General features: G+C 41.5%; 8 protein-coding genes across 8 annotated transcripts; 3 read left to right on the top strand and 5 right to left on the bottom strand.

Annotated features, from left to right (window-relative positions):
• Positions 1-11,012: 11,012 nt before the first annotated feature.
• lmna (lamin A) lies at positions 11,013-37,455 on the bottom strand. The gene is made up of 13 exons (XM_076280859.1): positions 37,220-37,455; positions 35,830-36,211; positions 19,902-20,058; positions 19,108-19,233; positions 17,656-17,826; positions 17,221-17,346; positions 16,359-16,579; positions 15,381-15,666; positions 14,817-14,924; positions 14,597-14,716; positions 14,258-14,317; positions 13,694-13,894; positions 11,013-13,231 (listed from the first exon to the last, which is right to left on the bottom strand). Exons 2-13 carry the CDS (start codon positions 36,177-36,179, stop codon positions 13,196-13,198), a joined length of 1,962 nt encoding a protein of 653 aa, XP_076136974.1. The 5' UTR covers positions 36,180-36,211; positions 37,220-37,455; the 3' UTR covers positions 11,013-13,195.
• Positions 37,456-50,585: 13,130 nt separating this feature from the next.
• Positions 50,586-63,718, top strand: mex3a (mex-3 RNA binding family member A). Its single transcript, XM_076280856.1, has 2 exons — positions 50,586-51,012; positions 54,683-63,718. Exons 1-2 carry the CDS (start codon positions 50,586-50,588, stop codon positions 55,807-55,809), a joined length of 1,554 nt encoding a protein of 517 aa, XP_076136971.1. The 3' UTR covers positions 55,810-63,718.
• A 935-nt stretch (positions 63,719-64,653) lies between these two features.
• On the bottom strand, positions 64,654-72,937 carry rab11al (RAB11a, member RAS oncogene family, like). The gene is made up of 5 exons (XM_076280857.1): positions 72,534-72,937; positions 69,459-69,654; positions 68,807-69,000; positions 67,781-67,861; positions 64,654-66,173 (listed from the first exon to the last, which is right to left on the bottom strand). The coding sequence occupies exons 1-5, from the start codon at positions 72,571-72,573 to the stop codon at positions 66,034-66,036; spliced, it is 651 nt and encodes a 216-aa protein (XP_076136972.1). The 5' UTR covers positions 72,574-72,937; the 3' UTR covers positions 64,654-66,033.
• Positions 72,938-73,851: 914 nt separating this feature from the next.
• On the bottom strand, positions 73,852-78,029 carry rab25b (RAB25, member RAS oncogene family b). The gene is made up of 5 exons (XM_076280855.1): positions 77,743-78,029; positions 75,491-75,686; positions 74,744-74,937; positions 74,504-74,584; positions 73,852-74,388 (listed from the first exon to the last, which is right to left on the bottom strand). Exons 1-5 carry the CDS (start codon positions 77,777-77,779, stop codon positions 74,264-74,266), a joined length of 633 nt encoding a protein of 210 aa, XP_076136970.1. The 5' UTR covers positions 77,780-78,029; the 3' UTR covers positions 73,852-74,263.
• Positions 78,030-78,359: 330 nt separating this feature from the next.
• lamtor2 (late endosomal/lysosomal adaptor, MAPK and MTOR activator 2) lies at positions 78,360-82,120 on the bottom strand. The gene is made up of 4 exons (XM_076280854.1): positions 81,944-82,120; positions 81,451-81,613; positions 81,125-81,214; positions 78,360-78,939 (listed from the first exon to the last, which is right to left on the bottom strand). Exons 1-4 carry the CDS (start codon positions 82,009-82,011, stop codon positions 78,883-78,885), a joined length of 378 nt encoding a protein of 125 aa, XP_076136969.1. The 5' UTR covers positions 82,012-82,120; the 3' UTR covers positions 78,360-78,882.
• A 622-nt stretch (positions 82,121-82,742) lies between these two features.
• Positions 82,743-89,531, bottom strand: ubqln4 (ubiquilin 4). The gene is made up of 11 exons (XM_076280853.1): positions 89,361-89,531; positions 88,266-88,417; positions 87,917-88,083; positions 87,561-87,823; positions 87,048-87,206; positions 86,196-86,436; positions 85,435-85,574; positions 85,245-85,328; positions 84,962-85,077; positions 84,517-84,844; positions 82,743-84,208 (listed from the first exon to the last, which is right to left on the bottom strand). The coding sequence occupies exons 1-11, from the start codon at positions 89,505-89,507 to the stop codon at positions 84,056-84,058; spliced, it is 1,950 nt and encodes a 649-aa protein (XP_076136968.1). The 5' UTR covers positions 89,508-89,531; the 3' UTR covers positions 82,743-84,055.
• A 1,892-nt stretch (positions 89,532-91,423) lies between these two features.
• On the top strand, positions 91,424-92,272 carry LOC143119670 (1-phosphatidylinositol phosphodiesterase-like). Its single transcript, XM_076281287.1, has one exon. The coding sequence runs from the start codon at positions 91,424-91,426 to the stop codon at positions 92,270-92,272; it is 849 nt and encodes a 282-aa protein (XP_076137402.1).
• A 10,647-nt stretch (positions 92,273-102,919) lies between these two features.
• Positions 102,920-107,232, top strand: LOC143119384 (uncharacterized). The gene is made up of 7 exons (XM_076280852.1): positions 102,920-103,028; positions 103,704-103,914; positions 104,577-104,693; positions 104,804-104,860; positions 105,182-105,379; positions 105,540-105,659; positions 105,790-107,232. The coding sequence occupies exons 2-7, from the start codon at positions 103,738-103,740 to the stop codon at positions 105,844-105,846; spliced, it is 726 nt and encodes a 241-aa protein (XP_076136967.1). The 5' UTR covers positions 102,920-103,028; positions 103,704-103,737; the 3' UTR covers positions 105,847-107,232.
• Positions 107,233-115,233: the final 8,001 nt, after the last annotated feature.

The following is a 115,233-nucleotide window of genomic DNA, read 5'->3' as shown; positions in this document are numbered from 1 at the left end:
TAATGTCAAATGAAAGCAGATTTCTACAAAGTAGTGTTAATTAATTAAAAATATATAAGGCAAAACAAGCGATTACGCCTTCATTTCTCTCCCCATTAAGCTCTCTTCCTGCTTCCATTGGCTCTACCATAACACGGCCTACTCTTTCATCACAGTCTATTTCTCATCTTTCATTAGATACTGACATTTTGTATGCTTCTATGATAACTTGTGAGAATTAGGCTACAGTGCTTTGAGAACCATAAAATTCATTATTATAACATTTGGATCTGGCTTTCCCTGTCTAGCTGGTTGTGTGTTCGACAATTGGTCCGAATCTGAGAAGCCCCAACTTACCTTACTGAGGTCGAGTGAGGGAGTGAGGAGAGGAGAGAGGTGGCAGGGCATCGGACTGGAACTCTCTCTTTTGTATCAGTCAGTCATTAGGCTACTTTTTAAAATTTTGTTGAAGAACAAATTATTATCTTGTTTGAGAAATTCCCCTAACATAACAGGCCTAAAATATCAGCTGATTTATTTATTAGCCTATATCTTACAGAGTCTAAATGATATACAGAGCTGATATTATCTCTGAAAATGATAGGCCTGGACCTCTAGATTACAGACCTAGCCTATTTATCAACTTTCACCAAAATACAGAGGCCAATTATAATAGTAGTGGTTAAGTAATGGTCAGGAGCTGGGCTAACATGCAGTAGCCAGAAAAATTGTGGGTTCAATTCCCAGCTTCCACCGTTGTGCCCTTGAGCAAGGCACTTAAAGGAGAATTCCGGTGTGATATTGACCTAAAGTGTGTTGAAACATGATACCGAGTGTGAACGTATGTCTCATAGCCCATCTCGGCTTGTCCCCTGCACTCCAAAATCTGGCGCTAGTTAGCCGATGCTAACAATGGTGGTGCTCCGGCATCGGCCTAGCCATGCAAATAAATCACTGTTTTACACCATTTACGAGGCTCAATGTATCTCCACACTTCATTGGTAGACTTCCGAGGGCCCTGACATTTAAAACGAGACATTGAGAACTTTGAAAAAGCACTGGTAGTTTACTTACAAGACGATTTATACAGACAGGTCCTTCACGAAGTATAGCGTTTGCAGACATCTTGAATTTAGTCACGATAAGTCGAGCGACGAGTAAGAATGAACAGGTATGATAAGGGATCAGATTCCAAAAATAATTCCGTGGAAATGCATGGATTCCAGTTGCTGCTACTGGAAGAAACTGGAATCCATGCATTTCCACAGAATTATTTTTGGAATCCAATTTTTGGAATTTGCATGGCTAGGCCGATGCCGGAGCACCACCATTGTTAGCATCGGCTAACTAGCGCCAGATTTTGGAGTGCAGGGGACAAGCCGAGATGGGCTATGAGACATACGTTCACACTCGGTATCATGTTTCAACACAAACACAAGGTGAAAGTTGATAAATAGGCTAGGTCTGTAATCTAGAGGTCCAGGCCTATCATTTTCAGAGATAATATCAGCTCTGTATATCATTTAGACTCTGTAAGATATAGGCTAATAAATAAATCACCTGATATTTTAGGCCTGCTATGTTAGGGGAATTTCTCAAACAAGATAATAATTTGTTCTTCAACAAAATTTTAAAAAGTAGCCTAATGACTGACTGATACAAAAGAGAGTTCCAGTCCGATGCCCTGCCACCTCTCTCCTCTCCTCACTCCCTCACTCGACCTCAGTAAGGTAAGTTGGGGCTTCTCAGATTCGGACCAATTGTCGAACACACAACCAGCTAGACAGGGAAAGCCAGATCCAAATGTTATCATAATGAATTTTATGGTTCTCAAAGCACTGTAGCCTAATTCTCACAAGTTATCATAGAAGCATACAAAATGTCAAATGTCAGCCGAATTTGGCTGCAGTTCACCAGAGTTCACCTAGATGGCGATCGCGGGCGAGTCCAAAATACATGGGGTCCTATGGAGCTACATGGCTACATCTGTTGTTTTCACCTATTTAACAACTGAAACCCTCAGATTTTATTTTATTTTTCGCAAAATGGATATGGATTTTCAATCAAAAGTGAAATAATCCGGGAGTCATGTCCTTTCGTTTTCTTACAGGTTGGGTCGTTGTTGCCCATAACACGCTAGCATTGATGCTATGCTATGCTATGATCATGCTAATGAATGACGTCATTGGCACGTTTGAAAGGCTTTTTAGAACAATTAAGTGACTTTAAAAAATATAATACTCAACCAAGTGTATTGTCTTTGCCTCCCCTTTCGAATACAATATTCAAATTACTTGAAAAAAAATTATATCCCGAGAAAAGTGGATTTTGAGGGGTACAGCTCCATAGACCTCCATTCATTCTGGACTCGCCCGTGAGCGCCCCTAGATGCAGTACCACACCGGAAGAGTTCCGAGAGTGAAGGTTCTCTCCTTATTAGACATTCTCTGGTATCATGTTTCAACACACGTTAGGTCAATATCACACCGGAATTCTCCTTTAACCCTGAGTTGCTCCGGGGACAATTGCCCTTGTAATATAATTGACATATGAAGCCGAAAAGTTCTTTTGGATTAAAGCAGTGGTTCTCAATTTTTTTTGGCCATTCCCCACTTTTTCCAGCAAAATGGCAATGTTAAAATGTTATTTTCGTATTATTGAAGACTCACCAATTCCATTCTACAAAGGCAAAGTAGTAGACCAGTCTTTATATGCTTGTCAATGTTCCAGATCACATTGATTGCAGCCTATGTTACTGTAAAGAGCCACCCAGGCTAGTAAAGAGCCCTCTCACCAATTTGAGTTTAAAGATGTTCAGTTGGAACTGGATAACCTCGGAGGTTGCAACCTCACGTAGCCTCATCTTTGTTGCATGATTTCCTTTTTAAAGTTTCTTATACTAAAAGAAGATACACAATGACAAGCCAGTTGGGATCTGCCACTCTCTTTGTCTCTCTCCTGTGTGCGCAAGATGCGTTCCCAATTAAGTTGAGTAAGTAAAGTTAGTAAAGTATCTACCAAACCTGATACAGGTGGCCTTTGCTTACATTTCGCAGCTGGTTGTTGCCCACCACAAAAAACTGGGAGACCGGCCTTCAGATGGCTATCCACATGAATTACACACCACCTTGTGGATGCACATGTTGCACTCACTGTTCACACAAGTGCTCTGAGCTGCCTGCAGGGGGAGACAAAGTGCAGATTTGGCCAGGTGATCTAGCTGAGCTGCTCAGATAGATATATGGATGGATGGATGGATGGATGTGAACTTGCCCAGCTGGGAAATGTAGTGAAGTGGCTGGTGTATTGACCAGTGCTGTTATCATTTATATAATGCTTATGGGAGCACTATTCTTAATATTTTGTACCACTGTAACTTACACCTGGCTAGATTTGCAAAATTTGCAAACTCACTCCATAAACTGTAAAATGTGTTTTTATAGGCTATGTTCCTCTTTGAAAAGTGGAACCGTGACTTAAGGAACCAATGCATTCACACACTGCATTAAACCCTTACCTACCATGAGAGGAAGTAATCAGGAAGTATCTAATAACTAAACTAAGCCAAAATTATAAACCTGATGCTACAGTAGGCCTACGCCCATTTTAGAAATGTATTTTCTTCAACCTTGTGCTCAATCTTCAGGTTGGCTAGTTCCGGCTAGTTAGCTACATTGGGATAACCCGGCAGAAGAGGATGGAGAGGCTAACTTGGGAGGAAACAAAAAATGCAGGAGGAGGTCAGATGACAAGATTGTAGGCCTACTTCGCCATCCAAGGCTGTTCACCTCTACGGAGTGGGTAGATGATATGCGGCGGTGGCCTCCCGTATCGTGAGATATATTATAGAGACAGACTGGCCATTCTCCGCACAGTTGTCAATTGTCGTAAGGGTCATTCCACGTCAATTCAACCAGGACCCACGCACTTAGGTCTCAAAACATTCTGAAAAAATTACCAGGTAATGGTAATTACCAGGTATGTTACCCAGACACACTGTAAAATTACTTTTATGTGAGATCAATACTTTACAAGGTAGGCCTACAGCCATACAGCCAGTTTTACGGTACAGTACATGTACAGTAGGAGGCTCAAATTTTGCATGCTGGTACATAAATAGGAATAGTATGTAGCAAAATCGTCACGTTTGGTCTGGATGAACCTCAAAGTTCAGAGAAGGGTGTGGATGAAGAGTTGAAGATGATAAAGAAACAAAAAAAGAATCCATCTCAATACCAAACAGAGGCCACATAGCGTGAGTCAAAGGAAGTAATTTTAAAAGAGTCAAAAAGTCAAAAGGACTAAATCACAATTCTAAGAATTCTTACTGGTCCTAATCAGGCAAATAGTCATTCACATCCTCAAAGCCACTTTGTTGTGGCAAAATGAAAGAGCTACATCCTACTCTCCCCATCTTCATGTGCAGGGTGACTCACCTCTCCAGTGGCACCAGGGATGTAGTGGTAAAATAAGAGGTGGATAAACTATGAATTCTGTGATCTTGGTGAGGTGGACTGCGCCATGCGGTATCTGATTTTTAAAAAAGGCATTCAGAACATGTTTGATGATGGCCGAGAATATTATCCAATGTGTATAACAATACCAGTGGTTCCTAGAGTGTTGATGAAATATTGTGAATGTGGATAATACAGTGTGATTGTTTTTGAATGTTAAAAGTTGCAATTGGTGAATAAACTCTTTTGAGGGGTGGATAAACTCTAATAACCTGGATAATATAAATCAAAAACATATTTTTACACATGTATAGGTCACAGAGTCTACTGCAGAACCTGTAAAAGTGAAAAAGTAATATGCCATAGTCACAGTAAAGTCAGTGAATGTGACATGCAATGACGCCCATCTTGGTTTAAGCATGGCAAAGGGACTCACCTGGTCAGCCTTGTTGCTCAGGCGGACAAACTTGCCGTCCAGGTCCACGCTGGCCTGCTGGGTGATGCGTGTGTGGGTAACGGTTCCGCACATCATGCTGGAAGCCTCGCTGTCTGTGTCTTTCAGACATTTTACAGAAATGTTAATGAATCGTTGTCCTTAATATAAATGAATGAATGAAATGTCCGATTTAAGTATCACTGACTCAGCACTTGTGTGAGTGTACACTGGTGTGTTAAGTAAACTGACTCAGCACTTGTGTGAGTGTACACTGGTGTGTTAAATACACTGACTCAGCTCTTGTGTGAGTGTACACTGGTGTGTTAAGTACACTGACTCAGCACTTGTGTGAGTGTACATTGGTGTGATAAGTACACTGACTCAGAACTTGTGTGAGTGTACATTGGTGTCTGTTAAGTACACTGACTCAGCACTTGTGTGACTGTACACTGGTGTGTTAAATACACTGACTCAGCTCTTGTGTGAGTGTACACTGGTGTGTTAAGTACACTGACTGAGCACTTGTGTGAGTGTACATTGGTGTCTGTTAAGTACACTGACTCAGCACTTGTGTGACTGTACACTGGTGTGTTAAGTAAACTGACTCAGCACTTGTGTGAGTGTACACTGGTGTGTTAAGTAATCTGACTCAGCACTTGAGTGAGTGTACACTGGTGTGTTAAGTACACTGACTAAGCACTTGTGTGAGTCTACATGGACTGGAGTGAAGAGTGAGAGGGAGGGTCAGCTAGAAGAGAGCTATAGAGAAAAAGGAAGTTGCAGAGGCCATGTTTACCTGCTTCTGCAGCTGGCTGAGCTGAGCGGACATTCCTTCCAGTCGCATACACGTCTGCTGCAGTTCTGCAGTCTATCAGGTGGCTGTTCCGCAGACTGGCAAGCGTTCCCAGGCTGCCACACACACACACACACACACACACATACACACACACACACACACACACACACACACACAGTCTCACTACAGGCAAAGACATTTCTTACTACAGGCACGGATCAAATGCAGCCACAGTATATGTTACTAAGTAACTCCACAGAAAAAAGCACTGGCATGAACCTCAGATGAACCATAGGTATTAATCAGTGGAAACAAATATCCTACCAAAAGTTATTGTCGTGGAAATACTGTCCACTTATCAAATCCAAATTAGCAAATAATCACTTAACTATTTGCTAATTAGCACTCTGGAACAAGGCGTCCGAAGGAGACAATGCAGACAGGAGATCTCTGAAGACCTCTGATGATCTTTATTCACCGTATTGCAGTGATAGTCCAGCCAAATGATGTCCAGACCAGTCGTCAAGCAATAGGGTGAGGTGAGATGTCATCAGCTGGCGCCCCCCGATGAGATCTGACTTAAAGATGGCTGCGGCCTATCTTTTATACCCCTTAACCTTAGAGAAGTGACCTCTCCTCGCGCCATTCTCGAAAGACATCTTTTGGCCAATCAGCATTTGACAGGGTTACTAATATTGGTGGAAACCATCCTCCCATCATGCATAAAAATATATGCAAAACTGTCTAGTTCTGGGTCTTTCTGGTTCTATCCAGTTGGGTGTAAGCAGGGCTTTCTTATCTTGTTTACTTCATAGCAGCCAGAGCCCACCTATTACTTGTCCTTGCTCTTATCTTCACCAGCTGACATCATCCTCTCTCTCTTGACCATCATATGACAGGCCTAGTGTCCACTGTATCCTCCTGCACCCCACTCCTTGACTGCTGGTCTGGTCTGTTCAAGATGTGTACAGGCCTTGGAAATCTCATAATAACTGCAGTAATATTAAAGTGTATAAAACCATTCATGCATCCTTTAAGTCATAGAAAAACACAACATTATGTTATAGGCTACTATACCATGTGGTTAAGTTACCCTGTGAGTAGACCACTGATCACCTTGAGGTTGAAGGTCTTTTTGATCTCCTCTTTGACCTGCTCCTGGAGCTGTGCATGCAACTCAGCCAGGGCCTTAGGCAGGTTGCTCTCAGTCTCAACCATAGTAGGCTAAAGCAATTAAATGTCTCTTGGCATTTGGAAAACAGTTACAAAAACATTTCTGCATCTATCCAATGGTATTTTTAAACATAGGCCTACTTCATCTTGGTGTGGCAGCCACTGGCGCCTTAATGCAGGGGCTTACCTGGGCTTCAGCCCAGGGGCCTCGACCAATGAGGGGCCTCCTAATAATAATAATGATAATCAATAATATCGCGGCGTCATTAGCCTACTCTGGAGCTAGCCTAAATAATTGAGCACATCGTACTGCTCTACAATTACATCCATGCAGAGGCCCCCTTGTCTTCTCCAATTCTAAAATGTAACAAAACGTAATAAATCCCAACGGGTGTAGAGGAGCTAGAGGAGAGGCTGAAACTGACTGACAATCTTATCATACAAACTCTGGAGATAACGTGGGTAGGATTGAAGCAAGATAAACGAATGACGTGGATTCCTGTAACTGTCCATGAAAACAGAAGGCATAGCAGGTAAATATCGTAACAAATAGCATGGAAATGAAACGGCTTTAAAAACATGTATTTCACTTGTCTCATTGGAGTGAACGCAGAACATGCGCTGTGGCGCGAATAAATGAATTAGTGATCCGCATCTCCGTTCACCAACAGCTAAGTTTGTGCTAACCCATTCGCACATATAATAGTCTATGTCAGTGTTTTTCAACCTTTTTTGTGCCACGGCACAATTTTGACACTTAAAATGTCCCACGGCACACTAACATCCTGTGTGAAGAAAAAATAAACATACCATAGCCTAAAATTTCAAATAATACACAGATATGGCCTTATTATGGCTTCTATGCAAGACCTGCTTAATAAAACAAGTGCCCTCTGTTTCATTTGTAGGTGACTATATCTAATTTAATTGTTGTTATGAACTGGATATGTGATGATTCATACTGGATATGGGGCCTCCCTGCATACCACAAATAGTGCAATCATACAATCAATGAGAGCATGTGGTTATAAATTATTTGATGCAACAGTTGCATTTCTGGACCAGTGAGTGACATTTGGGTAATTTTCTGCGGCACACCTGATGATCTCTCACGGCACACTAGTGTGCCCCGGCACAGTGGTTGAAAAACACTGGTCTATGTTATGTTTTCTCCATTGTTAACGTGAGATATGTCTCCATGTAGTGTAGTGATACAATGTTCACGTCACATGAGCCAGCTTGTTCTGTAGGCTAAAAGTATTTCTGTCCCTCCCAAACTGCGTTAAACTGGTGTGTTAAGTAGACAGAATTTCAAAAAAACTCCTGGGGAACCCCCCGACACGACAAACACATGCACTTTTGAAAAGCTTTTAAACGTCCATACCCATCTTTTAACTTAGCCTACAGCCAGTGTTGTAAAAGTTCAACGCTTGTTTTCGTGCAGTAGGCTAGCCTTTTTGATAATCTATGTCATGGGTAGGCTGACGTGATTCGAGGGCCTTCTGTTCCTGTTTATGTAAAGGTTTTACATGCTGAATAATGATAGGCTACACTGCATCTTATTAACCAAAAGTGCACGCTATGTGTCGGGTCAGATCGCGGGCCGGGTATCATTTAACCATAATTAATATTTGCGGTTGGGGGGGTCCTTAAAAAACATATAGCCCAGGGGCCTCGGGTGGTATTAAGGCGCCCCTGGTGGCAGCTACTCATTGATATTTCAATGATTTAAATATCCAAGAGACATTAAAAATCTTGAACTTGGAGGTTTTACTTTATCCGTTTTAAAGATGAAAAATGGCTAACACACCCGGGAGCTAAAGCTGGCCTAACAAGGTTAGCAAAATAGAAAATTGTTCCAATGTTCACAACAATTAAAATGCTTAGATTTGTTTCCCCCAAATACCTTAATTAGACAGCAAAAATGTGATATTAACTCAATATGAGAAATAATTGTACTTGATAACTTCTTTCATCAGGCAGGGCATACAGTTAATAATTTTCACATGATTTCGAGATTAGCCTTGTGTGACAAAACCTTACCCGAAGCTTGTGAATCCCGCTTTAGCTACTTGGCTGACTGTGTGAGGTAGACACTGGTGTTTTGCCTAAATTTGGACACAATATTACATTTTCATTATCTTTTTTATTTCTTCATTTTTAAGTGTTTGGCAATGTGGTTTATGATGGGCAAAATGTGTGCAGTTAGCTACGTCAACTGTACAGAACCCATAGATAGGCCTAGGCCTAATCTAAATGTAAATTGTAAATGTAGACCTATACTTTAACTAGAGTTTTGTCAGTTGGTCAAGTATGGACAGTGACACCATTTTTGCCATTTTACTTCTGTAGTTTACAAAACCAGGATGAATATGAAATGAAGCAATCAAGATGTGCTTAAAGCCTGGCTTTCAGCTTTAATTTTAAGTGTTTTTTTGGGAAAACATAACTATATGTGGTGACATTTAATGCTTTTATGAAAACCCATCAAAGTCAATGACTGCATGAAGTCCACAACAAGTAGACATCACCAAACAATATGTTTCCTCCCACAAGATGCTTTGCCAGGCCTTGACTGCAGCTTTTGGTCTTTCAACTTCAATTTGTCTTCAGTAGCCTAAGTGAAAAGCATGGAAAACATGCTCATTTGGATTCAGTTCAACTTGGCCATTGAAGAATATTACATTTATTTACCTTGAGAGACTCTTTGGTTGCTTTATAAACCACACCAGTGCATACAAATGACTAATTTCTTACTACATTTCACGTCACATTTATCTTGATAAAATCTTGATATTAGCCTAACCTTCAAATCTTGACACAAACATCTATGTCCCATGATCCAAAAAGCATCACTGTTTGATTGCAGGGGGGGTAATAACGGCACATAATTTCCCTAAAAGGCTATGACAGAACTGTTGTTTAACAAAATAATCATTTGATGGCACAGGACAATCCTAACAAACTTTATTTTACATTTTATACTACACAGTAAATGTTGCCTTGACTACGTGGACAGGATTTATTGTCTAACACTGTCAAACAAAAGTGCATTCAGCATTTTGTCCACAACTCAATTCAGTGCACAAGACAAATCAAGTTTTGTTTTCTTTTTACTGAGTTCCCTTCCATATTTTGTGGACACAATATGAAAGCCTTCATGTTCTTTTGTGAAAAAAAGGGAGACATAGGTTAACAAATAGGCCTGTGTTAGGCCTCCTTGGTGCCCCTGTAAAAGAAAGCCTGAAAGCATCTAAAAGTAACAACTGCAGCAAATGTAATAATGCTACTACATGGCTATATCTATTTTCACACATCTTGTTTCCTGGCCTTAACTGTCATATTTCACTGCATGATTCACCTATCTCACAGAATGCTGTTCTCTTGGCAACGTCCCTGAGCAGGAGCCTCAGAACCATTATGACATGCCCACCAACAGCCACATCCCAGGCCATTACGACCTGCCCCCAGTCCGCCGACCCCCTTCCCCGTCACCACGGAGAGTACATTACTGACCCTCCACCCCCACACAGCGCTCCAGCCCACAGGAACCCAGCGAGAGTGGAGCAATGCACAAGGACAATGACAACAAACGCACACGAGGACAATCAAGTTTTTAGATAGTGGCAGACTGATGCCACCTACTGGATATTCCAGCCATTCATTTGTTCAAGTGAACCATCCCAGGCAATGCTGGGGACATGAGACCATTGCGATGATAAAAATAAAAAAACATACAAGAAAATTATTGTAGGACTGCTAGGCTATATTTGCGTCCTAAGGGTTTATTTTCAAATTGTCAACTATTATATTTTACTACAGCTAAAACTATTTTGATCTGTCAATACTCACTATCCATTTTGATTCACAGCTATGCCAACCCTTGCCATTTTCTCCTATTTGAAATGTCCTCTTAAGTGATGAATGTAATCATTACTTTCTTTGTAAATAATAAGCAACGTTGTGCTTTATGAAGTCTTGTCTCCATCATAGTTGTATCATTGTTCAGATAACGAGGAAATAAGATAGCAATAGTTGTAGGCTATATTAGTAAAACCATGATCCTTTCAGAAGCTGTATTTTTGTCAGTCATTCTCATGCTTTCATAATTTCATGTCTGATAAGTCATCAATGATAGTGGTCACAAAAAAAGAAAGAAATTAAAGAGTTGTGAAATTTAATTAATTATTTATTATGCATTATTTATTTTCCTATAGATGATTGAACAGAACAGTGATTTACAAAAAAAGAAAGTTTGGCATGGCTTGTTTCAAAAATATGAAATGAAAGCAACAGAAATGCTCTAATCTTACAATGTAGGGGAATGTAATCAGTTTTTTTCTAACATATATGTCTGACCGTTATTCTGACATGTTGATTGACATGAAAGATGTTGTGCTGGTCTATCATTGAAACAATTCCAAAAACTGTGATTTAATTTATAGGAATTCAATTATAAGATGTCACTGGAAGCCTCAAGTCATTAATTTGAACATGAATATGAAATATACTCAAATTGTACACAATCACACAGTCATTGCACTGTGGATTCAAAAACACACAGAAAAAAAGTCCTACATATTCTAGATGAAAAACTAAGCGTCTACAGTACAAACACCAAACGTAGCTGTCATTATGAAAACAAAAATATGACAGAAAGAATACATGCCCAGTCAAAAAAGATATGTGACCCCCTCCCTCCCCTACCCAAACTAAAGTTTCCACTAAGCTTAACTAAATGCAAAACATACAAAACAATAAAAAAAAATATGTTCCTTAAACTAAAGAGCAGGAGAGAGGAGTGAACGGAGCACCATCAGCCACAGGTGACATTAGATGGGAAAGGCACGAGATACTGTGGGTCTGTGCTTAAACACAGTGGATTAACTGCATCGGTTGCAAAAAAACAAAACAATGAAACATAAAAATCCTTGAGACTTCTTTGGCTTTACTCAGGTCATCAAGATGTGCAAAAAGATTATTACCCAGAGGAGTCTGTGGTATACCGATGTCTTTAGTCACTAGCCCTACTAGTCAGATCAGCCTGTGCTATGTTCAATATATTTCATTAAATCTCAATGTTTTAAAAAAAATAACTCTCAATAGGAAACAAAAATATATATTCTTTAAATTGTTCAAATAACGTTATACTCCAAATAGATCATATCTGGGTGTGGATATGTTTTTTTTTCCACCTATCTAAGCAATCCAAAAATAATCTCAAAACAACTACCTGTAGTTGTATAACAGCTTTCCATAAAGTCTGTTTGATCAAAAATAAAAAAACATACCATTTCCAGTCTATGCTGCCATATAATGTCCCACAGTTTCCCTTTATACATACACTTTAGTAAACATTACTTAATCTTTTGATCAAACAAAATATTCAATGTTTTCACTTTCCAAATGTATGGAAATGACAGAAATTGATACCTTGACACTGACAAACAACTTGAATTCAAAACTTCTCTTCTGTGTCTTTCTTAGATTCCTTTTTTCAGCAAACAATATTACATGACTTTGACAGAGTACCACATGTCTTTGGCAGTGCAGAAAAACATGACACCAAGGCCAAGGGGCTTAGGGCCCTCAAACGTCAAAGGCATACATTTGGTTCAGCTTGGTTTCTTGAACATGTAAACATCTCCCGAGTTAAAGTAGTTTGGTATTCACCAACAAATCCTTGTGATATTCCAAACTATAAAAGGAAAATTTGATAGGAATCAGGACCATGCATCACATGGATCGGACACATCTTTGGCTCCAGAGTCGACTTATTGTAAATAAATGTAACAAAATCAGCCCAACTTCATCATGGAGGCCAAACTACTAAATCTTACGTTTCTGTACGCGTTGCATGCCAGGTCAGTAAAGACCGGTCAGAAAACAGACAGGTCTACTGAGGCAGAGACCGGTTTCCAAAGCTGTGCGTGTAAAACTCTGACAGCCATATCATTCAACACCAGGAGGGAAACCCCTGCCGTGACTGTTTGTGGTGCCCAAACAACATCCTCTTCCACATGAAGCCTTTACAGAAGCAAGCCCAGCTACCATGCAACACTTGAATAATACACACAGAATATATGAACTCAATGAACTTTTTAGTGTTATTCCCATTACAAAGCCCTTTGCCACATGCAAATCTAACCCACTACCCCACCCTATCGGTTACATTGTACAAAATAAGACTGATTCTTAAAAAGTATATAAAAATGAACAAAGAAAAAAAATAGGAAAATAACCCTCATAAGGGGATGGCTGTCTCCTAACAGCTGTGGATGGATGACTCATTGAGGGTCTGAGGGTCTGTGGATGGATGACTCATTGAGGGTCTGAGGGTCTTCGTCTGTGTCTAGTCTACATGATGGAGCAGTTCTCCGGCCGAGGGCCTCCCTGAAAGAAGACAGGGACAGAAAAGGCCAAGTCAAACCAAATGAATGAGAAAGAGAACTGAAGATGCTTATGAAAAAAATAATAAATATTGTCTAGGTTATTTTTCTGGACTGTCCAGGGTCACAAGTACAAATATGAAACATGGCTGAAATTTGACATACATACGTACATTCATACAAGTGCAAGAGAAAAACTGGGGTTTCTCTTCATGTGTGTGTATGCAGCTGTGCATGTGTTTGTGTGCATGAGCTGAAGAAGCTATGATTCATGTAATATGTCTGTATGTAGTTGCACCATTTACAGAATAAGAAAACTACATGTGGAGAGAATCATTTTAATATTCAAATGTACCTTGTGTTAATTTTTTGTGTTTGAATTTAAACCAGGTCATCTACCAAACTTAATTAAACTGACATTAATTATATATGTATGTTTTTAAAGCACTCGTTGGCCTATACTTACATGCCGTGGCTGGTTGTTGCCTAGCACAAAAGACTGGGAGATCAGTCCCTCAGGCAGACCACCACCACTGCTGTAGGAGTGAGAGGAACCGGCCGACATGCAGCTGCCACTAGTTCTGTCTGACGGCTGACCGCAGGAGCCACACACGACTGTGCGGCTGCGCAGGTTGTACTCACTGTCCACGCAGGTGCTGTGCGCTGCCTGCAGGGGGAGACAAAGTACAGACTTCACCAGGAGGTCTTGCTGACCTGCTCCTCGTTCACGCTGGAGGTTCATATCATATAAACTGATGTATAACCTTTCTCTCAGCTAAGTCATTTATATGAATATAAAGACTGTATATTCCCAAGTGCTGTTATCATTTACAATAATTTTTGGGACAATATTCTTAATATTTTGCAAATCTACCCAAGTCAGCTCTTTCATAATAATACATTGTAAATGCTCAAAGTGGAATGTGGAACAGTGAATAGAGCTTGGTCGTGGTCAGTACTTTTCATATTAAACTATTTAAAAAAGATCTGATATTGTATGTTCTTAAAAAAAAAAAAGTATGAAAATTACCGTCTCGTCCTCCTCCTCATCCTGGAATAGAGTTCGTGTGACCTTCCTCATGGCCATTTCCTGTTTAATGGGATGAGAGAGAGAGAGAGAGAAAGAGAGAGAGAGAGAGAGAGAGAGAGAGATGAAGAAAGTAAAAAAGTATCTGGGTAAACACACCATTAAAAATGTTTGAAGTGAAATAAATTAACTTTCCTGGGTGATCTTAATCAGATAGAAAAAAAAAATAGTAATTTACAGCCTTAGAAAAACATCTCATGGGAAAGGCAGTTGAAAGCAAAAGAGCAAAGAGCAGCTGCCGCCCGCCAACTGTCACTTTCTCTCCGTCTCCCTGTGACTCACCTCTCCATTAGCATTAATGAGGGTGGTCTGGAACAGGTCTCCGCTGCCCCAGGAGTTCTGGGTCTTCCACACCAGGTCAGTGGGGGGGTTGTGGGAGCCGCCTCCGCTGGCTGCCCAGATCTGTTCATCCACAGAGTGAGCAATGACATTGTTTCAGAACCACCAAGGCATTGAGTTTTATTTTGGCGATGTAGAAATACTAGTAAATAGGGAAACTTACAGTCACGGTTTGTCCGGCTTTGAGAGTGAATTTAGGGGGGAACTTGTAGACGATGGGAGCGCTGGAGCCAACCTGTCTCTTCACCTGCCAGTGGCCAAGCAGCTGGTCCTGTAGGTCAACACACACACACACACACACGATCACATTAGTTTTGACAAATCAACAGAGCAATGGGGCTGAGCTGAATGTAACTGAAACTGCACAAGTATAGCTACAGGCAAATTGACACTGTTTTGAAAACAAAAAGGGAGATCGCACCAAATATTGTTTTTGTTATTACTGTTTACTGCACTTTCTATGTTGTTATTTACAGTAGTAAGTCAAAATCAATGTATAAGCCACAGCTAATATTTGGGAAATTAAAGTACACTTCTCGGACAAGGCACTGTAAATACAAAATGACAGAAAAGCTCTTTTTAATGTCTTGATACATTTTCAGTTAATTCCAAAGACCGACAATAAAGTAAAAAAAGTGACACCAATATGAAGGTGTATATAGTATTGTGCCGATAGCAAAGTCAGTAATGACGACCATCTTGGCCACAGTGTGGGAGAGGAGCTCACCTGGTCAGCCTTGTTGCTCAGGCGGACGAACTTGCCGTCCAGGTCCACCTCGTCCACGGTGACGCGGCCGCTGGCGGAGGCCTGCTGGGCGATGCGCGTGCGGGTGACGGTTCCGCCCATCACGCTGGACGCCTCGCTGTCCGTGTCGTTCAGACGGCGCTTCTTGGCGCTGCCAGAGGAGTTGCGGCTGCTGCTGCTCTGGACGATGGTGCGGGTGTGTGCGCCCGAGCCAGAGGAGCGGGTGACGGTCACACGGGTGGGTGGCGGGCTGGGAGACAAGCGAAGCCTAGGGGGCCAAAATCAAACCATTTTAAACAGAGCTGATATGTTCTAACCTAATAAATGAATGTCATTGTTCTGCTACACAGAAAAAGGAGAAAAAGAGTACAAGGAACTCATGTCTATTTAAACAGGGCATAATAGACTTTAGGAAGTGTGTTTGGTCCAAGTATTACAAAAACAGCCATTAGCACTTCACCATCAGTACTTCCCATGGGTGTCATGTTACATGTGTCTGTCCAAAACCTGTCTAAGATAGCATGTGGTGGCAGAAAGGCATCAAGGAATGTCCGAATCAAACATCTGTACAAAATTCTGCTTTCTAAGATACCTTCATTTTGCAGGCAACATGCATATATCTTTTTCTGCTGCCTCCAGTATCCAATATTTTATTAAATTATGAAGTCAGCTGTCAGTATCTTGACAATGGTGTCCCAACAATTAATAAACGGACGGCAGAAATCACTAGCTTGCTAGGCCGTCCAAAGAAAAAGTTCACAGCTGGTACCTTGATGCCTGCTACGGCAAGTGACTTGTTAGACAGTTGAAGGCAGCGAGACAGCTGCCTCCCTGTTTTGGTCAGACCCCATGTGTGTAACCCGCCTCTGTAGAACATGCTGGACATCACTGTGTGCTGTACACTTGAGTACACTGTCTGTGAAGCATGTTGCCTGTGAAGAGCTTCAGTCTGTCCCTCACCTCTCCTCCTCTCCCTCCAGCAGCTTCCTGTAGGCTGCGATCTCCATGTCCAGGGCCAGTTTGATGTCCAGTAGCTCCTGGTATTCGTCCAGCTGCTCCTGCATGCGCTGCCTCATCTCCGCCATCTCCCGGTCCTTATCGCCCAAGCGCCTGCGCATCATGTCCCGCTCACGGGACAGAGCCTCCTCCAGCTCCCGAATCTTGGCCTCGCGAGCTGCCAACTGCCAACATGGGAACATGCACTTGGACATCAATGGCACATCAGGCATTTAAACATGCATGAAAACAGACAGAAATCGTGGTTGCTCCAAATGTAGATTGTAGACAAACGCTACTGTAGAGTGTAAAATTGTATGTGACATTGTTATAGAAGTAATTGAAGCAGATTTGATACGGATATAATAACTACATTGAATCTATCTGTGATCAACAAGCAAGGACTAAACTCCAAAGGTGGAAGTATAAGTATAAGTATATATACTCTTTTGATCCCGTGAGGGAAATTTGGTCTCTGCATTTATCCCAATCCGTGAATTAGTGAAACACACTCCGCACACAGTGAACACACAGTGAACACACAGTGAGGTGAAGCACACACTAATCCCGGTGCAGTGAGCTGCCTGCAACAACAGCGGCGCTCGGGGAGCAGTGAGGGGTTAGGTGCCTTGCTCAAGGGCACTTCAGCCACTTCCTACTGGTCGGGGTTCGAACCGGCAACCCTGCGGTTACAAGTCCAAAGCGCTAACCAGTAAGCCACGGCTGCCCCAAGACAGACTTCCTGTAGAGTCAGATAAAAAGGCTGTCAAAGAGTCAGAAAGACGAGAGCTAGAGAGAAAGAAGAAGTTGCAGAGGTGATGTTTACCGTCTTCTGCAGCTGGCTGAGCTGAGCGGACATTCCCTCCACCCGCACGCGCGTCTGCTGCAGTTCTTCATGGGCGGCGCCCACCAGGTGGCTGTTCCTGTCCGCAGACTGACGAGCGTTCTCCAGCTGGGAAGAACACGCACAAGATACAAGAGAATGCCTTTCAAAATGCTATACACCGATAACGGAGGGTGCCAACTTCAGTGAAGTGAGGCATGTCTTACAACTCTGTAAAAGTCCGACTTCAGAAAGTAAAAGTCCTGCCACATATTTGCTCCGACCATTCACTAAATCAGATGAGTGTAAGTAGGCCTACAACTACTCAGTCAGATAGATAGTACCTGTGTTAGGTGCACAGGTAAAACCAATACAGGACTTTCACTTTCTGAAACCAGACTTTTACACCTCTGCCTGTAACCAATGCGGTCTGCTCACCTTGGAGTTGAAGGTCTTCTCGATCTCCTCCTTGTAGATGCGGACCTGCTCCTCGTGCTGTCCGCGCAGCTCGGTCAGGGCATCAGCCAGCTTGCTCTCGTACTCCTGCTGTTTGCCGCTGTCGATCTCCACCATGCGCGACTCGTAGCGACGTTTGGACTCGCGCAGCTCCTGTGGATTAGGGTAATGGACAAAAACGTTCAGTTCTATTCAGATATGTAAAGACGGTGGAACATTACCAGCTCATTCTCAAGGTTAAAGCCACTCTGGTAGAAAGACTTCAGTGACATTTCTTCACCCCTTATTCCCCTCCATTCTGTCGGTCTTTCTGTCGATCAACCTTTCAATTCGTTACATTGCTTATGCTTATGCAGCCATTATTTTATTCAAGTGGTTGTAGGCTCAGGGGACATGACACTCTTACACCACATTTAACTTCTAAAACATGTATTTCAGGCATGATTTACAAGACACAATTAATTTACTAGAGTTACTTTTGTGCATAAATTCCTCATAGACAGTAAAGGTATCTCTGTATCGGACACAGTGTATCCTATCTAATAGCGTTCAGGGGGTCCTAAACAAGCTGGGAATGTAGCTAGGCTATCTTACTTGTGTCTGTAACAGATGTGAGGAGTTCTTTGAAGCTCGGGGCACAACAAGGAAAATCCAAATAAATCCAGAAAAAAAGGATAACATCATTTTTTTTCCAGAGGGCAAACAATGTAAGTTGACATATATGGTATACATTCCCAGCCAATGTGCAAATCAGATCATTGTAAATCATTGTAATTGTCTGTTAACTTCTTTGGTAGCCTATTTACCATGTGTTCTGGTAACTTGTAATGCCGTTCCCTCACATTTTCTAACATTGCATCAATAAATGGTAACTAGTGGAGAGTGCATGTTGATTTGGTAATTTGATTGACAACTTTATACCAGACAATTTAAGTAGGCCTACCTATCTGATCATGTGTGTTTGGATCACAGGCATATGACGACCTGTATAAACTCTTGTTCATTCATGGCTTCATAAAATATCAACATCCCATGTAGCTTTTAGAGTCTTCAACCATTGGCTCAAGCAGTGTGAAATAACTCAAAAGTAGAATTGCATAAGTGTAAAAGCTGAGACCTCCCACATAGCAAGCTGGTCTGAGGGCAGATCTAGCATTCTTCCCAACCTCCAGTTTTGACAATTTTGATTGATTTTGAAAACGATCATTGTTATTATCTTAATATTTTGGCAAGTTTAAAATATTAGGATGGTCGACAGTGGGTCAGAAGTGGTGGTCCGATATCTAGAAGCTGGATTTCACTATCTGGGTTTTTGCTCACATTTTGGTCCCCCTCACTTTAAAAATATCTCCTGTGCCCCTGGTAACAACAACAGCAACAACAATGATAATCAGATGCATGGGTGAGCCTTTAACCAGTGGCTCTTGAACTGACCTCAGAGTAGATGTTCTTCTGGAAGTCCAGCTCCTCCTTTAGGGTCTGAATGCGGTTCTCAGCATCCACCCGGCGAAGCATCTCGTCCTGCAGCTGCTTCTTGGCGTCGTTAAGGCTGCCGTCCAGCTATTGGAAAAGGAACCACAGCACACCTGAGCCTTGGGTCTCTCACATTATGGTCTACACAACATATATTTTCTGTATATTTTGGGAGGATTTTTGCCTTTATCTAGATAATGTAGATCGACAGGAAGCAAGTGGGAAAGAGAGAGATGGGATCAGGAAATGACCAAGGTTGGATTCAAACCTACACCCCTGTGGGCACCTGGACTGTCCACACAATATTTAAGGAAATATACTAAGGAACTTTCAGACTGAGGGTACAGTGTCGGAATTCATACAGGTCTTACTCTGAGTGCAAAATATTAAAGACTGGCATGGCATAAAACTATTTCATCAAACTTTATGACCATTTTCACAACAGTATTAAATACATTTTGCTTGACTACACTGAAACTCTTCCTAGAAGTTCAACAAGCGGCCAGCAGAGTTGACAACAGATCATTTCACCCATCCTGTGTGTATGCAGTCTGTGAAATGGCTGTAACACCAAAGAGAGTAATACGCCTCTTACAATACCATCAATATTAAACTTCCTCTGAGGACAGTTATGGAAAGGCCACTCATAAGGCTTAAGCCATCAAGTCATCAGTCATTTAATGAGTATTTGTAATAAAGTTTTTTTTCCTCATTCTGAATTTTATTTTCTCAATGAGCCAAAACAAATGTCCCACCTTAGCCAGCTGGGCCTTCAGTTCGCGGACCTCCACTTCCAGAGTGCGCTTCTCACTCAGGGCGGTGGACAATGAGGCATCCTTGGAATTGAGAAGAGCCTCCAGGTCCTTGAGGCGAGCCAGAGCGGCCTCCAGGTCGGACTCCTTCTTCCCATTCCTGAGAGCAGACCAAAGAGAACCACGCTGGTCATTTGGATGGTTTTTACCAAAAAGGCCATGAATAGACCAACATTTATTTGCAATTTGGTGGTCTTTATTGCGGAAAGTAAATGGATAGTGTGTTCATCTGCTTGAGAATGAACCCCTACTTTTTCATGCTACCAGTCCTTACTAAGCAAATATAGCATTAAAATGAATATGGATATGCTGCAGACCTGAAGATTACCAAGATATTACAAAATTACACTAATAGTTCAGAGGACCTATATGCAAGATAGCATACCAGATGTTCAGGAACAAGCGCTATACTTATTTACGCACATCCTTTATTGTTCTGTGTTCTAGAGGGAGACTGATTTACACACAGCCTTTACTGTTCTGTGTTCTAGAGAGAGACTGATTTTAAAAAACCTGTGAGAAATGAGGTACACTGCAGTGGGTTTACCACAGTGACCCATCTTGTAATAGGACCAGACAGTAGTAGTCTGTTGTCTCTCTCTCTCCCAGTTACTACACTGCTGTTAGTGTTAGTGTCAGACCTACGTACTGCCCTACAAAGCCAAAAGGCAGTAACTGACCAGAGTGTCAAACTAAGAAAAATGACTTTAAAGTTGTTTGATTTGTCTACACAAATGTATTATAGGTAGAGCAATGAAAATCTGGTGACTTGTTGCCCTGATGAAGAAATGTGTGTATATAAAAAATATTGTGCTCAAAGTTCACCTTTGACCCTTATTTGTCAGATACTGTACTCTGCCTTTGTATTATGTATTAAAAAATAAGGAGTCGTGCAAAGGCAAAAGGCAGTAACTGACATATAAACAATATTTGCTTACCACCATATAGATCATTAACTGAACACCTTCATTAAAGTCTAAATCAAGGCATTTGTTTTAGATGACACACAATTACTTAGACATTTAGTTGTTGCTATCCAGTGCTGGGAGTGCATTCAGTTGGAGTCAACACTTCCACTAAAGAACTTCAATTTTGTGTGCAGCAAAACCAACAGGGTGACTGCAGATAGATGACACAAGAGTGTACAGTATGAATAAATACAACAACTATCTCTGATAATTAAAAACAATAATTTATTTGAAAGAGAACGCAAAGATAGCAAATTAATGGATGGTTTAAAATTCATGTATGGAGATAAAAACAAGTGACCCATTCTTAAAATTGAGGTTTCTTATGACGGTGGGCATAACATAAGCAATGTCATTTCCATTGTTTTGGATGCAATAAACTTGATTTGAATTATGCTGTCACTCCTCCACAAGACGTGAGAGCCAAAAAGCCTTTCTATTGGGGGGCATAAGAGGACAATGTTTTTTACAATGTCTTCTTTCTTTGTCTCCTCAATGCCCCAGTTACTGCCTTTTGCCTTTGCACGACTCCTTATTTTTAGTACATAATACAAAGGCAGAGTACAGTATCTGACAAATAAGGGTTAAAGGTCAACTTTAAGCACAATATTTTTTATATACACACATTTCTTCATCAGGCAACAAGTCACCAGATTTTCATTGCTCTACCTATAATACATTTGTGTAGACAAAACAAAAAACTTTGAAGTCACTTTTCTCAGTTTGACACTCTGGTCAGTTACTGCCTTTTGCCTTTGTAGGGCAGTATGGTTTTGGGAGTTACTGTGAACACAACCCTCTATTTTTTCGAAAAAACAGTCACATTGAGTATAGATATTCATCCACATGATAAAGGAAGTCTTTAATATCCCAAAAATGTCAATAACTCATTTTTGACCAAAAATGCAGTTACTGCCTTTTGGCTTTGTAGGGCAGCGTACATGTCGAACAGGAATCCGTCAACATAACTAAACAACATGTGCATTTGATTTCTTGGGGGGGGGGGGGGGGGTATGGTGCAGGCGTTTACAAAAATTCAAACTTCGGCCTCAGCCGTGGCGCAACCGGCTGGGGCACGTGCACCGGCGACCCGGGTTCGATTCCCGCCCCGTGGTCCTTTCCAGATCCCACCCCGACTCTCTCTCCCACTCGATTCCTGTCATTCTCCACTGTCCTATCAAATTAAAGGCATAAAAAGCCCAACAAAAATATTTCAAAAAAAAAAAAAAAAAAAACTTTCAAACTTCCACATTAACAACCAAGTGGAAAACAAGACACTACATTTTAAATCATGAGCATTCCATTTTTAATGCCCCAGAATTAAGTTTAAGTAGGAGATGGGAAAACCAGCTCCAAGGTATTACATGTAGTCTCCACAGTCCAGGGTTCTCCAACACTAATGATACTCATCTGGCAAAGGAGATGGCTTCCAGACCACTGCTGCTGCTGGCACAGCTCCTCAGACAATGGTAGGACCCGAATGTGTGCATTGATTCAATTACATAACACAAACACTCAGAACCAGACAGTACATTTACGTATCGGTGATGCACACAGACAGACGGCATACACACATACGTATATATACACAAATGGTAAGAGGCCTCTTTTGTAGATCTCTTCCATCAATAAACCACCCAGTTGGATAGTGTTGAGAGAGCCTCACTAGCCTGGGGGCACTTCCTTTCCAATCCTCTCAGATTTCAAAAGACAGAAAAGGGCAGCTTCCCAACCATTGAACCATTTGCGAGGGAGGCAAATGATTTACAACCTACGGCTGCTTTTCAACCCTGCGAACATAGACTACCCTCTCTTCTACTCACCACTGCTTCTAACAGTACACTTTAGATATAGCTATACTGTGCTTGCTACATGTATAGATTAGCATAGCTTCACACCCCTGCATTTCCACAAAGTGAGGCCCAAGCCACCTTTGCAATAGTGGTGTGAGCAATGGCCCGTGCAGATAAGAACCAACATGAGTGACAGTTGTAAGGAGTGTCAGTGTCGCTGACTACAAGCAATGTGAGGAATGTTCATAAAGCTCAAGAGAGGGAGGGAGAGAGAAAGAGGAAAGCAAGGCCTTTTGGGGGGGGGCTCTTTGAGCTCTGGCATCTAGTCATCACTTCCCTGTGCAATACTCCCACCCAGCAGTGACAAACGCTACTGTGTGTCTCAACACATTCCTCTGAGATTAGGGAAAGGCTACAGACTTGAGGCTTTTTCAAATAAATTGACAAAGTTAGCCGGAAATTCTGGTAAGCTTGTTAGCATGACCAGGCATACCTGAACAATGACAAAGTGTGTAGCACCTTGCCATACACACAAGGGGAATGTGCAAACATAGGCTAGTCCACCTATGTTAAGTATTCCATTTTTCATATAGTAAGGCAGAAATCTGGATATTCATATGTAGTGGGAGGAATAGCATTCTTGTTTGTCCCTCTGGGTATGAAGGTGCAGAAATACATGCGTCCACTGGGACTTAATGGCCAGTGTTAAAGCCGAGGGGAGCAGTGTGGGTGGCCATAGGTCAGCATCGCCCCAGTCCCACTAGCACTCCGGCAGGCCGGAAGAAGAACAATTCTTTATTAACCCAACGGGGCACTTAAAGTGTGTGTGTGTGTGTGTGTGTGTGTGTGTGATCTGTTTTTATCAGTGCTTACCATGGAAACAAATATTTACTGCATTAGTAATCCTTGCTTGAACACATTTAAGAAATAATTTGTTTTTGTCAGCAATTCCAAGACCACTCATCAGGAAGCCACATTGACTGAGGTGGACAATGGAAGGATGTGTCCCTGTGTGCTGTATAAGCTTAGCCTAATGCAACATCTGTCTCTGTGGAAAACACATGTATTTTTATCCACTCCGTCGGATAGGTGGGTTTCCAGTGCATTACACATAGCCGTGATATTTTCATCATAGTTTACATTATGACCCAACGCATTTTGAATCACTTGGCAGGATAAACGTGCAAATGGAACCATGTTTATCATAGAGGAAGCAGTAGGAGTGGGAGATGTTTACACTGCCGAATTACCAGTCCAGTGGATGAACAGTGGAAAGTGCACTTCACTGGTCCAGACCCAACTGAACCTGGTGGACAGCGGGAGTGGACAGCGATACTTTTGAGGTTGGAGGAGGGTGATGCTAATTTTAGGAGGGGGTGACATATGAGAAACCAATGAGGTTTATTTTGAGGGAATGAAATCAAAGACGACACAAAATGTGTGATTTGTAAACAGCAGCACAGCAATCAGATGCAGAGAGGGCAAAACAAAGTAATTGCTATAGCCTTGCACACCATACCACAAGTGGAGACAGTGAGATAGACTTGATATTTGTCTCATAAACACACAGGACCTCTGAAGCGAATCAATGCTGGGAAGTGAGGAGAAAAAGGGAGGAGAGTAGGTTGTGTGTGTTTGTGTGTGTGTGTGTGTGTGTGTGTGTGTGTGTGTGTGTGTGTGTGTGATGTGGAGATATTTCATGGCACAAAGAAAGCAGAGGGAGAAAGAGGAGGAAGACAGAAAAAAAGGTAGAATTCATCAGCCCCTTTGCCTCCAGCCTGCTATGACTCATAGCTATCTTTGTCCACTTCTGTGACGAAAATGGAAGCCACAGTTAAAAAAAAAGAAAGAGAAAGACAAGCAACGGCCTACAGTGTGTTTGCTGTAGCATTGCCATGGCGACAGGGTCCAGACTGTACTTCTAGTGGAAACACTGGCGTGTCGCACTTCACTCACGTTTCCAAGGATACCGACGCAGAATAAAATGCAGAGGGACTTTTCCCTTCTGCAACTTCTGTTTTTTCTTTTCTATTCTCTCTCATATCGGTGACGTTGAGGCTAAAAAAAGTATCCTTTCCATCGGATCGACTATGGATGGAAAATCTGAAATGTCAGAGGCAGAAACAACCGCAACAGACCAAAAACTTGTATTTATCCCAAGGAGTGCTTATTATCCCAGTAAGTTCAAATTCCAAATGCTGGAGTCAGAGTTTATGAAAACCAGATCATGGCAACATTTTCAATCAAACAATATAATCTGATGACTCACACATCAGGCCTCTATTGAACAACATTTCCTAAACGTTCAAGCTCAACATTTAAAATGCAAGCTGACTTTAATTTTAGCTTTAGATACTGTTATTAAGAACATTTAGATCACCCACAGTTCTGCTGGTAAGGACAGTCACTCTGGGAACAGTTCTTTAGTTCTCTATTCCAGAATATTCTATACCATTTACAGGGCTTAAAGCAAGGAAGAGTTCTATACCTGAAGTTATCAGAAACTAGCTGAAACTAACTTGGAAGTAATTATTAGTAATTACAGCACTTCGGTCAACTGTTGCTGGCTTTTTTTTTTTTCAAATCTTAAACAACTTGGCCCATGCCTGAATTCAGGTGCGGTACCAGAGAATTGTAAGTATTTCTACAACACATTTTACTTGCCAAAATAATGACAGTAACATGTCGAAAAAACCTGTGTTTAGTTATGGACATTCTCTGCATTCTGAAAAGGCAATCTACCTGCACACTAGGACAAGAAATGGCACTAAACCGGCAAATGCCAGAAGATTCATTTGTCATAACGCAAAAAAATGGTATTTTGAATGATCCTTACAGTGAACAAACATATAAACATTTCAAGTCTAGTTACACATTGATTTAAACTAAGGTGTCCATTTAACTTACACAGGCTACTGGGTGGAAAGAAGGCCTCTATGGCATATATTAGGTCATAAAAGTATTTACGGTCCTCTCTTGCAGTGAATGGCTTGAGGCTCTTAGAGCCAAACTCTAAAAAACAACATGTTCTGCATTCTTTGGCCATCTAATGTCAGGCATATTATCTCCAGTAATGCTAGACCATACAATAAACCTACTTTAAAAGGCGCTCTACCTGAGGCACCAGGTGCTAGACAGGTCCACTCTAGCAACGATTACTACTGTTGCCACCCACACCCACGCAGCCTTGGCTTGCGAAACCATCTACTCTAGTCACTGATGCAGGACAGGCATGTGCACACACACACACACACTCACACACACACGCACGCACGCAAACACACACACACGCACGCAAACACACGCACGCACGCAAACAAACGCACACACACAATCACACACAGGCATGCCTGCATGTGTGGGCACACAAGGGTGGGGACCCTTTGGTGAGTCACACTCCAAACAAGCCAAACTTTTCCAGAGAAATTAGCCAAGGGTCCCCCCATTCCCTGATGGATGATTGTTTAAAGGTTTCCCTCTGAATGCACAGACTGCAGTTTGAGTCACGCTTGCATACCGAAGGAGCTTTCCAATGAATTGAAGTGGAAATGTATGTGTGTGTTGAAAGACTACATTTGTGCTCGGGTGAGAAAGGTAGTAGATTGCAGATGTTCAGAGAGTGGATGTAGCACACAGAGCCCTATAGACACATAAACTACATATAACACTGATGACTCAGAAGTACCTAAAAACACACTTTTCCAAACTTGGGAGTTGGGCTAGTACACACGTTTCAACAGTCCACTATGAATAAAAAAGATCAGCTCTCCTAACTCTCTCAAAGGGAACCCCTCTGTACTGCTGATCCTAAATGATTAACATCACATTTTGGATAACATGCAATAGGAAAACTCTTCAATGAAATGTCTGAATACAGTAGTATGATGATGAAGCGTAAGGCAAGCATCATATTCCAGCCAGACTGAACACAGATGTGTGGTAGACAAACTTCCATTGTTGGAGTACCACAGAGGCATATGGTCTATTTCAATATGCTTTCAAAAAAAGGACAAGAAATAAGACCTGAAGTCCTTCCAGACACTTGCATAACATTTACAATGAAACAGAAAACACACAGACAGACAGACAGACAGACAGACAGACAGACAGACAGACAGACAGAGACAGACAGAGACAGACAGAGACAGACAGAGACAGAGAGAGAGAGAGAGAGAGAGAGAGAGAGAGAGAGAGACGAGCACGGACTGGCTTAGATGCATTCTTCTCCAGTTCTGTGGGGTTACGAGACAATGGAGATTGCTTGTTTAGTTGACATGTTTTTGATACGAAAGATAACCGATGCTCAAGCGACACACTGCCAGAGCTACAGGGAAAGATCAAACACAAATCTGTCCGTTTTATATCCTTGAGCATGATGGAGGATTTCCTCTGTGCATTTCAGGAGTACTAGTGACATAATACTCCTGACTAGATTGGTCAAACTGATTTGGTGATTTATTTACATTTCAAAAGCGTGAAGCCAGTGGTAGCATGCCTTATTTGGGATTTCAGAACCCCATATTTATAGAGCTAATTTTTGAATGCATCACTGGTCTCTCGAGGTCTGAGAAGCAGTGCTTTCCATACACTCTGACAAGGTCAGATAACTGATTCAAAAGAGTTGATAAGAGATAGCCAAATCTTGTATTAACACTATCCAAATACAAGGCTGGAGCTACGCTAACACAAGAGCTGATTGAATGTGTACACCGTATACTGTACCGGTTGTTGGGTGTGGCCCTTTCACACATCTTTCCTCTTTGTGTGAATTTCACAAACTTTGACAAATGCCTTGTGCTTTTCCTTTTATGTGCTTGCAAAAAAAAATTATATATTTTTTATGAGCTCTTTTATGAGACTGGCCCGTGGAAGTGAATTGTAATTCACTGTGAATCATGCAGAGTGAGGGGTTTCCTTCCTTTTTTCCTCCTGTGCTAATGGATGTGCAGATGAGTAGCAAATGAGCATTCACACTGCAAGGCCTGAATTTGCATTTGATGGGGAAATAAAACTCACGTTGCCAGCATTAAGCACCATAGTAACATTACATACCAGACGCATTTGAATCTAGTTTGTTTATCAAAACCATAGTCAAATCTTGATGAATCAGACAAGAAGTCAACTCATATACTGCAGGTCACTTTGGACAAAAGTGTCTGCCAGAGACCATAAATATAAAACATAATTCATAACGGCCAAGCATGTCCAACAACATATACACCAATATAGAAAAATCCAAGACCAAAAGCACATGGTCCATCTGGAAATGAGCCTGCTCACTCTAATAACCAATCTGGCACAATTAGCATCTTGTACTTTATAATCACACTTCCTGGTCATATAAGTTACTGCATGTCGGAAGTGTAGCAACAGCTTTTGGGCACTTTGAGCATAGTGCTCCATGGAGGCCCCTTTCCTGAACAGAGAGTTAACATATGAAGCCCCCTTCCCACAAACACACGGAGGCTCCAACCCCAATTCCGAAGCCCCTGGTGCACGCCATACCCTTCATGTACAGCAACAATAAACACCATCTGATTGGGTTTGTCAGGGAATGAAACACAGGCCAAGCCCAGGCACTCTCATCTACCCTCATGCATGCAGAGAGTTTGGAGCTGGGGGGGGTTGGGGTGCAGCATTAGGAGTGCTGGAGAGACACCAAAGCCTGCGGTGAGGAGCTGGAGGAGCTCCCTCACGCTAGGCTAGGCCACATGGGGCAGCCATGTGAGGAGCTGCAGAGAGAGCTGCCCTCTTTGAAGACAAAACACCAAACAGGGGTATATAATGAATGCCAGTGAAACTATGGGAATGCCAAAGATGTAGGGTCCTGTCATCAACATTGGATGTGGACTTAATGTGCTGCCCTCACATTGTATCCTAATACAGAAGTCAGAAAAGCAAATAATGTCCCACATTAGGGCAATCCACCCCTATGCATGTAGATGTGCAATGCACTAACAGCGGTGTTACAATACCACACACACAGACACAGTGCAAAGCCAGACAAAGACACACACACAGAAACACAGAGAGGCTCAGGTTTGGACATGATGGGCTTCAAAGTTGCATCGTGACAACGGAACATAGCAGTCAAAAGCCAGTAATAAAAGGACTACACAAGAAAACACCAGACTTCTAAATAATATCCCTGTTCAACTCTGGAAGAGTGTTGCCAGGGATGCAAAGCATGCATGAAGGACAGATGGGGGGGAAAAAAACTGATCCCACAAAAGATTAAGGCAGTGTCTCCAACACACTTTCAAGTAGATTAGTGGATTAGTGGATGCAATGAAAAAGTGCATCAAAACCATAACTTTTTGTAAAACACTGAGAATTCATTCTCATGCATCTGTGCAGAGCTGAAAGAGCACATAGAACACTACAAAGTCCCATTAAAGACATCTTGAGTTCATTCACTACATAAAAGATGCATCTACAAAACATAATAGAAATATATTTTTCATTCCCTGGGGAGGTACAACAATTACATAACGGAGGAAATGAGTCAAACGTGTCTCCATCAAACATCCAATCACAGCCGTCGTTTGTGTGTGTGTGTGTGTCCACACAACACTACCATATTTAAGTGATTTACTTTCAGTGAGTGACTCATTAGTTCTTGGCCATAGTCTGGTTTGGAAAAGCCTTGACTGCCATGGAAACTCTGATCCATCCACACACACACACACACACACACACACACACACACACTTTCCTACACACTGTGTGGTGCCCCTGGAACATAGGCATGGTGCGTGGATGGCCAAAACCTTCTCTTTCATTATCTTGACTCCCAGCTCGACGCCAACCAACAATAAGGCCTCTGTGGCCATCCAGCCAATTCACAATGCTCCCCACATCTGCTTTCCATCACTCCTGCATTTGTACGAGAGACTTTTTACAGAGTACTGTACCTACGCGGCTTTGCCAATGAGGAAATGTGCCCACAAGGGCCTTATAGGTACCAGGAGATGAAGCTTAACAAACGACAAGTTATTTCTGTCTTTATGACCATTAGAGTTAATTTGGAATGTATATGGTTCACGACACCTATAAAGAACAAAACCATTGCAGCGACCAGAACTGTGAATACAGTAGCAGTAATTCAAACCGCAATATACAGACATGAAACTATCCCCTGTAAATGAAACTATCCCCCAGCCAATATTACCAGTTACCATTTTTAAAAAAAAGAAGCAGCACAGGGGTTGTCTTGCCTGGACATCCAGAACCAAATCTAGAACGATTTAGGGTTTGGCTATGAGTAATTAAAAAATGGCCCAACTCGAGGGGCGGCACCAAGCATGCATTTGAAAATATCACTGCACGCAATTGGATAACACTACGACCAATGTTTACTGACTGATTCCAGACTTCGAAGTCTCAGCGCTGTCGTCATTCGTTAGCTCGCCTCTGGCCCGCCTTCATCAGATACACCGATGTGATTGGTGCAGCTCGGCTGCAAGGGCATGGGTAATGAGCATCATTACTGATTGCCGGAGTGACTCGCTCTCTAAGATTTCCAGGGTAGGGGTTGTCCCCACCCAGCCCCCAAGACAGGTCCAGCATCACCCGAGACGGCCATGACACCGGGAGATTCCACAGGTTATGGGCTCGGAGGGACAACTAGAACACTGTGAAAGGATAACCGTTTCTCTCATACATTGTATTAGTCAAACAATGGCAACCTCAGTATCTTTTCCATTCTCTATAGAGATCCCTACACTGGTGTCTAAGAAAATGGTAGATGCATGTTTCCAGTATTTTATATGCTTTTTTTGGCAGAAATGGTCTTGGACACACAGGTGTGCTACCATATCTTTTATGGCAAAGAAATTCCTTAACCACAGCTGCAACATCTCTTGCTTTCATTTACATTTACATTTACCATGGCCTGTATCAGGAGTTGGGTAGCATATTGAGTCAGATAAGGCCTGATCTGTCTTATGTTGTAAAGTGCGAAGCGACACGATCGTGCAACCGAGGCAATGTGATCAGAGAATGTTAGTTGATCATCAATCGTGACTCCTAAGTTTCTCACTACCCTAGTACGGGCAAGAGATGGGAGTCAATTTTTTTGTTGAGGACCAGCAGTTCGGTTTTTGAGAGCTCAGCTGGAGATGGTGTGCCTTTATCCATGTTTGATAAAGTTTGAAAGGCATTCAGAGATCCGTGCAGAGAGCAAGGGGTCGTCAGATGGAAATTACAGATAGAGATGTGTGCCATCTGCATAGCAGTGATACGAGATGCCATGTGAGCAGATAATCGGACCCAGGGAGGTGGTGTGCATAGCAAAGAGAAGGGGCCCCACACACGTACAGTAGATGTCTTGTTTTGTCAATTCCTTCTGTTAGGGACATTAGAAAATAACTGTGCACAGCATCCCTCACAGGGGTCTTTGCTCTGGAGAATGTGCACAGTGAATAGAGTAATAAATAGATCATGATTAATGGATATGACTACGGACGGATATCACCATTTAGAATTAGATTGCTAATCTAACAGTAGAACAATGAATTTGATACTTGAATACCAGATCATTACAATGGTATGAAATCATATGTTAGCAGGAGACATAAGCTGACACCAGACATCATTTCACTGCATTTCTTACTTCCAGTAACTATATGCATGTGACAATAAACTTCCTTTGTGTCCTTGTACATATGGTCTCTTTCTACAAACAGGAAGCAGTGAGGACTTGATAAAGGAAATATACTGTAATATACTGACATATCATAGGCTTGCAGCCAGCTGTACTCTATGATAATTGTAATGTTCTGAGTATCCATAAAGGATACTGGTTTACTGAAAAAGAACATGACCCTCCAAACATTCTGTATTTCTTGAGAAGTTCTGGAGAACTTGCAGAATGTTGCACTGCATTGCGCAATAATTTAAGGGTAACTCAAAAAGTAATGCAAACAATTACAAAAGTATTACAAGGAAGCATTAAAGTGCTTTTCAAATTAAATAAAAGGTCCACTCAGGAACAATGAGAAAGGGGACATCAAGTCTTAGGAGACTGATGCAGTCAACATGTTTACTACTGAGGATTCATGAGTTATAGAAAATAATTTAGTGTGCTTCTGAATCATAAGAGTGGCATGGTGGCTGGATAAATCCAGTTCTAAGAGGCACCGCCTTCCTGTATTCACAATGCCGTCTCTGCATGCCAAGGGGTGTGGCAGGAGATAATATGCCATCTGAGCACAGGAAAATAAACATGTGGGCACTGCGAGCGCGAACACACACACACACACACACACACACACACACACACACACACACACACACACACACACACACACACACACACACACACACACACACACACACACACACACACACACACACACACACACACACACACACACACACACACACACACACACACACACACACACACACACACACACACACACCAAAATCTACCTGAAGACTCCGTCCATAACATTCACACCTCCAAAACACGTGTTAGGACACTTTGACACGCTCACGAGTCCAGCATTATCTGCATGGCTTGAAGCATATTGCAGTGGCACAGCACAGCTGCACAAAGAGCACTTGCAGCACTGGCAAACAGACCGGCAGAGTCTCCCCTTTTACCCCCAGGGCCCAGATCACACGTCCCACTGACGGGGGGGGGAGGGTTGGGGGGAGTCTACTTCTGTGTAACACAAACCAACTTTTCCGTTCTGTATCATCCAACTAGACTACACACAGCGTTATTATGAGGACAAGATCAAGCAGGCTTTTATCCTCCTTGTGGGTGATGACAGTAGGTTTACTGTAAACAGCAGAATACCTTTCAGCTGCTCAGCCGGTGGGCTGAGTCTGTGCGTATGTGAGGGAGGGGGAGAGAGAGAGCGAGCGAGAGAGAGAGAACTGAATGTGTATGAGTGAGAGACAGAGTGTGTGTGTGTGTGTGTGTGTGTGTGTGTTTTAAAGGAGACAGCTCAGCCAGCCACCGGGGACATGCTCCAGCCGGCACGTGGGGTCCCGTTTCAGGCGACTCCAAAGAAGAGACAGGAGGGTGTCCCGGTAGCCATGACGTCGACAAACAGATGCACGTCTAAAATGGGCATGTGCCGACTCATGGTCGGAAGCACATGCGACCTGACCAGTTGCGCACTCTGGCTGTACAAGCATCTGTCACACTCAGTCAGTCAGTCAGTCAGTCAGTTATTCATTCATTCATTCATTTCACTCATTCATTCATTTTACTCATTCATTTCATTCATTCAAGCAGTGCTGCTAGTTCACAAGGCTCTCATACATGACGCAAGTGAATGGGAGCACTGTTGTTCTGCCCTGACAAATGGTCAAATACGGTTGCTCTGCACCGGCCAACTGTACTGTTGCTCTGACTGGCCAACTGGGTCGAACGGATCAAACACAAAGTTACTGAAGACGACATCATGCTGTAGGGCAGGCATTCCAATCCAGCAGCCACTTTTTTTTACAGCTTGCATGAGATAGACTAACAATGTGTCACGGCCAAGTATAATGGTGAAAGGAGTTGTGAATGAGTTACACATTTACAGTGTGACCAAAGGTGAGCTGTGCAAACATTTGAATTGCGCAAGGCATTCTGGGTGGCTTATCAGGCAAATTGCTATTTTACTCACACTTTTCATCACAGCTCCACCCATTAAAACACTTTCACCAGACACTGTGTAGCCTACACACACATCAAACATGCAAAACATTAACAGAGCAGACTCCCTGGCTGCACCTCATAAAAAAAAACTAGTGGAAAAGCAAGACAGAGTTTCCAGGCACAGGGCTGGTGTCTGGCTCCAGATCATCTGACCATGGCAAGGCAATTCCCACACGGCCCTGAAAAGCATCTGACTCACTCGATCGTCAGTTCGAGAACCGCCGCCCCTTCACCGCTCCTCCCCCTCCCTTACACACCCATGGCAAGGCTACAGTGCTGCCATGGTAACCAAACACTCCCCTAACACACTGCCTGCTGCGACATCAGAGATGGATTCTCGCTGAGTCCTAAACCTCATAATTGAGTGATTTCCGGGACATGGAGCGTAGGGATTGATCTCTCCCTAGGAGACACCAACTTCCACTATCCGCTGGGGCTTCACTTCTAAAAGGGGAAAATCTAACTAAGCTTCTACTTAAACAGGAGCTATGTGTGAGAAAAGACTAGCAAAGACCAATACAGAGTTACTATGGGAACTATTATTTACAGTCAATCAGAATGTACAAAAGTAACCTCATGTTTCAAACAGTTAAGGTGTCACAAACATCACATCAGAGGAAGACGATTACGCAACATGATGTGCTTAAAACAGCAAACGTGGAATGGGACACACCTCCACCAACACACCAAAGCATTTGCTCTCCACTGCCCAACATACACACAGAGATAACCTTGAGAAACAATGTATGAATGTGCGAATGAATGAAGGGGGCCATGAGCTAACACCCAAAGCACACAGACGGGAGTTTATGGACTGAAGGTAAAGGCTCGGTGTTGACATGCCTCCTCAGCAACTCTTGAATAAGGAGTCATGGAGCCTTGTTTCAAGAGCTTTAAGGGAAAACGAGGAGATTAACATCTGAACACTGATTGCCTAACCAGCAACAAATGTCAATGAGATGCGCGCCTAGACAGTGTGTGTGGTAGGCTGCTTTTGGGTTTCGTTTTTCCTTGGTTACGGAGGCTATGTTGAGCTTCAAACCTGAAAGTGTGTTCGATTTGACCACAGCACCTCAATCACCCTCAGGCGGGCCGCGTTCTACTTGCTACCGCGTTGTGAAGGGCTCAGCCAAAAGTTACATTGGAAAAGCCAAACAAGTCCCAGTGTCAGACAGAGAGAGGGAGTGCTGGCGAAGTGTTAAACTTGTCATTACTCAATCCAGGTTACAGACTAGGTGTGGCCGCATGACTGGGCCTCCATGTCATCCATCTCCCTGCCTTCAGGGGATCAGTGGTTCTACCTACCCACTACCCACACCACCCTTTCTCTCTCACTCACACACACACACACACACACAGACACACGGTTAGCTCCGTAATCTCTCCAACACAGCACAGCGTCTCATCAGGTCTGCCTTCAGGCTAGTTGGTGTTATATACTGTTTATGTGCTGCTTGGCTTCTCTACTGCTGAACTGGCAGCAGAGCAGAAAGGCATGATGTAATTGTCATTAGATCGCTAAAGGCAACTGAGGTCTTACCGCATGTGGGGTTCCCATATATAGAAGGCTCTGATAAAAAGATCAGATGGATCCCATTTAATTTGACATTTTCCCAAATCTGTTGGTAACAGAGCGAAAATCTCTTCATGACAGGGTTTGGACGTTCTCCCATCATCAATACACTTTGATTTGGACTTTAATTAAACGTTGAAATTGAGGATAAGGGGAATGTAAACATTCCTATAATGCTCTACTCCAGTAGAGTATGAGGAAACCCTCAGTCAAAAGCATGTTAACATTACAGCAGAGAGCTGACAGTCCTGTTCCCCCGCGTGCATGCACTCATCCTGAGGGTCGGGGTAATTACTTTAAAATGTCAGTCAGTTCAGATGGTATTATTGTTTTTGAAATGTCAAGTAAGTTATGAAGATAATAGAGGTAAGTGCCTACTGAGATCTTGCACGGTAACATTTCAATATCATTTTTGAGGTTCATTCAGAGTGCTTTTAGATTAAATCATGGACTAAACTATAGTAACCCCCCCCCCCCCCCCCCCTCTGCCTGGTCTACCATTCAAATGCCATACACAACATTCACGTTTGCTTCACACAAACTTCGTAATTCTCAGACTTGTATACGGTGTCTGGTTCATAAAGTAATATTGATTAGAATGAAACAGATAATTTCTCCTCACTATAATCTTTTTTTCTCTTAAACCATTCTTAAAATTCCTGCTGGTGTATAGTTAATAAAAATGGTGCTCCAAATGTGTGAGTCTGATCTGGGGAAGTTACTTTGATTTAGAATTGTGTTCTGTTAATGCTTTTGAAATGCCCTCATAAGTCCCTTTCTATCCTCTATTTTTTTCATCCAGGAATGTCAATAAAAACACTCTTCTCGTATCCCATCATGTCCAGTCTTGTCCAGTACAGTCTGGACCACTTACCTGGCCTTGAGGTCCTTGTACTCTTCCCTCACTTTACTGAGCTCCAGCTGCAGCCGTGCGCGCTCCTTTGCCACAGAGTCCAGCGTCTTGCGGGCGTCGGCCAGCTCGTTCTCGTAGGCGGCCTTCATGCCGCCCAGCTCGCGGCTGACCTCCGACTCCGACTCGGTGATGCGCATGCGCAGGCCGGCGTTCTCGGACTCCAGCGAGCGCACCTTGTCGATGTAGGTGGCCAGGCGGTCGTTGAGGTTGCACAGGTCCTCCTTCTCCTGGAGGCGCGTGATGCGGTTGGGGGAGGCCGCGGCGCTCGCTGCCCCTCCACGGCTGCTGCGTTTCTGGGCTGGGGTCTCCATCGTTGGGGTTCGGAAAGACGGGTGGACTGAAGCTGGGGACAGCCGAGACGCGGGGAGGAAGAGAGAGAGACATAGGGGTGTGAGGAGAGGACCGCTGCCTCATGTAACACATTGACACAGAGACTTGACTCTAAGAGCTGTAGCTGTCTAAATGACGAGGTAAATGACAGACCATGGAATAAATTCATGAGAGGAGACTCTCCTCATTCCTACTCCTACTCCAATCCTTTCCATCCACCCGTCCCTCCCTCCATCCCTACTCCAGTCCTCCTTTCCCATCCCTCCCTCCCTCTCCCCATTAAGGTCTCTTCCTGCTCTGCCATGCCCTCCCCAACCACACCCCAAAAGATGTGTGTATTTCAGTGAGGAGTCATCTCAGCTTACGCAAAAAGACACACTGTTTTCATTACCGCCTCACACGAGTTGGGTAATAGACATTTATTATTTATTTCAAAAGTTATGGTTTCCTAAGACTATGCTAATGACTTCACTTCATGCCATCTGCTGACTGGGAAAGGTTATGGATCCAGAGCTTACTCCTAAATATCAGCCACGAGGGCTACAAGCAGTTGGTCATTTTAGCGGCCAGCTCAGCCTACTCTATCGTCACAACCCATTCATTTCTCAGCTGACATTCTGTATGCTTCCCAGATAAACTACTGGAATTAGGCTGCAGTGTCTTGAGTGGCTGTCAACAACATAGCACTAAGACAAGATTTCAATCATGACGGCAGTGATGATGATAGCTGTAATCTGTATTAAGACATGGCACGGTCATTCAAAAGCGGGCATTGGAACACAGATACAACAGAATTAGAAAAAAGTATTCAGCATTTATAAGCAAAAAGAAACAAATGATAAAACACATTTCTATCTGAACCACACCACTGCTTTACACATGCCAATGAGTTGCTCAAATTAAACTCTAATTCAAACTCTGACTAAAACTATCAAGAAACTGCCAGCACAACACTCCCAAGACTTATAGGTAAAACTACTATAACAAACCACAAACTACAACACAAATAAAAGTTTTCTACCTGCTCTTTTAATTGCAAATGGTGGATCTGGCTTCCCCTGTCAGGCTGGTCTTGTCTGTCTGAGAGTTTGACTTTGGTCTCTGGAGTTGGGAGCAGTCTGTGAAGACTCAGGACAGGAATGCCGCCTCGCTCTGTGCTCCTCTGGCGTCTGCTCAGCACTGGCTGCCAGCTTTTCTCAGCCCCAGTTAATGTGCGGCAGAGCAAGCGAACAGAGAGAGAGAGAGAGAGAGAGAGAGAGAGTGAGAGAGAGAGTGAGAGAGAGAAAAAAATGATAGATGGAGGCGGGAGAGGAGAGGAGAGGAGGAGCCGGGGTTGGACTCTAGCGGTCTGCCCACAAAGGCTGAGGGAGCTGCTCGTGCTCTGCTCTCTGTTGCTCCCCTTTCACTTTCTGCTCTCTGTCCCAGTCATCTTTTCAGTTTGCTGACGCACTACTGATCTCAAGTCCTAAGAAATCCCTCCACACTCCTAATATCCAGACTGAGCGATGATGATGATGTTTGCCATATCTGACAGCACTGATCTGCTTTAGAGAGCTGAGAATTTTCCCTGAAAATGAGACACTCGGCCCTCTAGGCCACGGTGGCTTGGGCAAAGTCCCGCACCAATCCTTTGTCATAAAAAATGAAGAGAAATTACAGATTTACAATCTCGCCTATCGAGCTCAGCTGTAGTATTCAAACAAGAATAAAGTCATCCTTGTCGGCTGCGGAGCCAGAGGAGGAAATTGTCTCTCCCCCAAGAAAACGGGAGATGTCCATCTCTAGTAGGATGCACAAACCTGCACTAATATTTATCACAAAAGGGTGGAGTTCTGAAAAGTGCCTTGGCCAATCCCTTTATTCTACCGTGTGGGATTAGGCTGTGAGCAGGGCAACTCCCTGGCCCTGGGTGAGGCAATGTTGGATGGACACCCAACAACCATACTGCTGCCTATGCAGGAGCAGGGCTGACTGGCTGGCTCGGCAGTCAAGCATGACCTTGGCCATGGAAAAGCCTGGTCAGAGAGAAAGGTAGAGAGAGAGAGCAAAAGAGAGAGAGAGAGAAAATAGAAAAAGAGAGAGAGGGCAAGAGAGAGAGAGAGAGAGAGAGAGAATAGAAAAAGAGAGAGAGAGGGCAAGAAAGAGAAAGAGAGAGAGAGAGAGAGAGAGAGAATAGAAAAAGAGAGAGGGCAAGAAAGAGAAAGAGAGAGAGAGAGAGAGGTAGAGGGCAAGAAAAAGAGAGAGAGAGAGAGAGAGCCAAAGAGAGAGAGAGAGAGAGAGAGAGCCAAGGAGAGAGAGACTGGGGACAGCTCACACCCCCAAGAAAACAAACCACTCTCTTGTACAACCAAGTGTCTTTTCCCCACTTTCTCAGGCCCCTCCAACATTCCTGGTGACAATGCAGCTTTTTCACGAGACAGACATGTTTTTTTCCTCCCATCACCAAACCCCTCTTTGGCTGAACATTTGTTTCCTGCATGGCACTATCTGTAGGAAGCACACATGGCACAACCACATACCTGCCTAGCCTACTAATCGAGTACATTCTTACAAGCAAACAAACAAAAAGTCATGGGAATCTGGAACACTCACACACAGAGGACCTGTGAAATGTGGTATGACTGCAAACATGCAGCCTCCACCTAATACAGGTTGCAAGACATGACAGGCCGCTAATGGCATGTTACTCTAACAGCCCACAGGTTTGTCTTCCCCCGACTTCAAATGCATTCCAAGAATGCAGCAAAAACACAATCACTTCACGCAGCCTCTGTGTATTTTCTTTGGAAGTTTCCTTCACAGATTCAAAAAAGGTCTAGCGGTGTGTGTTGGCTGACTTCTTTAACAAGTAACCAAACTTTTCACAGTAACAACAAAGCCAGTCTATATAAACTCAAATGTATCTCAAGTCATATACACTTAGAAAGGTGAAGGATAAACAAAATTGAGTGACAAAAGCCAAATACAGGTGTCATTAATTAAATCAGAAAAGGCATGGCTTTGCAACAGATTGGATGCAATACTGCTGTGTCATTTGTTACAACAAAGAGTTACAACCCAAACCAGCTGAAACTGGCTACCACTGACATACACTGTTGAGGTTATTTACATGAAAGGCCACAGTGAGGATGGGCCCAGAGAAGAAATATTCTTACCTACATTCCTGAAAGAGCCACCCCATGTTTTGAGGCCTGCAAACATTGCTAAGTTTTCTGTGCAGCTTGAGGCTCCAGGGCACGAGACGCTGCCCCCTGTGGCTAATATTCACACTGCATTACATTTTAGGGCTGGACTATTCTCTGACTTCAGAGGGAGATATCAGACTGGCAGTAGCAAGGTCAGTGTTGAGTATGAAGTCACAGAATATGTACAGCAGGCAGCACTGTATCAAAACAACAGTGGGACTGAAAAAGATTTTACATTTGTGACAATTGACAAATTGACAAGTCCTGGTGGTAGGCTACAATAAAACACGTGTTACAATTTTTTTCAGTCGCTAACAAGCGTTTGTCTAACCAGTTGTCACATTTTCAAAACTCTAAACACAATTAGCACAGCATCAGTCTTTTGTGGCCATACCATTCACACATTTCATGTCGTTTTCACACAATATGCAGTCAGTCAACACATTTCCACAATGCTTACATTTTCTTAACAGACAAGCTATACCTCCCAACAAAACTATGGATTGTTTTTGTAGTATTTGCGAATGTTAACACACAACATCCCACAATAGCAAACACAATATTCCAAACCTTAGATACACTATAAAAACCTCTGCTTCTGCTCTGCTTCTGCTACCAAATGGTTTTTATCTCAGGTGCATCGCCTTGGATAATATCAGATGAGATGTTGATGAAAACATGTGGCCTAACCCTGAGGTGAAGATCGCAGAGATTAGATACAGTAATTTTGTGTTTTTTTTAGTCCCCCCCCCCCTCTTTTTTATCTGGGCTTTTTGCTGATGTTTTTTGTTCAGAATACTCTTGTGTGTTTCATGGATATTTTGTTTACTGTAAGCAATACTGTAAAACTTTTTCTGTTCTATCATACTGTATTTCTACTGTACCTCCTTTAGTAAACAGTGAAGGGAAAAAACTGATTTGCTTTTTACTGGAATGCTTTTGAATGTGAACCTTACATGTGGACATACAGTTCCCAACCAAGAAATTTAGTGTAAAAACTGTGGATAGAGCATGTTTTGCATGCAAATACCTGTAAAACTGAAACATAAAAGTCTATGCAGTTTTTGTAATGTCAACAATAGCCCGTATTTTGAAACCTGGTATACTTTGATTGACTGCATGTACCTTGTGAAGTGAAAACAAGTGTTATTCTTTGACAGAATAATTTCATTTTGAGTCAGATTTCCAGTGTTTTGGTAAAGTTAGTGTGTGCAGAGAAAGATGTGTTCCGTTTTGAAATGAAGAGTTAGTATATATTTAACAAAATGTGTTTTTGAGAAGGAAATTATCCATTTGGCCAAATGTGTTTTGTAGGTGTGAGTCTGTGTTAAGAGTTTAGAAAAAGTATCTAAAGTATGGGTACGCGCTTGTTAGCAATTGAAAAAAACTGTAATGCCATAATGGTACAATTATGCTCTGCCATAATGGTTAATGCCATAATGGTACAATTAAACACTCCGTTTATGGTGATCAATTCTGATAATGAATAATGACTGAGTAATGAGTCCTGTAATATAATAGTCAAGCCGTCAGGATAAGGAAGTGTGATTAGTCAGGACAATAATATGCCTGTAGGCTAAATCCTATATTTCGTTGAAACAGTGGTTGAAAATAGGCCTGCTATTGATGCGGCTGGTAAAGTCTGTAACCTCCACACTGTTGCTGTGATTTTAATTACACAACGTTTCGACCAAAGTTGGTCTTCGTCAGGTGTTAACAGAACCAAAGGGTGGGAGGGGATATATAGCCTACACATGACCATAGGCATTGTCATTGGGGGCCAAGCAGCGAAGCTGCGAGGCAACCCGATTCTGTGTCCTTATTATTATTACGAAACGCTCATTTGCCATTGAACTATACAGTAAAAAGTTGGGAAATTTGGCACATTGATGGTACAGTCCTATGATTCATGTCACCAAGTTTCGTGTCAAGTGCTCCACCAATGCGTCAAAGTTTGCATTACATCTATGCGCCTAACGTTTGAACCGTACACATTGAGGTATCTGTGGAATCCTTGGATAAGGCCGAACTCAACGCACCCCATGATGTCAATTTCCACCATATTGGACCTTACGCCATATTGGATTTCATCAAAAACACTTAAAAGTTTTCACAGGTCATAAAGTTTATCCGATTTTCACGAAACTTGATACAGATGATCGTCAGACCATGACTCATAAACACATTGCTTTTTGGAGCCATATTCAAAACCTGTCGCCTGTCACAACCGAAGCCACCAAACAGGAAGTGGCCTCATAATTCAGCAACGCTTTAACATATAGAAACCAAAGTCGGTACATGGAGTCAGGACCCAATAAGGAGGAGGCTCAATAAATTGTATGACTTTTGACCACTATGGGGGTGCTATAATCAAAGGAAGTAGTCATATTTCAGCAACGCTTTGACATATAAAAACCAAAGTAGGTACATGGGGTCAGGACCCAATAAGGAGAAGGCTCAATAAATTTGACGACTTTTCACCACTATGGTGGCGCTATAATCACAGGAAGTAGACTCTTATTTCAGCAACACTTTCACGTAAAGAAACCAAACTTAGTATATGACTTGGGACCCAATCCTGAGGACACTCAATAAAATTAGTGACCTTTGACCACTAGGGGAGTGCTAGAGTTACAGGAAATTAGCTTATATCTCTGCAATGCTTTCACATATTGAAACCAAACTTGGTTCATGGACTCGGGATCACATCCTGAGGACGCACAATACATTTATTGACCTTTGACCACTAGGGGTGCTATAATTAGAAACACTTTCTCGTATTGACACCAAAATTAGTATGTGGACTCTTGACCAGAACCTGAGGATGCACAATACATTTGATGTGGGGGGTTTGTGTGTGTGTGTGTGTGTGTGGGGGGGGGGGGGGGGTAATAGGGTGTATGCAAGTGGCAAATGCAAAAAAGGGAGTGAAAAAAGAACAACCCTGATGAAGTGTAAGGTTGATGAGATTAGGTATAAGGAAGAGTATGACAGTTCAGCATTCTGATGGCTTGTGGATAGAAGCTGTATCTGTGTATAATTGCGTTGCCATGACAACTTGCTCAACAGCTTGGCCCCCTCATTGCTGCTTGCACCTATATTTGTCATTGTTCTTAGCTAACCAAGGAGTCAGTGACATCATGTAGAGCAATTAAGTACATCATCTCTTAAATATAAAGATGTGCTGTATCTAAGACATCTTTACATTATTTATATAAATACGAAATTGTTGTACAATACAAATCTTGCTCACTGGATGAAAAAGCATCAAAACCCTCACCCCAAAGTCTGTTCAAGTGCTGCATGTCACATCCACCACAAAACAAAAGGCAAACAGTAAAACAAGATACGAAAAGAAGAGAAGAAGACAAGTCTCCATACAAACTTTGGTGAACTAGGTTCACAGAGGAAGTTAAGGTACAACAGGCTATCATGTATATCACCAACTGTAAAGATAACAGTCAGAGACAAGATAAACAGTCAGATACAGTATCATCTGGAATAGTTCATAAAAATGGCTTCATCAAGATGCTTGTGTAGGTGCATGCATACAGTAGGTGAAAGTTGGAGGTGCATGCACTCTCTGCAACAAAGTATGTAACCTCACCTCAATCTATGTTAAAAACTACACCTAGATTTAATAAGGAAAAATTAGAGCAATGAAAATAAAAGGAAGTAGTAGAAGTTTTATTCTGTAGCAAAAAACAATCACTAAGGCTAGGTTCACACTACCAGGCCAAATACGATTTGTTTTACTAGATGTTGACACACATTTTGCAGACATTTTGAAGGGCAAGGGCTCAAGTAAAAAAAACAAGACACTTACATATTTTTAAAATGAAAACAAAACCAAATGCATTAAAACACATGGGTAATACAGTAGCAAGTCTCTGACATACTTATTAATCAAAATACCCTCACACTCATGCAAATGCTTAATAGGCTACTCAAAATAGTTCTACAAATGAATCTGTTCACAAAGGTCTGGCTATTATACATTCCCCTCTTTCACAATTGGGGAAGGCTGTCTGTATCATAAATTGATGAATCTATTGGCAAAAAACAAACTAGAAAGAATAGGCCTAGTTCTTTGATTTAATATATTAAATAAGCCTATAATCAAAATTATGCAGTTAAGGCAGGAGATTAGCAACTGTCCATAAGCAACTGATAAATCTCAAATGTTGGGCTGTGCATTTAGTCCAGTGGACAGAAAGGTGAACCCAGAAATGTTGAGTACACCAAAGTTTTATGATGGAAATATATAGTATGGGTAGCATGCAGAAACTGCCGGATGCTAATTTGCATATGTTGGGCAATTTGTGTAATTGAGCTTATTAGCATACATTAGCATAATCACCTATATTGATCATATTATAAGAGCTGCTTGGCCAAAATGGACCATGTTAGTATGTTTTTAGGGTCTACTGGAGATGCGGAGTCCATATCTGACATTTTCAAGATTCAAAATCACATTTAAACTTGGTTTGGTCACGTTTTTACTCTCATTAAGCTGATTTTGCTATAGGCCTACGTGACATTTGTGGTTTAAATAAACCATACCAGGTGTAGATCTGAGCTGAAGACTGTCACCAGTCCTCACTGGGATAGGAATCTGATTTTGCCACATTTAATAAAAACAACAGAATCAGAAATGAGCATTAATAGTTGTGGTGTGAACCTAGCCTAATTCATGCACACCACCAACTGAATCCTGGGTTTGTCTGATTAAATACTCTCATTGTTTTTAATTAATGAATCCCACTGTGCTATCTCCCACTGAAAACAAAGTCTTTGTTGGAACAATCATATCTGATTTGTTTTCCCTCTCACACCTGCTCTGAGCTTTCTCTCTTGTGATACCATAAACAGCTTTGTCACACACCTGTCACTGACTCAGTCCAAGGCAGCACACCAAGCAGGAGACAACTGCCCCTGTTCAATAGACCACTGTCTGCCCTGTGGTCAGTCCTCATTATTAATTGCTAAATTATGCTCTATGGGTGAGGGAAGTGTACATTAATGATGGGGCATTGACTGTAGCTTTTATCTCTTCTTAATTCTGCAGGTGTCACCTTTGTAGTCACCTTTGCCCCATGGATGGACATTTCATCTGTTTAAATGTAGGCCTAATGAATTGATTTCACTTATGTATTTTTTACTTTTTTATGTGTTACTATTTGTTAATTTGTTTGGTTAAGCCGTTATATCTGTGAGTGTGGACCATTTTGGATTGTACTCTGCATAAAAATGTGCTACATAAATAAAAGACAAAGGCAAGAGAAGGTGTGTGCTTGTAGTTTGAGCTTAGCAAACACTCTCAAGTGATACTCGCAGTGTGTTGCTAGCAAATATTTTAGGCTGTTTTTGTTTTTCTTTCAATGTTATTACTTAAATATGTCTACTGAAGTTTTGAGTGATCAGGTATTGCCCACTCATAAACAAAACATTAGACATTCATATTATTTTGTTTATGTAATCATTTTTGGCATTTGATAGAGCAGCATGTTGCTTGAATTATCACTAGAATGATTTCTAGGCAGCTGGGTTAACACTTCCGACCACTCATCCCACTACAAATGCATTGTAGCATATTTGCATTGTTCATCTGTAGTGGCGAGTGTCATCAGAAACCATGACCTGAACTCTCTTGAATATACAGTATGTGGGTTAATATTCCAAGTAGTTGCTATATATGGTGGTAACTTCAGTCATGAAGATAGATAAGGTGCACAAGGTAGCTTGACACCATTGCACGATGTTGTTCTTTGAATGTGTGTTTGCATTCTGACTCATACAGAGGTCATACAGCATCATACTCCATGGAAACCATTAACCAAATGGCTGATTGCCATCTGGGTATGCTGGAAGGTTCCTATTCATGAGTCCAAATAATTCAGGGATGTCTCACTAAGAAGGTTAAAAACCTCTACATCGTAATTGTGGGTTGTCTGCCATAAACCATTCTCCCTAAATGGCCAGATGCAACACCCTTATTTGCTGTCTGTACACGCTCATTCCGCGGTAAGACACAGAACTGATTTAATAACATCTGGACATGGTTTAAAATTGAAAAAAACTTGTTCATCCAGCCAATACTCTGCCCTCTGGTGGCTGATCACGTCCACCCAAAGACACACTGTAAATGCTGTGCTCTCTATCATTTCTGTGACACAAACCATCCAAGCAGTGAATCACAGAGTGTATGGAGGACTGACAACACAGACTTGTGTCCATAGGCTATGCAGCACTGATTTCCTCTCACTGAGCCCACATTATCTTTTACCAATTACAAGCAATTGATCCTCCACAGGAGGTCAAACCATGCATCTAAAATCTGTTTGTTAACCTTAACCGACTACTACAGTTGGGATTAACACATGAATTATATCCCTCTCGCAAGAATATGACATTCCAGCTTTCTATCCAACTCTGAATACTGTATGCTGGTTAGGCTACTCTTTTTTTTTTTGCAGGCAAACTAAATAATTATTTTGGTGTTTGTGTGGGTGTGTGTTTATGTAGTCTATGAACATGAAGGAATACAATATCTGGGTTACACATGTGACAACATAATCAGTCTGATTTGCACTGATGTCAGTGAACTCAGTTGCATTAGCACACAGTCACTACCGTTTTTTTTTTGTTGTTGTTACAAAAAAAATCCTTTCACCATTTCATCAGCTCCACAAAGTCCACACTACATAAGCCAACTTCAAAGGCATTCGCAATTATGACTAACTAATTTAAAATCTTGTTTGTTTACTATCTTATCTTTAGTAGCCTGCATCCTAAATATGTTCACAAATGCAGTGTAGATTATCGGTGTTTGAAAAACACTCTAAATCTTGAGAATATCCCACAAAATCAATCATTACCCGCCCTTCCATATAACTACAGTTTAGACAATCTTTATCATGATACTACCAGTAAAATATCATCCTCCGATGACCCGCACCAGCATCTTGTTTCCTGGATTCAGAGAGGCCACCTGGCTGTCTAGCTTTTTCATTGTCTTTCGGCAATGTCTGGTGTTCAAATGCAGAGGAATGGCGCCCCCGTGCGGACAATACATGTAGACACGGCAGATCATCTGCCTTCCCGGATTTTACTGGTGCAATTGACTTGACTGATTCACACTTAGGGAAGCACACGTGGGCTATACAGGCATTTCTTTACTTATTAATTTATTTTTTCTTTCATCGGTGAAGTCAAAGGGGTGACTCTAAGCATTCAAACAAATGTAAGGGTCTTAGTGTCGGCGCCTCTAGTTTGGCAATATCATTTGTTTAATTGATATTAATTTATATTGACATTTAATATCAATGTAAAGGTATTGAAATTGTTCTGAGCTTGCTTACTTGTAATGAGAGGTATTAACTGAATCATCACCTGAGGTGTGTCACTCTACTCTAAAATGCTTAGATTATGATTGGTAGTCCAGAAGGGGGGAGGGGTGTGTGTGTAAAAGAGAGAGGGAGGGAGGGAGAGAAGGGGGGAAAGATGACCTAATAGTCAGGAAAAGTGATGAAGTCATAGCCACCTGACTCATATTCCCAGATGAGGGGAGTATTACCACTCCCTATGCAATTGGCTGTGTGTGTGTGTGTGTGTGTGTGTGAGTGTGCGAGTGTGCTTGTGTGTGTGTGTGCTTGTGTGTGTGTGTGCATGGAGGAATATGTTATTATATATGTATGTGTGTGTGTTTCTTTTCTCTTTTTTTTTTTTTTTTTTGGGGGGGGGGGGGTCCAGTTAATTTCCAACCACGCCACACATCACAGAAATCAAATGAAGCCCAAATGGTGTCAGTCTGTATTCAAACAATCTGTCAATAATCAAACCCCACCCAAGGCCATTCTGCATGGAAAAGCATAGTTTCTATTCTTCTACAAAAAAATCATGATTGATTTAGATTTTACACCAACAATGAAAATTGTGCTAAAACTGCATTTTTTGTGTAAAAGGGTTCACACACACACACATAATTATAAATGTCCATGTGAATGTAGTGGTCAGTATGTGATGTTCTGTAATATCACCACCACACAAGAGTCAGTTCATTCCATACCTGGTAAACTAAACTACACTCAATTGTCTAGTTTGAAAAAAAACCTGCTACTGGGGCCAAAATACTTATGCTAATACTATGACTGCTTTTGGACCCCTACTTAAGCTCTTACATACAGCGCTAGCTGCTGATCCTCTATTCACAAAAAAATCCACAAAAATGCAACCGCAAAACTGCAAATGCAGTTTTTCTCCAGCAAGGCATCATGGCTGCTGAGAGCTGGACTGTTGAGTCACACTGACCTCACTGGGAGACAATTTGCCCAAGTAACCAAAAGGAGTGCATACCCCACCAGGAAGACTCGCGATCAGAGCCACCGCTCAAACTTCACAGTATATGTGTCTATGTGTGCAGTGTGTTTATGGTTGACTAGCATGATATGACGGGTAACTATCAGTCAAACAATGTGAAATATGTGTGAGGACACAACACAAAGGTGGCTCTGTGAGAGATGTGGATCTGAAACCTCTCCAAAGCCTCGGCCACCAAGGGGCCCAGAGAGCAAGAGGCAGATGGATCGCACAAGCAGATGGTCCAAATAATAGGGTGTTGTGGAGGGAGAAAAAAAGGGAGAAAAAAAAGTGGGCTCAAAGTAAGCCCAAGGGAGAGAGTTGGAGCAATAGAGAGTGGCAAGAGGTTGAGAGAAAGAGAGAGAGAGAAAGAGAGAGAGAGAGTTTGGAATTGGACACGCACCGAAACACATGAAAACACATGATGTTCTTGACACAGCCACACACAGACAGCACCCATACACCCACACCCACTCCCACACAGACAGATGGTAGAGCACAGGAAACAGTATCCGTTATCCATCGCCTCTATCGATCCGGGCCTTGGACTCCCCAGCAGACACCATTAGTGGTGGCAGATGACCTTTTGGCCACGCCGACTCTGTCACCAAGAAGATGCCCCAGCTCCTGCCTCTTCAGCCCATCATGTTGGTCGGGGAGGGGGGGGGGGCAGTCACTCTTGTCCACCCTGCCAGGATCCTGGAGCCACTCTCTCTTTCTGTGTCCTCCACCTCCCATCTTGTCGGCTGGCAGCCTGCTGTGGTCACTTGTCAGAGTGCGATGCGGAGGGCCGGTGGTTTTGATCCCTGCCGTCCGCGCACGGGGCATCATTGATTCTCCCTGGAGTAGCAGGCTACTCAGGCACACTGCAGGGGATCCCCGGGCCTGATTAGCGAGCAGGCGGACATGTCTAGACGACGATTATGTGCACCTGAGCTGCCCACTGCTATGACATCATTCTGCTGCGCCCTTGTAGCATCGGGCCTTTGTGATGGTTGTCACAAATATTTCTTCAGTCATTGTTGAGTAGCCAGCCATGCTATTTTGTGAGTTATAGATCAATAATGGAACTGTCTAAATACTAAGACAGTGGCATGACGTAAACTTATCTGAGGAGGCAGCAACTGTCAGGATTTTTTTCTTTCTGATCTGGTTCTGAAGGCCTACTACGAATTAGGCCATTGAATAAACGTTCTGAGACTTGCATGAATAGACCACAGTATCAACAATGGCATGGACAGGTGCACTAATGGCACAATAATGACCAGCAGCGCAGATTCTAGAAGCCCAAGCTGGACACTCAACAAAGCACAGTTGTTGCCAGACATATGACTGCTATTGTTGCGGGACGGGTAACCCAATTACGCTGTTTGGAGAGACCATGTTGGTGCTGATAAGTGATTAATTGAACACACCCAGTGGGGTTCAAGCCCCAGATTATCTGGCTGAGCCACCAGGACCAAACACAGACCCATGAGGGCATCCACACTAGCCCAGCATTCAGCTGTAAACTAACTCAGTGATTCAGATTCACCTCAATACAGTGACGAGAAGGGAGAGTACGAGGACACTGGTTTCACATGCAGAAAAATCCAAGTCTAAAGCCTACATGTAAATAAAAAAAAAACATGTTTCAACTGTGAAATATTGACAACCACTTATCAAAAAGCTTTTGTCTCTGGTGAAGTAAATATTTGAAATAATAATAATTAAAATAAATAATTAAAATAAAAAATAATATACTAATAATAATAATGCACTGCTGTATGTACACACATACATTAATCCATATACGATAATAATAATCATAATAATCATAATAATAATATACTGTACATGAGCCTCCAGACATGGCTTTTTGAGATATTGACGTGTTAGAGGCAAACTGCTCTTTGTTCAGGCTTTGCTCACGATGCTGTAAAGGCTCCGGTTACAGATTTTTTTTTTTTTAAGGATCAGTGAGTAGCCTACTGCAGCAAAGCACATGCTCTGCGACGCCCGTGTGACAGCTCTCCTTCTTCTCCTTCTTCTGCTCGTGGGCTCCCACTCAGCTACCAGCCTGTCATCCCCTGCGCCACGGCGGCCAAAACAACAGTGACCTGCTGCAACCCACAGCGAAAGGGGTGGGCGGACCCGACAAAATATGTCACTTTTAACTCTTTCAGTCTCAACAACCATGTGGCACCCCAAAAACGAAAGGCACGTCCGGGTTGTGGGGGGAGCATATTGTATGACTGAAGCATTTTGTTATTTTCATGGCATGCAGTAGCCTATGTGCTAAACGCTGTGTTCAGGACATTCCTTAACGTGAACAAATGGTCACTAGTATTTTCCTGACCGTCAAAATCCCCCCCCAGCCAGGATAAGCTATTTTGTATCCTGGTGATTTGGGCTATGATGAACATTAACATGTGAGATTTCCGCTCTTCAGCTGATCGGCAGAAAAAGCATGCGTAAACAGCGCGAATTTGCTTTGATATTTTGTCTCAAAAGTGGTGCAAAACTTGAGATTGCAATACATAGGCTACCATAGACTAAGGAACCCGAAACAGAACAGTTCTAACGGGAGGGCGGCTCGTTTTGTCTCAGCAAGGAGGGATCGGTATAAACCAGACGGGGTGGAGCATAACACTGCCGTGCCCCTCTTCCCGCAGACGGCCTTGTGTCCCGTTTGCCTTGAGCAGAGAAAAAACTGTTGAAACTAACCGACAGAAAGAGGGGGCCGGCCTATGGGAGGGACTACTGCAAAGGGAGAATTGGAAGGAGGAGGGGGTGGGGAGGCGGCACGGGTGCTGTTTCTCCAGTCTCTTTCCCGTGTCTTTGTCTCACACTCTTTTGTTAGCCATGCCTAGCCTGCTGGTTCTAGCAGGGATCATGGACAAAAATGGGGGCTACGGCGGGGATCTAGCCGGCTCCGGCTTCGGTAGTGAAGGTCTCCTGGTGCCACCCGATGAAGAAGAGGATGACTCTCGTGCCCTCAGGGTCGCGTTGGGCCAGCTGTCTCTGCTGGGTCTCGGGGAAGGCGAAGACGGTGGTGGGGTTCCAGCAACTGGAGTACAGGACCGGAGTAACAATAACAATAACCCCCACAACCATGCTAACAACGTCGGAGGAGGTGGCGGCGGCGATACCGGGCTTTTGCAAGGGAAGAGCAAGTTATGTGTCCTGTACGAGGGACCCTCAACTGAAACTAAAGGACGTGGCTGCAACATAACAGAATGCGTCCCTGTGCCCAGCTCTGAACATGTGGCCGAAATAGTGGGGAGACAAGGTAAAGACAGATATAATTCCCCCTCTTAATTCAAGCATGGCAGTCAGTTAAGTTTTTTGTTCGGGTTGTCGTTGTAGCCTGTTGTTTTGCTGCGCCAGAATTGATACCTGGGGTTATTGATAAAGAAAAGGGAGTGGTGCTCAATTTATGTTGTAGTCCTCTGAGACACGGCAACGTTGTTGCAGTTGTGTTATACATAACTGCCATAACTTGACACACTTACCCCTACATCGTTATTTTTTAACAGTGTCCCATCGTGTCATCATTGGACAGACACAAAGCGCCAGTAGAACCGTTACCTCATGGGCGCATTATTCTAGCTCCACGCCATCAATGTCAGCATGCAGGCGCACACTTCACGCACGGGAAGCACTCCTTTGTCGTCTGAGCGCGGGCGACAGTTTTCAAAAAAAGAAAAAAAAAACGTAAGAAAGCGCAGGCTACTCAAATCAACTCAGGGATAGGCTAAGTAATTGATGCCTAATTAAGGATTGTGCTGTTAACTGCCTAGGCAACGCGTGTTCCCCGAAAACATGTCTCTTCTCAAGTTGTTCTCAGTTTCGTTAAATTTTAATGCTGGCGGTTGTTTTTGTGTTCGGGTGGCCTCGGTGACAGCGGACAATGGCGAAGGTTCACGTTGTAGCCTAACTAAGTTGCTCTAGCCCATGAAGACTACTTAAGTTTAGAGACATTGTGGCAGTTCTTTTCGGGTTTTCTATGAATGGGTTGACGTCCAACGATTTGGACGATACTGTAGATGACAGCAGCTGTCAAACAAAGGTGTGAGATTGAAAGAGAGGTGTGGTTGTGGGAGGCTAGAGCTGTCGCTTCCAAACAGGGGAATGAAAACGTGACTCAGCGAGAAACTAGTTTAGATCTATTGTATTTGGTCATAATTACTTTTATGCTCTTCTATCCCCTGGGTAAACTGTAGCTGGGTTGGCTTTATATCTGCATGTAGCCTATAAGGCTGACAGCACAATGCACATGATCTCAAATGATCAAATGGCCACATGGTTGGATAGCCTACTCTATTGGCTGTCTTGGAGTTATAGGGAGCGTTGTTCAAAGTGCTTGTTGCTGTTATATGCAGTAAAAAGTAGCAAAGTGTGTAGCCAATTTTTACAAAATGTGGATGCACTTAATTAACAGAATGTGCGCTGCATTGGAAATCGAGAATAGCTGGTAAAAAAAATGGAGTGGGAGGGGGCGCGTTTTGGAATCGGTGAACATTCAGTCACGCCCAGCCACCCAATACAACAGTCCCTGAGATCCCCCCTACAGAGCCAGCTTGGAAACCGTGGGGTCAGAGGAGTAGGCGAAATTGGGCCATGAAACAGCTGTCTCGAGACTTTGAAACCCGAGGCTTTGAATGAATTCACTGAATGACTTTTGTAAAAAAAAATAAGAAAATGCACAGCTAAAAATGTAACCAGTTGTATGTGGTTGGAGAATAGCCAACATAAACCTCACTGTATGGCTCAATGTATAGCTGTTGGAGTTATGGCTCATCTGGTTTTGGCGGTCATGTTTTGTTTTGTCTTGTCTGGCCATCCTCGCGCGTTTCTCTGAAGTGTGCGTTTGAATTTTAATGTGGGAGATGACAGCGCCATAGGGTGGATCCACGGAGCACACGTGCAGCAGAATTTGCCCTCATTGAGAATTGCTGATTTGCAGGGTTTTAAAACAGTATCTCTGTTAATATGTTTTTGTGTATGTTAGTTTGTTCAAACCTTTTGTTGCACAACCAAATAATCCCTTTCTTAATGGGTTGTGGGGTATTTTGATAGGGATAGTCACCTCTGGCACTGGGTGTAGGGTGCTGTGTCCTGGAGAAGCTATGGGTGTAATTTCATTTTCAGGTGTCCATTTTTCAAGAGATTGAGAGATTCAAGAGATTCAGGTGTTGAGATTCAGAGATTGATAGGCAGATCCCACTGTAACTAGTCAGTTGCAGAGCCATGACCAGAGCGCCTATTATCAAAATTATCACGCCCAATGGTAATATATTACACAAATCTCATGATTATCTTAGTTGTTTGTGCAACTTGTATCAATTCAGTTACTTCTTCTATTCATATACTGTCAGGATTATATAAACATAACAACACAAATGAAACATGTGAGATATTTAGATGAATGTCATTCTCTCAACAGATACCCATTGATTGCGAGCAGTGAGCAGTGTAGACATAATACATAATAACAAATAACATCATGTATACAGCCTACCTTAGTCAATATCATTTTTATTTTCAGTGCACTGAGGAACACAACTCTGGGCCCTCAATATATGAATATATTGTAGGGACTACGTGCAAGGTTCAGTCTGATATATTTCCACCACAAAAGCTTGGCTTTGTCAAAATGTCAGACAAATATTCTCTGAGAGGACCACACTGGAGGCTTTTTGTCCACCGTTAAATGCAACTACAATCTGATGCAATGCGCTCCAATAGCCATGGATCTTGGAAATAAACCACTGTGGTGAATATTTTTCATACAAATTTGTACACTGAATTTAAGCACCGAACATTGAATTTTCAAGCGTATAAAGCTAAGACCATAAAAGATGCTAAATTCCTTAAGATGGCGGGCCTTGCTTTTTAGCGGATTTGTGTGAAGCTTAAGAAATTCCTTCTTGTGGAATGTTGACGGAGTGAACACTCATCCAGGTAAACTTTTTGTCATCTTGAGGATGCAAATAGACTGATGATGCTTGGGCCTCTCCATCACCCATAGTAATTCTTATGTTTAAAACAGATTTATTAGTGAGTGGGGCTTTACATAGACATACACACACACACACACACACACCCTGTTGCTGTATAGAGCTGATGTTCACTCGAGGTTCTTGATTTTCAGACTCTAATGTAGTAACGAAAAGATGAGCAGAGCTCAATTGAATAAATTAGCTCCCATCACCAGTAAACTACATGCCATACAACAACGTGTGTGTGTGAACTTTCTCAGATTTTTTTCCAATCTGGTACAATAACAACCAGTCTCAGGTCGCCATTCACTATTGTAGCAGAGAGTATTGTTCAGTTGTCTTTTAATATTAGTGCCATGAGGGCTCTGAACTCCGCTTTGTCACTGTTCATTATCTCTCCATTCACCAGTGTCCTGCTGTTCTTTAGCATTGCATGCTAGCGTCAGGCTTCCGTGTGAAGAACACGGAAAATAGAAAGCTTTCGTATTTTACAACTCATCGCCTCATGTATAAATTAAAACTGTATTAGAGCCAAGCCACAGGTAGAAGTTGCTGTTGGGTGGCTAAACTACAACATACATGGCTAGGTGTGTTTCTTGCCTAGCTCTCTGTTATGTCAAAAGCATGCCTGCCATTAGTCCAGTAAAGGTCCAGTTAAATCACTGAAATATTATTAGACAACATTGTTCTACAGAGCAGATACAGTTGAATTAGAGGATGTTTCTCTTCTCTTTTGAAACGGAGCTATGGGTTTGGCATTGAACGCTCCAGTCTGTACCAGTTTGGACATGCTCTTCAGCATGAACATCCTGATGGTGAAATGCATAGAAATGCATGCTGTAACATCAGGTTTTTTCTAACTGACAGTCAGAATCATTCTTTCCTGCATATGAATGTCCTCTACCCAAGAACATGTGTCCTCTCCCCTCCCTCAATCTGGCTATGTTCTCCCTACAGGGTGCAAGATCAAGGCACTCCGAGCCAAGACCAACACCTACATCAAAACGCCCGTCCGGGGCGAGGAGCCTGTCTTCCTCATCACCGGCCGTAAAGAAGACGTGGCGCTGGCAAGACGCGAGATCATCTCAGCGGCCGAGCACTTCTCTATGCTGCGGGCTTCCCGCAACAAGCTTGGGGTCTCCTTCAGCGGTTCCCCGCCTACGCCCCTGCCTGGCCAGACCACCATCCAGGTAAGGGTCCCGTACCGTGTGGTGGGCTTGGTGGTCGGCCCCAAGGGCTCCACCATCAAGCGCATCCAGCAGCAGACGTGCACGTACATCGTGACTCCCAGCCGCGACAGGGACCCCGTCTTTGAGATCACGGGCTCCCCGAGCAACGCCGAGAGGGCACGCGAGGAGATCGAGGCGCACATCGCCTTCCGCACGGGCGGCATCCATGACCACAACAACGAGAACGACTGCCTGGGGCCCGACAGTGCCACCACGGGGTTGGAGAGTCGTCTGCAGCAGGTGTGGGGCCTGCAGGGAGGCCAGCGCAAGCCCCTCACCAGCAGCTACCGCCAGAATTTCTCTGACGCCATGGTCGGTGGTAATGGAGGAGTAGGGGGCAGCAACGGTGGTGGGGGCGGGATATACAGCAAGGGTGAGTACCCCAACCCTGGGGGCAGCGACAAGCCAGGCTCCTACTTCGGTTCCGACGGATCTTCCAGCTGGGTGGACCCTGACTACCCCAAACAAATGGCCTTCTACGCCCAGCAGCGCTCCAAAAGCTTTGGGGGTCTTCCTCTGCCTCTCACCAGACTGTCCCCCAGCCTGCCGGAGTCCTGTGGCACCACGGTGCCACCTGTGGTCGGGGGGTCCCCCCACGCGCAGGCCCGACGTGCCCACAGCGAGCCCACCTCCAGCAGCCCCGCCTTCCCTCCCGGTCGGCTGCCACTGTCCGACTCCCCGCCCACCATGAGGGACTGCATGACGTGTTTCGAGAGCAAGGTGACAGCTGCACTGGTGCCATGCGGTCACAACCTCTTTTGCATGGAGTGCGCCATCCGTATCTGTGAGCTCAGCCACCCCGAGTGCCCTGTCTGCCACACCCTTGTTACGCAGGCCATCCGAATATTCTCATAGAAACAAACAAAAAAAATTCTTTTTTTATTTTAGTTTTATGTTACTCTGTGATTGATTGAATGAATGATTTAATGATTCAGTGAATATGATTTTTTATTTTATTTTTTATGTTTCTTTTGTTACATTTTGTGTTTTGCTCTTTTTTAAGTGAATTTTAACCAAACAAGCAGATATTTTAGAGGGCACTGCTTGCTTTACTAAAAAAAGTCAGAAATATTTTTAAGTTTTTCTTTTATAAATATACACACATATATATTTTATAAAACTTTTCATTTATACGTAAAATATAGGTCGAAACATTTTTCTTTGACTCAAAAAGGCTGCTGTTTACCCGATCTTATTCAAGAATGGGTGTGAACAGACAACTCATAATGTGAACATTTGAGTTATCTTTTTTTAAACGAGAAAGTATGGAGGATAGTTTTACATCCTGGTATTCAAATTAACATGTAAGAAGCAAACATATTTTGAAAATATGTTTAAAAGAAAAACTAGCTGCACCTTACATTTTATTTCACATCAAACTATGATTGTCAACCCTCCTTGCTAATTAGAATATTATTATCGATATATAGGATTCTCCAAACCTTAACTTGATTTTATATGTATACCAAACTAACAGTTGAGAATTGAACAAAAGCTCAGAGGACTGACAATTTATTTGCTATTTAATTTGCACCATTTTTCATAATTATGAAACAAAGAACCCTTACAAAAAATGCTAGCAGTCCTGTTAATATCCACAAGAATGTTCTGGAAAAAATGGAGGGAAAGAAAAAAGTAGGAACCTAAGGAATTTTACTTAACAATATGTTTGGCCAAATGCCTAAGTCTCTATGTCCAGTCTGCCTAGTAACACTCGGTATGTCTTCATACATCAGTTAGAACCATTTTATTCTTAAACACTTTTAATAGATATTCAGATATGAACAGGAAACCATTTTTATTAGTGACTCATGTGACATCGTTGTGGTTTTCTGAATTTATAAAACTCAGTAGAAGTTGAATGAGGATGGCTGTCTGGTTAGGATTCATTCAGTCTTTCCAGGAAACAGTTTCCCCTCAGAATCCTCGTCCTAAAACCCCCCTCTCGTGCCCAGATAATTTCTCTGTTCAGTGGGTGTTGCGTAAATAATCTGAGAACTGTTTTTTTTTGTCTTGTTGGATGTCCAAGTGTGTCTGTGTGTGCGCTAACGGTTGAGAGAAGCTTCACAGTATAGTTGAGCTGTGAGTCACAGATGATGCAGCGATAAATTTGGGAGAAAAGTTGGCCTATAATCAGATTTGGAAAAAGCCCCGCACAAAGAAGGGGACAGGGCGAGAGGCTTAGCTCTACTCTACATCATGAGGCCTCCCCTCCCCCATTTACCACAGTCGTCTATTTGGGCTACAAAGTGCCTGCTGTCCGGTTTTTGTGTGTTGTAGTAATTACTGAAGCAGCAGCTAAAAGCAGGTGTTTCATAGTGCACTGTAGATGTGACCTCAAGTTCAAGTCCTCCCCCCTCCTGCTCCTTTCTGCCAGCCTTTCTCTCCCTCCATTTTCTTTAGGACTGCCCCCCCCCCCCCCCCCTCCCAACTTTACCCCGTTTAGCCGCTCACACATACACAGACCCAAAGCAAGCCTTAATGACTAGCTGCAGCTTCTGTCGGGTCCTTCCCAGAGCCTCACATTGTTTCGTCTATAGTGGTGGCATTGGCGCACTACTCTCCGAGCTCGGTCCTTCCTTATGAGGGATCGATAATTAATCACGTGACCTGGTTCCAGGTGCAAGAAGCAGTGGCAGCATGGGCACAGCCGAGGCAGCAGGGGAGGACCAACAGCTCTGGGTCCAGCTGCCAGTGGCGAAACCGACACACACACACACACACACACACACACACACACACACACACACACACCACGGCCAAGCCACCACCTCCACAGTTGGGTCTGAGAAACAGGCCGCTCACTTGCTACCCCTTGCTACCCCTTACTCTTTTCATTTGGAGCCTGGACTTGGTGCAGCTGGGACTTCCCTCCACCTCCCCAACAACCACCACACACACAGACACACACACACACACAGACACACACTCGCCTGCCACCCTCTACCACACACACACACCTCCCTCTCTAACTCTCCCTCCTCCCTGCTCTAATCTACAGTGCTTCCACAGGGGAAAGGGGCCTCCTTTGTCCTGTCAAAAAAAAAAAAAAACGACAAAAAATAAAAGATTTCAAAGAAAGAAAAAACAGGGCCAGCTGAAATGGATGCCAACTCAGACTGCTTACTGCTAATAAGTTGCCTTTTGTGTGTGTGTGTGTGTGTGTTTTTTTTCTCATTTCGCCCCCTACTTCTTTTCTTTTGGATGACCGTGGTATTGTTGGGTTAGGAAAGGATGTCCCCTTGCATGAAGTTCCCCCACACACAAGAAGAAGAGTGTAAGATGATGCTGCAGAGCTAGCGAAACGAAGTGAGAGTTAAGACCTAACATCATACAAACTAATGGTCGTGTTAGTGGAGGGGGAAGTGCAGATAATGTGTGAATTGTATGCCCATATGGGTTGGTGTGTGTGTATGTTTGGGGGAGGGCTATATCCTTCAGTTACCCCACCACACACACACACACACACATGCACACACAGGTCAGGGTTTGTGTGTGACCTCATCCAGCCCATAGCAGGACCACACTGGACTCCAGAATGCAATCACACAATTGTAAATGACAAGAAAGTGGAGGAAACGCCCCATTTAGCTTCTGCTCATGCTGAATCAAATTACAGAGCCACTGCCTGCCACATACCCAGGCTGGGGCTTTTCAGAGGAAGGGATTAGGGCCATTGGAGAGCGTCTTTTTTGAGAGCAGGGGAGAGAGGGGAGGATGGAATACTGCAAGACTGGAGAGTTGGTGTGGAACTACAGTGTTTCTGAATGGCGGGTTGCTTTTGGAATTTGGGTGAGGTTCTCCCTAATACATCCCTTTAGAGCTAGACGTTTGGGTTCATGATCGGTTTTATTCAGGAGCCTTTTAGCTACCCATGCAATAGGTGTTTTTTGAGGATGGCAAAAAAAATGTGCGGCGGTTTGGCCTTGATTTGAACTGAATATTTAAAGGCTTCCTCAACTTTAAATATTGACAGCAGCTTCTTAATAATCAGTGTGGGGCAATAATTTAAAAGACACGGGTAAGCTTTCAGTTAGTTTTACGTAGATACCCACTTAACCCCTTCAGATAATTTTGACTTAAATTAGCCATTTAATTCATGTTAAAATGCGGCGATAATGACATTTGAAAATATTGAGAAAGCACCTTATTTCTATGAAAGGACAGTATGGACGGAAGCTAAACCGACTGTTGATGGTGGACATTCATGGTAGTTGAGAGTTGTGCACAACCTGGATTTTATTCAAGCAAGATGATTGTTGTTTGGTGTAGTGTGGCTAGATTTTGGGTGTACTTTGATTTGCACTGAAAGCTTTTGGAGAAAACCATTTCAAATGGTGGTAGGCATGATGAGACCGTGAGTTTAGTTCAAATGGGTTCAGGCATCCACACTACTATATATATCTTTCTGTTAGCTAACACCGCACTCTTACTGAAATAGTGGTGAATCTATCAAATAAACATCAGATGAAGTGTACACACACTTTATTGCACTGCTATTACCTAACCTAATATATTACTCATTCATCAAACCATAAGCAGAAGAGTGTATCTATGCAGTGCATGGCGTTATGGTTAAACGCTTTTGTCCAAAGTGACGAACAATAACAACAATAAGCATTTAGCTAAATACATCTGTCACATTGAAAGATTGTCAAACAACAGTTTCCACCACCAAAAGATCACGCCTTTACATAAACCAGGTTGCACATAAATGCTGGAAAAAGCAATATCACTCGCAAACAAACCAGCAGTAAAACTTCATAAACAGAAAAAGATATTAAAACGGTTAACATACTTTGTAAGTTTATATCTATAGTCAGTGGAAGTTCCAGTGTGAGGGAAATCCGTGACAAGTATTATTTTCAATTCTTGAGTTGTTGGATGATGTATTGTATCTTTTTCTGTTACACTAACGCGTACTATTCCCAATTGTCACTAACTGCATATGCATTCAAAATATGCCTTCTTACAAGAACTTTAATATTGTTAATGCCAGCACAGTTTGTCATCAGTGAATATGTTTGTATAGTTAAAAACTTTTTGTGTTTTTATTTTTTGTTTTGTTTCATTTTACAAAGTTCTTAAGGTGACAAGAACAACAGCTACATTTCCTGTTTGCCCCAAGCAGGACAACAGGGGCCCCTGAACCTGTAGAATGGGATTTTTGTGTCCAAAACAAGTCATGAACAGTTGTGAGCACAATAGAAAGTTTGGGAACGGTTTACTTTATTACCCCTTTAGGACTGCTCAAAGATGGCTTTTACAACCATGAACAAACTGATGCCCACTAACTATCACTATTGAGCCAAACATATCTCTTTTAAAGAAAAGTAGCATTTATTTGACATTTATTAAGTGTACTCATATGTAGGGAAAATCTTTATAAAAAAATATATAGCATACCATAAGCATATCATGAAAATATATTTCAGTATTGAAGTTGATTAAGAAATTATTTTCTGTAGTTAATGGATGGGACTGCTTAGCTAGGTCTTTAAAATGTTACAGCTAGTTTTCCGTTCTCTGGGTAAGAAATTTAAGATCAAATGTCTATGGTAGCCAAAGAATAACCGAATAGGGAGGCATTTCTAAAATATGTAAAAATAATTACAATACTGACCAAACATCATCTGAAATATATTGGATTTAGTATGTTCAGGCAGCTGACTGAAACCAATTCATAGCCAACTCAACCAACTCCCTCCATCTTACAACACCATCCATTCATCAACATCTTATGCCACTGAACGATAGAAGAAAATCTTGCAAAACAACGGTGCACTTTTGTGGAATTCATATCCAGTCAAGTGCAATCCCAGTAGTATTGCATGATTCATTTGCAATCCAACTTACTTGTCTTGTATTGAACTCCATAAAAAAAAAAACATCAGGTAACACCAGGTTATGTGATGGAGTGCTGTTTTGTCAACATCACCAGGTAGTCAGGCGTGCTTAATTAAGGAAACGGGCCTTTGTTTACACTTTATTTTCATGAACAAATGCCACATGGGCTATATTATTCTTTGATTCCCCCAGGGATTTGAAATGTAATAGGGGTCTACAAGTAAGGGTTTAGGTTAAGAGTATACTATGGTTTTACGAGTATGTATTGCTCTTGTATTTTTTAAAATACCATGTTTATAAGTAGCTCTTTGATTTTGCATGCCGTTGAATTGATGCAGAACATTAACCTATAAAATGTTAAGAGTAAGATATGGACCACAGGCTGTAAGATGAAAGCTTTAGCAATGATTTTTACCTAATGTTAGCAACAGTGTAATAATGACTATAACCACATCTTAATGAAATGTTTGCTTTGAGATATAGCTTCATATATTCCCTCAAATGGTAAAGGATGCTATCCCATGTCTTAAAATTAAGAAAGCAGAGCTTTTTTGTGACACAGGGATGTATATCTTCTATCCTCATTCCTATAATATTAGTATTATTCATACAATATTACATAAGCCTATATTACAATAGCTATGCTAGAAACTTTATGATAATTTATTTTCTGAATAAGATGTTTTCAAGGCTGCATTCTACATTTATAATCATGGCAGTGTCCCTTTTCAGTGATTGGAACTTTAGATGCACTTAAGTAAGGCCTATCAGTATAGAAAGATAGGTAGTTAATACATTTGAATGTAAAATTACCCCTCCCCTGACCCAAACCTCTACATCAACCAATGGACTTCTTTTGCCTTTTGTTTATTTGTCAAATATGAGCTTTAAGTTGTTGTCATGGCAAGAGCATGAGAGAAGGGTCAATCACAGTATATGTTTGGGTCATTCCGCTCCACGTTTATAGAAAGCAACTAAAAGAAGAAAAAAATATTATTACAGTTTCGTAAAATTCTATTTTGCTAACATGAGTTATTATTTCATAGCAAGAGGAAAAAAGGGTCAGTATCTGGATGTTATTTATGAAATCAAACATATTTATGAGTGACCTCAAGACATTTTGTTTTTTAATTAAAAATTACAAGAAGTTAATATATTTCTAAACTCGAAGTTGGTTTCTACTAAAAAATATTACAAAATGAAAGACGTTTTATTTATTAAAGTTTAAGAAATCCTTCCAGCTTGATTTCACTGAAAAAGTGACATCAGGTGATGGAGGGTTTCTTTGACTTCTACTTAAACTTCAGATATGCACTATTTTAAAGGAAGACCAGTGCATTCAACAGTGGAAATACGTCAGAGTGTAATATAATATTTTTAGGATTTGGAAGTATTTTAGTTACTCAGCGTTAAATTCGTGCCTCAATTACGCATTACTTTTGCGTCTTGCATCAACACTTAGTAAGTGTTGTTTGCTTAACCCTCTGACTAATCCCACATAACCAACTCGACATATAACACCCCTTTTGTGTCCTAGAATTCCTCCTATAATTTGTATTTTGTTTTCCTTCCTTGCTGCTGCATCATTCCTGATTGCAGTGCTGAGAATTGGTATCACAGGTGACGAAGTGAGACTGATTCATTCAGTCAACTTACTGTAAACAGACACTAACTTGCATACTTACATGCATATATCTACTACACATACTGGTGCTCTTAAAATCCTGTGGACACAATTCAGGGCCTGTGGAGAATGACATCATGGGAGAGGCAATGTGACAAATGAAATGGCTCCATTGTTATGAACTCTCATTTTAGAGACTAGAAGTGTCAAGACTGTATTTGGATTTTGTACCATATTCCCGGGATGTTTCCATGAATACTTGAGCTTATGTGTAGTGGATCTATGAGTCTCTCTGCCGCTCACACATACATGCAGACACACACACACACACACACAATCCAATATACCTGTACAAGTTTGCATGTATCATATATCATCACCAAAACTGGAGAAGCATTGAACCTTTGGTGTTTGTGCTGTTGAACCTATTAACACAAGGGCTCAAGTGCTTTTTTCCGCTTGTAGATTTTCATAGGCAACACTACTGTGTATTTACAATATGACATCAATAAAGGACACAGCTTATGTCCATCTGACTATTTACAATATGACATAAATAAAGGACACAGCTTATGTCCATCTGACTATTTACAATATGACATCAATAAAGGACACAGCTTATGTCCATCTGACTTTGATGGCACATTTCAATAGGCTGAAGTGAAGGAAATGTCTGTTGAAGTGTGTTATCAGGTCAACACTCTTCTGAACAACTTTACATCCATTTTTTTGTTGTTTTTCTTCAAACCTGTTTCATATATGCATTTACAAGAAATTGTGTGTGATTTGTTCTCAGTCATGAATGGTATTGAATTAAGAGAGGGATGGGACAGTCAGTCTTATCCTTTTCAGAAGGTGATATTCCCGTCTGTCTTAGGTAGCTTTCAGAATCTTCCAGCACAGTAGAAGTGTTCCATACCAATTTTACATGAATAAATACATACATACAGTAGTGATCTTAGTGCTTTAGGTTTAAGCCAGTCAACTCCTAGTCTCAGTTTCTGGTTTCTTTGTGGTGAGTGAGAAGAGTTGGCCCTCTCATGGCCAGCCATTGCTTAAAAATCTTCATGTTCATTTGTTTTGCTTTGTTTCTATTCCGTGCAGTGCCCTCGTCAGGCATGTCAGATTGCAGGTTTATTTCCTAGCACGATTTTTTGTGAGTTATTTTAATTTGTTTACTTTTTGGGATACTTTTATTAATGTCTATATGCCATCTAGTTTTGATTATTTTCTTTATTCTATGAAATTCAAAATGTATTGTAAATGTTTCTAATAAAACAAAAAATAATCCTCCATCATGTTGCCGTGTACTAAAGATTAAAAAGCACATGCTTTCATGCATAACACATCGTAAATGGAACAGAATCAAGATGCCTTGGCCACTTAACTAATAGCAAATTCATTTTATTCATACATATTTATTCCAAATATACATAATGTTATTTATCATTAAAAATATCTACCCACTACCAACCCATTCCTGCTGAGCAATGCCACTAGTGTTGCCAAGCCAAAGTTACGAGAAAACGCACTACTTCAATCACATCAGGATTTATCCAATTAACAATGTTTATGTATCTACTGCATAGGAGAGTGTTTTTGGTTGCATTGCCATTGATAGCATTAGACTCTGGTTGTTTGACATATTAGAGGGAAATACAATTGAACTGCCAGCGTGTCGGTCTGCATCGGAGCTTCGCAGCGGGCACCAAGTTAATATTGACCTTCACTGCAGTGACCTTGACTTTGAAACAAGGCCCCCTACCTCCATGACAGAAGGGGTCTTGGTTGAGCCAATCCCCCACCACTACTGCCGCCGCCACCCTTTGGTCTGTCCCCTTTCCCCCGTACCACCCTGCTTTAGCCAGAACTCCAACATCCAAGCAGGAGTGAGAGCGGGGCCATAATCCATGAGATCTCCCATAAGACCCAGCTCTCTTTAGGTTACACGCAGAAGAAAAAGGGATTTCATTTACAGTGAGACGAGTGTATAACGAAGCCTATCAGACATGCACAGGACAGGCCTGAGGCAAGGCGCTGGGCCTCCCTGCTCCTTGCAACCTAATACATGCACACAGATGATGAGGAAGCAGCCTAGAGGGAGAACAGAGGGAGCGTTGCATGCCTATTTGCTCCGAGTCAGACCCTTGAAACCTTTCCATCCAATAGAGACGTGGCTTTTAGAAACCGGAGATGCACCTTCAAAACAGTGTCCGGAGGCCACAAGCCACTGGTGCACCCGTTTAATGACTTAAAACTAACAGTACAAAGTGTGCAATGCATGGATGTGTTAAATGTGAGGAAATAAAATACTATGTAAAAAAAAAAATTTAAAAAAAAAACATACAGTGAATCCAACATTGTCAGAGGTAAAAGAAGCTTCCAGTAAAGCAAGTACAAAAAAATATTTCTTAACATGTGCTCGTGATTTCTTTTGACACATCCTTTCATTAAAATAAATTGATCTGCTATACTTGACAGGTCTTTCATGGCATTCCCCTCAATCAAGTATGCATTTACTCAAAGCTGAAATTAATCGCGTACAATGATTTCATCCTTAAAGAATTTCTTGTGAATTTCATGTGAATCTGTAGTCACAAAGAGAAAAGAAGAAATAAAAAGAGTCACCCTTCATATCCCAGAAATAATATTAAATAAAAAAAGCCCAGTGTAGCTTTGAGATGATTCTCTGCAAGGCAAAAAAAAAAAAAATCCTCAGGTCAAACAATACAAACGAAAAATGTTCATATTAACATTAAATAAATACAGTAGGGGATGTCAAAAAAAGCAGTAAGCCAGAACTTTGCTGGAAGGTAGAACATAAGGTAATCTTTGCCATGTGCACAATGCGGTCAAATGGTTTTTTTTTTTTTTTTTTTTTTTTAAATTAGCTGTGATTGACTCCATAAGCACAATTTCCCTTTATGGTAATTCAAAACATTGAGCCTAACTGGGATGACATCCAGTATAAACTGCTATCTGCTCTTGCACCGTGCCCTCGCTGAATGTTTCTCTCATACTTCTATCTCAGCTGCAAATGTGCAAATATGTGCATGGGCCCAAATTTCACCTACATGTCCAGATGGATGGGAGAGAGACAGTGATCACAGCTAGCGGAAAGACTGCACTCTGCCCCAAACCATGGCTTGTTGTGACCCGCCCATACAATCGTATTAGTGTGAAAGATAAGAGGTATGGTGTTTCAGGAACAGACTAATCAGTATGCTAACCAAATTCATTTAATTCTACATTCACCCAACTCTTTCCTGGAGGTGCTTCATTTTTTTTGTCCACTGCTTATTGCATTTGCAGATTCTGGGGCCATAGCTGTGAAGCTTATTGCAATTGTAAGTTAACAAGAATGCATAGATAGAGTAAGGGGAGTACAGCGTACACAGCACTCATGCAGACACCTGTGTGTGTGTGTTTGTGTGTGTGTGTGTTTGTGTGTGTGTGTGTGGGGGGGAATGGGGGGGGGGTCTCTGTGCTGCAGTCCGGCATTCTGACTGTCTGTTTTACATTTTGCTTTTTTTTTTTTTTTTTGCTTTTTTGGCCTTTTCCCTCATGTTTTTTTCTGTTACCCAGGATCCTTAGTGTGTGCAGAAACTTCAGTTGTTCTGGCAGCAGGCGCCCTGCTTTGCTGAGCTCTGGGTGGGTTGCACAGTGATCGGCACAACATTGGAGTTTGGAGAGAAGTCGGCGTCACTGCGCCCAGACATCTGCCGCTGGGACACTATGTGGTAGATGGCTGTGGAAGGGAGAGGTCATGAGGAGATGTATGTTAAAGGAACACATTGCAGTTCTTTCACCTTAAAATAACGGCATCACACTCATTCTGATGCTACACTGACTTATTATATGGAGAATGAAGTCTCTGACATTTCCATTGTGCACTCTGAACACTTGATATTACACTATGTAACGTTGTTAATCAGGTAGGATTGCGACCCTTTTAGTCAGTTTATGACTAACGTTGTTTCCTTAAAACGTCGTGAAAATGAAAACACACATCCACTGATAGTCTCAGATTTGGTTAGAGGCAGATAGTTAGTCCACACTGTGCCTGAAGTAACTTGCTGTATCTTCCTATTAAGCATAACAATCTAGTTGTTTTCATGCTCAGACACTATACAGTACCTATTCTCACTATATCCAGCTGTTTTTATAACTGGGAAGTTACTTTCAGGGTTACATGGAAACCCCTTAAAAAAATAAATAATAATAAAAAAGACTTGCAGGTCAACTTTTGGAGCACTGCTGACAGGCAATGTTGCCGAGTGAGCACTTGGCCACTTATTTATCTGGAAACACTTTCATCATTAGTGGGCAGCTTATCACAGTCATCCGATCAGAACCACAGGAACTGGGTCAAGTAATTGTTTCAGAAACACTGCTCAAAAACATGCCCCTTGTATCATCACCACCTTAAGATATCCATTAAAAGGCCAGGGGCTGAGGGTGGTGTGCTAGTCTAGAGAGATTTGCAAGTCCTATGATGCCAGCAAGCACCAGAGCTCAAACATGCAGTATGAGCTGTGGCCGAGTATTGACACTATTTACAAACCAACAGCAACTCTGTTCCAGAAGTCAAGAAAAGGAAGGAGCTTCTGAGATGATGCAAGAAAACTCGATCAGTGGAAGAACAGAATGCCATGGTTGTATTTTTGCAGAAGGGGAATACGTTGAAGGGGCAAGGGAACTGGAATGTACCTTTTCTCAGTTCAAATTAAAATTTGTAAAGCCATGTGAATTACCTCTCCAAAGAGATCACTAGCTATGCAGTAACTCTCTACAAAGAGGGTGGGTGGTGCCATGTACGCATACATGAGCCATTCTCTTAGACTGCCTTTTTTGAAGGCGGGTGAAGCTCCTCTGCTACACAGTAGAGCACTGAAATGGTTGGCCCCTGTTGGATGAATTAAATGAAAATATGGTTCATTAGCGTGGCGGCACGTCGTTAAGGCACTTTTATCTGTCCCCAGCGCAAGACTTTACCTGAGCAGCAGGTTCAACCAGCTACCTTGTTAATTTCTGACCCTTTATGCTGTATCAACCCAAGTTCCTAGGATAACTGACTCTGATAAATGATAGATCATCTGTAAAAATGGTAAATACTTGAAGACAACAGCCTGTTTTTGATGCTCTCGGGGCAATCTCAAATTTGGTTCTTTTGTGTGCGGTAGTAAGGAAGCTGTGTAATTGACCTCAGATTGATTTCATTCATGAAACAGCAGTCACATACAAACACCACAAACTTGGAATTTGCTGCCACCTACTGGTAGCAAGAAAGGGGATGTTCTCAAAATACTTGAGTGTATTCTTTTGGTCACCGACAGGCCTACATGACCCACTGACCTGTAAGAATAGTCTGGAAAGCCAACTCCACATTGGACGAGTCCAAAGCAGACGTCTCCAGGAAGGACAGTCCATGCTTTTCTGTAAAAACAAAGAGAGAATCGTTGTCATCAGAAAAAGCATACTATTCATGGGTTTTATCACGCCCCTTTCCACAGGTGTATTGATCAAGCACCATGTAGTCTGCATTTATAATCTAGGTGCTTGATTTTATAAACCTGTGGAAAGGGACCTGATGAAACCCATGAATAGAGCAGTATCACCATTCACCTCTCCCTATGAGAAAAGAAGTATACGTAATTCTACATTTTAAAGTTTAGTAGTTTACCATATATACCACTGCATTGCTTTGCTTTCTTGGAGTTCTGAAACCACACTAATGCTTTTGAGCCCATGGATTTCTATCCTAACCAAAGAATAGTGAAATGCCTATACACTGAAGACACCATTCAGGCATCATATTCCATCCTCCCCTTGAAGGGATATTTTCAAATATACTAATTTCAGTTGAATGTATTCACTCTGTAAATGTTAAGGGCCGTTGAGACCAATAACGGAAAAACATTATTGCTCTTATGAATAATATGAATGAAAACATCCGGTCCACACATAAACTATAACAATAACAACATTCATGTTAGCTAGTGTGATGCTTCTTTGCCGTTATCGTTATATTCATCGTCCTTGGTGTGAACGGGCCTAGTATATAAGTATATATACTCTTTTGATCCCGTGAGGGAAATTTGGTCTTTGCATTTATCCCAATCCGTGAATAAGTGAAACACACTCAGCACACAGTGAACACACAGTGAGGTGAAGCACACACCAATCCTGACACAGTGAGCTGCCTGCTACAGTGGCGCACGGGGAGCAGTGAGGGGTTAGGTGCTTCAGCCGTTCCTACTGGTCGGGGTTCGAATCGGCAACCCTCCGGTTTCAAGTCCGAAGCGCTAACCAGTAGGCCAAGGCTGCCCCCCCCTGGCCTTTACACATGGGAAGCAGAAGCAGCAGAAGCGGACGACCTACCAGCGAAGGCCTTGGCCTCGTCCGTGGGCACCGCTCTCAGGTGACGCAGGTCGCTCTTGTTGCCCACCAGCATGATGACGATGTTGCTGTCAGCGTGGTCCTGCAGCTCTTTCAACCAGCGCTCAGCGTTTTCGTATGTCAGGTGCTTGGCGATGTCGTACACCAGGAGGGCACCAACAGCTCCTCGGTAGTAACTACACATGAAGGTAAGGAAATGATTAGCCCAGAAGGGGATTAAAATAGGTAGTGCCACCCATTGGACTTGTTTAAATAAAATAAAAGGGTTGCACATGACTAATGAAATTAAAGTTGGAGAATGAACTTACTGCTACAACACTGTTGCTGATGGCCATTATATAGTCAACCTGAATGTTTGGTCAACTTATAGTTAACCGACATATGTTTCACAATGCAATAGGCAATGTCACAAGTTATGTAAGGCATAAATGTGTCCATTTCTTCACTCTGTGAGGGGGGGTAGGAAGTACTTACATGGATATGACTGCCCTGACGGGGGTTAACAGTGACTTACGCAGATGTGACTGCCCTGACGGGGGTTAACAGTGACTTACGCGGATGTGACTGCCCTGACGGGGGTTAACAGTGACTTACGCGGATGTGACTGCCCTGACGGGGGTTAACAGTGACTTACGCGGATGTGATTGCCCTGTAGCGCTCCTGGCCAGCTGTGTCCCAGATCTGCGCCTTGATGGTCTTTCCCTCCACCTGGATGCTACGTGTGGCAAACTCCACCCCGATCGTGCTCTTGCTCTCCAGGTTGAACTCGTTTCGGGTGAAGCGGGACAGAAGGTTGCTCTTTCCCACGCCAGAATCCCCAATTAGCACCACTGCAAGGTTGGACCAAAGCACAGTTTCATCAGTTGTTGGGAATGGAGCATAAATGCATTAGCAAGTACTAGAATGCAAGTGAATGTTCCAAGCAGGGAAAGAAAAACAAATGAAGAGTTTGGTTCCAAAACGCTATATCCACCATTTTAATGAATTGTCATAAATAATTTGTAATGAATTGTCATAAAAATTTTGTTTTGCAAGTAATTTCAGTAGAATTGTAATTGGATATTGTCATTTGATTTATCTTTACTCAAACAAAACAACAATTTGATTACCTGAAATACACAATGAAATAACATGACTTTTTAAGTTGCTTCAAATGTTCTGTTTCTCTTCACTATAGTAGTGGCCTAATACATAGTGGTGCAGTAATGCATAACCTAAAACCTAATACATGGAGAGATGACTTGATAATTAGTAAGTCAAAGCAGAAAAACTACTTAAAAGTCCTAAAATTGATTTGATTTAGTGATCACTGAAATCACCAATTCAGTGGTTTCCCATTTCATTTTCTTGAGTGAATAAAAGTAAAGAAACAATAATTGTGTGGTCAGTGCTTTTGGAGTGACCCCAATGGCCTTGTCATGCCTTGTTTGCCATTGCCATCTGAACCGTGCTACACAAGTATCATTTTCCCTTTTGCAGTGAGTCCAACAATGACTGAATCACTACGGAATCCTTCAGCCAAGTCAAAATGATCCCCTTCTTTACAACACTGTACTACCTTTGTGTTGAACTAGTACCACATGACAGTGTACAAAAGCTGATCGTTTGAGTTTATCGCACACCCACACACAGGGCCATAGTGGTTGTTTTCCACTGTGACTCCCAAGTCATGCTCCCGATTGTGACGCAAGCAAACGACTGGGCGTCAGCTCAGCTGTGCCACTGGACCGAGGGTGTGTTCCCCCAGATCTCTTTGACTGCTGAATGAAAAGCCACCTGAGAAGGACGCTCCCCTCCCATCCTCACCCACATACCATTGTGAAACGCTGCCTGGGTTGGGTGTCTTAGCGCACAACAAAGCCGCAAAGAAATCACAGCCACTGCCCCATAGTGATCATGCAGAAATAACGATTATGTTATGGTGCCAAAAGTACTAGTGTTCAATGTGGCTCACAATTAGCTTTGATGTAACCTGGTATCCAGCTCAGACTGTAACTCCAAGCAATAAAAACAAAATCACAATGCAGTTATGACATACAGCCACTGATTCAGAAGCACAGCAGTCTGCCTTACAGCAACACAGTGCGGGGTTCTGTAGAAGTGATGAAGTAGTTCTGCTCTACCACAGCGTTCCTCAAAGTGTGGTCAGGGGACCCCAAGTGGTCCGCGAGCAGACGTGGTAAAATATAATATAAATGAGTTGTTTGCAATATTAAACCAACTTGTATATAAATCCAAACAGTTCTGCAACACTATGTAAGCCTATGCCAGTTTAAAACATTTGAATCCTCTGAAACAATAAGCAAGGTGCAAAGACAATTAGCAAGGTGGTTCAGTGAGTAGGCCTTTTGTGTGATATACTGTTGACACTGTTGCAGTAGGTCTACTCTTTTTTTTTTTTTAAGCTAGGTTGTCCATGAGTGTTTTTATTGGTTAAGCGGTCCTTGGTCTGAAAAAGCTTGAAAAACACTGTTCTACACCAACATAGTTAAACACCAACTAGGCACTGCAACTACAGTAAGACCCACCCACATCTAAGAGCATGTTTTGTGTGAATTCACCACATTCTTACTCTAACCAGTGTCATCTGTTTGTTTAATGATATCAAGAAACAAATGTGCTTGTGCCACACATTTATTGGCGCCACCTCAAAGCTAGGGCACATTTTAGTCTCTAACTCACACCGGCATACGCATTACAAACAACCATGCACAGACACACACTCTTCCTGATAGTAATACAGGTCTTTCCAGTTGGACAACAGCAGAGCCCGTTCCACTTGGGAACAAAGGGACACTTACTGAATTTCCTCTCTGGAATCAAAGACAGCTCAGAGAGTGAAGTCTGTGATTAAATGTATATCAATGTATATACAAATTGTAGTGTATATATACATATAATGTGTTATATATAACACATTGTATTTAAATGTATACTAGGCTATCCAAGACTGTAGCCTATGTCAATGTATTTAAATATAGATGTTCCGCAGGTCATTTTTGGTAGGCGTAAAGGATGTATCAGGTGAGACAAAACATATTCTAAGTATATATCGATCTATCTATCCGTCTTCTGATAAGAGAGGTGACCAAGAATTTCAATGGCCAAAACAAGGACACTGGCTCAAGGTACCTAGGTCCACCTCAGGGTGACTCATCGCGATGTGTCATTCTGCCAACTAAATTCCCGATGACCACCTTCTAATTAGATTGCATCACATGCCTTGCTACAGTTGCTATTTGAATAGCTAACATTTGTTAGTTAGTTTGAAGTTGCCAGTCAGAACTGTCATCTACCGATTTTTCAAATTCCCTGTCACCCATCACGCGCCTTGCAACTTAACGCAGACAGTAGAAGCTAGTGGCACTAAAACTGTTGACTTTTTCATCTATAGATATCAACAACACATTAGCTAAACTAGCAGCATACTGTTTGCTGGCAAACATCAGCTGATTTTAACATAGCAAATACATTGTTCACCTTTGCAAAAGTTACAGTGATCCGTCTGGCTACTTTACTGATTAGTTTGGTAAAATCATAACGATCGCAGTTAGCATGTAGACTAGCAAGCTCCAACAGCTTCAAGTGGCATTAGCTACTAACCTTGCTAGCGTACCTCGCTAGCTTACTAGCTTTTGCTAGCCAATTCACAAGGTAGCTAACTGTGCTAGCTGTGAGGCAACGTCATCGTTTAATGCGGAGGGCTCACCTTTAAAGAGGTAGTCATATTCGTCTTCTCTCGTCGCCATTTCTTCAAATTGCTGTCCAGACAGCTCTTAGTGTCACCGATTAGATATCTTCTCGGGCAACGTAATTTGTAACGTTAAGTTACGACTTGTTGACTCCCCTTTGGCTAACAATTCCTAGCCACTTTATCGCGTGAGTCAAGGCAAATTCTCATCCAAACAGCTCGTGACAACCCACAAGCTCCTCTTTGGTTTATCTGTAGCACTCACTACAACTAAACTCCAAGGTCCCTGCTTCCGAAATAATTTAATTATATTATACTGCATCTACGTCTGAGAGGAGTGCAACAACAGAAACCCTGAAGCTTTTGGAAAGTTTTTAAGCGACCTACTCCTCCACTTCCGAGCGGCGTTGTGTGACGAATGCGCAGTCCCGCCCCTTGTTTGACTTGGAAGTAACAGTAGCTGTCATTGTCTCTAGCCTACGATGATTTGCCAGTGGTGCTTTCAGTCACGGGTTGCTTCACTGATTTTACCTAAGTTTTTTTTTTCCTGAAAAGGTATGCGGTGCCCCAGGTTTCTTGAAACCAAGTCTTACCTGTACATCAGAGAAACACTGTTAACTGGCTATGACCTCACTTCCACATGATTTAGCTGCTGCTGTGGTGACACGTGGCTTATACTTTTGAGTGACAGTCATGGTACCAGATAGGTGTGGGCTAGAGAAGGCCTACCAACATAATTAAAAGGGGTGTAGTGGTAAAAATAAGAGGTGGGTGAACTATAATGGTGCCATGTGGTATCAGACTTATTAAAAAGGCATTCAGAACATGTTTGATGATGGTGGAGGTTATTGTTCAATGTTTATAACAATACCAGTGGTATTAAATGGTTCCTAGAGTGTTGATGAGTGTAAATATTGTAAATGTGGTTAATACAGTGTGATTTTTGAATGTCAAAAACACTAATAAGAGGTGGATAAACTCTATTTCTGACATTTCAGAGGAGGGTGACCTGTGTTTACTTGTGTTTTCTCTCACGGGATCAAAAGAGTATATATATCCACTACAGCCCTGTAGATATATCAGCCAAGGTTGCCATATCCCTACAGCAATGAAGTCGAAGCTTGATGGAGAATTTTCAAAATCAGCATCACCTATAGGCCTACACCTATTAGCCTATAATTACTGGCATTTTCATAATTATTTAGTCAAATAAACCATATGTTTTATACTTAACAGTGGCAGGCCTATTTATTGACAAGATTGGAACGATATCCGACATCCTTCAGCCTACTTTACTAGCCTATAATTTCAGATACAAATACATGGACCTTAAAACTTTATATGACAAGAATAATTTATTGTAGTGATGGGAAAGACAAATCAGATTAGATCAGTAAAATCAATTTAACAGAAAGGTGTACAACAGTTTATCTAAAGGTAAACCTGCACTTTGATATGCCACGGTTTCAGATACTGTGAAAATTGTGTCTCTCATTTAAAAAAACAAAACCAATTACAATATGGATCATAACCAGAACATAACAGTGAAACGCACGCTCTTCCACTTAACACAAAGCCCATACGCTTATCTGTAAGACACAAGCATGACTGCGATCATCTAGTGTGTTTGTAAAGAATATAATTTATTTGTTCTAGTCACTAAAATTCACATGCTATTGTATAACACAAGACAAAGACTTTCAGCAGAGATTCTTGAACTTTAAGGGTTAGAGTCCATTTAAAAAGTATCAGACATTCCTGCAGCATGGTTTATTCTCTTCATTATTGGTGGATAGAGCATTCTCGCTAGTCAACGTCACAGCACTGATTGAGCCTCTGGTCACTTCTCTGCTGGACACTTTCTTGTGGATCTCTGCAAAGAAATGAGAGTACTCATGTCATATCAGAGGACTTCAGTCAAGTGTTAGGACAGTATGATATTGAAATTATAGTTATTAACAGAGTTAGAATTGTAATTTGTAATTTACCAGTAAGGACATTGTTAAAGGCAACCTCGACATTTGTGGATTCTAAAGCAGAGGTCTCCATGAACAACAAGCCATTCTTTTCTGCATCAAGGGGCAAAAAATGTTTTAAAACTCAGAATATAAATGTCCTTGAAAATATAATGGAAATTCATTCAAGTGGTCCAACTCATTATACATGACCCATCAAAAAAATAATTATTTTTGCTTTATTTTGAGAACTGGCATTAATTTAATGAATACCTGCGAAGCTCTTGGCATCCTCAGTGGGAACTGACCGCACAGATGCCAGGTCAGACTTGTTTCCTACCAACATGACGACTATGTGGGGGTCTGCATGATCGTATAGCTCCTTCAGCCACCGTGCTGCACTCTCATAAGTAAGGTGCTTTGAAATGTCATAGACAAGCAGAGCTCCAACTGCACCCCTGTAATATCTGGAGAGAATGCACCAAAAAGACTAAATGAGGAACACATTGAAACAGCAAATGTGGGTGGACAGACAGAAAAACAACTCTGGGGAGAATGTTTCTAGGGTTAAAATGAGGTAAAGAAACAATCTCTTCAGTTGTCCTGGCTAACCAAAAGGAATTCCTGTGTAACTTCCATAAAAAATACATGGAAGGCATTTATGGTTTGTATTGTTCCTCCAAATAAAATAAAATAAGCAACACAGGTAGGTCACAAAAACTGAATTATAATGTTACCAATGTACCAATTAGAGGATTTGTTTCTCAAACAAGCTTAAGGCTCCATGCCATCATTTCCCCCCCAATGTTGATGTGAACACATGGGTCAAATTGTATATAAGACTAATTTAAAGTTGTTGGTGTTAGGAATCAGAGCATCCCCAGCAGGAAACACACTATATAACAAAACATATCTGTTGAGAGGAAGGACGGCATTTTGAGCACATCTGTCATTCTCCTAGTAGACTGACAAGTGGTCAGTTTGTAGCAGAGGTGTCAGAAATCTTGAGTAGTAACCCACGCTGAAGTGATGGCCCTGTAGCGCTCCAGGCCGGCCGTGTCCCAGATCTGGGCCTTGATCGTGAGGCCGTTCAGCTGCACGGTCCTCGTGCTGAACTCCACTCCAATGGTGGTGCGGCTGTCGTGGTTGAACTCATTTTTGGTGAAGCGTGACAGCAGGTTGCTTTTGCCCACACCAGACTCGCCAATCAGAACCACTAGAGGCAACAAGAAGAACAGTCATCTGAGAATTAGCATTCCACTGCAATTAGCTCAACTAACTGAACTGTGGCAGTTACAAATAGAATAGTATAATGTTGCAGGATCATAGCAATTTAAAGATAGAGATAACTAGTTACTAATAAATAGCAATGTTTCCAGAAAGATGAGGTAGTCTATGTCCAGTGAAGGAGTGTAGATATGAGGTTGCATTTGAACTATGTAAAATACAGTCCCTAGTATCCACAGAATATGTTACAAATCCTTAAATGACCATGGTGCACATTTGAGATTGGGCAATGGGTGAAACACTGCAGTTAAGTGCTCTAAATGAACGAGTAATACCAGACACTAGACACTCCCTGTGATATCTGGCCTCCAGTCTTAATGCTATCAGTAAGTCAGGACATGTATTTTCAACAGTAAAAAAGGAAGGGAAAGGGAGGGGCATTGTATGGTGCTCTCTTGCACATCACTGATCCTACTGTGATACAAGACCAAACAAGGTGGTGGGGGCAGTTGGTGATGTGCACTTGCAAGAGAAAAAGAAACATTGTTTTGCACACTTAGTCTGATATGTGAGTAGAGTGTTTCCCCCCCTCAAAGTTGCAGGCAGCAAGGAATCAGTCAGTCACTATATAACACCTGAAGACTGGTATGCATTACACATGCTGGTGGCATTCACCACCTCTCCTACTGTTGGCAGCTGATTCACCTTTCACATTGCTTGGAGTGGAGTAAAGGAGACTAAGTAAGACATTCTTGACACTGGGGGAGATACAGGGGTTGTGACAATGGAATTATATTCAGTGACTTTCCCAGAACACCAGGAGTGACCAAGTTAAATATTGTGTGACATGTTGCTTGGGGCCAGTTTCTTTCAAGTGTTAAGGCGTTCATTTTGCATTGTTTTCAACCAGCCCAGTTATTTTGACAAATATGACTCAAAATAGTTCAGTTATTTCTCAAAACATTCAAGTGCTGCTAGCTTTGTCTGAACCGCACAGTGGGTGACCATAAAGTAGCCTAAGACAGTGTGAAGGAAACTTTGAGTTGCTCAACTTTCGTCTGTTTTGGGTAATTGTTCACCGCACTGGCAATGACAGACCGTTGTTTCCCTTTTGTTTTCATAAGCAAGATGAAAACAACTACAAACTATGCTTCCCCTCCTCTACTCAGTAACCTATCTTATGCAAACAGTAGTCAGGTTGCCATGGTGAAAAGGACCCAAGACCTTGAAGCATTCCGAAAAGCTCTGTTTATATTTTTGAGAAACAGCACCTTAGGAAAACATAGTTCTGCTTGTTTCCCATTGTCATACTTTAGGATTTAATTCCTACAAACTCTTTGGACAGAAAAACAAAAGTTTTATATGAACTATAAAAAGGCCTTATAAACCACTCAAAGAAGATGTAGCCTATTGTTTTCTATCAGTATCATTTCACTTGCATTATTGAACCCCTTCTCTACTAGCAGAAACTCAAACATAACAGCATGTTTTCTCCGTGCATAACTCAAACCCTGGGTCATATGAAGGGCTTTAGATGCATCCGAGCGAATACAAAAATGAATGACATGGCAACAAAGATGGTATCACGTTTTGGATATAAATCATGGGGCACGTGATCCATTACATTACACAAAAAAACGTATTTTATTGAGGCTTCACCCAATTTTATGCCATATCACACACCAAGCATAAGTACATTTAGTTGAGACATTTTGTAATGAAGATTATTCTTCTTTGAAATGCTTTATGAAATGAAAGGGTGTAATGAAATGCCTAAATTATTGACCATTTAAAGTTTAATAATAATAATAAAAACTTTGTCCAGAGTATTTAACAGTCTTATCAAACCAGTTTCCTTTATTTACCTAAGCTACAACTAACTATTTAGGGGCGAGAACCTGCCACGCACTTTGTACTGTAATGTTAACTGTAATAGTTTAATCTTTATTAGTATGTATTCACTTGGCTTTGACAACATATACCATCATGCACATATATGTAAATATACTTTACAAGTATCTTTAAACAGTAAAGACACAACTCACCCTTAAAGACGAAATTATAAGCCTCATCTGACCCCATGCTTAGCCCATTCGGTAGTTCCTCAACAGCCTGGCTTAAATCTGGAGGCGTCTTTCAAACTGAGATTGCAGACTGATGACAATACCTTGAAGACTGTTTCTCTTCACCACATGGTCAAAAGACTAACAGTAAATGGCTACTATATGGATTCTATCCCATTAGCATTAGACTGGTTTTCTCTCTGTTTAGTTGAGGACAGTTTAGTTGTGTACAAGGAACTGCCCTGCTCTGAAGCCAGATAGTTCCGCTAACAAGAGCAGTGGGGGTTGGGGGGAGGCGTGCCCTTCAGGAAGGCGAGAAGGCAGGTTGAACAGGTAGGGCGATACAGGCACAGGTGCAGTGATACAGGCAGTGCTTTCGCTCTGCACCTGCTCAACCAATGAGATCACTTCCTCTCACAAAGAGCCAGTCATTATACTATATGGTGCCACAGTGGCCCCTGACATGGAACTCATATCTGATTTTGGTATTTGAGGTAAATATTTATATCTCAGCTACTGAATTACTGTACCTGAGATGATTACATTTACTTTGAAAACATTTCTGTTTTTCATTTAAAGAAATAACTATTGCACTGACATAATGCATATATCTTTATTCAAAATACACAAGACATACAGTATATGATCTTAAACAAGGGATGATGGTTTTAAATGGGCGTTTTAATACAATTACTTAATATATATACTTGCGTGTTTTCAGCATCTTTAAGTACATTTGTACAAATTGTTGACATTGTACACATTTCATACAAAAAAAATCTTTCATTTTCACATATATCTTCCAGATTGTTGAGCAGAGACAAGCACAACAGAAGGCATTGTTTCTCACACAGGCAAAGCTGTTAGTTCACAAAGAAAACAACACACACAGCAGTCTATACAGAACATCACACATACCTTTAACCCTGCAGATATGAGTGTGAGCGTGTAAAATAGTTATATAAATAAATAGTTAATTCTCTGTGAAGACAGTTGACAGCATTCTAAGTCAAAGTCCAGACTTCCCCACATGCAGCCACACTTGAGCGCACAAAGTGAGTCTCCCTTCTGCACCCAAAACATGACACCAGAAAGAGGAAGAAGTGATTTCATTAATTTTCTCTAAGATGCTGCCACTTGTGTCAAGGGTTCCTCCAGGTATTGTACAAGCGCTTCCGCCTAAAAAAAACAAAATAATGATGCATCTTAAACAAGTGGTTTAACGTTAAATATGAATGAAATAGATGTGTGTGTGTGTGTGTGATAGTGTGATACAGTAGATAGTGTGATGATGTGTGTGTGATAGATAGTGTGTGTGAGTGTGTGTGTGTGTGTGTGTGTGTATTAAAGGTTGTATCAGCGATAGCGGGGATACGTCACTTCTGCTGATGTTCAAACAAAACAGAGAGCTAGCTCGCTACTCCGTCCTGGGCAATTAAAACTCTCCTAAACGCGCATCTCGTCAGTTATTGGTTAAAACACTTTATTTTGATTTTGAGGGGTTGCCAACCCTTGTTGGTAGCAATTGTTTTTGTGTACAGATCTCGGAGCCTATAGGCTGCCTACAGAGACGCGTTTTTTTGACGGCCTGCTTATGGGGCAGGCAGCTAGCGGATCTTTAGGAGATTTGTAGAAGTTTGCATGATAACTACCTGGTGGTTATAATGTTAACGTGAGAGGAGGTGGTGCTTGACCCTAGATGAGTGCACTACAGGCCTCGGAGGTGTACAATGAAGCCATCTCACAGGGCTCCTCAAACAAATACCTTACTGTTTTTATTAACAGTTCACTGACCTGGAGCATACATGTTGACAGCCTGTATGGCAGACTACAACAACATCTGCATCAAGTTCACAGGGTTGACCCAAAATGTATGGTAATCTTTTATCAGGCAATCTTGAAAAACTTAGTCAGATAGGGCACCACACCACTGCCTGATTTGGTAACCTCTCTGTGCAACTTAATTCAAAACTAGTCTGTCTCATGCAAACTGCATAAAAGATAAGGTGACTGACAGCATCCATCCCTTTGGTCTACCCATGAGCAGACTGTTAAGCAAGCCAACAAGATTATTCTTTCACACAAGCTTTGCGTCAGACAACTTGAAGGTATCAGAGTTTTGTATATCAGTTAACTTTGAAGCAGGCACCTTACTTTGGATAGAAAATAGCATTAGATCATAGGAGAAATTAGACGGGAATATCTCAACATTAGGCGCCTCCGATATGTTTAGTGTTCTAAACTGGGCAGCCGTGGCCTACTGGTTAGGGGTTCGGGCTTATAACCGAAGGGTTGCCGGTTCGATCCCCGAGCACTGCTCTCCCATGCTCACATCCACAGCTGAAGTGTCCTTGAGCAAGGCACCTAACCCCTCACTGCTCCCCAAGCGCCGCTGTAGCAAGATAGCTCACTGCTCTGGGTTAGTGTGTGCTTCACCTCACTGTATGTTCACTGTGTGCTCTGTGTGTTCACTAATTCACGGATGGGATAAATGCAGAGACTAAATTCCTTGTATACGCAAGTATACTTGGCCTATAAACCTGATTTACATTTACATTAAAGATGTCAAATAGCTCTTTATAGTTACCAAAATGATAGCTAAGGAGCCAGACGTGAACACATGGATATCTATAAAAATATCTATAAACACGGTACAATTAAACAAAATACTTTTATAACCCTGGAGCCAGCTCCATACTGTGGTCTCAATGCCGATGTAGCTTTTGTATAACTATAAGTACATATACTCTTTTGATCCCGTGAGGGAAATTTGGTCTCTGCATTGGTCTCTGCATTTATCCCAATCCGTGAATTAGTGAAACACACACAGCACACACACAGTGAGGTGAAGCACACACTAATCCTGGCGCAGTGAGCTGCCTGAATCAACGGGGGCGCTCGGGGAGCAGTGAGGGGTTAGGTGCCTTGCTCAAGGGCACTTCAGCCGTGCCTACTGGTCGGGGTTCGAACCGGCAACCCTCCGGTTACAGGTCCGAAGTGCTAACCAGTAGGCTACGGCTGCCCCTCCAACAATATGGCATACCTGGTACTACCCACAAATAATGACAAATATCCACAAATGCCAGTATGTTTGAGTGAAGTAATATCGGAGTCAACTCATGTGCTACATAATGAATACCAGTTCCTACCATCAGGTTTAGAATACCATAAGGCCTATTTATTGATGATTGACCATTAACCAGTTATAGCGCCTCTCTGTAGGCCTCTGCTTATACAATTTTCTACACTTTGGGACAATAAATGTTATGCAATGTTATCTATGCTAGTTCAAATAATACTCTGAGCTCACTTGGCATTTCAATGTAGTATAGTATTTTTTCCTGCAGTCCAGACAGTCTCTTACCTTGGCTTTCAGCATTCCAAAGCCCACTGTCTCTTTGGCATACATACACAACAATAGGTTTGCGACACGAGTGATGGCCACTCTCCCCTCCTGTAAAGTGGTCAAATAGATATTTCAAATCAATCGTTTGGCGATATTTTGCGTCTGTAATGTTCATTAGTAATCTACAAAATAAGTGTTGCTAAATGGAATCAAATAAGCAATATAGGACATCAACATACAGCATACAGAGATCAACGTCATCAACGCCACCGCAACATCATCTTCACATTGGTACAATTTCGATAGAGCTAATCCCTAAACCAAAAGGAAAAGGCCATGCTTACCATGCAGTCCATTAAGATGAATTTCAGTTTGTCCTCGTTGAAAGCTAGATGACCATTTTTGTCATAGGCTGCCCAAATGTTGCTGGCAATAGCCGCAGTGACCCGTGCGTCTGTGTCACCATAGCCAGAGTATGCCAGAAGAGAACCTTCGTTGTTCAATAGTCTAGGAGAGCATGAATTATCATTTTAGTTTATCAACATTACGTTGGGTTAATCGATCCCTTTCACTTGCTGAATACAAAGTTGGTAAAATATTTAGGCAAATCGCGTTAGGCACAAAGAAATAGAAATAAAATAAGCTGTTTATATAAACTTTGAAAGAGTCATTTTACCAATCCACCAGGGGAGTAAAAGGGTGTCTAACTTAGCAGCTACATGACCTAGCAGGCTAGCATCTAGCTTCCTTTCTACCACTGCACAATTTAGTTTGTTAGCAATGTAAACGTTAGCATGTTAGCATAATATTACGTATTTTGACCCAGGCAATACTTACAATGTGCTTTGAACTCCGTTTGTATTTGCTTGGCTGAGAACTTGGGTCAAAGCCTTTGGTCGTAACATTTCCGATAATTTAAAATGACTGCTGTCAACACAAAAGATTGGAAGTAGGAATGAAGATAGATATTTGGGCACATACGTTCCGTGGACGCGGTCAGGTGATAACTGCACGAGGGATCACTGTTGCATACTGGGAGATGTAGTTGTTCTACTGTTAATCACATGTCCATGGTCGGTCATTTAGGTCCAGTTTACGTCTGCTTACGCTGGCTTTGCCGTTACTGCTAGCGAAATAAAGCTCGTCGAGGCCTGCGCTCAATCTAGAATGGCCCATTATGTTTTTTTCTTCTTCTTCTGAGCAGGTTCCCTCTTAGTTTGTCTGAGCAATAAGACGGACTATTAGGAACCATTTTACTGAACAATCACTGCCCGGCATGTGCATGGTGACGTTATAACTCCGTCAAGTTAACTCTGTTCAGAGTTTAACATCCAGGAAAAATACAGTGATGTGACTTAGCAATGACAAAAAAGGCTAACCTGGTGTTTAAGTGGCTACTCTACCTCAATTACATGGGGATTTGTGACGTAGGTTTTAAATAAAGGATGACACTCACATGGAATGCAAGTTTCCACTTTCTGTCAGTTATACCCCAATATCCACACAAACTATCCTTCTATCATTGCAATGGTAGAAAACAATGATCAGCTACGTAAATAATAAACACCACTTGATTTGCATTAACCTTCAATAATTACCAGAGTAAAGTCTAAACAATGGACTACCGACATGCAGCAAGAGGCAAAGTTGAAGACATTTTAATTCACATCAAAATTCAACTGTTAGTTGCATTAGACTGCTGTAAGCTAGCCATATAGTTGGTGAACAGGTTGAAAATAAAGCATCATAGCTATCATGCTATTCCGTTACTGGCAGATCTTAAGTATGATGCTGCATCAAATGTACAAGTTTTTTCTTTTTTTTCCAAGCACAGCAGCAATCTCTTCTATGTCAAAGAATAGGGATATGGACAAAATAAAAGTTGTAAGCTTCTTAACATGGCTCTTCAGCTTAGAAATATTTATTGATACCTTGTTACATTCTTAACCATACGGAAAAGCCTCAACCATAGTTTCATGTACACCTGTCAGTAAGCAATGACTAAAGGAGATGACAATGCCTTTTTTTCTCGAGTAATTATATCTTTTCTTCCCATTCCAAATCCATTCCTCTCTACAGAAGCTGAAGTGTAAGCAATCATCTGAGTCAGGGTGTTATGGTGCTCAAACAGGGATTCCAACATCCTCATCAATATTAGATTTCAATTAACACGTCAAATGTCAAGGAATTCTCAAAGCAGTGTGAAATGAGACGGGGCGGCACAGGAAGGGAGAGAGAGGAGAGAGAGAGGCGGGTGAGGGAGAAACGTCTACAGCTGTTGCAATAAATACTGATCTTAATCCAGCATGATCAAGGAGAGACTGAGAGAATTAAGATGAAGTGAGCATTCTTACGAAACACAGGGAGTCTTTGTTCTAAGAATTAAAAAGGCTTATTTCCCCCTACAACGCCTCCTACCACAAGTACTGCCTCGACAGAGAATTTTACGCATGTACGTTTGTCTCAATCCGAAAAGGAATGGTCGGCTAAGAGGGAGGAAGCACAGAGGACAAAAGTTCAGCTGTGTGTGTGTATCATCTTGTTAGGGTCTCAGCTGTCAGCGAGCAGAGGGGGGAAAGATGTTAGTATGACATCATTTCATACTGATTACTTTGTTGGTTTGCCCAGTTAATTTTAGTTTTGAAAACCCCAATTCCTATGATTTTCACAGATCAACCAGAGGGGACGGGAGGGGGTGAGGTGGGTAAGAAAGGGTGGGAAAAAAAGAAAAGAAAGAAAAAAGGAAAACAGAAAGAAGATGATGCAATTGGAATTCAGTCTATTCAGGGGGGTTGCTGTTGTAGATTTAGTTTGTTTTTTCTTTTTTTTTCTCATGTGGTGAAGGATTGTGTTCATTTCGTTATGATCTCCCCCATCCATCCATCCATCCATCCATCCCTCCCACTGCAGCCCCCCTGCCCCGCTCCGGGCGCTCTGGCGGCCGAGGAGTTAGGAGGGCTGGGAGCCTAGTAGTCTTTCGATGGCGGCATTGATGTCTCCCCCCGTGGCAATCAGGGCCTGCAGATTGGCCTCGCGGTTGATGAAGCCCATGGCGCTCAGCTGCTCCAGCTGCTGCTGAAACCTCACCTCTGGAGTCTGGGTCTGCACAGGTCAAAGGGCACATTTAGCTTAGCTCTCATCCTTCCACCTTTTTTGCGCTATGGGTACACGCTCTATGTGATTTTTCGATTACTGTACAATAAATATATATATTACATTTACATACACATATGGATGTCTGAACTAACAGTAAATGTCTAAATGAATGTGCATGTTCTTTTACGTTATCCATTCATTTTCCATGTTGCTGTACTTGTTAGTGGCATCAGATTTTTGCTTCAAGGAGCCAAATTATACTGGAATCTATTAAAGAGTCTAATGACACTGGCGTCTTCCTGTTTAAAACTTACTGATGCACTTCCTCCGGCAAACATCTGTAACATCTGCTGCATAAGCTGCTGCTGAGTGGGGTTGGCCCCAGCAGCGGGGGTGGACCCCTGGCCCGAGGGAGGAGGCGGGTTCTCTGCGGGCGCGCTGCCTGCTGCAGGAACAGGGGCACCTGGGATACCACCAGGGATGCCACCTGGGATGCTACCTGGGAGACCACCTGGGAGACCACCTGGGAGACCACCTGGGAGACCACCTGGGAGACCCACGGGGATACCGCCAGGCAAACCGCCAGGCAAACCACCAGGCAAACCGCCAGGCAAACCGCCAGGCAAACCGCCAGGGACGAGACTGTGGGGGAGGAGGAACAATTAGCCCAACCAATGCTGCGTTAAGTGATGTTTGCTTTAACAGAATATCCGAAGTTAAAGTAAAAAAAAAAAAAAAAAAAAAAAAAAAAATGCTTACCTGGGCATGAGCCCAGGGCATTCGGTCTGAAGGGTCTGCAGGCCTTGCTGGATCTGCATGAGGGCCTGCATGGCCCGTGGGTTCGTCATCACGGACAGGGCCTCTGGGTTCTGCATCTGTGGGTCAAACGAGGAACACCACGTGTCAAAACGCCATTCAAATGCCGTGTGTCAGAGGTCGACTAGTGGGAAGGTTCATGAAAGTTGAACTTTGTTCTGACAACAACTGACTGATACAGCGAGAAAACCACAATAGTGAGTGAAAATGGCAGGGCGGCTCTGACCTGCTGAAGAAACACGGGCAGCTGGTGTCTCAGTTGCTCCTGTAGTTGTGGGTTACCAGCAAAGAGGGGATTGTTCATCAGAACCTGTAGAACATGGAGACGTTATGATACAAAACCCAACAATCCACCCACACCACCAACATGTTTCCACAAACCCAACAACAACAAGGAACGGTGAGACCTCACAGACCTGTGAAGCGATATCTGGGTTCTGCGCCAGAGACTGCATCATACTGCGCATGTATGGAGCAGAGAGCATGTTCTGCATCAGCTGTGGGTTCTCAGAGATCTGCTGCATCAGGCTCTGCATGCCAGGACTGTTGAAAATGCCTAAAGAGACATAGTATGATTACTAAGCTTTGCACCATTAAAAATATATGCTAAATGAAGTTCTACATTCATGATTACCATCATCCACATTCCAAGTTCCATGGTAAAAAAGATCATGAAACTTCAGCATATGCACCTCTACAATTAAGTTTCTTCACCGGTGCTGCATTACATTTGCACTCATAACTCGTATTTTCTAGTTACGAGCAGGAAGTTGGAATTGGAATGTCCCCTCAAGTCATAATTCCTACTTGTTAACTCGTTTGAACTCAGAGTATCCGGAGTTCCAATTTCCAAGATGGCTGCGCCCGTTAACAGTAAATGAGAGCATCCACTGTTTATTAGCAGTTCTATCCTATTTGTGTCTCATTAAATCAGTCATAGAAACAATAATGTCCAATCTCTCTCTCTGATGCTATGTTGCCACAACCTGCTATATCAGGTAACAATCGCTAACAACAACCAATTGCAAAAACACAGTGGCATCTTCCCAGTTATGTGTTACCACTTCTGAGACAAGTGGAAGGCAGACATATCACTGGACAAGGACTTCAGGAGCAACAATGGCCAAATTAGCATACAATACAACACTGCCTGTCGTCAACGCAATGATGCCACTACCGTTTCCAAGGCTGGCTGCATCGACGCCCAGGGGGTTAGAGACGCTGGGGGTGGTTCCGCTAGTCGAGGAGCTGGTGGAGGAGGAGGTGGTGGTGGTGGTGCCAGTGGCCCTGTTCTCAGTGGAGCCGGTGCTAGAAGGGCCCCAGGGGTTTGGCAAAGGCTCTCTGTTTTCTGTCCTGGAGGGCTGAACCCCAGAGTTTTCTCCATTTCCTCCCAAGGCAGAGAAGGGGTTGTTTCCAAACTGGACAAGGGAAAGTTTTGTTAAAATGTGGGTGACTGACAAGCTGACCGTTCATAATCTCCCAATGCAAACTTGCTGAAGTTAAAATGCAAGTAAACAAATAAAAAGAAAACAATAGGTCTGCTTTTCACAACAGAACAATTTCTTGTTCAATTAGGACATAGAATATTGTTACACAATAGCAAATGTTCATATCAGACAGGAATGCACTTACATATTGTTTACAAATGGAAGTGGCTGATTATCTGTAATGCTGCATCAAGTCTGCACTAGCTAAATGTTGTGTTATGTGTGGGCTGTGGCATTCAGAGATGGTGCTATGAAGGCCCAAAACATTTGAAAATGGTTTAGATATTTTTTTAAAGAATATATTTGTTTCCTTGCCGCTAAAGGGCATTATTAACAATAAAAGAATGTTAAGACTCAGCAAATAAACAAAGGAATACCAACACAGTTATCAGCCAAATTATTTAAAACAGGATTTCAAAAATTGGTACATCCCTAACATTAAATAGATCAGTTCTAAGGACATAGCATCAATGCAAGTAAGCCCATATGCAACACATATTAATCTGAACACTGAAGCACATTTAGGTTGAATAATGCATCACCTGTTCTCTCGCAGCACTGAACATGGGCTCCTGAATGTCTGTATACATCCTCCTTAGGGCATTGTATCCACCTGGGATGCTCTCCAGGTTGCTAAGCGCCCGGTCCTGGTTACGCATCATCTCTTGCATCATAGCTGGGTTCCTTGCCAACTCCATAGTCTAAGCGGGTCAAAAAGGTGGGAGAAAATTGGCATTGATTGTAGTCAGCCAAAAGCATAGTATTTCTTTAATGCCTTATTCATTCCCTTTTACCTGTGTTAATTAATTTTTACTAAACATTAAAAAGCATGCCCTAATCCCTAACAGTAATAATTTATTAGCCTATTTTTATATATCAAACCAGCACCATCTGATCACTTTTGCTTTGTATATCATCATAAATGGAAAGCCTACCATTCGGTTGGATTGAAATAACCACATAAAAAGTTTGTCTGCCGAACGGATAAATAGATACAAGCACCATGCTGCTGATTAAGAGTGTGCGGGCAGTGCTGCTACCCCATCTCTGCACACCTGTCTCATGAGCTCGGGATTGTTGAGCATGTGCGAGATTTCTGGGTTGCGCTCCATCAGCTGCTGCATCTGTGGGTTGGCCACGATCATCTGCCGCATCAGATCCGGGTTGGACATCATGTTCTGCACCAGTGGGTTCTCCATGATCTGCGACAGCATCTCCGGGTTGGACATCAGCTGCCGCTGCATCTGCTGCTGCAGCTCCATGAAGTTGGCTGAGCCCATGCCCAAACCTGACAGATTGGACAGGTCCCCAAACCCAGCTACAAACACACAAATGGGTCTACGGTCAATGTGAGAGCCTCAAGCAAAACTGTACTGAGCTTCTGTGATGTGACAGGCAGTGTAAAACTCACACAGTAGGTTGGCAGGCTGAGCAGGGGCAGGAGATGGGCCTGTGCCCTGTGCCGTGCCCCCGGTGGACGCTGGACTAGGATTGGCAGAGCCAGTGCCACTTCTATTCACAGGTGGTGTGCCAGGGGTGGTGGACACTGATGCTTGTGAACTGCCACCTCCCGAGGCTCTGGAATAGCATTTTTTTTTTTTTTTTTTAAAAACGTCCGTTATCATTTTCCACTTATTACAATGCGACATTTGAGTGTGCCGTTGGTACATAGAGGTATATAGAAATCTCTTAAATAAACAAGACAGTAGTTCCACCAGTACCAAAAGAGGAAGAAATCAACAGTTTCAGCACAAGCTTACTTTTGCGCGGTTTTGATGACGAGGTGGACAGTGAGTCCATCTTTGATGCCGTGTTGGTTCAGCGTGTCACCGTCTTTAAGGATTTTTCCAGCAAAAATTAATACCAACTGGTCCTGTTTTGCCTTAAATCTCTTTGATATTTCCTCCTTAAACTACCAGAAAAAAACACATGAGAAAATGAATTGACCTAAAGGAAGAACAACGCAAGATGCGCAATACAGTGATCATAATGAAAGTGGCGTCAGGTGACCCATGAAAACAAGTGTCATGACAGGGGCTAGCTTGTTAACATAGTCAACGTTATCGGTGGTAGCAAGGTATTTCAGTAGGGTGTGAATGACTGGTTAGAGGAGGTAAAAGCACTATCATGCCTAGAAATCAACCTTCCCATCCTTTGTTTCAACTACTATCTCCGAAAAAATGTGATACTCATTGGCTAACGTGTTAACGTTACCTACTGATCCAGATAAGATCAGATCCGTCGAGAATGTTCTCTTTGTTAAATCGATGTGTACATCTGATTTTAACTATTTCAGTCGGCGGTTAGGTTTGGCAAGATAAACCATTCTCTAAGCTACGATACGTATTCATTTTATTCGGGAACCATAAAAGTCATCGTGAATCGTTTAATAACCAACACCTAGCCATCAACAATGTCTCTCCTTCTACCACTACGAAGAACCTTCCGATTGGCTGCCGCCATAGCCGGCTAACATTACGCCGATACACTGGTATGACTAGCTAGCCGACAGCGTCATGACATACCATTTTTTATACCTTGTAAATCCTCATTACTTCTTACAATTAGCCATTTTCTTCACGTCAACAGTCTAACATCACCACAAAGGGCACCACAAACAACACCAACAGCTGCTAAATTTAACATAATTTCAACGCTATACGCCCAATTGTCCGTGGTAAGTTAGCTAGCTAACAAGGTAGTTAGCTTGTTAGCTTTCTATCCCGTCAAAGCTAACATTAGCCATCATTCAAGTTGCATAGACAGTCAGCTAACAAGCTAGGCAGGTAGGAAGGTTGCTAGCTACTCAGGAGGCTAACAAAACATGATACACTTCTCGTTAATCACTGAAATACCTGCGCAACAGACGAATCTTCGGATATAGCTATTTCCTCTTTATCCTTCGGAGTTTTGACAGTGACCATGATAATGGTCCCGCTGGTGGCAGCATTTTCCTCGGTGTTCGTATTCACGGCAGGATCTGTGCCGCTGTTCTCCGCCATCTTTACTCCTCTTTTACTTCATTACATCACCGGACTGACAAGAATCAAAAGCTGAGTTGGAAGTTGCGCTACCTAGACTTGTTCAACAATTCCGAACTCTAGCGGTTGGGAGGGAAATTGCGTCTGAACGAATGTGAGCTGCTCTGACTTCAAACACAAGTTTGAGCAAAGTGGGTTTGGCTAGACTCTTTCAATTTTAACAAACAGGTCAGCAGTGTTGTGAGTGGGAGTTTTTAATCATCTGAGAGATGTCGCTATGGTAAAAGCAGTTTTATCCCAAAGTGATTTAGAGCAAATTATCCATGCTTTTATCACTAGGCTATAGACTATTGTAAAATTTACTCTGTTTTAACCCAATCCAGCATGGCCAGATTACAGCTGGTGCAAAATGTGGCGTATTGTGTGTAGATTGATGACATTTTTTTAAATTGAATCCATTTTAAGATGAGTCTGAAAAATAACAAAATGTGGAAAACTTGAAAGGGTCCGGTTGCTCTATATTTCTTCAAATTGGAATTTAGAATTTAAAATGGAGTTTTGCTCAATTTAGAAGTTTTAGATTTGTGCTTCAAAATTATCTAAATACTTCAAGTTGATTATAGATAATGGAATATTTCACAATTATCACAACCAACACCAAACAATGCAGAACATATTCAATTCAATTTAATTTAATTTAATTTAAAAATACACTCAGGTGGCTTACAATTGGACATTGCTATTTATCAAAGTAGAACTATACAACTTTCAACTTAATATTCTCAAAAAAAGAGAGAAGGGAGTACATTACAAATACAAATCCAAAACTTTCTAAACGTGGGGACCCATGGGCCTATACATTTCTAAACTGCATGCCTATTTCCAGGTTCACATTAGGCTCTATGGGCTGGCGAATATGTGCCTTTAGCTCTCCCTTTATTCTCACTGTCACTGCAACTGGCAACTGTGATAAAATTTTGATGAAAAAGGGAAACCTTTCTAGGGAAACCTTTAATATGATACTGATAGGCTAATGATATCGGCTAATGATATCGGCCCCTAACAACACAACCAGAACGTCCATAACTAACTGCTCATATCCTATAGTCCTACAAGCCTCCATTTTTTTATCTGGACAAATATGTGGCCAAGCCTTATGTCGTTGACCTTCACTTTAAGGTTGTTTAATAATTAATTCTCCTTGGACACACCCTTTTTTCAAAAACTGTTAAATACGTGTGAGCACCATCTTACAGCACACTAATTCAAAGCTTTGTTTGCCTACAGTCTTATGAGAAGGTAAGTCATGTTGTCAAAATAGTATTTGAGGTTAATTATTTCATATGCTGAGCCATTATGGGCCAACTTGGACATTTATGTCTTCTTTTGTTGACAACTATTGGAACTAAATGTTGGATAACAGCTAAGCTATTTTGTGTATTCAACAAACGATTAAAGAAAGTAAAAAATGATGGGCTTCTATTGGATATGGTTGTTATGGTTGCATAGCCTATTTGAATTTGATTCATTTTATATTTTATCAAAGTAAGCTGTGAGTAACTTGGATTTATGCGCAAAACCCAGATATGAACAACGTCATTTGGAAGGTTCTTTTTGTCTCATTGCTCATGTAAGTAACCTATGAACGATGGAGGTATGTGAATTATATTTGGCTACAAACACATGAGTTGAATGAGAAATGCTAAAAACAGAACTATAATTATATTATTCACCTTATTGAAATTAATGTTAGAATTCACAGTTAATATTTGCTATTAGTTGGTGCATGAACAAAATCAAGATAAGCTTATCACTATCGGAAATTCACAGTTCTTTATCAAACAATCTGTTCCATAAACACCTTCAAGTCCTTGATGAGTGCTTCAAGATCCTATAAAAAATAACCCAGTGTTTGATCTCACAGGACATTTGAGCACATGAGCTGCAGTGAAGACCAATCATTTAATGACGCCTCAGTGCTTAGACTACCACAATCATATCGCATTGACTGGATGAGATCCATTGATGACAACAAGTTGATCTCTGACATCACCATTCCCGGCACCCATGACACCATGGCCCTTCACGGTGGCCCGGCTGCAGAATGCCAGGCCTGGTCATTGGCAGATCAGCTAAGGGCAGGCATACGCTATCTGGATCTCCGGGTGTTTGCCTTTGACCATAAGCTCTACATCATGCATGGTGTGATTTATCAGCACACTACATTTACTGATGTGCTGAGCACTCTTCGGGACTTTCTAAAGGAGTACAGGAGTGAAGCTGTTTTCGTGAGGGTAAAACCAGATGGCCAACTGTTTGATAAAGATGAGGTTGAGGGGTTGGTTGAAAAGCTTATTGTTGGTGATGAAGATTTCTGGGTTGAGTCAGCTATACCAAGGATGGGTGAGGTTAGAGGCAAGATTGTGTTACTGCAGAAAGACAGCTTTAAGTTAGGTATTCCAATTCTGGGTACTGACAAGAAGGGTGACTACGAGGTTACCCACATTCCTGAGAAAGAGCGTATGATCGAGACACATTTGAAAGAGGCTGAGGGAGCCTGTGGTGGTGGGGATTATGTTGTACTGTCTTACTCCAGTGGGACTGGCATTGGCACACTGGAGGGCATGTTTTTAACGCCAAAAAGAGTAGCTGAGAAAATTGATCCTTGGTTCTATGGCTATCTGAATAAGCTTGACCCAGAAAAGGGATCCTGTTTTGGCATCATTGCCATGGATTTTCCTGGCTTAAACCTCATACAAACTGTGATCAACCTAAATACATTTTAGATGTTATACCAAATGTGTAATCACTAATCAAATCTATGCAGAATATAATATATAATCAAAAGACTGCATTGTAGTCAGCATATGTTGCACAAATACAAATCCATTTGCATGATTTTAAACCGTGAGAACCTTTCAATCAAATATCTTATCCTCTAATAAAGTGATAGTTGAGGGCACTCTTGGAATGTGATTTAAAACATCAATTGTTGTTTATTCAGGGAAAACTGACTAAGCATTAAGCTCTTTTACAGCAATGCCCTGCGTTTACAAACAAAGAGAATCAAACAAAAACAATTATGTAGACAGACGAAGACACAAATAAACAAATAGACCCAAAAATACAATAGCGGTGTGACGCCAGCATAACTGTAACCCAGAACACTTATTTTAAAAAGGCTAACAAATAATAATAAAATGTTTTTTAAAAAAACTAAACAGATGTTGTTTAACTCAAAGTTGTATCAACACTTGATCATGGCAGGACCAGTTTGTCATGTATTGTGTATGGTGACATTCCTGATTATTTCTTATGAAAAATCATGACAGAGTGAAAAACTGTGATTATTAAATAAAGACTATTGTCCCATTTATTGCAATCTGTTTGTTCCAATTTATATGTTTAAATGTATTTTATATCTGAGATCTATAAGAGATCTTGGACCATTTTAAGATGGTATTCGAAGTAAATATTCTAACAACAATCATTTACTGTATTTATTTTATTTACCGCAATGCAGTTGCATATTTACCACATGCAGTTGTTGCCCTATATGAGGCAGTACAGTAGTTGCCGTGCTTTTCCTCAATCTGCGGATCTACCTAGCTGAAAAGTTGTTTACAACAGTTTAGTGAGGTATAGGGAAACATCGTCCCCTTCCTAAAATAATGGAATAAGTAATTTTTTCCAGGTTTTTCAGAAAACACAAACAAAATCAACCAAAAATTAAATGATGATGATTTAGGCAAAAAAAATGTATTCTTGTCAAAAAATGACTTGTGCCATTATTTTAGGAAGGTGACAACATGCAGACTTATACATTCTGAAGCCGGGCTACACCTCTGGCTACAATTTCTATTCAAAGTCCAAGAGATGGGATGGAGACATGGACGGATTATGAGCATATAGACGCGATCCACATTCGGATAACAGGCTTGAATAACATAACCTATGGTGGCCCTATTATGACATATCACATAGCATATCACACCTGTGTTATTTGCTTGGGGGCCCCATTCAGATATCAGAGGCAAAACATAACCTATGTTATAATATATATATATGGCTGAGGGGTCCTATTAAAGGAACCACTCGGTGAGTTGCACAGTTTTGAAAATGAACGTTAAGGGTTGTTTTAAGGACATGTTTGTGCATGCCCATAGCCAGCCACTCTGAAACAGTCAAAGGCGATTCAAAACGAGTCAGAAAGTCGAAACAGGACCCATTGTCAAAATTTCGGTGTTCTCCACTCTAGTTCATCCAAAACAAACCAGAAAAGGGACTCAAAGTGCTAATTACCGGAATTATTAAGACATATCACATGACATAACCCTTGCTTATTTGACTGATGGGCCCCATTTAGATATCAGGGATGGAGGACATAGTAGCAACTTCACACAGAAGCTTGGCCTTCAGGGCCCCGACAGACCTGATCAGTAATCCATCCCTGGATGGAGATGATAACAATAACAAAAAAGAAGTTTGGTTAAATTAACAGTCTGCTCAGTGCAGAACATTAAGGCAAGAAATGTCATTGGGTCTGTGTAAAAAGATGCTAACCAGGTCCTGGAGACATGTATGTACTATAATGTGAATATAGAGAAGAAACAAGTAGGTACAGCCTCAATGTTCCAGAGAGATAAATCTTAAAAAAAAACATCTGTTTAGATACACTACTTTTGTTATCACGTGAATATTAAAACTTTTTAAACGTGGGGACCCATAGGCCTATATTTCTAAACTTTGGTGTATGCCTATACTCAACATTTCCAGGTTCACATTAGGCTGGCGAATATGGGCCTTTAGCTCTCCCTTTATTGTCACTATGTGCCAGCCATGCAGAACAGTAAAACACTGCAAAGTCATAATGTTCCCGCTTATCTCTAAATACAGTCACACAGAGATATACACAGGGACAGTACAGATATCATACAGTCATTACATAGAATCATACTTTTAGTATCAAAGTGACCTACTAATGAGAAATGCAGAACATTAAACCACATATTGGAATATTGGACAAAATGCAGAACATTAAACCATATATTGGAATATTGGACATAATGTTCTATTCCACTTTCTCTCAGGTTGTTTAATCATTGATTCTCCTTGGACACACCCTTTTTTCAAACACTGTTAAATAAATACTGTTGTGAGCACAATCTTACAGCAAATAATGCAAAGCTTTGTTTGCCTAATATGCTGAGCCATTGTGGGCCAACTTGGACAAACTATTAAAGAAAGTAAAAAAAATTATGGGCTTCCAATTACATTGATGTTATGGTTGCATTGCCTAAGTTTGGTTAAGTTAAAGGTAAACTATGCAGTATTGGCAATTTCCTTACTGTTTTTTTTCGGTTTTTGCTTATTTTTCGCTTGCTCTGTCATGACGAATGTCTGAGAAACTCCATCACTACCTTTTTCTAGCCGGTGCCTGGCGTGTATGTGTATTTGAATGCAGTAAAGCAATTCGTTACACTCGTTATACTTCCTGACACTGAGGTCGTCGGCCTGCCGGCCCACAGTTGCAAGGGTGGTTTTTCCGCTCACAGGCGCTAGGGGGAAGCGAGACGGCCACCGTTCAACCCGAAAAAAGTAATATAACCATTCCAATGACTCTGAAGCTGGTAAATTAAGGTAAATGAAGCTATAAAACCATAGTGTGCCTTTAACAGTCTGCTCAGTGCAGAACATTAACGCAAGACATTTTTACAGATACACTTTTGTTATCATGTGAATATCAAAATATTTTGGTGGCAGCTCCTGGTATGGGCTATGGTCAAACATTTATTTGAATTATCTTTACTTTTTGTACAGTGGTTAAGTTCTGTGCAACTCTCACTCTCTCTCTCTCTCTCTTTCTCTCACAATTCCTTTACTTAAGTGAAAGCATAGATACGCCTTTTCAAATATTACTACAAGTGAAAGTTGCTAAGTCAGATTTTTATTTAAGTTGAAGTACACAAGTACTTCCTTTGAAAAATATTTAAGTATTCAGAAGTAAAAGTATTTTTATTGTATTGTATATGTAATATTTATTAGGCCATTAATAGGGTATACATACATCCTTTCATGGGCGGATTATGAACTTTCGGGTCCCTGGGCCCAGATGTATTAAGGGCCCCTCACTTATTGTCATATATTTGGGAGGGGGGGTTTTGGGGGTCCTCTCCCAGAAATGTTTAAATTAGTTTGATGTGATTTCCTGTATTCTGGTGCATTTTGGGGATGGCCAATACTAAATTCAATCAGATTCATAGCCTACATCCTGATTTGTTGATATTGAGGCAATGATTCCATGCAAAGGCTTGGGCTTCAGGGCCCCCTGACCCCTTGGGCCCCTGGGCCTGGGCCCGGTAGGCCCGTGCAGTAATCCATCCCTGCATCCTTTGGTTGGTCATAGGATTAGAACAGACCTTTAGTTCCTTACATCCAACAAAAAATATTTTGTATAACTTTGTGACTGTTCAAATGGATGTAATAATATAATTATATATATATATAATATATAATATAATTTTATATATATATATATATATAATTATTCATTCTCTGTTCACAAATCTAAAACATTTCCACCGCTGAATACAAAACCAGACAACTCAACTAGATGTCAAAATATGACCGTCACTCAGTCCTGTTCATCCTCTCCCGCTTGTCACGCTTGTCAATTTGTCTCCATTTCCTATTCCACCCCCTACTCTTGTAACTTTTGTGTATGCTTATGTGCGTGCCTGTGTGTGTGTCTAATTGTGTGTGTGTGTGTGGATGTGTGTGTGTGTGTACATTTGGTGTGTGTATGTCAATTTGTCTCCAAAGATTACATAGGCGGAGCAAGATATTTCAGCAGGAGCCACTTCTGGGAACCCAGATCGCCCTTTATGCAGACCAGAGGCAGCGACTGTTCCATTCAAGTCTATGGCCATAGCTCAGAATTCCACCACATATGCTAAGCTCTTGGTTCTATAGAGTTAGGAATGTGAATTTTGGGCACATTTTCATGTCAAACCCAAACCCTTCTGACCATTTCAGGCACATTTTTAGCAGTTTTGAGCATTCCAGTCTAGAGAAAATCGACCTTATATCAGGTGTGCGCCTGTTATTTTTTCTGCTGCTGTTGGCCGGTTGCTACGTACACTCATCAATACGTCAACGACATGCCACTTTATGTAGACAGGTCTCGATCCCCATTTCACGCCCATAAACACGAACTATCTTGCTCGGCCTATGTATAATCTTTGGAGACCATCAGACAAGTGACGTCTATGGAAGGTTCCTCAAGGAACTTCTCTGACCTAAAAAGGTTCCTCAGCAGTGGCAATGGTGAGAATCCCTAAAAGGCTCCTCAAGGCTCTTCTACTTCATAGGGCTATATCTTGGCGATCTAAAACGCATGGTCACTGGCGACAAATTTACAAATAAACAAATTTCGGGGTTTGTCAAGTCCCCATTGGAGGTGGGTTTTGTTATCAAACGTCGGCGCCTGGTGCAAAAAGGTTGGTCTTATATTCACTTATGGGTGTGTTTTGGGCATGTCACATGTACATGTCATTCCCTTTAACAGCAAGCAGCGCAACTTCAAACAGCGCATCTGTATTTTGCAGCGGCGCATTTGAAGGAATCTGCTTGCACGCCAGACCATATGGAACAGGTATTTCACTAAACCATGCTTTACTAAAACCTAGCAGAGTATAAACACACATCTGCACTCGTCTATTATTTGAACTCATTGCGGCAAAGTGAACTAACTTCACCATGGTGTCATAGTCAACGACAAAACAGTTATACAGTTAATTACTTTCACTATTGATTGACAATGGGTTACCATTGAAAACATAGTCATTTACCCCCATAACATTCAACTGACTGAATAAAAAATCTAAGGACATTTATCCTACAGAGGAGTTGCTGCTTGTGACAGTGCGTCTTCAGCTGTGCTTCATATGCACCTTTCGCTATAGACTAGGGGCCGGTTTTTCCGATAATGTAAATTACTCCCTTAAAAATGTACTCAAGTAAAAGTAAAAACTCCTTTTTGAGAAACTTACTTAAAGGTTGTATCAGCGATAGCGGGGATACGTCACTTTTGTTGATGTTTAAACAAAACAGAGAGCTAGTTCGCTACTCCCTCCCCCTCCCTCCCGTGCAATTAAAACTCTCCTAAACGCGCATCTCGTTGGTTATTGGTTGAAACACTTTATTTTGCTTTAATGAGTGGGTTGCCAAACCTGGTTGGTAGCAATTGTTTTTGTGTACAGATCTCGGAGCCTAGGGTGCCTACAGACACACGGTTTTTTGACGGCCTGCATTGGGCAGACAGCTAGCGGATCGTTAGGAAAGATTAGATGAATGTGATCATTTATGTTTGGGCCTTTTTTGGGCCTGAAATCGCTGATACAACTTTTAAGTAAAAGTAAAAAAGTATGTTGTTAATAAAATACTCAAATTACAAGTTACTTTATTTTTTTTTATATTTGTATGTTGTGCTGGAAAGTGTAAAATAGTTAATAAAATAGTTAATATGGGTAAACAGCACTTCTTTTCTTTTAATTAGGTAAAGCAGGTTCAGTGGGCCAATCAAACATAATTGCGTATGGTTGCCTACAGCTACTCCCACTATCTACCCCTAACTCTAACTACACCCTTCTCTCTCAATTTCCTTATCTAAGAATGGAGGAATTAACTAACTTTAATTGCAAATGAAATGCTTTGCCAATGTTGATCTAAGAGCAGTTGTCAACTGCTTATTGATAGCCTAGATGCTGCAAATGCTCACAATCGTGTTTCCGACCAACAAACTCCTTGCCTGAAAATGGTCTAATGAGATGAGGTAGCCTACTTATTTTTTTCTTCGAGGCAGTTAGCACCTCTGTATCTTCTTGGAAATGCTTTGGCTCTCCCCTGCTGATTTACGGCTGATTTGTGGTATATCGATATGGAAAATGTAGTTGTAGGGAAAATGTACTTGAGTAAAAAGTAGATGGCTCAAAATCTTACTCAAGTAATGAGTAGAAGTACAATTTTAAAATGGAATATGAAGAGTACACCGAAAAAAATACTAGATTGACTTTGTTTACTTCTGTTGTAAAGACGATCAAAACAGACTAGCTGCTAGCCGACCACTTGCCATGAACGTGAGATGACGTTTCACGGCCAAATCAAATAACCAATCGGGCGAGAGCCCCAAGCCCTTCTATCAGAGACGAAAAAAGCGGTACCTTCCCGTGCCATCCTGGGGAATAAATATCTCTGGCGGCAATAGTGTCGCGAGCATAGATATATATAATAAACACTAGATGTCTTATGGCGGAGTCCCTAACGGCATCACCGGCAGCCATCTTGTCACAGGCAGCTGGCAGAACAATGCCCCCAGGCTATAACAATGACACCTTCAGGTCATTGCAGTGCACCATTGAAACACGAGCTGACTGTGGCAAGATGGCCGCGAGGTGCGGACGTCGACCTCCATTGACCAGCAGCGCGGACGAGACATCTAGCCTTTATTATATATATCTATGGTCGCGAGCCCAAACATTGGTAGGCCTACTGAGGTGCAGCCAAAGATCCTTGAATTACCCTCTCTGGTACAGCTGGAGTGCTCCAGACCACTCTTATCAACTAACGACATACGAAAGACATTCGTAGTAAAGTACGGAAGCTTATTGCTGCCACACTAAAAGAAATAAAAAGGCTCAGTATTATGTAATTACGTGAAAAGTTTCTTGTTATAACAATATCTTTTTCATGTTTTAACAAGATATTTATCACGTTATTACATGAAATTATCACGTTATTTCATGATACTGATATTTTCACGTTATAACGTGAAAATATCATGTTATTTCAAGATATGATATTTTTACGTTTTTACAAGATATATATCACGTTATTACATGAAATTATCACGTTATTCAAGATAATGAAACTAAACGAAACGAGAGGCAAGAATAGGATATGCTCGTTTACACGACTCAAATCAAATTCTATTTTAAGCTCGCAAGACATTCTCATTATTGAACACAGTGGATGATATTTATAGGCCTATAGCGTATGCGAACACCCAAGTATTGCCAGTCTGCACCTGTGTGCAGTAGCCTAGGCTAGCGGAGTGGCAAACAGGAGAGTCGGGAGGATTCCCAGTGGGACTGGATTACTGTAGTGTGATCTCAAAAAGCGCTAAACTAAACGAAACGAGAGGCAAGAATAGGATATGCTCGTTTACACGACTCAAATCAAATTCTATTTTAAGCTCGCAAGACATTCTCATTATTGAACACAGTGGGTGATATTTATAGGCCTATAGCGTATGCGAACACCCAAGTATTGCCAGTCTGCACCTGTGTGCAGTAGCCTAGGCTAGCGGAGTGGCAATCGGGAGAGTCGGGAGGATTCCCAGTGGGACTGGATTACTGTAGTGTGATCTCAAAAAGCGCATGCTATTGCTGTTTGAATATTTGCTGTGCTCTCCAGCAGCCTGCACTGTGCGACTGCAGCGCTTCACTTCTCACTTTCTGTGTCCCTTCCCCACAGCCTTAGAAATGACAGCAATGACCTGACATGCAGGCTACCGAGCCAGAGCGGTCTATACATTCACCCACATTGCGTGAAGATTTGCATATTTATCAAAGCCCTTTCTCCCTCTTGCGTCAAGTTAGCGAAAGTTTTATTTATTGTGTTGATAAGAAGATAAAGCAGAACTATCAGGCTGTGTGAGCCATATATATACAGTCTATGGTGTGAGCAGTCTATCCTGCACAGAACCTCTCTATCGGCCTCCTTTTCAGCAGCTCTCTGCCGATACACACACATCCCTCTTCGCTGCTCCTCAGTCAGCTGGGAATTGACCACACACACAGCCTACACACTCATACACACATGCACAAAAACAAACACTCATCAAGCAGCACTGTAATAGCAGTCAGGGTGCAAGTTCATAGACACGACTAGTTATCATTTATGCCAGCCATGAGATCTCATGGCCTTGTTTCGTTTAGTTTCATTATTTTGAAATAACGTGATAATTTAATGTAAAAACATGATAAATATCTTGTAAAAACGTGAAAAAATCATATCTTGAAATAACATGATATTTTCATGTTGAAAATATCATTATCATGAAACGTGATAATTTCATGTAATAACGTGATACATATCTTGTTAAAACGTGAAAAAGATATTGTTATAACAAGAAACTTTTCACGTAATTACATAATACTGAGCCTTTTTATTTATTTTAGTGTGGCAGCAATAAGCTTCCATAGTAAAGTACCTTTCAGGAAATACCTGAAAATGTTAAGGTACAGCTTTAAGGTGGTTACGATTACGAACTACTTAAGAAGGCTTTGGGAAACCAGCCGTAGTTTTTTTTGGTCAGTGGCGTAGTAGGCCTAATGCTTTTTAGATAGTGTAAGATAGCAATTTTTAGATAATGCACTAGACTTGTGCACTAGAGTTTACAATTGGCGTCATGATAAAAAATACTTTGCTCTGGGTCAAAATACTCTCTGGCTCTCTGCTTTAGATAAGACAATGACATTAAGTAACAAACTTCAACATTGAGAGACACAAAACAGCCTCCACGATTCCCACTGCACACAATTGCTCGTGATCCTGACCTTATCACACCGTGGTAAAGTTGGACGTTGGATATTCGACACATTCGAAAAATCTATTTAGCACTGACTACGAGGGTCGAGTTTGTGTCAAACCAACTTTAATGTGTTTAAACAAGGCCTGCCTATATTACACAAAGCTTCTTTTGTCCAAAAACCCATGTTTTGATTTTATGAATTTTTTATGCTGATAAAAGATCTATTATGCGGCTTCACCTTTTGACTTACCCATACTAAAACACATCTCCTGAACTCGCCTTACTGCCCTTTCTAGTACACAAAGCTTCTTTTCCCCAAAAACCCATTCTTTGATTTTATAAATATTTTTAATGTAAAAAAAATGCTATAAATGCTTTAAATCTATTATGCGGCTTGACCTTTTGACCTACCCATGTCAAAACACATCTGTTGCACTCAGCTAACTGCCCTTCATAGTGCACAACGCTTCTTTTTTCCAGAAACTCACTCTTTGATTTTATATACATTTTTTACTTTATAAAAATGCTATAAATCTATTATGCGAAATGACCTTTTGACCTACCCATGTCAAAACACATCTGATGCACTCAGCTAACTGCCCTACATAGTACACAAAGCTTCTTTTTTTCAAAAACGCACTCTTTGATTTTATATTATTTTTTTACTATTCAAAAATGCTATAAATCTATTATGCGGCTTGACCTTTTGACCTACCCATGTCAAAACACATCTGCTGCACTCAGCTAACTGCCCTACATAATACACAAAGCTTATTTTGTCCAAAAACATACTCTTTGATTTTATATACATTTTTTACTATTAAAAAAATGCTATATGCGGCTTGACCTTTTGACCTACCCATGTCAAAACACATCTGCTGCACTCAGCTAACTGCCCTACATAATACACAAAGCTTATTTTGTCCAAAAACATACTCTTTGATTTTATATAATTTTTTTACAGATGTGTTTTGACATGGGTAGGTCAAAAGGTGAAGGCACATAATAGATTTATAGCATTTTTGAATAGTAAAAAATTAATATAAAATCAAAGAGTAAGTTTTTGGACAAAATAAGCTTTGTGTATTATGTAGGGCAGTTAGCTGAGTGCAGCAGATGTGTTTTGACATGGGTAGGTCAAAAGGTCAAGCCGCATAATAGATTTATAGCATTTTTGAATAGTAAAAAAATAATATAAAATCAAAGAGTGCGTTTTTGAAAAAAAAAAGCTTTGTGTACTATGTAGGGCAGTTAGCTGAGTGCATCAGATGTGTTTTGACATGGGTAGGTCAAAAGGTCAATTCGCATAATAGATTTATAGCATTTTTATAAAGTAAAAAATGTATATAAAATCAAAGAGTGAGTTTCTGGAAAAAAGAAGCGTTGTGCACTATGAAGGGCAGTTAGCTGAGTTCACCAGATGTGTTTTGACATGGGTAGGTCAAAAGGGCAAGCCGCATAATAGATTTGAAATATTTAACATTAAAAATTGTATAAAATCAAAGAGTAGGTTTTAGGGAAAAAGAAGCTTTGTGTACTATAGCAGTAAGGCGAGTTCAGGAGGTGTGTTTTAGTATGGGTAAGTCAAAAGGTGAAGCCGCATAATAGATTGAAATCTTTTATCAGCATAAAAAATTCATAAAATCAAAACATGGGTTTTTGGACAAAAGAAGCTTTGTGTAATATAGGCAGGCCTTGTTTAAACACATTAAAGTTGGTTTGACACAAAAACTCGACCCTCGTAGTCAGTGCTAAATAGATTTTTCGAATGTTTCGAATATCCAACGTCCAATATAAAACCAACTTTACCACGGTCCTGATCACAGGTAAATAAATGGTTAATGACTCATTGGAATCGAGGGGCTGGATTACCAGGAACATCCATAATCATATTCTGTGGCGTAAACGTCTGACCTAACTCACAGAGTGATTTGTTGACGCAATATAAAGTAAGTGTAACATAATTATGTTTTATATTGGTGTAACTTGTTGCTATATTACTGTCTTTCTCAGTAGGCAAAATCTAACTTCGTGTTTGTTAGGCTACTTTCACTTTCTCTAGGGCATGGGTGGCTGGCTGGCCGATGTTTATATCTGGCCTACGATTTTCACTGTATTTGTCCTTATTCAATGTGTGTAGTTTTATATGAACAGCTATGCTGGCTGTTTCTGTCAACAAGCACCTGAAGATGAGCGCACTAACAATATAGGCCTACGCGAGTCTTAATGTCCGTTGGCGGCTCGGCTCGGAGCACTGTGTGCCACTCTGCTCGGCTTCAAGTCGTTATAAACGCGATTTTTAGCTTCCACGTTTTCTTAAAAACTCCAGCCTACGTGCAGTGCAGTGGCTGCACAAAATAAAAATGGAAGGATTTTCGCTGAGCACAGCACACGTTTTGGTAGGCTACAACTGAAGCATTCCTCTTCAGGTGCTTGACAGCGATGTCAACGAACGAACAGGAAACTGATTTGCCGACTCCAAGTAGTAGCCTAGCCTACACAGAGCCCATACATTGACATCCATACTCGTGAGGCAAGTAGGCCTAAGCTAATTATTTGGGATGATGTAAAAGGACGTGTAATGAATAGCCTAAGCAATATGTTGTTTGTTTGTTTTGTTCTAGCCTACTCTCTCAACCACTCGGCCAAATTATCAGGATGTCAGTGACAATGACCAAGGCGGAAGGGGTGACTGTTTTAACGGTGACCAACAACAACCCAAAAAGTAACTGGCCTTTGCTGTGTCAGATACTGGGGACGCTCTGCTACAGCCCAGCATGCTCTGTATCTCACAAACTCAAGGGGCTTCTTGGAGGAACACAATCTGCACTGGGGGTGAATTGTTTTTTCTTTCTTTGGAAATATTGTTCACTACGAAACGTGATGAACTCAAATTTACCTGAAATTAGGCCTACCCCTGAAAACATACCAAAACCACTTAATTTATGTTAAGTGGTCATTTAAACAGGCCCTTCATTTTACCTTTAAATGCCATTTTAAGGTGTGACCCCATAATCTACATAAGGTGTCAAGTCAGGGGTTCCCTTTGTTTGTTGATATAAAGGGGTAGTTATGGACACTTTAAGTATATCTTAATTTTATTTTAAGGTGTTAATTCAGGGATTCCTTAATTAAGAGGGGGGGGGGGGGGGGGGGGTTAAGGGGAAATCGAAAAAGTAAGGGGTAAATTCTGTAGACTTTCCTCCTTAATCTACCTTAATCTATGCACGTTTCTACTTAAAAACTACTTACTGGTAATTGTAGAAGGGGTTTAATGTCAAAAGTAAGGGATTTATAAGGGGTGAAATTAAGGGGTGTTTTCTCATAGTGCATGCTGCTCAAATATACTGGAGATGGTTGTGTGTTGGAGGATGGTCCTTTAAAGATGAACTTTATGACTTTAAGACTGTTAAGATTATTAATATTCAGCTAATGTTGAGGCATTTGTACATTTCATTATTATGACACACTTTATTATTCTTTTTATTTATCCACAGACAATTCAGATCATGATTGGATTGCTAAACATTGGCTTTGGAGCAATATTGCATGCATCATATTCGAGATATAACGTTCTCACTGACTCCGGGGCTTCATATTGGCTCGGTGGTTTGGTAAGGCTATTAGGTCACGAAGATTGTAACCCCCCCCACACACACACACACACACTTCATATCTGAGTTAAGATGTGAATCTAAAACCTGTCTTTTTATATCCCTTTCAGTTTATTCTATGTGGTGTGCTATGTATTCTTGCAGAGAAGTGTCCAAGTGCTTGTCTGGTAAGTTTTATGTGAGACCAGGATAATTGTATTCACTAGGCCAAAAATACAAAAGATTTCTTTGATTTGTGAATCAAGCATTCTTTAGATCTACTGTGATACCGCATATATGACTACCTATACCACATATATGGCTACCAATACCTATATGTTTTAAGTGATATAAAACATAAGGTTCTCTTACATCAACATAATATTAAAAATGCACAACTTACCTTGTTATCAGTGTGTTACATTGATACCATCTCTGATCAGCTTGACCTTGCTGTAATTTCATTGTTTAATACAGGAATAAGTTTGCGATTTTGTATTTTATTACAGGTTGTCATAACTGGGTTGATGAACATTGTAAGTGCTGCCTTTGCTGTAACTGCCATTGTTCTATATGCAATTAATGTTGGCATGATATGGAGGCCCTTCTACAGACAATGTGATGACTACTATAACTACTATGACAGGACACCACCACCCCCATCAGGAAATGTTGATATCTGCAAAACATATCTAGCTAAATCAAAGGTATGTTGATTTCCCCATTAATGGTCTTTTTGAGCATGCACTGCAGTTTTAGCATTATGAATGTATAGTAAAAAGCTGAATTGCCACTCCCTGTATGTATCATAAAGCACACAGTGTTTGCCACACACTTCAGAGAAATAATTGTACCGTGTTTCCATAGGTCATGTGGGAAGGAATGGGCATCATAATGATCATCTTTGCAGCTCTACAACTCTGCATTGCCATCAGTGCCAGTATCATAGTATTTAAGGCTGTTTGCAAGAGGGACACATCTGTGCAGGTATGAGAGCAAAACCATTAGCTGACAGTCGCTAAAATAGATTAGATTGTTTGAGATTTGTAGAAGCATGAACTGAACTGAATTGACTGGTCTACTTAATATACTCTATGTTTGTGTGTTGCTCTTGCAGGACCCTGAGCTCAACAAGCCTCTTGTTGATGAAGTCTTGTCTTACCCCACAGTTTAACACGGCCATTTCAAGCCACATGCATCACTGCAATGTGACTCGTCATGCAAAATGAGTTGTCTAGTCATGAATATTTCGATTTTTAGATCATTTTAAATTCATCTTTAAGTATGTTAAAAACCTAGTCACAATTAGACACAGGCCTGGTGTGGCTACAGGTTTGGACAAATAAAGGCAGGTTTCAGTTTTTTTGGTTGTATAAAACCTCTTGAAGCCCACCAGATTGCCTGCTTCAGCTAGTTCTATGCTGCTTAAATCATGTTTAGAGTAGATGGCACTGCTTAAAAAACACATTTTCCACTGATGAAAGGCAGGCAGGGAGTGTTAGCCAGAATTACATGTTTGAATTTCTGTCAATATGGACATGGTATATACATTGTTAGATCAGTTAGATTCTCCCCAACTCAATCAAAGTAGTCTACTGTGTGTGTCTGTGTTTCTGTCTCTGTCTGTGTGTGTGTCTCCCCCTCCACCCACCCTGATAATCAACCCACTATACGCTGAAATTCATTCAGATTGCATGGTGAAGAGAGACGACACAGAGTGGTGACTCGCTACCTTTAGTGGCCATAAAGTCTGACTGTGTCCATAGACCTCTGAAGTTCGCCTACAAAAAAGCTGCTATCTTTGAGGTCCGGTATCTGGTGATTTTTCCTATGGGAAAATAGCATGGGGATTTTGAATTATCGCACCTGTTAAACTGTCGTGGGGATGAAAAAGTCTGGAATGCAGACGTTTTCCTGAACACACTTTTGTCTTCTGCCTTTGAGTGGATACTGTGATCTCCGGCATGTGAAGACGGCACACTTTGATTTTTGCTACCCCAGAGCTAACTTGCAATGCAACTTGCCATAGGTAGTTAGCTTCAATTAATACCCGGATCTCCTTATATGGGCAAGGATGGCCGTTTTGGTTCTTTTTTGTATGCGAACTTCAGAGTTCTATTACTCAATGATTTATACCGTAATCATTTTGATAGTAGACTATTTCTCATCTTTGCCAAGCAAAAGTTTTGAGTGAAAGGAAAAAGGCCTGGAAAAAGACTTTGGCGATTGAAGCAAATAAAAGCCTGGGCTATTAATCAAGTTCTTACTGTTATCAACTATACAATGATCAACTTTATACATTTGTCAAATTAGCCTTTTAAGATTGTCATTACATGTATTGATTGTATTTCATTGAATCATAGTAGCAGAACACTCTTTATGGGCATGATGAGGGCATGGGGCATCGCTTCGCGAGGTCAAGGGTCGAGTTATTTCACAATAACCCTCTTTTGACTTAATGGAAAGATCTCAATGTGGTGTTTGCCACAAAGTTCTGCCAAACTGAAGTTATGTACCACAAGTTATGTACAAAAATCAACAATAAATTGTTAGAATCTAATCCATGTTAATTATTGCTTAAATTGATCTGTCAACAGATGAAGTGGCAGTGAATGACAGTTATTTTTTCCCTGTTATGTTTTGAACTGGCACAAGGTCTCTATAACATTAACATTACAGTGGTGGGGTATACTACGAAGCACGTTAGACATATCTAGGCTATGTAGACATATCGAGGCTTGACAAAGCCTTGACTCAGGGGTATACATTAAGTAATACTATGATTGCAGTTATGTGATATATTTGTCAAACTAGGCTTTCAGCTCAGATCTGTGCGCGTTCTCGGTGTTGGGATGACTTTGGCCAATCGTGTAACGTGGAGACGCACAAGACCGCCTCTATTTAAAAACAATTACTTCCGCATTCATGAGCGATAGCTTAATCTACACTGCGGCCATTTTTTGTGTCTAACCTATAACATCAATAAATCAATTGTCATCAGTTGTTGTATGGTATGCACGTCCATAGTGGGATATTTGCACGCACAGCACTATTAAAGCGCATTCGAGATCCAAAATGTTAGTAGAGGCGGAGCTCCACCTGTAAGATATATGACAGAATCCTACACGTGAGATAACTTTGTTTTTAAGACAATTGATTGGTCAGTGTGCGGTAGATTACACGATTTGAGCTATAACTTAGCACATAACCTCCTCCCGACCAGGTTTGGTTGACAGCATAAGATACCATGGTGATATAGCGACACTAAAACAGATCCACTTTCGTGTCACAGCATAGCCTGGCTTTGAGCGCAACATACCTCGCTAACCCACTAATCGAGATTCGTAGTACACCCCATGGGTTTAAGGTTAAACTGAACCTATACCTTCAGTGTATACCCAAAAAAGCATCCTGTGGGAGGATTGTGTATTCCTATTGTAACTAGGCTACTTTATTGTGCTGGGTGATGCTCACCAGTGAGAAGGGGGTTGCATAATGTAGACATGAGATTTGGTATATCAACTTATGGCCACCTTACACCAAAGAACTTGGACAAGATTTGGGAAAGATTCTTGAAAGATTTTAGTCTTTTAAAGCTGAAGTTGGCAAGTCTGAGATTGAGGGGACTTAGCCAAAATGTTGAATGTTTACAACTCTCATGCCCCTCCCCCACTATCACCGAGCACCCTCTCATCGAGTTTGTGCTCGTCAGTGCGCACCAGACTGTGATTGACAGTCAGATCTCACACAGCCCTGCTCTGATTGGACCAGAAGAACCGGGAGCTGTGGATTTTTGCAAAACAAATAACAGGCTCTAGGTGGAGGTAGAAGTGCGGGTTTGTTTTTAAAACCGGCTGATTTATGTTGTTCTGTCGGAGCATAGCGTCGGTTTCAGTGAATATGATAAAAAAAAACAAAAATTAACTAATGACCCCCATTCAAGCTTTACTCAAAAGACTCCAATCTTTTATGAATCTTTCCCAAATCTTGCTAAAGTTGAAGGTTGACATTCTGTTTTGATCATGACATTTCCTTCAGTCAGGCCACCCAGCAGGTGGCAATGTTCCATCAGATGGCAAGCGCAGACAGCAACACACCACACTCCATTTGAAAGTCTCAGTCCTCTTCACAAGATGGCAGCACTGGTGCTTCCTCTAGGAACATGTACAAAGAAGTAGAAAAAGATGAACGTCTGACAGATGATAACTAGAAAAACAGTGCTGGGTTCTAGTTACCGGTATTTGTCTAACCTATTTGTTTGTGAATCCATGCATTACAAGCACATTCAGAAGCAGCCAACAAAAATACGGGATATTCTACAGCCATAGAAAACCATTTCTCAGTGACAACATATATTTTTTCTTTGTGGCAGGCTTTTTGTATCTTAGAAACAAGGGTGAGAACAAGTGAAACACAAATAGTCACAAAGAAAGCCCAGATTATTACACATTCATTTTTAATTTAATTATGCAGATAATGTATGTTCATCACATCTTTACTCAATGCATTACCCTAGCAGAGGGTGCATACTATGAATACCATGAATACTGTGGTACCATGGCAGACAAAATATCTTCTCATTGACAGATGAAAAAAGCAATGCAAATTAACTACAAACAGCCTGAGCAGGGTTTATCTGACGACATTGTTCCATGAATGGTTTACTAATCCCCACCAGGGCCATGCAGAGACATTTGGAGGGGCAGGTGCTCAAATTGAAAAAGGGGCTCAAAGAATACAATTTATAAAAATATAATATGTCAACATAATTTAGCCTAGGTCAATCTTTTAAATTATAGCGACCCATATTCAAACAAAATTCAATAAATCACATTATATATCATTGTACCCCAGGTGAAATCTATTTCTATTGTGTGTGTGTGTGTGTGTGTGTGTGATCCACTGCCTTTAGTGGCTTTCTTTCTGTGTTTGTCTCTTGTCTTTATGAGGCATCTTCACTGCAAAATTCATATCATGATTTATAAAAGAAAACATATTGCACAATTAAATGTGTAAATGGCAACGTGAATTGACATTACTCTATCTTCTAATCAGCTTTCTATAGCTGTAGCTCAGAACTATAGCTTTGTCATTGACAGAAGCTGATATAGCATTCTTTAAGATTCTTTTTCTCTGAATATAGGGCTGGGGCCTCATTACAGAAACTTCCTCTGAAGTACTTATCTCAGTTTAGGATGGACTACATTTAGGGAAAAAAAATCTTATCTTGGGATAGGAATTCTCTATTAAGCTGTCAAAAAGTATGTGCTGATCAGCTGTGCCTGGTGCTCCACTAGATATTCACACTGTCTGAGATATGGAAAACATCTTGTGTAAAATCCATAATGTGAATAAGGCCAGATGGGTCATGTGGGGTCACACGTTCTTAAAGTATTTGCTGATCAGCTGTACACAGTGTTTCACTACATATTATTCACACTGTGTCTGTCCCTGTCTAAGATTCCAACTATATGGAAAGTATCTTGCATTGTGCCAGAGCCTATGAAACCCAATACCAGGGCACTAAAAGACCTCAGACCTATTGCTCTCACCTCATACATCATGAAATGTTTTGAGTTCTTGGGCATTTAAGGAAACAGGTCTGTGCCTTACAGGACCCACTTCAATTTGCATATACTGTAGGGAGGGAGTAGGTACAGATGATGCGCTTGTCTATCTGTTGCACAGGGTGTACAGTCATCTTGAGCCAACTACTGCATCTATCAGAATAATGTTCTTTGACGTTTCCAGTGCTTTTAATACACTACAGCCACATATTTGAGCTAGGAATCCAAAGGTCCAACTAGTTTCTCCTCTGGGGAATTAATAATGTTATCTATCTACCTATCTACCTAAAAATGCAATTTATTTGTCTGCCAGTGCCTCCCAAGGGAATATAGGCTACTGTTGCCATGCTACATGCCTAGCATAGCACCACAATCTGGTCAAGCAGGAAATGTGGCAAAAATGTTCAATGCATTGATGGATTGATCTGAAACTTTACAAAATATTGGATATCATGATTGTGATGATATTCACATTTGTAACTCACATGCCTAGCATAGCGCCACCATTTGGCCAATCAGGAAATGTGCCAGAAATGTTCTATGCTTTGACTGATTGATCTGAAATTTTACAAAATATTAAATATGATGATGATGATATTCATATGTCCTATTAACCCTTAGAACCCTAAACTGTTTTAAGAGCATTTTCACTACCTTTAGTTAGAAGCATTTATCCTGGTCATTGTAAGTGCCATTTACACATGCTATATTTTTTTCAGGACAGTCTAGGCTACCCAGATCTTGCATTGATTTTTAAATAATACAAAGATAAAAAGTGTATAGAATTCTTACATTTTGAAATGTATCTCACCCCAGTAAGCTGCCAGCTGGACATGACTTTCATGTATGTGCCACAGGGCTGTATTTTGGGTCACCAGCGCATGGCGTAATACTCGTTATTCAAAGTTGAATTCGGTATTTTGCACGTTTATTTTTTAAGCATTGCGCCCAGGGGTGTGGCAATTAACAACCTAGGGAGGGGCCTAGCGCGTTGTCTAAAAATCGCTATCATACACCACCTAAACCTGGTCAGAAGTCAATGGCGAGTTGTTCATATGCTATTTTAAGAGCGCATGTCACCAGTCATATTGGCAGGTGCACGCACCATCCTTCTATCATTCATGAACGCACACCAGCGCACGTCCATGCAAAACATTACAAATTGCACGATTACAATGGGAAACATAATTAGAACAAAGATATTACGAAATACTGTACATGATGGGTTTGTAGTCGTTGGAATTACGATCTTTCACAATGTTGTAATTCAATAGTTACGAAACAAACTGCAAATGTCTTTACATGAAAAATTGTCTTTAAAATTGACAAACATCATATGGGTAATTCAAGGCACAAGTCAACCAGGACCAGAAAATAATTTCTTTTTCGCCATAGACTGGCGTTCAAAATTTTTTGAAAGATAGGTCCCATGGAGGCAAACGGAAGTGGCGTCACTGGGACACTCTATAGAGTACTGTTAGAATACTGTTGGGTTGTGGAGGTTAGCACAGGGAAATCTTAATTTTATGGATCAAATTTATTCCAATCCGACTTAAAAGTTTTGAACAACACAAAGTGAAGGTTTTATCCAGATCAAAACCAAGAATAGATTATGTGATCTAATCCAATTTCAGGATCCTTGTTTCCCTTTGAACAACCCATTTTCAAGATTTGATCCAATACAATAGACCGGTTTCAGGTCCCTAACAACCGTAGTCAAGAACGAACTCGGAGGACAAGCACTAGTTGTTTACACCAAAGATTCTAGAACAGAGCAAGATAGATCAGTTACGTCATAGGCATGAAGTACGCTCTGAGCCCGACAGGGCGCCATTTTGGTAAGCTCAGCGCAACATTTCATATACAGTTCCAATTCTATAAGCCCACCTGAACAGCTGTTTTTTTTTACTCGGTAATGAACTGCAAGAACTGACAGTGTGAAAGGCCTGATTTATCTTTTTCCAAGTTTACACTGAATAAGGAGAGGTAAATAGGCCTATTATTTAGACAAAAGTAGCTATTGCACTGGTAAATAGATCACATAAATTCCCATTGAGAGACTGTATAGCCTACTGATAAGCTAGCTAGCAGGCAAACTAACTTAGCTAACGTTATATTATCACCATTGTTCTTTTTTCTACCTGTAGGCTATACGTTAACCCTTTGTTCACGGCCTGCTTAAACACAGCGCATAGGCCTATGCTATTATTATCAATCACTAATAAGGTCAAGATTTCACTCAAGCGTCTGATGTAACTTAAATAAATGCAAATAGTTGGCCTAGGCTAAACACAACCGTGCTTGACACTAATTATTATCGTTTCCATGCAGTCAAAAACTCCCAAATTGTCCTGCATGCCTATGTGAAATGCATAAAGTTCGTTTTCAAAAATCATTAGCCTATATAGGCCTACAGGCCGGAGCCAAATTAAAACATGTCTTTGTAAATGGCTTTGTAAATTAGGCTATGTTTAATTAAAAAAGTGTTTCTTGCGTGCGTTCATTCTCTCATTCCCTCTCCAAAATGTTCCTGTTCTAGGCTGGCCAAGTGCATGAACCCAGCATCGGTGCGCGCGTCACATGAAACACAATTGAGACAATAGATTGACCATATTGTACAACTGCAAAGCCTTATCATAGGCATGTTACATTCATGACATGAAAATTGGAACTTATAAAACGAAAATGACAAATTACGCAGTCGGCTAAACGTTTTAAACTTGCGCAAAACTGATGAACCCAGCATCGGTGCGTCGCATAAATTAAAACACAAATTGAAGCCGCACAGCTTGACCATTGGAAAATCCTACCACAAAACCTTTCCATAGGCATGCAACGTTTATGACATAAAAAGTGGAATATGAACGCATTTCATCACACCTGTCAAATAAACGGATCTGTGGCCGCGGTTTGACTGATTTATTGAGCTCTCAGCGCAGTGCTGACTTGCGCGTCTTTGATGAGCGTAGGCCTATAGGAAAGCCCTCTAATCGGACGGGCAAGACTGACAAGTAGGCCAGCCCGTGGCTACGCGTAGCCTATGTCAAACAGGTGCTTTCTCTTCGACCTCTACAAATTAAGCTACAGGGCAGTTCCAGCGTTATGGATGTGACAATTGGACTCATATTGGTAAACAAAATGCCTTAGAGTGGGGGCAAAATTAGTATCAGTGAATTAATTTGCATAACTTTTAATGTAACCTCTGTCCTCTGAATACTGAGAAATCCTCAAATTTCATATAATCAATTTCATCCTAAGAATACAAGGCATTTTATCAGCGTTATGGATGTGACATGAAATGGACACACTTTTGTGAGAGATTACAGGTTTTCTACAAACTCTGTGAATTTTGAAGGTAACTGCCGAAACTATGATATATGTAGCATGAAGGAGACTTGAATGAACACAAAAAGTGTGTTTTTGACACTATGCGTCATTTTCGTAATGCATTATGTAGGAAAAACTGGCGTTATGGATGTGACGGTTTCACGTTATGGATGTGACGTGTCTGAACCAGTCCTCGACAAACTACATAAAACACATAATTAAGTAGTGAATTTTGATATGAAACAATTGAAATAGTAATCATGAAAAACTAGCGATGAAATTATTGCTTCCTCAGAGTCCACTAAGATCCACAGGAAGAATCAGGACAACAAGTCATTTAAAATATAAAATATATATACATATATATTTTTACCGTCATCAACTGAAAACACCAGGGAACATGTACCTAGCCCTATAACTAGCCCTACCTGAACCGTTGCACCCAAGATGACAAAATATTTATGGTATGTTAGTCTCAAGAGCCCACATCAACCTAACCCATACCCACTCATTTGTGATTTGTACACATAAAGTACATGCACGCGCATGTGCACACATGCACACACACACACACACACACACACGCACGCACAGTCGCACACATACAGACAGGCAAGCACACACACACATAAACACATTCAGACAGGCAAGCACACACACACACACACACACACATGCACAAACACCCACCCACATGAATGCAGACACATAAACACACACACAGGCACGCATACGCATGTGCGCATGGAAACACACACACGCACACACACACATAAACACACAAACACAGGCACGTGCACACACACAGACACACACACACACACACACTCTTATAAACAAAAGCAAACTCACATATGCACACACTCATTTACATGCACATGAGTTGCAGGAGTAGGAGATGGAGACAAATTGACAATCGTGATTTATTTTTGCGAAGAGAATATGCAGGACTGAGAGGCGGTCCTATTTTGTACCGCTATGCAGTACATCTAGTTTATTGCTGCCGTTACTAATGTTACTCTGTGGGTATTAGCTACAGAGGACCTGACACTTCAAATGCTGGCATATCGCGTCACATTTAAAATTAAACTGTGTTAAGCAGACGTGAGCGGCAGGCTGAACAGATCTGCAACAGAAGGAGGTTGCTATGTTAACTCCAGCTGCAAAGTCAGCCATCTTCACCAGCTAACACGATAATCCAGTTACTGTACAAAAACAGTATGACAGTTACAGGAAGATAATCGCTCAGATTTTCGTTATTAGGCCACTTGAAAATAGGCTATGGCTAGGCTAATCACTGGAGGTATTTTAATATTATGTTTGTTTTGCTAATAGTTAGGCAAGGCCTCCTTGTAGTTTTGATCAACCTAATAATCTTTGAAATGTCAATTGTAGGCCTAAACACTAAGGTGAAATGCGTTGAAACTGACATGCCACTAGAACAGACGTTTTATCGGCTTTGAGGTATAACAAAGTCTCCAGTCTTGTAAATTCACATTATGTAACATCCATAACGTCACATCCATAACGCACCATTAAAGGTTTTAAAAGAAGGAGGGGCACAATTTGGTCATCACACTTTACATTGATATAAATCAGCTTTGCACAGACACTATGGACATTGTCGCATCAACACTGTATGTGTAGCATAAACTTTTCCTATAAAA

Source organism: Alosa pseudoharengus, unplaced genomic scaffold (assembly GCF_046254945.1).
Source record: "Alosa pseudoharengus isolate Yale_2024_CS ecotype anadromous, Long Island Sound unplaced genomic scaffold, YU_APseudo_1.1 YU_APseudo_1.1_scf_12, whole genome shotgun sequence".
NCBI lineage: Eukaryota > Metazoa > Chordata > Actinopteri > Clupeiformes > Clupeidae > Alosa > Alosa pseudoharengus.
Note: the sequence above shows the minus strand (reverse complement) of the source record. Positions and strands in the feature narration are given on the sequence as shown.

Excerpts from the sequence above, each read along its gene's own strand:
- lmna (XM_076280859.1), bottom strand. The coding sequence starts at position 36,179 with ATGGAGACCCCAGCCCAGAAACGCAGCAGCCGTGGAGGGGCAGCGAGC. Across the intron at positions 19,234-19,901 it reads TGAAGGCCCAGCTGGCTAAG|CTGGACGGCAGCCTTAACGA; the intron begins GTGGGACATTTG and ends CTTTTCCAATAG. Across the intron at positions 16,580-17,220 it reads TCAGCCAGCTGCAGAAGACG|TTGGCAGCTCGCGAGGCCAA; the intron begins GTAAACATCACC and ends CCATGTTGGCAG.
- mex3a (XM_076280856.1), top strand. The coding sequence starts at position 50,586 with ATGCCTAGCCTGCTGGTTCTAGCAGGGATCATGGACAAAAATGGGGGC. Across the intron at positions 51,013-54,682 it reads CGAAATAGTGGGGAGACAAG|GGTGCAAGATCAAGGCACTC; the intron begins GTAAAGACAGAT and ends TTCTCCCTACAG.
- rab11al (XM_076280857.1), bottom strand. The coding sequence starts at position 72,573 with ATGGCGACGAGAGAAGACGAATATGACTACCTCTTTAAAG. Across the intron at positions 69,655-72,533 it reads ATATGACTACCTCTTTAAAG|TGGTGCTAATTGGGGATTCT; the intron begins GTGAGCCCTCCG and ends CCAACCTTGCAG. Across the intron at positions 69,001-69,458 it reads TACAGGGCAATCACATCCGC|TTACTACCGAGGAGCTGTTG; the intron begins GTAAGTCACTGT and ends CTTCATGTGTAG.
- rab25b (XM_076280855.1), bottom strand. The coding sequence starts at position 77,779 with ATGGGGTCAGATGAGGCTTATAATTTCGTCTTTAAGG. Across the intron at positions 75,687-77,742 it reads TTATAATTTCGTCTTTAAGG|TGGTTCTGATTGGCGAGTCT; the intron begins GTGAGTTGTGTC and ends TGTTGCCTCTAG. Across the intron at positions 74,585-74,743 it reads GGATGCCAAGAGCTTCGCAG|AAAAGAATGGCTTGTTGTTC; the intron begins GTATTCATTAAA and ends CCCTTGATGCAG.
- lamtor2 (XM_076280854.1), bottom strand. The coding sequence starts at position 82,011 with ATGTTACGACCAAAGGCTTTGACCCAAGTTCTCAGCCAAGCAAATACA. Across the intron at positions 81,614-81,943 it reads AACGGAGTTCAAAGCACATT|ACTATTGAACAACGAAGGTT; the intron begins GTAAGTATTGCC and ends ATGCTCTCCTAG. Across the intron at positions 81,215-81,450 it reads TCATCTTAATGGACTGCATG|GAGGGGAGAGTGGCCATCAC; the intron begins GTAAGCATGGCC and ends ACCACTTTACAG.
- ubqln4 (XM_076280853.1), bottom strand. The coding sequence starts at position 89,507 with ATGGCGGAGAACAGCGGCACAGATCCTGCCGTGAATACGAACACCGAG. Across the intron at positions 88,418-89,360 it reads AAGATTCGTCTGTTGCGCAG|TTTAAGGAGGAAATATCAAA; the intron begins GTATTTCAGTGA and ends TTTTTCTGGTAG. Across the intron at positions 85,575-86,195 it reads TGCAGCCAGCCTTGGAAACG|GCATTTTCAACAGTCCTGGC; the intron begins GTAGTGGCATCA and ends ATGTCTCTTTAG.
- LOC143119670 (XM_076281287.1), top strand. The coding sequence starts at position 91,424 with ATGAGCTGCAGTGAAGACCAATCATTTAATGACGCCTCAGTGCTTAGA.
- LOC143119384 (XM_076280852.1), top strand. The coding sequence starts at position 103,738 with ATGTCAGTGACAATGACCAAGGCGGAAGGGGTGACTGTTTTAACGGTG. Across the intron at positions 103,915-104,576 it reads GAACACAATCTGCACTGGGG|ACAATTCAGATCATGATTGG; the intron begins GTGAATTGTTTT and ends ATTTATCCACAG. Across the intron at positions 104,694-104,803 it reads CATATTGGCTCGGTGGTTTG|TTTATTCTATGTGGTGTGCT; the intron begins GTAAGGCTATTA and ends TATCCCTTTCAG.